General features: G+C 42.6%; 3 protein-coding genes and 2 long non-coding RNA genes across 7 annotated transcripts; 2 read left to right on the top strand and 3 right to left on the bottom strand.

The window, feature by feature from the left end:
- Positions 1-14,344: 14,344 nt before the first annotated feature.
- On the bottom strand, positions 14,345-73,081 carry LOC117467246 (ovarian cancer G-protein coupled receptor 1). Of its 2 annotated transcripts, XM_071207261.1 has the most exons (8): positions 72,903-73,081; positions 49,569-49,838; positions 48,304-48,453; positions 48,033-48,166; positions 47,648-47,870; positions 46,855-47,035; positions 46,541-46,773; positions 14,345-14,423 (listed from the first exon to the last, which is right to left on the bottom strand). In XM_071207261.1, the coding sequence occupies exons 2-8, from the start codon at positions 49,665-49,667 to the stop codon at positions 14,400-14,402; spliced, it is 1,044 nt and encodes a 347-aa protein (XP_071063362.1). In that variant the 5' UTR covers positions 49,668-49,838; positions 72,903-73,081; the 3' UTR covers positions 14,345-14,399. The 2 variants fall into 2 exon arrangements, with proteins under 2 accessions (XP_071063362.1, XP_033966656.1); XM_034110765.2 differs by lacking the exon at positions 14,345-14,423 and having other exon boundaries at positions 45,094-46,773; positions 72,903-73,069.
- LOC117467247 (uncharacterized) lies at positions 59,234-64,018 on the top strand. Its single transcript, XR_004554364.2, has 4 exons — positions 59,234-59,316; positions 60,486-60,639; positions 60,829-60,902; positions 63,806-64,018. It is a non-coding gene; the product is annotated as an uncharacterized lncRNA (long non-coding RNA).
- A 465-nt stretch (positions 73,082-73,546) lies between the features above and the next one.
- Positions 73,547-79,238, top strand: LOC117467359 (uncharacterized). 2 transcript variants are annotated; one of them, XM_034110930.2, is made up of 4 exons: positions 73,547-73,615; positions 77,038-77,423; positions 78,034-78,169; positions 78,380-79,238. In XM_034110930.2, the coding sequence occupies exons 2-4, from the start codon at positions 77,233-77,235 to the stop codon at positions 79,130-79,132; spliced, it is 1,080 nt and encodes a 359-aa protein (XP_033966821.1). In that variant the 5' UTR covers positions 73,547-73,615; positions 77,038-77,232; the 3' UTR covers positions 79,133-79,238. The 2 variants fall into 2 exon arrangements, with proteins under 2 accessions (XP_033966821.1, XP_033966820.1); XM_034110929.2 differs by lacking the exon at positions 73,547-73,615 and having other exon boundaries at positions 77,013-77,423.
- Positions 79,239-79,414: 176 nt separating this feature from the next.
- Positions 79,415-81,089, bottom strand: LOC117467361 (uncharacterized). Its single transcript, XM_034110931.2, has 3 exons — positions 80,790-81,089; positions 80,623-80,698; positions 79,415-80,508 (listed from the first exon to the last, which is right to left on the bottom strand). The coding sequence occupies exons 1-3, from the start codon at positions 80,809-80,811 to the stop codon at positions 79,983-79,985; spliced, it is 624 nt and encodes a 207-aa protein (XP_033966822.1). The 5' UTR covers positions 80,812-81,089; the 3' UTR covers positions 79,415-79,982.
- A 28,070-nt stretch (positions 81,090-109,159) lies between these two features.
- On the bottom strand, positions 109,160-112,054 carry LOC139436047 (uncharacterized). The gene is made up of 2 exons (XR_011645253.1): positions 110,350-112,054; positions 109,160-110,043 (listed from the first exon to the last, which is right to left on the bottom strand). It is a non-coding gene; the product is annotated as an uncharacterized lncRNA (long non-coding RNA).
- Positions 112,055-115,347: the final 3,293 nt, after the last annotated feature.

Below are 115,347 nucleotides of genomic sequence, written 5' to 3'. Positions count from 1 at the left end.
TAGTCTACCTGAGGAGCGGATGCTGAGCTGTTTCTGTCTCTGGAGGTTGTGGGGAACCCGCGGACTGACACCCACAGCAGGGTGAGGGTCAGGAGCCGGAGACAGGACCCTGTCCCCCGCCGCATCTTCTCCACAGCTCAGGGTCGATCTTCTCCAAAGTGGCGGAGCTCCTCAGCCTGTACCCGTGGAGGTGAGGGGGGTGGGGGTCAGGCGTCCTGCTGTCCGTGCGCTCTCTCCGCTCCGACTGGAGACGCTTGATCCCAAATTGTTATAATCCCTGGTGTCCGATTCCTTATTCAGGTATGGTTATTCCATGCACATGTAGAATGCAACTAGTAAACCGACGATACGTTTCCTCAGGTTGTGTTCTCCGTCTTTAGGCAGAACTCTCAGTACGGCCGGGTTTCAGCGCGCAGAGCGGGGAGGTGTGCAGCTCTCCCCGGCTGAGCTCATCCTCTCGGTCCGGTTCCTCTGGTTGCAGTCCAGCTTGTAGTATTGGCTTTGCCCCGGATGACGCAACGGAGGGAGGGGAGGTTGGGGGTCAGCAGGGGATCCTGGGGAGGGTAACACAGGCACGCAGCGTCATAGTCCTTAATGCTGGAAGTAATCTGATTTTTAATACAGGACCCTAAAGAGGTGGAAGAAGTACTTAGATCGTGTACTTCAGTAAAAGCAGTAAATAAGGCTGCATTCAAATTCTTACTAAAAGTACCAAAGTATTGGCAATAACATCAGTGGCGACTGGTCATTATGGGCAGGTGGGGCACAGTCCCACCTAGTGTCAGCAGAAAGTAATTCAAATAATAATTCAAAGAAAATGCAAAAGAAATGCATCTTAAAATATATTTTAAGATCATGTTTAATCATCTGATTCGTCTGTACATTGCTGTTTTAGTCTGTGTTCTTCTAATTAGTGCCTATTGAGCCGTAACACGACACTGCGCATGCTCAGAGTATTTGTCTATTCAATAGAGGTTTCTCAATACTCTAATTTCCCCTCCTCGACTCCTCGGTCCTCTGGTAGTGACCCGGAAATGGATTTCAGCGCGCCATGTTGAAGGACATCTAATTTCTCTAAAAATGCAGATCGAGGACCGAGCATCGAGCATTGAGGAGGCTCTCTGGAGGAGCTCAAACCGAGGAGACACTGATGGGTCCTCCACGGCTCCTCCGCGGACGCATTTCTGGGAACGGTGGAGGCGTTACGCACGGCCGGACTTATCTCAGCCAATGACAGCTCTGCATGCATTCCCTGGATATTATTTTAGAAACTGCTTTCATCGCGAAGCGATGTTTACAGTAGAGGCTTCTCAATTCTTAAATTTCCCCTCCTCGACTCCCCTCCTCCACTCGATCCCCTCCTCGAGACTTAGTCCCGCCCACAGGAGATGCGAGCGGAGGACCGAGGAGGGGAACCGAGGAGAGAGGAGGGGAAGCAGCAGACGTTTAAAGAAATGAGAACTCCTCTCCTCTGAGCGGTCATATGAAAGCGACGTCCGTTCATTATTACGTGGCAAGAGCTGCATCAGCTGTCGAGTGTTTTGTCATATTTTATAATCTCTGTTAGATCAGCTGAACATTGTTCCCCCACATATTTACTTTGAATTCATTGACAGTGCGGTATAATGAGACAATAAAAGGCTACAGATGCGGACACACAAATATATTTATATAAATATATACAATTTAAAGTATGAGAGCACTCTCATAATAACGTAACACAATCAGAGACTGGATATATCCCCCCCTCTCTCTGGTCGCTGAAATGGGGAATTGAAATTACGGGCCAAAAGTTGTATTTGCAAGTATTAAAAGTAAGCAGAGGACACCAAACCAACTGAGACCCGTCTGTCCGCCACATCTACGCATTGTACAACACACACCTACACACTGTACCACACACACAGTGGCGCCAGCAGGGGGGGCCAGGGGGGGCCATGGCCACCCTGATATATTTGTTGGCCCCCCCACCACACACACCGCCTCGCCAGTCACGTATGCATAGTAGTTTATCTGATATTTAACAACAAATACACAGCCAGCGAGTCGCTTGATTTGAGCTTCCAACGCTCATACTGTAGCCCCTCCCTCTCCCTCTGCTACCATGGTAACACTCTGATACTCGGCGCACCACTCTGATACTCGGCGTACCACTCTGATACTCGCGCGCACCACTCTGAGATTCGCACAGACAGCAGAAGGTTGCAGCAAAACGTTTCTTTCTACTGACTGGACTGGAGTTGACAAAAATCCACCAGACTTCTAGAAGGTAAGTCGTATACGTTCGTTGCCTGTTAAGCCCCACAACACTTTAGGCTTTAGTGTGTTAGCTTTAGGTAGCAAAAAACGGAGATATGCTTACCTTTAGCTGTTATGCTAATCAAAAATTGTGTTCAATGGCATTAAAACGAGAAAAACGCTGGAAGACCTGGAAAACGGGCTCGGGGCTCAGTAAAGGCTGGCTTGACTTCAGGTATAATTCGTCTGTAAACACACTTTAATCCTAACCCCTATCCTAGTTAGCCGACATCAGCTAACGTTAGCTTAGAAAGCTAAACTAACGTTAGCTGATGTCGGTATGCTGGGATGGTGTAATGCAGGGGTCGGCAACAGGCGGACCGCGGTCCGGATCCGGACCCAGGCGCCGACCTATACGGACCTGGAGCTATAAGCAATACATTAATAGGGGATTTTTCGGCGCCTCCCGCTTTTTTAACGCTGATTTGGGTGACTTGTGTAATTCGTGGAGAACCGAAGAGTTTTCGTTTTGGCGGTGGGGGGGGGGAGTCAGTCCGACAAACGGACAACTTCTCACTTCAAAAAAGAAGAAGAAATCTAGACCGCAAAAATAATTAAACAAGCAAGTACCTGTTTTTCCTGGCCAAGGACAGGTTCATGAACACAACACGAGCGTAACGTGTCTTCACCTTATGGTCTTCACGTGGTATCTGTCTGTCTGAAAGGAGTGCTGAGCACCGGAACGCCGCTCCAGCCCTTAAAATATTGCAATACCCATACGGAGCCGTACACATGCCGCAGTGTTTGCGTGGCTGTGTCTTTAGTTGTAAGCACAGTGGCGATCTGTTGTTGTTATTAGCATCTGGTTAGCTAGCTATGCTAACGAATTTAAAGAGCTTTTCTACAACCAGGTGGAAGAGAGCTATCTCCTGAGAGGCTCAAATAACCTCAGCTCAGTGAGGTTAAGGCACACCTTGATATGATCATTATAGTTATTAATGAGACTAAATGAAAAACAGGTATAAAATACTATATGACAGCAACAAAAAAGTTGTTAAAAATAACAAGAATAGAGTTTAAAAGGGGAGTGATTTGTAAAATATCCAAAAAGGAAAATATGCTACAGTTCTGTTTCATATGGGTGTTGAGAGATGTATCCATAGATCTCTTAATGTTGCTCTCAAAGTGCACCACATTGATGCATTTAACTTCAATATTTAAACATTACACATATCCACAGTATTTAAGTAATGTTAATTGACAATAAATATTGTTGTTTTTTAATTGTACTTTCTTTATTTTATTGGCAGTCAGTTGTTGATTACATGCAGACGTTGATAAAGCTACAGGTCACTTCAATATATATCACACTAATTCATGAAGCAACTTAGACATTTTTATGTTCCGGACCTTTGCATGGGGAGATTTTCTCTAACTGGACCTCGTTGAATTTTAGTTGAATACCCCTGGTGTAATGCGTAGGCTACTATTAATCACTGCTGTGTGTTATGTCAATTTGTAGAAAATGAAGAGAAAGTCAACAGACATCTCTTCTTATTTTAAGAAGAAGATGAGTAAAGGAGAGACAGAGCTGGCAGGGGAGCAGCAGCATAGGGCTAGTGAGGAGATGGCCATACATGCTAGAAAGTACATGTGGAACTCTGTTTTGTAAAAGTGAAACTAAAACCTAAGTGCAGTTTTATTAATGTGATTGTGACCTTTGTAATCATTTAAGTCTTCTACACACTTTAGGTCTGCAGCTCCTTCAAAATGAAACGAGAATCTATGCAGTTTTTCCTCTTCTGTGTTCTGAGGTTATGAGCCGACCATTAGTCAAGTTTGTTTTCATAATGTTCTGTATGCTAATTTAAAAAAGGGTAACCAGTTTGTTTATAAAGTATATACATTCCAAAACAAATGGAATACAAGCTATATGTATTACTCTCACCACAGTGGCCTAATCTAAAAAAAATAGAAATATGTCTCGTCACCTATTTTCTGTCTAACACTAAAAGGTGGTGTTTTGTGTCATTTATAATGTTTTGAATTTGCTATAAAGGTCAATAATAGATGGTGTTTTTGTGTTCAATCACAGTATGTATTTAACATTTTGTACCCCTTGTGTTTTTGGGTCCTGTTGAAATAAAATAGTCATGTTTTAAAACTTGATTTAATAAAGTCATGTCAATCATCTTTGATCCCAGTGTGACACAAACAGCTTTGTTCTAAAACAAGTTATAACCTAGAGACAGAATATAACTGAAGAACATGTTGTGTTGCTTTGTGTATTGTGTGTTGAGAATGCTGGAAATGTTGTGCCTTACAATAAAGGAACTTATTTGAATTAAGCTGTATTTGTCTATTTAAAAGGAAAGAACAACTAGCATATATAAAAAACAAAACAATAAATCACCAACACATGTATACATAACACAAAACAAGGTTCTTTTAAATGTTGTTTGAAGTAAAATGTTAACTATCCGTATTATATTCACTTCAGATGAATAGTATCAGGAAATGTAAAATAAGAAACCAAAGTATATCAGTAGGTGATTCTCTTTTCCATTGTTTTCATCTAGTCTATACTTTTACAACAATTAAATGCTTGGTTTTGGTGGGCCACCCCAAGATTTTCAGTGGCCCCATTTGGCCACCCCTATGAAACATTTCTGGAGGCGCCACTGCTGAGAGCGCGTTCACGTCGAAGACACGAGTGGATCTGACTTTAATTACATTTGACTCGAGTGTTTCGTCAACATAATGTGCTGCTTAAAATAATCCTTCTGCATCCAGTCTGTGACACTGTGAGTGTTGCACGGCCAGATGAGGCTGGAGAAGCTGACTCAGATAAGGAAATATATGATATATTATGATATTATATGATCGATGATCTGATTGATGATGTAATATGAATGATAAGTGCGACACGTCGGCGTCTTCTCTGCATACGGCAGTTTAAACTGTATTTCCTTTATCCTGTAATATGACTTGAGAGATTTAAACTCCGCACACTGAGTTGATCTCTTTTCTATAGACGCCGGAGGCGGGCAGCGTCAGGTAAAAGAAGTTATTTAGCCTTCTCAAACCTGAGCCTCACGCACCGCCTATGGGGGATGTGCTGGTGACTTATCCGACCGGCCCACTTCGGTACCGGCCCATCGGGATTCGTGGCAGTCCGCCACTGCACCCAGCCCACGTAAACTGTCAACGGAGGGAGCCTCGCTGCGGGGAAACGGTGGACCTAGTGTCCCGATCGGAGTGGGAATAATAATAATAATAATCCGTGCATTTTATCCATTAATTTCCCCAACATTGTGGTAAGAAAACCACACGTTTAATCCATGTTGGTGTACTATAACTACAAAAAGCATCGGTTTGTTTTCTCCATAGACTGTATAGAGAGGCGAAGTCCCTCCCTTTCCGGGAGCCTCCATGGGACCCCGGAAGCGTAAAATTATACATTGAAGTCAATGGAGAGAGAAAGGTTATCTTTTGATCCCGTTTGAATTGTGCCACGAATGACACATATGATGTTTGTCAATTTAAAAGAATATTTTGCAAGTCAAAAAAATTAAAATGTGTCGTAAAACTGTGAAGTTACACATTTTTTTGTGTGAAACCGCTGAGTGAACTACAGGTCTCTTGGTCTCGCACAATACGCGTCACCATCACAAAGATGGCCGTCACGTTAGCAAATTTCACCTGTTTCTTTCAGAATGAGAATAAAAGTATAAAACGAGGTGACTACAAGTCTGGACACGTTGAGAGCTGTACATACACGAAAGGGGAGTTATTCGGTTCTGTAAGAGCAGCGGGACCGGCTTTACAAGATGTTGGTGAGTAATATGAGTGCAATGACGTGTAACGTTAATGTCAGCTAGCTAACATTAGCTAACAAGATACATTAACGTGTTTTGTTTCAGTAACTAGTTTTCTCCTTAAGAACTTCGTGGTCTCTGTGTATGCTGTGTGGATAACATTAGTGTTCACAAGAACAAGGTACACTCCCGTGTTTTGTTTTAGTTACTCTTCAGATTGAAGCGGACAGTTTTATATCGACTATACTGTATGTGTGATCTCCTTTTACATCTCGTTGTGTCATTTGAGTTTATTTGCTGTGTGTAGATTCAAGGGTTTTGGTTATCTTGTCAATTTGTTTGGTTATCCAGGCGCAGCTGTGTGTGACTCCCTCTGGTACACTGGTATGTGTTTTCCTAATGTAGAGAGCATTGATTAATTAATAAACTACACACTGAGTCTAGATCCTGACCAAATCCTTTTTTATTGTTGATCAAATGTTTTTCAAAAATGTATTCATACACATTTAGAAAAATACAATGTACAATCACAATCAATACAGAAAAAACAAACAACAACAACAATCAGACAAGAGGACAAAACTATGGAAAAATAAACCCTCCCACCCCCAGATCCGGACCATCCTTGTATTATTGCTCATTCAATCTATTATAGCATGCTAACAAACATGGTACTTACTTTATTTTTACAGATCTGCATGGGAGAGGATGGCGCGATGCAGAGCGCTGTCTGTGATTGTGCACGGGGGATGTACAAATGCAGTCACGCTGCAGAATTGGCAATATGTGCCATGTGGCAGATCGCTCCACAGATGTCGAGTGCCAGTGGAGGAAGCCTGGCACTTCCAAAGTAATCCAGCCGGTGTCTCAACTCTACCAACAGTGAGAGGAGACATACAACCCACTGGCCAGAGACATCGCCACTCAGGATGTAGACTGGTTCAGGTCTGCACTGAGGGGCGCACAGTGTGGCATGGCATGGCTTTTGTCACCTGAGCCAGAGCCGCGGCCTCAACATCAGGCCATTGTCACCGTGCCGGAGCTGGTGAAGGGGCATGGGGGTCGGGGGCTTGAGGCAATTCTTGCCTCAATGCGACTGAGCAGAGACCAGCAAGCTGCCATCCAGACAGCCACCAGAGGACAGCGGACAAAGTGGCAGTTACACAGGCGGGGCAGGTTGACAGCCAGCAAGTTTGGTGCTGTGCTGCAGTCGGGACTTTCATCCACTCCATGCGCGTCCCTCATGAAGAGGGTGCTCGGGGGGTACAACTTGGACGGAGTCATGGCTGTCAACTGGGGGGTTGTAAACGAGGCCGAAGGGGTGAAGGCTTTTGTGCAGGCCTATCAGGAGACAGTGTTCGAGTCTGGTCTCTTTGTGAGTGAGTCGGTGTTTTGGGAGCATCACCCGATGGACTTGTGCAGCCATCTGCCCTGCTGGAGGTGAAGTGTCCACCATCATTATATAGGATATATATATATATATATATTTGTATACATATCTGTAAATTGTATAATTTTATTTGATTTAAAAGTATTTTTGATCTCTGTCTATAAACACAAACTGAGTAAGATTGACAATAAAGTTGACTTTGAAAAATATATATATATATAAATATATATATTTTTCTCAGAACAGATTTGATTTTCTGAAGTTAATTTAACTTAACCATGTAAGGTCATTATTAAAAAGGTACAATCAATTTGTTTAGGGTTGACTAAAATAATGATAAACATTTCATTTGGATAATTTACTGACAGAATAAGAAACTCAATGATGCTCTACTCACCTGTTCCTTTTTATAAAGTTAAACAGTTGAAACGATAGATTTTAGTAAACTTAAAAACAACCTTCTCCAAAAGCTATCAAGGAATATACCGAATACTTGTTTTAGAACTTTATTACATATTTGTGATCCATACTTGACAGAAGCTTGTGTTTACACTGAACTGTTACTCATATATTAATGTCTTTGTAACTTCTTTAAACCACTACCTCACTCATTTCTTTCATTCATCACGGTTCAGTAAACTAAGTGATACATGAACCGGTTTGATCATTATAATAACGTAGGATTGCAACTCTTTGAAACTGTACACTGTTAAAAAGGATATTGGTTTTTAGTCAGATGGGCAAATGTTATCATGCTGAGTGAACCCACTGCCCATTACAACTCATTAAGACGAGTTACAAAAACGTCAACTTGAAAAATATTTGTAAACTCAGAATAATCCGTTGCATTAAATTGATAACATGAGTCAGGCTCGGCATTGTATGTAACACGCATGCGCCCGCAATATGACGTCACACGCAGTGTCCCAAAACTGAAATGAATTTGAAATCCGAGTTGGCTGCCATCTTTCTTCCTCGCTCAGAGCCCGGACTGGAGTTATCAAGTAAGTACATTCAAATGTAATCTAGTTCATCAGCAGACAATGCAAATTAATCCTCTAACGTTAGTCTCTGTCTCAGACTGACTGTCGCCACACCTTTTAGCTGTGTCTTTAGTTGTAAGCACAGTGGCGATCTGTTGTTGTTAGCATCTGGTTAGCTAGCTATGCTAACGAATTTAAAGAGCTTTTCTACAACCAGGTGGAAGAGAGCTCTCTCCTGAGAGGCTCAAATAACCTCAGCTCAGTGAGGTTAAGGCACACCTTGATATGATCATTATAGTTATTAATGAGACTAAATGAAAAACAATTATAAAATACTATATGACAAAAACGTTGTTAAAAATTACAAGAATAGAGTTTGAAAGGGGAGTGATTTGTAAAATATCCTAAAAGGAAAATATGCTACAGTTCTGTTTCATATAGGTGTTGAGAGATGTATCCATAGATCTCCTCATGTTGCTCTCAAAGTGCACCACATTGATGCATTTAACTCCAATATTTAAACATTACACATATCCACAGTATTTAAGTAATGTTAATTGACAATAAATATTGTTGTTTTTGAATTGTCATTCTTTATTTGATTGGCAGTCAGTTGTTGATTACATGTAGACGTTGATAAAGCTACAGGTCACTTCAATATATATCACACTAATTCATGAAGCAAGTTAGACATTTTGATGATCCGGACCTTTGCATGGGGACATTTTCTCTAACTGGACCTCTTGGATTTTAGTTGAAGACCCCTGACATAGAGGATCAAGACCTGCATGATTTGTTTCAACAGAAAGTTGCATCTTTCTTACTGCGTATGCAAACGATTTTGCATGTGTCTAAGACAAAAACCCAGGAAATTATAAACGAGCTATGTAGTATTAGCTCAGCTGTGGAAGAGTGCACACCACAAATAATTGGAAGTGTACTGATCAACCACAATTGTGCAGTAAATAGTGCAGTCACCACTGCTATAACAGAGATAGTTAAAAAAGCAAACCCCCTAAGTTTCCTGTCAAAGGGCGGACCTTTTGGCTCTGAATACAAAAGAGAAACTTTTTACAAGAATAATTTTAAAGTGATTGAGCCGATTGAATATGTTTTAGATGCATCTTCCAGACGTACATTTGTTTATATTCCAATTCTGAAAGTCTTGACAGAGCTGTTAAATCGTAATAATGTTCTTCTATTTCATGTATTGCATGTTCAACATTTGTATATGGTTTGACATATATATGCTTGTGCAATACCAAATATTGCATCTGGGCAGCTTGTGAAATGTGAAAACGTAGGTCACTTTTAACTTGGACTAAAATGATGTAATGTCACTTCTTCATATAGATCGTCAAGGAATTCACCAGGCTGATGTCGATGGACCTCAATTCGCTCTATGAGGGTCTGGACAGCCACCTGCAGAAATTCCTTCAGTTGTTCAGGTCAAAGCGCTTTGAGGGGATCAAAGAAATTACATCCTTAATGGAGAGCCTCGACAAGGATGTAAGTACAGTTCTTTACTTTAAAGTACTTTGAGGCAATAGAGCTGCCTTTCCACATTCATTCATGTGTTCTCGTGTAAACTCAATGTAATTGTTACGACGGGATACAGGGGAAGGACCCAAAAGCAGGCGCCTGATGCAGTTCAATGATTTAATAAACAACATGGTGGTACAAAGGCTTAAGGGATAGTGAGGCAGGCAAGGGTCAGAGAAGGCAGGCCACACACGGACACCGACACACGGAATATGAAGGAATCTATTAAGTTAGCTGTGAACGTAGTGCAAATAACCAGAATGCCTTGTGGAGTGAGGGGGTCATATAATTATGATAGCAACGAGCAATATTAATTTATCATGTGTTTTGGCAGGCATCGAACCAAAGGAAGAGGGCAGCATGTTGCAGGGCCTACCATGGTACATGAGGGAGAATCCTTCAACTATCATGAAGATGTGTGAGGTAAGCGCTGAAATGTCGTTCAAGATGATACAAAAAACGAGTTCACAGGGTTTCAGGCGTCGTCTGTGTATGCACATATGCCAAAGCATCTCTAAAGCACTTTCGTTGTTGTTTTTTGTTTCTTTTTGCATGAAGCCAACGGATCCTGAAGAGGACGTCATCAAGGGAATGGTGATTGGAGTCCTTTCAGTCGTTGAAGATGTGAAGGAACCTCTTCCAGCTTCCTACAACGATGTCACCCTCGTGATCGAGGAAAGGATAGTCATACGTGACCTTGGTGATTAACCCAATGCTTTTGTGAACCTGATGGGATTGCAGTACATGCTGAACCTTGACTATCCAAAAGACTTGAAATACACCTTTGAGGTGATTCAGCGCCTGTTCATGGGAATTGGGTTGGACTCGTGCACTCCCTGGGTCCACTCTCTGAAGAATATATTGCTCAGTTAGAGAGATGGTCTAGGAAGATGTCTCTGCATCCGTCCCAAATGATGCATTTTCATTTTTTGTCCACTGTTTCATTTGTCCACTGTTCCAAGAGGAAAACAAATGTATAGCCCCTCTGTGGGTCACACCAGTTTATTTGGTTTTCATTTTCTATTGCTCTATTTTGAGGAAGTGTCAGAGAGACACTAGTGTGTATTTTATGTTGTACAGCAACCATGAACAGAGTGGATATTTCAGTACTGTTAGAATGTTTTAATGTTCTGACTGACAGCTAAGTTAAGAGAGATACAATTTTCTATGCATTTTACTGCAGCAACCCTGAACACTTACTCCTCAGAATGAAACACGTCCAGAAGAATGGACCACAGATGGAAATGAGCTATTAGCTATAATCTGGCATATTGCATCTCTTCTCTTTGCTGAGATTAATGTTTTTGTATGCATGGTCCTTCTATAAATAAATAAATGTCATGCAAAACTGCCTGCCTGCCTTCGACTCTCCCTGAACTGCCTGATCTTTTAATGTTCAATGTTAACCATTTGAGCAGATCGCATTAAGTAGAAAAGATCGCAGATGCTAATGTGCCGTTAGCCTACCTCCCGCCCCCTTAGCACCTGGCGGAGGGGGCGATAGGCTACTCTTCAAATGTTTCACAAAATACTTACCATCATGACTACTCTTACGGTTTAACATTTGGGGTTACTTCATGTTAAGGCTAATACAAATGACAAGGCTAAGTAATGTGATGCTAACTAACGTGCTCGCTACTAGCTATGTAGCTAGCTTGACTGTGTTCCATGCACAACATGTGTATTACCTGATATGTTTGGTCCAATGACTCCTGGTCCTTTCATCAGACAGGAAGCGATAGAACGAGCTATGATCTATAAGTATGATCACTTATGTGATTACAACCTGGTACAAAGCACACAGGCATCTTGTAAAAGTGAATTTATTTTTAGTAATCTCTTATTTATTGGAGGGAATAATCAGTTATGAGATCTTCTTCTTCTTCTTCTTCTTCGCTTTAATCACGAGTCGCAACCACTTGGAGCATTATCGCCTGTGACATCACTTACGCGAGCCAGAATGGGATTTGGGATTTGTAGTCGCGTATTTTTCATAGTCTTATATTTCAACAGTTTTACGACAAAATGTGACTTTTTTGACATGGAACTTGTTGTTTAAGATTGACAAACATCATATGTGTAGTTCGTGGCACAATTCAAACGGGATCAAAAGATACGTTTTCTCTCTCCATTGAATTCAATGTTAATTTTTCGCTTCCGGGGTCCCATGGGCCGGAAGTAGATGGGCGTGACTTCGCCTCTCTATAAGGTTTTCTCATCAGGAAATGCAGACCGGCACAAACAAACGATTTGTAATCATCATCCTCACGATCATTTAATCATTTGTATCATATGTTCGCCGAATTGACATGAAAGCACTAATAAATGTAGTTTCATCCACTTGAGTTTACAACTACAAAAATAATCGATTTGTTTTTATATCACATCCGACGGGAGGAAATTTAGCAGCTCTCACTCCCGATTTTTAATCCTAATGTAATCATCATCTTCATCACGATCATTTATGTTTATGTTCGCCGAATTGACATGAAAGCACTGACAAATATGAATATACTGTAGTCAACTTCATTAAAACTTTATTAACGTGCCTAAACTCAGTAATTCACCATTTCTACGTATGACAACACACTTTGTCCGTGTTTGGCTCTCTCGCCGCACAGTGAAGCGTTCCCGCATTGACGTCACTTCCGGCTTCCCCCAAAACTTCAAAATGAGTCGAAGGAATTTCCCCGCGATGTTCGAAATTATTGGTATTTAACGGAACGGTATCGCTTTTTCTTTTTTAAACTGACGGTTCGAGATTACTAGTAGCCCAATATTTCATTGCACAACAGTTGTTGGGATGCTGTGTCGCAGGCTCTTTAAGTGAGAGTGAAAACACAAGGTAAGTTTAATACTACTGTTTTATATAAGTAAGCATACTAAACATGTATTCTATCACTGTATTATATAAGTAATCTTGTTAGTAACCTACTGTATGGCAGGTGGAGGGGCAGTGATGTTACAGGTGGAGGAGCAAAACTGCAAGACTGCAAACTCCCAAGACAGAGAAATCAAATGTTGTTCTCCAGAGAAGAGGTTGATTTCACTTCAATTTTTTCATATTTTCTAAAGATGTGGAAATGGCACCAAAAAAAACTTGAGAGCTGTAACCAAGACAACTGTAACAACATGAGTAGAGAGCCACCAAGGTTTTTCAAGTACCTCTCTTACTCCATTTTGCCAACCCAAACTTCCAGGTACATGACGGGACACCTTGCTTGTTTTTGTTGTTTGCGCTCCTCTGGCTGGGTGCTGGCGGGTGGAGGGCAGTGATCCCATCCCTTCTTCCTTCAATCTTTGAGACCAATGTAAGTAGAAGACATGGCACTGTAAATGTTCGAACATTTAAAATATGATACCACTTAAAAATAAGAAATATTACTTTTGTTACTAAGAGTTCATACTTATTATACCTGTGTCACCTTTCACACTATCGCTGTGATCATGAGCTATGGGCTTTGTAGATACAGGGGCCCTTCTCTTTTTGACCACAGGGCGATGCACGAAGAAGGTGGGTAGAGCCTCTGCTCTCAGCCTAGTCTTGCCCTTTTTTGTCTTGACAAACGAGTGACTTGAGGTTACTTCACACACAGAACAACTCAGTTTTGTCTGCCCACATACATATTTCATAGTGGTTGAATACACAGTATTAGGAAACACTTTATACTTACTGGACATGTTATACTCATTACATACTGTATATAAAATATGACCAAGAATGTGAGACAACTTTATAGAAATTCATATCACATCTGTTACTGATGCCATTTGTCATACTTTGTTAAACTCACAAATAATAAAGTTCCATACCTTCAGTTGGGAACAAAGACCACACCTTATCTCCCCAAGGCAATTTCCCATCCAATAGGTTTGCTATATAGGTGTGTATAACCCTTTCTCCTGTCTGTTACTCCCTCTCTCAGCACAAGAACCAGAGGGGGATTCAATGGAGCCTGAATACCTGCACTGAGACCCTCACCCTGCACCCTGAGTCTCAACTCTGTGTTTTTCAAGCCTTTCCCTGTTTTTCTGTATTAAACAAAACATTAAGCTTTCCCAATGGTGTGGTTTTCGTTTGGTGAAAAAGTGCAAATGCAGTGTTTGTATAAAAATCACATATTTTTTTGCTGTTGGTTTTTTTGCTCCTGCTTCCTCCGCTCTGTGTCAGTGTGGAAGCCGTACATTCGTTCTCCTTTCTCTGAGCGATTGGAGCATCCCCAGGCAGCACAGCAAACCATGGTGGCGACTAGGAGGCAGCACAGCAAACCAGGACAACACGGAGGAAAAGGCACAGACAAACTGCATGATATGCTATTCAATGTTTATTGAATTCCATGTATTTGCAATGGATGTTCCTAAAACACATTTAACATCATCATCATCATCATCATGCTGCTGCTGCTGCTGCTGCTAGTCCTTTGATAGTCACCTGTCGGTCTCCTGTCCTTTCTGAAAGCCATAAAGATGACATTAGTCATTTAGATAACTTGTGTCCTCAATTACCATGGGATTACTGAAACTACCATGAATTTAAGAAAATGGTAGAAATTAATCTAATCTGAATTGTAAAGCATTACTTTAGATCCCCTCCCTCTAAATATATCAATACACATTAGAAAGTGATGCTCCTGACTACCATACAAGTTTAAGAAGATAATATTGGTTTTAAAGAATTCAAAGCTATAAATAAACAACAGGCTCTTTAACCAAGGCACTGTTAGTAACATGTAAACTAGTTGTTCACACTAATCCTAATATTATCACTTAATATTAGCAAATTCTATTTTATTTTTAAAACATATTGATGTAAATACATACACATATCGATTTGTTGTATAAATATTGCAAATCAAAACCTTAATTCACTAATAATTACCAAAAATCGTAGTTCTATCTCCTGTTATCAATGCATTCACATTGCCCGCCATGAACTTCCGGGGAACGATCCCTCGTCTACATGAACCACGTGACGATAACCGTTTTTGGACTTCCGTTGTCGTAACTCTTCTATTATATGGCTCTGGGCCCGCCCAGAGGGCCTCAGCTGCTGTGCGCAGTTCTCCGCTCAGTTCTCCGCGCACCCCCCACGAGAGAGTGAGAGATGACAAGGGGAGCACGTCTGTAACCCGACACCGTTGCAATGAATCGACATCTGACCAATCATGGCTTTGAAACGGCCACTAGTGCAGGTGAAGAGATGTCGGTGAAAAGACAGTTTCAGTCCGGCGCAAAAAACAAAACATGAAGAAATTAGAGCATCACTCGAAGGCAGGGGCGGACTGGGACTACAAATCAGCCCGGGACTCTCGACCGGCCCACTTCGGTACCGCCGGCCCACCGCGGTACCGCAAGTAAATTGTCGACCGGGTGGGGGGTAGACAATTTACTAGCGGTAGACATTAAGGGTAAATAATGTCTACCGGGCCCGGAGCATTCGTCCAAAAAAAAAAAAACGACTAATAATGAAGAAAATTAACACATTTCTTGCAATAGTAATGTATGCACTAACTACATTACTACTTACTACATTTTAATCATCAGTTCTTCCTCATTTTTCTCAATTGTTCATATTTGGTTTATTAAAATAATGATATTGTGGTCATTGTTAAAAGATGTCTGCTATTATTATTATTATTTGTATAATGCACTTTCTGCCTTCCTGTCATTAGGAGTTAGAAATGTAATGGCTATGTAATTGATTTGATTAGAACCTTCATTATCCTAAACTGCTGGGACATTTTGCCAATACCTTTATATTGTCTACTCTTCACTTACTTGTCAGCATAGGTCGGCATTGATGTACAGAGCCGACAGAAGACCTTGTTTATACTGGCATCATATTGAGAGGTGCAGCCAGTGACGCGTCCTAAAACCAGGAAGTAAGCTGCTGGTTCCCTCGACAAGGGTTTTGGAAAATAGCTGGAAATAAGGTCTGTGGAAAACAAACCTGTTTGATAAATGCACGTTTTGTTCAGCTGGATAATCTCCACATGTCTATCCTACTTTTATAATTTTCGAATCATAAATCTAATCGATAGATTATAAAAGGGTTTTAGGACGCGGCACTGCAGCCAACTCCATCGATCAAGCTGAAACTTTCTCTCCCTCTTCTTCTCATACTCCCTGTCACTCTCCATATCCGCGATAGTCTGTAGTGAAGGAGCGTGCTCCCGCTGCGCTCCACAGCAAACAGCTGTTTGCTTTTCACCCAACAACAACGACAACCGACTCACGGAACGCTATGTTGTAGCGTTGATAAACGAAACTATTTAACTAAATTGCTAGTCAAAATACCAATACCACAGGACCATTTTTTTAAAGCAATATTTTTAGTGGCCCGAGCGAGCGGGCAAGTGGAAAGTACGTTATGCTGGCCCGGGGTGTCTAAATAGTGCTTCCGGGCCAGCGGGCCATTTAATGTCGAGCCCTGCCGGTTACCAGCCGGCCCACATCGTCCGACCGGCCCACTTCAGTACCGGCCCATCGGGATTCGTCCCGATGGCCAGTCCGCCCCTGCTCGAAGGTGGGTTATTGTATGAGTCAAATGTACAACTTGCGAATGTTGTATAAGTCAAATTGCCAATTGCCATGTTAAAACATCAGCTGCAATTCACGACATGATGAAGGCAGTCTCTGCAGAGCATATAGGCTAATGGTGATGCAGTTATTTCCAGCATTCTTTATTTAACATTCATTCAAGTATGTGATGCCTTTTATCTGCTAATGTACAGGAGGAGGAATGATACACTGTCTGTTGGCTTATGTAACAGGCCCCGCTATGCAGGGCGCGATGACAGATAGTATTTCCTGGAAAACAGGAGAAATTATGAGCAGAGAATTCCTTTTACTGCTCGTTTGGCGGGTCTTGCCAGAATTTATTAACAATTGGCACAAAACACAATTGTCCTGGCCCTTTACTGCTCTCAATATAAACACATGTTTATATCTTCAAAATATACTTGTAGTATTCAAAATAAACACATTTGTGTATAACCAAGTGTCATTAACATCATGACTCCAAATGAGAATGTACTGCTTCAAAACAGATATTGGTGCTGTATTCAAACACTGTTAATTACCTTTTCAGGCAAAGTATTAGCATTGGTCTAATATATGCTAGCATTAGCATCAAGCAACACGCATTTATAATAATTCAATTATGACTGACCATAGGACCCATAGACCATACAAAACACACCTCAAACACTTCTTAGCTATAAACAATTCACTTGCATCACTAGCGACCGCCATTACACACACAGCCACCACGAGGTGGTCTTCTACACGGCATTAAACATAATAAACAACATCTAAACACCACTTCAAACTCAAGACATTGTGATTTATAACATTTGTGACAATCTGTACACATTACTGACCTGTAAAACAGGAGAAATTATGAGCAGAGAATTCCATTTACTGCTCGTTTGGCGGGTCTTGCCAGAATGGCAAGCTAACGTCAGCTCCGTCATCACGTCAGACATTTTACGGTAGACGCGTAAATAATAACAAACCCCTTTATGGCAGTGTTACTCTGCCATCTACTGCCCCCTGCTGTCCATTGTTAAACAGGTAATATAAAATGATATTAAATATAAACATAAAATTGTGATCACACACTGTGTGGGTCACACTTACATAACAGTTAAAGTTTACAGCTTTAAAAAAAAATTGAAAATTGTTTCCCCTTTTATTAATTTGTATGTCAATTTGCACATTTCATGGTGATGCTCAGCCTCTCCCCTTAACTCCTAACAGTCATCATCATGTCAACCACAACACAGAGAAATACTGATAGAAATGTGTGTGTATAGTTGATACATTGCTGACAGAGGGAACTACGTTTGAATACAGATTTAAGATAAATCAGTTTTTGAGCATGTCATAAGCATGTTTTGTCTTGACTATACAACTATATTATAATAAAATCTCATCTCACAATGTCGCTTGGGGCCCCAAGTTGGTCAGGGGCGGCCCTGTGTAGGTGCGTGTTGTACAGTGTGTAGGTGTGTGTGGTACAGTGTGTAGGTGTGTGTGTTGTGCAGTGCGTAGATGCGGCGGACAGACGGGTCTCAGTTGGTTTGGTGTCCTCTGCTTACTTTTAATACTTGTAAATACAACTTTTGGCTCGTAATTTCAATTCCCCATTTCAGCGACCAGAGAGAGGGGGGGGGGGTATATCTAGTCTCTGATTGTGTTACGTTATTATGAGAGTGCTCTCATACTTATTTGATTCGGAAATTGTATATTTATATGTATATATGTGTGTGTATATGTCCGCATCTGTAGCCTGTTATTGTCTCATTATATGTGAATGAATTCAAAGTAAATATATAAGTGGTCATGAACACATCTGTCCATCAGACAGAGGCTGCTGTGCCTCCTGTCATCATTAATGGACGTCTCTTTAAAATGACCGCTCAGAGGAGAGGAGTTGTCATTTCTCTAACCGCCTGCTGCTTCCCCTCCTCTTTCCTCGGTTCCCCTCCTCGGTCCTCCGCTCGCATCTCCTGTGGGCGGGACTAAGTCACGAGGATAGGAGTCGAGGAGGGGAAATTAGAGTATTGAGAAACCTCTATTGTGTGAGGCAAAAAAAGAATCACTGTGGGGCACTGTGCTGACATACCCACCAAACGTCATCTCATAATTCAGAGAGCTGATTGGCTGTAAAAAAATAGTAGTTGTTTGTGAAGAGGAGATGAGAGAGAGCAGCGTATAGAGTGGCGAAGTCACGCCCATCTACTTCCGCCCCATGGGACATTATTTCTGAAAAAATTATGTATTGAAGTCAATGGAGGAGAGAGAAAGATTATCTTTCGATCCCGTTTGAATTGTGCCACAAATTACACATATGATCATGGGCGGCGCCAGGGGGGAGCTAGGGGGTGCTGAAGCACCTCCCAGGATTTCCAAAGCACCCCCTAAGAACCCCCAAGAAATATGTTTTTTTTTTTTTTTTTTTAATTATTATTTTTATTAAATTAAATCAGACAAATTATTGATTACATCAATGCAAATGTGAAACAAACACATTTTTTACCAAAAACATAATGTCAACACAGGTGATATGATTTGGCCAATGGCCAGCACCCATTCCATTTTTGACCTACCCATAGGCTAAATTACTTTGGACTTCCTGTTAGCTAGAGCGCCAAATTATTTGCTAACAGCAAAGTGAAAAATGTATCGTTTTTTAGTCCTTAAACGTCCACGTGTGGACACTCAATCAAAACCACCTGAAAGCGAGAGGGATTCTGCACATAATAGGCCCCGTGAGTACAAGTAGCTTACTTCTGGGTCTCTGTGTTTCATTCAAGCTCTGCTCTGTGTGTGTGGCACGAGCCATTTTGTGTGTGTGCGCGAGCGAGCGAGCGAGAGAGAGAGCTCGCGCACCAGTGGGTATCTACTGGAGATCGTTGTGGTTAGCATCTGGTGCTAGCTAGCCAAGCTAACGGATATAAGGAGCTTTTTCAACAACAAGGTGGAGGGAGAACTCTCTCCTGTCAGACTGAGAGTCTCAGATAACCTCAGCTCAGGTGAAGTAAAGGACTCTCAGTGTTTAGATAGTTAACTTTAGTCTAGTTATCTCAGTGGGTCTCAAACGGTTTGTTTTAAAAGGGGAGTGATTTGTAAAATATCTATAAAGAAATAGAAAATCTGTTTACAGTTCTGTTTCATATGTATGTTGAGAGATGTATCCATAGATCTCTTAATGTTGCTCTCAAAGTGCACCAGATTGATGCTTTTAACTTCAATATTTAAAAAAAATCTTCCCGGGGAAACATGGACCCCACTAGAGGAGATGAGGTCCCTCCTAGAGGAGGTGAGGTCTCCCCACTAGTACAAATAGCACTTTACCCCTGCTTACACTTATATGCCGTGAGCTGATTATCGAGCCTTCATTGTAACGGCCCGTCCACACAGCGGCGTGCGTTGAAGCTTCCAAAGCTTCTGCCCATTCACTTTGAATGGGGTGACGTCACTTTTAGTCGAACTGCATTTTGGGAAGCGACGTGGAGCGTTGCTGGCGTTGCTCGCTTCAAAAGTTGAGCAATGTTCAACTTTTGACGCCTCGACGGAGGCCTCAGCCAATCGAATCATATGCAACTAGAAAGGCTACAAATCCCAGAGTCGAGTAAGTGAATTTAGCTAGCTGACATTAACGTTACACATTACACTTGTGTTACTCACCGACACCTTGTAAAGCCAGTCCCGCATGCTGGAACCGACTAACTCCCCTTTTGTGTATGTACAGTTCTCAACATGGCCAGACTTGTAGTGATGTTCACCTCTTTTAATACTTTTCGCTTCATTCTGAAAGAAAGAGGTGAAATGTGCGTGACGGCCATCTTGGTGACATATGCAAGACCAGAGTTGTAGTTCATTGAGCGCTTCACACAAAAAAATGTGTTACTTCACAGTTTTACGGTAAATTTGGATTTTTTTTTTTGACTCGCAAAATTATCTTTTAAATTGACAAACATCCTATGTGTAATTCGTTGCACAATTCAAACGGGATCAAAAGATAATTTTTCTCTCTCCATTGACTTCAATACATACTTTTTCAGAAATAAGGTCCCATGGAGGACCCGGAAGGGGAACACACACACACACACACACACACACACACACACACACACACACACCAATGGCGGCTGGTGGAAACTATTTTTGGTGGGGCTATGGAAATAGGGACCAAACCATACTAGGGCGGTCCGGGGGGATCCTCCCCCGGAAGACTTCTTTGAGAAATTACCCCTTAAATTATTACTTCTGCTGACGTTAGAGGGGGGGGGGACGACAATTTGAGGCTTAAAAATATGAGATAATCCATAATCTTCAGTGTGGTTAGCTATGAATCTTCCAAAACTGTGCAACAGTAGGCCCACACAAACTGCAGAACACTGGTGCTTTGGGAACACTCAAATGATGCAATTCCCATTTAAAATCAGGAGACTAAATACGAACTGTGTGTGTGTGTGTGTGTGTGTGTGTGTGTGTGTGTGTGTGTGTGTGTGTGTGTGTGTGTGTGTGTGTGTGTGTGTGTGTGTGTGTGTGTGTGTGTGTGTGTGTGTGTGTGTGTGTGTGTGTGTGTGTGTGTGTGTGTGTGTGTGTGTCATACTTGCCAACCCTCCCGATTTTCACGGGAGACTCCTGATTTCATTGCCCTCTCCCGGTTTCCTCCCAGGGTCATATTTCTCCCGATTTTGCACGATTTCTGACAAAATCAGATTTACCCACTCTGACTTTACACCATTGTTTGGTTTCCATGGTAGCGCGTCTCTTTAGCAGCGCGCGCAACTCAAAGTCTGAGAGGGTGAGGAAGATGAAAACTGAACAAGAATCGACAACTCCACCCTCTGCTCACTCCTTTCCTGTAAAATACAGGTCCAGCCCACATATGCTCCATGGTGCTACAGGCATTGCCCTTACAACTACAACAAGCATGTAAATGTTAATCTACAGCTCCGGCGATCCACTAGCACCGGAGTCTCCACCTGCAGACGCAGCCATCCTCATCAACTACTGACTGTAGCGTCACCTTGGATACGAGTCCAAACAACTCACAGACACACAGGCCAGGGCGCCCTTTGAGCATCAGATCTGACGACGTTGATTGGCTGAAATTATGTTTCGGCGGCATAGTTTACAGATAGCAACAGTCAGCTTGTTGGCTGCTCTGGCTGAGGGCTCCTTTCTACCGCCCGGACGAGAGAGGGTAATGATACACGCTGTGGCCAGGCAGGAAACATGTGACTTATCAGTAACTTTAGACATCGTAAAACAAACGAGATTTTATTGTAGATTATACATTTTACTGATACCAACTATATAATATTTACCTTGTTCATTAAAAATAAAAATGTCTTCTTATTTTTAAAAATATATATATATATTTTTTTTTTATGACAATCAAACATGTGGGAAGAGGGGGGGCGGCCGCCACTGACACACACACACGATTTAAACGCAGACCTTTGTTCCTCCATGTTTCGTTGTTATTGTTTCACTGAGTGGACCCGCAATTTTTTTTCAAACGCTCCCTTTTTTGGTCCATCTGCGGCTGTACCTTTAATATGTAATGTTGTGAGGAAATCTTTCTGCCAATAACTCCAATAAGTAATCCAAAATGTATTCACTTCAGGTTACGAAAGTAACTGTAATCAGATTACTCGTTTTTCAAATGTAACGTGAGCTGAATACAGTTATTTGATTTTTGTATTCTGATTACGTAACGCCGTTACATGTATTCCGTTACAACTAGTGATGCACGATAATTATCGGCCCGATAATTATCGGTCCGATATTAGGAATTATGACGTCATCCCGATAAACCCGATAAAAGTATTAATAGCCCCGATAATATACAATATATTTTTTGGGTAAAAAAAAAGAAAAAAATACTGCGGTGTGGGTGGATTGGGATGAGGGGCGCTTGTTTTTCACTCGGCTCCTCCCGTTTTGCCAGTACTGTAGTATTAGTGGTTTAGCAAGAGGGGAGTTTTTCACAAATCCAGCGCTCCCTAACTCATGCCTCGCTGTGACGTAAATCAATCAATCAATCAATCAATGTTTATTTATATAGCCCAATATCACAAATGTTACAGTTGTCTCAGTGGTCTTCACAGTGTGTACAGAATATCAGCATGACAATACGACACCCTCTGTCCTTAGACCCTCACATCGTACAAGGAAACACTTCCAGAGAAACCCCAGTTTAAAGGGAACATGGGAGAAACCTCAGGGAGAGCAACAGAGGAGGGATCCCTCTCCCAGGACGGACAGACGTGCAATAGATGCCGTGTGTAAATGTAATGTAATGTAATGTGTAAATGGTGTGCGGCCGTGAAGCCGGGACAGTAAACAAACATGTCGTCGGTAGTATGGGACTATTTCAAAGTTTCAGAGTTAGATAGTTCGCTTGCTATTTGTATTAACAAATGCAATGCAGAAGTTCCACGAGGAAGGAAGAAGGCAACGAGCTATAATACTTCCAACCTGATTAGTCACCTGAAACATCGCCATGGCTACGATGGTGTGTTAAAAGCGTACGAAGACGCCTGCGCTGCTAAAATAGCGGCGAATCCAAAGCCAGCTGCAAAGGCACCGGGGCTTTTACCTATCGACGAGGCTCTTGAAAAAGGCAAGAACTTTATTTGGGAAAATAAATATGGTCACTTTGAAGAGTCAGAACTGTTCTTGGCTTTGTTTTGTTCATAGTAGTAATGCTCATGTCATTTGCTCACTACTAGTCTCTTTCTTACCACCAGGTGTGCAAAAACGACAGGTACATTTAATATATATATATATATTATATTATTATCGGTTATCGGTATCGGTCTTGAGAAGCAGGAAGTTATCGGTATCGGTTTCAAAAAACCAATATCGTGCATCCCTAGTTACAACACAACCCTGGTCATATCTTTGTTGATCTTCTGTGTTTTGCCTATAGGCTATTGCTCTGCTGGATCGATTGATGTTGTGAGCTCTGTGATGAGTGTCTGTGTTTTCCTTAAATTCTAGTTGAGTAGGAATATTAGCATTATAAAAAATACTCAGGTAAGGTAAAAGTACCTCAAATTATTACATAAGTATACTACTTTAGCAAACGTCTCAGTGTCCACTGTGGCTGCAGTAAACAACACTTTGTTACATCAAGTGATTTCTTTCTGTTGGTTTCTTCTACTTGGGGGCATCAGAAGAAGCTCTATGAGCATTCAGTCTTAACATCACAACATCCTTTGTTTGTGCAAAGACCCCTCACCACTTCCTGTGTCTGCAGAGGACAACAATTAAAATCAGCTTTTTGGAAAATACATCCTGGTTTGTTTAATGTTGGACCAGAGTTGGACCCAAGAGCTCTGCCAACCTGCAAGATGTTCCCAAATCCTTCAAACAGTACTAGATATGGCCATGTTGTAGTGGCATTTGTATCAGATACTATAAATCAGATTTACTTATTGATAGTGTAGTATACTCCATAAAATTATTTTATGAGACAACATTAACTGGCTGTAATTGTCCTTGTATACTAGGTGATGCCCACATTGAAGTGTTCTTCTGTAAATTAAGTTATAATATCATTTATAATGATGAATAATTTAAATAATGATTTATGATTTTATTAAATATAATAATTAATTATTCTTTTAATTGTATTATTTTGTATGATCATTAGTTCCTCCTGATAGCCAATGTATTTTGTTTTTTATATATACATTTTTATATATTATCGCATTTTTTAAAATTACAATTTAACTCAGGAAATGTTATTACGTTATTGGTTGTATTCAAGCTGTGGAAACCTGCCCCACCCCCCTTACTGTATTGTACTGTACTGTGTGTATTATCCCTCCCGCCCCGTCTCTTTCATTATGCTGTAAAGATTTATAATGTAATGCGATGTGTGTCTCCCTCTAGCGGTGGGACTCAGTACAGCAACACAGTCAACAGCTCTGCAACTGCTCAACCGACCAGCTCAGCCATAAAGACACCCAACAACAGCACCAGCATCTTCCCATCACCAGTCATGTGACCAGTGGTGTTTCTGGAAACTGGATTCTGCAGTCAGAACTGCTTCTATGGCTCTGTCTGGATGTCCGTTGGGGCTAGAGGCATCGACTTCTCTGCGTTATACCAAAGACGACATGGACAATCAGAGCCACATGCTGACTGTTAGCTTCAACTGCAGCAGCTATGACGTGGTCATGATGTGTGCTTTTTTTTTATTAGTCAATTTATTGAACATGTCAGAAACAAAAACATACATCAATAATATATATATATATATATATATATATATATTCTCTTTTTTTCTCACTCAAATTAATAATTATAACAAAGTTACACAGCTTCGTGTGAATGGTAAAATAATTGAAAACGTCAATGAGGTCAAATACTTGGGAGTGATCTTGGATGCCAATTTGACTTTTGAAAGCCATATTAGAAGCATGACTAGAAAGCTGAAATATAACATTTTCAAATTTAAACATATTAGGAACTCATTAACCATAGAAGCATCGAAAACCTTTTTGCATGCCATGATACTATCCAGGGCCGTATTCACCATATACATTGGGGGGGACACATCCCCCCCAATATTCAGATACACTCAAAATGTCCCCCCCCCCCCCCCAATAAATAGCAACAAAAAAAAAAGTTTAAATTTTTTGATTTTTAAAATTAAAATAAAATTGCTATTCTATAACTTCTTTATTTTGGTTATTTGTATACTTGAAAATCTATATTTTCTGTTATTGTGAACTTCACCAAAATGATATTTCTTTTCATATGTAAATTGGTTCCTTATTTTGTACCCGGGGGTGTATTTCCCTGTTGCACGTCTGCGTCCACCTTCAGTTAGCTTGATGCTCCAAGCAGGTCAGTCATGTTTTAATTTGCCCTCCATCAGTTCTGGTATCTTTTCTAGTTAGCCCTAAAGTAATCTATATTATTTTATTTCGTAATGGTAATGTTAATGAACCCTCCGTTTAGCTTCTTTGTGTAAGTAACTTGTAGTTCTGATGTTAAAACCGAACTTTTCAGGAATAGTAGCTAACTAGCTGTGGGCTAGCTGGTTTCAGTTGTTAGCCAGGGTTTGGCGGGCTAGTGTCAGCTATGTGGAAAATGACGGTGTCGTTTTGGATGTAATCCAATAGATATTTATTCATGTGGATTATTTCTATTTTATTTTGTAATTTGTAGGGTGTGGAAAGATTTAAAACTGTGATGTGAGACATCTATGGAATACCAAAGGTGCCAGAATTAATTAAATAATAAATATTCTAGTTTATTATGAAATAGTATTTCATAATCGTCAGAAGCATTTAAAAGATACTCACACGCAGGAGGTTTGCAGTGTGCATCATAGCTTGTGCTGGGTTTAGAACGCTCAGAATTGCTAATAAACATGTTTAATGATCTTATATCCAGCGCTGCTGACCCGTATTCATCACATCAGCAACTGCAGATCGCCGAGGTCAAGCTGTAAGCATGAGCAAGAGGAAGGGTGGCAGTGACATTAGACAGTTTTTTGGGCAGCCTCAGAAAAGAAAAAAAGTAAGTTAAGAGCAGTGAGAAAGTGAGTATTGTTTCCAGTCAGATAGCTTGTTTACTGATAATATTTCTTCCATGTTCACTCTGGTGTGTTCAGAATAAAGAGAGAGAGGGAGAGAGAGAATGTGAGCATGGCGACCAGACAGGGAGAGTGTGCGCTGGTGACATGGAGGTAAGTCAGAAAGGAGCTATATTGATGGTTAAGACAGAATAATGACAACATAGCAGTCTAATGTTAATGTTAATTTAAGATGAGATCATCCTCATATGTATTTCAGATAATACCATAAAGCAGGGAGAGTGAGTTTGACAATGAGAGAGAGAGCAGCCAGGCAGGCGAAAATGAAGGTACAGGAAAGGAAGGGGAGGAGCTTGGACTTTGCCCAAATCATCCAAATGTGAAGGTCATACCCAGTCAAACCCTATCAAATAGAATACTCTACTTTCAGGAGAAGTGGTTTGAAGATCATACATGGCTCCATTACAGCCCCTCTGTAAAAGGGGTCCTCTGTTTCTATTGTGCTAAATACTTTGCAGCACAAAAGTCTAAGCTTGCGTCAAAAGCAGATTCAGCGTTTGTCAAGACTGGTTTTAACAATTGGAAGAAGGCACTGGAGAAATTTAGTGTGTATAAACACAGCCAGTGTCACAAATTAGCTGTGATGACTAGGATTCAGGAGCCAGAGCCTGTTAATGTGCAACTTTCACGTGAGCTTGAAAGACGGCAGCAACAAGCAAGAAGAAATCTGATGAAGATTGTTGAGGGTGTGAGGTACTTGGCGCGGCAAGGTCTAGCTTTTCGAGGTGATCAGAAGGAGAGTGGGAATCTAAGCCAGCTTCTAAAGTACAAGGCAACGGGCGATGCAGAGCTGACCTCCTGGCTAAAAGGTCCCCTCGATTTCACCAGTCCGGAATTGCAGAACGAACTGTTGAAGGTGATGGCCAATACAATCGTCAAAGAAATTGTGTCGGAAATAACATCAATGCCAGTGGTCCAGTTCGCAATTATCATTGATGGCACCCAAGATATATCAGGAGTTGAGCAGGAGTCAATATGTGTGCGCTCTGTAGATGCAGATCTACAACCAAAGGAAGAATTCCTGGGAATCTACCAAGTGTCATCAACAACAGGGCAAAATATAGCCAAGATGGCATGTGATGTGATGACGCGCCTACAGCTTCCTCTGTCTCAACTCCGAGGACAAACTTATGATGGTGCCGCAAACATGGCTGGACGATTGCAGGGAGTACAAGCCATTTTAAGGAAAGAACAACCGCTGGCTGTGTATTGTCACTGTGGTCCCCACTGCGTGAACTTAATTACGCAGGCTGCCTGTGGAGCCTCTCCACTAGTAAGAGATGCAATGGGTCTGGTCCATGAATTGGGGGGCTTCTTTAATCAATCTGGCAAGTTCAAGTTGATTTTCCAGAATATCGCAAAATCAGAGCATGGTTCAACTTTCACCTCATTGAAGCCTCTCTGTCCCACCAGGTGGACTGTACGTACCCCTGCCATCCGCTCAGTTCTCAAGCAGTATGAGTCAGTGCTGATGGCCCTTGAAGAAATGGCATCATGCAGCTCACCTGAAACTTCAGCCAAGGCCAATGGTCTTCATGGAACATTTCTTAAAGGGAACACTGTGCTCGGCCTTTTAATGGCTGAAGACCTGATGGGGGATTTGGAGTGCCTGAACACCTCCCTGCAGCTTAGGAAACAGACCGTTTCAGGCATGTTGGAGGCTGTAGACCATGTCAAAACAAGCATGCAGGTCAAACGAACGGAGGAGCATTTTGATGTATTGTTCTCGAAAGCAACTGCTGTGTCAACAAAGTTGGACCTACAACCAATTCAGATCCCTCATGTCCGCAAACCTACAAAGCGTTACACGGGTCAGGCTGCAGCCCATATCCATCCCGATGCCCAGTCCTTGTACAGAGTCCAATTCTACAATGCCTTGGACACAGTGAATACTCAATTCATAGAGAGGTTTGAACAAGCTGGATTCCACAAGCTGCAGCAGCTTGAAAATGTGCTGCTACACGGAGACATGGACAAGGTGGTAGAAGAGTATCCTGAATTGAATTCAAGACTACTGCAGGTGCAGCTGGCCATGTTTGAGGCTAATTACACCTATGAAACAAGCTCAGATGTTGCTAGCATTATTGGGGAAATGGTGCCAGAGGTGAGAGGTCTCTTCGGTCAGGTGGAAGCTTTAGTAAGGCTTCTGTTGGTCGTCCCTGCCTCTTCTGCAGAGGCTGAGAGGAGTTTTAGTGCCCTGAGGATGCTTAAGACATGGCTTAGATCATCGATGAGTCAAACAAGGCTGAATAATGTGGCCATATGTCATGTGCACCAGAAGAAACTGGACAGACTGGACCTTGAAGGAATATGCCAGTCTTTTATCAGTGCCAACGATAAGCGCAAAAAGGCTTTTGGGTCCTTTACTTGAGGGTTGGGCTTTTTGGGCGGGTGTCTGGGAGGAAGTTGGGGGTCTTTTTGATTTTGAATGAGCGGCAAGCAGCTAGTGCGAGTCGTGGCTGTAAAACAAAAGGGCAATAAAGTGTTCCTGTTTCTATTGAAATTGCGTGGCACAGACCTTTCTATGGATTGAAATGCTTTAATGTGATTATGGTTATAGTTGTACTTTATTCATCCCTAATCTCTGCCATTACAAACAACAAAACAAGAAAAGCTAAACTAGATAAAATAGGGCGATGTAATACAATGCACAATTAGACATTATGGTAAAACATTTTAACCAGTTAAGCCCCAAGCCTGTTTTTCAGGTCTCAGGTTTGAAAATGACATTCCCAGAACAATTGACTATATCTTCACTTCTAAAATGGTTAAACTAATAATCTTTTTTCTCAAAGCAATGATAAACCTGTGAGTTGGATGTAGAAAAAGTCAGAATCAATATAGATGTTTTTAAAGTAAATTCAGATTGAAAATAGTAAAAAAATGTAAATGATAGTGTCCGTGCAAAAAATAAACCATTACTTATTGTGAAAACTACTCTTGAATGATGGGATAGTAGACTAAAAGCTTTAGGAATCCAAAGTACAACATATAATAAGTACCCTGTATCAAGATTGATGCAAAACAAGTATTTACAAGGCACACCTTTATATGATCATTATAGTTATACAAAATAAGAGAATAACAGAATAACGAAATCATTCCAACTCATACTACAGTTTAAAAAGGGAGTGATTTGTAAAATATGCATTAAGAAAAAGTAAATCTGTTCAGTTCTGTTTCAAATGGGTGTTGTTGAGATGTATCCATAGATTTAGTCCCTAATGTTGCTCTCAAAGTGCACCAGATTGATGCTTTTAACTTCAACATTTAAAAAAAAATCTTACCGGGGGAGCATGCCCCCAGACCCCCCTAGAGGAAGTTAGGTCCCCCCCCCGCCCACACTCCCCGTCAAATTGTCCCACCCACAGTGAGGATGCTTCCTACACCCATGCCTGAGACACAGTTTCGTGACTATTGTTGTGTTTTGCCCCCACGGGCAGGGGCATGGGGTTTAACAGGTTTTAAAGTATCCAATGTGTTAGTGATTTTTTATGTATTTTCCTTTAGAATGGCAGGAAATTAGTATTCAAATTTTTATTGAATTTTTGGTCCCCCCCAATGTAGACTCCATGAATACGGCCCTGATACTATCACATTTTCACTACTGTATAACCTGCTGGTCCCAAGCAACTAAGACTGCTATGAGACCACTTGAGGGTCTTTATAAACAAGCCTTACAAGTTATGGATAGAAAGTCATTAAAACACCATCATTGCAATATACTGTCCAAATACAAACTTTTCAGTTTTGATAGTCTTGTTCTACTTTCCCGAGTTCGATTGGTATTCAGAATCATTCACAATTCTACAACACCACCTTTGAGGGGCTTTTTTCAGTTTCGCCGTGAGCAGATTTGCAGAAACTCCAGATCTGCATCAAATGCAGATCTAGCCATCCCTCTGAGCCGCACTGCCTTTGGAATACTCTTCCAGTTGAACTTAAAACCTGTACTGATTTTAACTCGTTTTCCTATGGTGCAAAAAAAATGATATTAAGCAACCAGTCATGCCAACATTAATTACACTGTAATCTGAGTTTTTTTTATTTGAACTGTATTGTCATACTATATCTTAGATATGTTATTTAAGTGTATTTGAAGTGTACTAAGTATTATGTTCGTAACCTGAATTTAAATCAGGCTTTGTAATTATTTCAGTGACCGAGATCATGTAAGTGTATTTCAAGTGTACTCAAGTGACTGATAGAGATCATGCAATGTTATTATTTGTTTATTGATTGTTATGAACCTGTCTGAGGACCACAGATGGAAATTAGCTATTAGCTATAATCTGGCATATTGCATCTCTTCTCTTTGCTGAGATTAATGTTTTTGTATGCATGGTCCTTCTATAAATAAATGCAAAAAAATATTAATAATTCTCAAATACCTGGGGGGTATACTACGAAGCAGGATTTTCGCTTAGCCGGCTAAATTCAGGGAAAACTCTGGCTTTCCGGTCCTACGAAGCTGGTTCTCTTTTTAGCAGGCTAGATCTCCATGGTAACTTATGCTTAGCGGCTAACCTGGTCGGGACCAGGTTAGGTTGCAGGCTAAGAGCTCAACTCAGCGAAAGCACCGCCTGCTGACCAATCAGAGCTCAGTGTGCGGCGTTTAAAGCGATCAAGTCATATTACAGGAGAAAGGAAATACAGAAAAGCTGCCGTTGCAGGAAAGACGGCCGGCAAAAATCACCGACTGTGTGAACGTGAACATTAATAGAATATCACCTCCATCTTCAGAGCAATCTGACTATTATAACATTAGCGTTAAGAAAGCTTACTTAAATATCGGCCACAACATAAGTAACCGGATCAGAGTAACATTAAGTACAGTCTGCGGCATATCACTTCATAATGTATTATATATTTTCTTATCTGAGTCAGCTGAGCCGTATCTGGCCGTGCAACACTCACAGCGTCACATACTGTCTGCAGAAGTATTATTTTTTTTCACATTAAGTTGAGGAAACACTCGAGACAAATGTAATTGAAGTCAGATCGTGTTTTAGACGCGCAGTGATATCATAAACCTGTTAATGTATGCATTCAAACACTTTTTCTTTTACCAGCTGTATTCACCTTGCAGGTGCAGCTCTGTGGCTTTGATCCTGGATCAAGTGTTTAAGTCATGGATGTTTAAAGTTTAACTTCTTCATATGTCTAATATTATAGTTGACTTTTCATTCAGGAAGTATGACGCTGCGCTGTCAGTACGCTTCTCCATGTTTGTGATTGGTCGAATGCTCCAGATACCACCCCTTTCATGTGAACGCGCACCTAACTAGATAGGACACGGCTGGCTTGAGTGATCCACTTGATAACCCGCGTCGTAGTACAGTTTAGCGAGAGCGCGTATGTTTTGGATTAGGCCAACCGGCTAACTCAAACATATCCCTGGGGGGTATACTACGAAGCAGGATTTTCGCTTAGCCGGCTAACTTCAGGGAAAACTCCGGGTTTCCGGTCGTACGAAGCTGGTTCTCTTTTTAGCAGACTATATCTCCATGGTAACTTATGCTGTGTGGCTAACCTGGTCGGGACCAGGTTAGGTTGCAGGCTAAGAGCTCAACTCAGTGAAAGCACCGCCTGCTGACCAATCAGAGCTCAGTGTGCGGAGTTTAAAGCGATCAAGTCATATTACAGGAGAAAGGAAATACAGAAAAGCTGCCGATGCAGGAAAGACGGCCGGCAAAAATCACCGACTGTGTGAACGTGAACATTAATAGAATATCACCTCCATCTTCAGAGCAATCTGACTAGTATAACATTAGCGTTAAGAAAGCTTACTTAAAGTTGTTTGCAATCCGCCAAATAACCGAGAGAAGAAGAAGAAGAAGAAGAAGAAGAAGACGAAGCCGACTCGGGCTGTCCGACTTCAGGCAAGCTTTTTGAGACCTCCCCCGGCTGCGATCGGCTATTCTCGTCTACTTTCGAGGCGAGCCACAACGTGTCACAAACAAGCCTACTATCTTCCTCACCCCCTCAGACTTTCAGTTGCGCGCACTACTAAAGAGACGTGCTACCATGGAAACCAAACAATGGTGTAGCTGTATTAAAGTCCGAGTGGAAACAGTCCTGAGTAAATCTGATTTTGTCAGAAATCGGGAGAAATGCGGGAGAAACATGACCCCGGGAGGAAACCGGAAGAGAGCAATGAAATCGGGAGTCTCCCGTGAAAATCGGGAGGGTTGGTATGAAGATAACTTCTGGGATTTCCGGTACTAAGAAGCTGGTTCACTTTTTAGCGGGCTAGATCTCCATGGTGACTTATCCTGGAACCTAGTCTGTGCTCCGAAGCAGGATAGGTTCCAGGATAAGAGATTAACTCAGCGAAAGCACCACGCCTGCTGACCAATCAGAGCTCAGTGTGCGGAGGAAATACGGTTTAAACTGCCGTTGCAGGAAAGACGGCCGGCCAAAATCACCGACTGTGTGAACGTGTGAACATTACGTAGCCGCAGTCAGCGGCACTGTGAGTGCAGACGTCAATGTGTCCCATTATCATTCATATCACATCATAATGTATCATATATTTCCTTATCTGAGTCAGCTGAGCCGTATCTGGCCGTGCAACACTCACAGTGTCACATACTGTATGCAGAAGTATTATTTTAAGCAACACATTAAGTTGACGAAACACTCGAGTCAAATGTAATTAAAGTCAGATCGTGTCTTAGTGATATCATAAACCTGTTAATGTATACGCATTCAAACACTTTTTCTTTTACCAGCTGTATTCACCTTGGAGGTGCAGCTATGTGGCTTTTATCCTGGATAAAGTGTTTAAGTCATGGATGTTTAAAGTTTAACTTCTTCATATTTGACAGATATTATAGTTGATTAAGTCAACCGGATAACTCAAAACATATCCAGGATAGGTTGAACTACTGGCTAGATTCGTAGCTACGAATCTAGTTCAACCTGGTCGGGACCAGGGGGGTATACTACGAATCTAGTTCAACCTATCCTGGATATGTTTTGAGTTATCCGGTTGACTTAATCCAAAACAAAGCCGCTCTTGCTAAACTGTCCTACAACGCTGTCAACTTGTTCGCTCAAGCCAGCCGTGTCCTATCTAGTTAGGTGCGCGTTCACATAAAAGGGGTGGTATCTGGAGCATTCGACCAATCACAAACATGGAGAAGCGCACTGACAGCGCAGCGTCATACTTCCTGAATGAAAAGTCAACTATAATATTAGTCAAATATGAAGAACTTAAACTTTAAACATCCATGACTTAAACACTTTATCCAGGATAAAAGCCACATAGCTGCACCTGCAAGGTGAATACAGCTGGTAAAAGAACAAGTGTTTGAATGCGTACATTCTTTCACACACAGTGACGTCACGAGCTACCCACAATGCAACACGCGCCATATATATATATATATAAATACGCCATTTTCCTGGAGGTGCAAATATCCTGGAAGTGCAAATATAAACAGCTAGCTAACGTAGCCAGGCAGAGCGCACTAGGTTTTTTTCTGAATTAACGACCGAAGAAATCGCTGCATGTCTTCGGATTACATCTCTGGACTTGAGTGTGCTCTAGGTCAGTGTTTCTCAAACTTTTTTATACCAAGGACCACTTAACCAATAAAAAAACACTCGCGGACCACCTAACTCCACAAATATCCAAAATCACATCGTTTTTCTAGAACAGATTACAAATCGGCTGAAAATGGTACAAACAAGTGGCAACATGTGTGATGAAGGTGTTGCACTGGGCTATATCATACAATCAAAAGAAACTTAAGCTCGCTCCATTGCGGGAGGCAGACCCCATCCAGCTCCACCGTGCAGCACTTTAGCCGTCGGGAGATGGCGCCCACGGAGTGGATGGTCGTCAGTGCGTGTGGCCCAGGCGTACGTGGAGGTGGGCTGTCGGCTGCAGGAACAGAGCGACAGACCCGTGCAAAATGGTTCTGTCTGCCACAGCGTTGACACCTCTGTCCCTTGGCAGGGCAGTTCGGAGCTCGACTCTGGTGCGATGATGAGCCACAATTATCACAGGGCCGGCGTGCTGCCGTACCCTGGCGTGCTGCAAAGTTCACATCAAAGTTGTCCTCAGGGAAAACCTCCCCGTGAGGCTCCATGGGTAGCGCCACCGTTTGAGTTAGTAGCATGGGTATGTGGGGAAAAGAACCGGAGGAGGGAGCTAGCTGGGATGCTAAGGCTGCTGCTGACTCAAGCTGGAAAGCTACCTCCACTGCTCTTGTTAAAGTGAGCTTGTCTGTCATCATTAGCAGCTTTTCTCTGAGAGTCGGGCTGTTAGTGTGCTCAGCCAGCTGATCCCGTATTAGTTCATCCTCCAGCGCCCCGAATTTACAGAGGCTGGCTAGTCCCCTCAGATCAGTCACGTAATGGTGGACGGACTCACCCGCCTGTTGCCGGCGTTGCCGAAAAACAATCCGCCGGAGCATAACATTTTGTGGGGCAGCAAAGTGTCCAGTGAGCAGTGTAACACAGTCCGCATATTTCGGAGCGAGTCCGAGAGTCCGAAAAATCCGCTGTCCCTCGCTGCCCAGTGAGTGTATCAGCAGGGCTTTCTTCCTGTCGTCGTTAGCTTCAGCTAGCCCCGCGGCTACTATGAACGTTTCGAAGGACTCAAGCCAGCGAACCCACGGAATCGGCGGTTCGCCCGATTCCGGCAGTGTGTTTGTACCGGGGACAGGAGACCCGCCCCCTTGATGAGAGACTGTAAGACAGGGGTGGGGAACCTCCGGCCTCTGGGCCGTATACGGCCCGCGAGACAATTTGGTACGGCCCTCGATGTCATTTATAAACACACGCAAAAAATAAAAAAATGAAAGAAATCTATACCGCAAACAAATTAAACAAGTGAGTGCCTGTTTTTCCTGGCCAAGGTCAGGGTCCTTGAACACAACACGAGCCTAACGTGTCATCACGTGGTATATGTCTCGACTGACAGGGGTGCAGTTCTGACGGAGAGCACCAGAACGCCACTCCAGCACTTCAGAAATTGCAGTACCGATAAGTCCATACACATGCCGCAGTTTCTGCGTGTCTGTGTCTTTAGTTGAAAGCCCAGTGGCGATCTGCTCATCTGTCATACTGATCAGACAGTCAATAACTGTGTTGTTATTATTAGCATCTGGTTAGTTAGCTATGCTAACGAATATAAGAAGCTTTGTCTACAACCAGTGAGGTAAAGGCACATCTTTATATGATCATTATAGTTATAAAAAAAATAAGAGAATAAAGTAAACAGGTATAAAATACTATATGACAGTTATTAATAAAGAAGAATACAGTTTCAAAGGGGAGTGATTTGTCAAATATCCATAAATTAAAAGAAAATCTGCTTACAGTTGTGTTTGGGTGTTGAGAGATGTGTCCATAGATCTCCTAATGTTGCTCTCAAAGTGCACCAGATTGATGCTTTTAACTTCAACATTTAAAAAAAATCTTCCCAGGGGAGCACGCCACACCCTGCACGTGCATGCATACGCGAGTCATGGTGAGATATCTGGATTAAGAGGTTGCTTTTTCTTTGCACAGAATGAAATGAATGGGCTGTGATTTTAGTTTTTTTAAGCAGAGGTCAATAACTTGTACGGCCCTCTGAGGATATTGTAAAAATTGAAATGGCCCTTGAGAGGAAAAAGGTTCCCCACCCCTGCTGTAAGAAGTGATCGGGGAATCCCTCCGGAGTGGAGTCATGACGACTGGATCTGAATTATGTTTTTGTATTTGGTGGTTTTTGTTCCAGCTGTCGATCAGCTGTGCGCAGAGTCTCCACTGCAGCCTGTGCATCTCAACCAGTCTATGGTCTCAACCCCCCCCCCCTGCAGCAACCCTATATCCACCAGTTAAAGGAAATACAACTAATGTGTTGTGTTATATTAGCTGTACAATTTACCACATATGGTGTTCTTATTTTCCATACCTCCTGTAAGACTTATCAAGTCTTGGCAAACGGCATAAAACACGATTAAACGTGATAGTATATAAATCCATGCTCGTATCTACAACCTATAGACATGCAAAACGGCGTCAGTTTAGACGTAATTCTGTCCTTCTGCTTACCGCATCATTTATGAGAAAACATTTCATAACATTAACACAACATTTCGAGGTGGTTTTAAATAACATATCCGTATTTATTTATTTCTCCAAGTTATGTTTTTGTGTGCACTGAGGAGTCTCAAACAGGCGTTCGTTAAATCATTTTAAGATTGGCTTTAATCAATGTTTGAAAATGAATTCTTCATATATGATAAATGAGAGGTAACATTTTATTTATGGTATTATTTCCACATATTTCTCTCCATTCTTCCTTCTGCCAACGGTGTCGCAGTTTCTCGTCTCTCCCGTTGTTGTGCTTAGTGCGTACGCATGGGTTAGAGTTTGCGTGGAGGACTGCACATTTTCCCGTCAAGTTAGTATTTTATAAATCGCAAACATTGCGTAGAAACTGGTGTACGCCATTTTTTGAGCGTATATCCCTTTATAAACGAGGCACCTGGTCTGAAGTCCTACGTGACCTACTGGCAATGTAAGGATGTTGAAGTTCACATATTCCGGTGCATTTCCACGCATGGCTCTATATGTAATAACCAGGACCTTAAAATGTATTCTAAAAACGAGTGGGGAGCCAATGTAAGGATTTTAAAATTGGTGTAATGTGTGTCATCCTGCTTGACCTAACAGTCTTGCAGCATCATTCTGGACCATTTGTAGGCGGTTTAGAGATGACTTGCTGAGACATGTTCAAATGGAGTTACAGTAATCCAGCCTGGATGATATAAAAGCATGAATGATCATTTCAAGCTCTACCAGTGACACAACAGACCTGAGCTTTGCAATATTTCTGAGATGGAAAAAGCATGTACGGGTCAGTGATTTAACATGCTGATCAAAATGCATTGCCTGATCAAATGTCACACCAAGATTTCGTAGATTGGACCGAACAGCTGACGAAAGGGACCCATACTCTTTGCAACTGTCGGAGCTATACTGTATGACGCAATGATGAGAACCTCTGTTTTGTCTGCATTAAACTGCAAGAAGTTGTGAGACATCCAGTCCTTAACGGAATTTAGACAGTTGTGTAACACAGATAATCTATCAGGATTATCAGGTTTAAAAGAGACATAGAGTTGAATATCATCCGCGTAACAGTGGTAGGAAATATTACTGAATTTGCTGATACCCTGACCCAAGGGAAGCATATAAGGAAAATAAAATAGGACCCAAAACAGAACCTTGAGGCACACCACAGGTAAGAGCAGCAGTATCAGATGTGTAAAGACCTTTAGACACAGAGAAACTCCTATCTGAAAGGTAGGAGGAGAACCATTTCAGGGCACTCCCTGAGACACCCACCTGCCTGAGCCTTTCCATCATTATTCTGTGATCCACAGTGTCAAAAGCTGCGCTAAGGTCCAGCAGCACTAAAACGGGGCATTCAATGATAAACGTTGGCCCCTGGTAGCTGTCCACTTGAATGAGTGGGTTGGTAGGAGCTTGGATTCTATTAATAATTGATTATTCCGGTGTCAGGACTTAATAAGTACCATCGATCATTCAGTCCTGTGCTTTGCGGTTGGGTCTATGTGGTATGTACGTTTGTATGGAAAGTGAAGAAACACACTCCTCAATGTCAGTTTCGGTACTTTAATGACAAGGATGACGACACCCTGAAACAGAGCAATGCAGCAAGATAAGCTGACAAAGTACTAGATAGACACTAGATAAGATAAGCTGACAAAGTACTAAATACATGCATGTCATGACCAATACACATAATTACATAGAGTGAAGACACACCAAACAATAGTGGAAACAATCTTACATGAATGAGTGGATGAGCAATATTTGAACTAAAATGGCCGCTCGGCACTACCGGGTCAGAGCACGGCATATCCGGACAGCGACAGCAGTGACGCTGCCCTCTAGTGGCCGGCGATAAACTATTCATCCCCTCCAGACCGGAAAACTATGGGCCGGAATAGATTAACGGTCTAAATCCAGCTGCCGGACTCGGGCTCGTAACGTGCAGGCGGCCTCCTCACGCGGCCTGGCTGAGTAGGCTGGGGCAGTGTCGGCGACGACTGCAGCACCGGGAGCGGTGCGCCCAGGAAGGCACCCGTAGGAACGGTGAGGTCAGAGGACACCTCACCAGCAGGTGCCGGTGGGGAAGCGGCCATAGCCGAGTCGCGGGGTCCAACAGCCGGCCGCCGAGCAATCCCCTGGGGCGTCGCCCAGCCCGGGTGGATAGGTGGGGGCTGATGGCCCAGAGCAGCGGGCGGCGGAAACGGCGCAGCCGACTGCTCACGGGCGCAGGGTGTGGCCGGTGTGTAGGCACGGAGGAAACGCCGGTTGCGCAGTGTCAAACGTCCCGAACCGTCAACCCTGACCCGATACTGGTCGTGGCCCGGCGACTCCACCACGATCCCTGACCTGTCCCATTTGTGGGGGCTCGGGCCTTGCTGGTTCTGGAGGAATACCCTTTTGCCGAGTGCCAATGGGATGAGCGGTCTTGAGTGAGTCCCCAGAGACTCGGTGGTACGGGACATACGGGTCCGAAGGGCGTCCTCCTTCGCCGCCCATGCCTCGCGCCATAGCAGGGGGATATGCGGGTTCGAGAACTTCTCGAGGCGGTTCACGAAGGAGAGCGAGCCACGAAGGAGAGCGAGCCACGAAGGAGAGCGAGCCACGAAGGAGAGCGAGCCACGAAGGGGGCGGGCGAAGATGATCTGCGCCAGCGAGAGGTTGCAGTCGGGGTCAGGCGTGTTTCGCAACTGCAGCATAGCACGCAGGAAGCGGTCCTGATCATCCCGGTGTTGGACATCAGGAGGCGCTTAGCAGTCTTAACCGCAACTTCCGCCCTCCCATTCGACTGCGGAAAGCTAACGGAAGACACAAGGTGTTTGACGTGCCATAAGCGGAGGAAGTCCTCAGTGTGGCTCGCCTTGAATTCCGGACCACCGTCGCTCGAGAGCTCCTCCGGTATGCCGAAGGTGGCGAAGAACGAACGGAGGTGTTGGACCAGGCCAGCTGAGCCCGCCAGGGCAGTACCCACCGTAGAGCTCAGGACCTCTACCCAGCCCGAGAGACGGTCCCCGACAACTAGGTAGTGGCATAGTCGAAGAAGTCAGCAAACACCGCCTCGAATGGCGTGGACGGGGGTGAGAACGGCAGGGGGGGTGTAGCCGACTGTGACGGAGCGTTGCAGTTGCAGTCTGCACACCCGTCCCTGGTGGCCTGAATGTCCCCGGACATCCCGGGTCAGTAAACTATGGCTCGGGCAAACTGCCCCATCGCTGAGGTCCCCTGGTGAGCGGCATGGAGATGCCGAAGGACTCTCCCACGGAGGGATGGGGGGACCACGACGCAGTCCCGATAGAGCAGGACGCCGTCCTGTGCGTAGACAGACTCACAGACCGATGACAGACTCGCCAGGGCAGGGTCATTTACGTCAATCCCACCCTCCTGCTCGATGAGTTGGAGGAGGTGGCCGAGGCATCTGTCAGCCGCTGTCTCCCGTGCGAGGAGGGGCCAAGAGACGGCTCCGAGCTCCCGTGCGTCGTCGCGGATGGAGGCCATGAGTGCTGACTCCACGGCGTCAGGCCCGCTCGGCAGCCCCAAGGAGAGGCCGTTCGCTGAGCCCGAGGGGGAAGGATGCCTCGACGTGGCATCAGCGGCATAGTTGCTCTTGCCAGGCAGATGCACAATGTCAAAGCGCCATGGGAGGGTGCGCTGCTTGAGTCTAAACAGACGCAAGTTTGTTATCTCATCCAGCGTACGGTCGCCAAAGATCTTCACCAATGGCTTATGGTCGGTGACCACGACGAGGTTGTCGGACCCCTGCGTGAAGTACTGCGTCTGTTCCAGACCCCATGCCACAGTTAGGGCCTCTCCCTCGACGGCCGCATAGCGCTGCTCCGCAGGGGACAGGAAACGCGAACCCGCGAGGGTGATCCTCCATCCACCTGGACAGCAGTCTGGTATGCCCGAGGCACAGTGACAATATTGCTGGAGCAGGAAGGAGCCAATGCCACGCATGGACCAGTCAGGGCAGAGGCAGGTACGCCTCTGCATGTCGTAGATCTCCACGCCCTCGCGGATGGCCTCCATTATGGCTTGCTTGGACGCCTGGAAGGCCTCCTCTAGAACGGGGGACCATAGGAACACACAGCGTGGGCTGAGGAACGGCTTAAAAGGAGCCATCGTCTCACGCAACTGGGCGTAGTTGGCCACCTGGTTGACAAGGCCGAACCAACTCCTGATGTCCGTCGTGGAGCCTGGGGTGGGGAAGTCCCGGATGGCATCCAAGTACTTCGGGAGCGGTTCGATGGTAGATTCCGACACCCTGAAGCCAGCGAAATCGACGCACCTCTCCGCGAACTGAAACTTGTCTGGGTTCAACACGATGCCCGAGCAGCCGACACGCGTCAGGAAGTCGATGGTTCTCCACCAGTGTTGCTCCAGGTCGGTATCATAGTGGATGGTGTCATCCACACAACGTTCCTTGCGTTCATAGTCCGAGAGGACGGCATCAAACCGACGGTTGTAGCCATCCCCTGATGACAGGAAACCCTGTGGTGCCCTGGTGTAGCGCCAACGGCCGAAGGGTGTGATGAAGGTAGTGAGGTGGCTATCCGACTCACGCAGGGGGACACTGTGGTAGCCGTTCCAGGCTTCCGTGACGGTCTTCCAGGTGCCCTTCGGGACGCGTCGTGCAAGGTGGAACGGGGACTCAGTGGTGAAGGTCTCACGTTGGCAGAACTTGTTGAGGTCCACGGTCCTGCGCGGGGAACCGTTGTGCTTACGAGTGACTACCATACAATGGCACCACGCCACTGGCTCGCCGTATGGCACACGTTCAATGACCCCACGGGCTTCGTCCCGCAGGAGGTCATCGTGGACCCTCCGCTGCCAGTGTAGAGGCACTGTAGCCGCGGTGTGACATGCCCTAGGCGTAGCTACGGGGTCCACGTGCATCTCGATAGGTGGCCCCTCCATGCATGGTAGTGCTCGATGGGGGCAAGTATTGAACGTCGACAAGGCATATCTCCCGAGTAGCCAACCTTTCATCCGGTTGTTGTTCTCTGGCATACAAGGGAACGGCAGTGCTGCGGGGCGCGCCGGGGGGACCGTGCGCTGAGGACATGAGCACTGGGCGTCCCGGGGGTCACCTGGCCCCACGCAGCCGCCGTTGGCTGACCACGTCGCATTGACGGACAAGGGCTGGTCTGGCATGTCAGCCGTGTCAGGGCTACGCCTGTCCTTGGGCCCCCTTGCAACGTCGTCCGATGGGAAGGTCACGGGCAAGAGGCCGAGGTTGAGTAACGACTCGTAGGAGAGGTACATGGCCCGGACCAAGCTGCTCACATATACCATGGAACGGCAGGATGTAACACGCCCCCCGCTGCAGGTCGTCGAGAGCCTAGCGAAGAACGCTCCCTCGATGGTTATGGCCATGGAACTCCTCCAGCGACCAAAGGTCAGACTGTGCGCCAGTGTCCGCGACGGCGGATATCCGAGCTCCGTTGGCCGAGCCCCGGTTGCCGGTGCCATCCCTCAGCCCGACTCGCATGTCCATCGAGATGGTGATTAATGCTCGGGGGTGGTCTCTCAGCCTGGCCCGTCTCCATTCGCCCTTGGAGAAGATGTGGTGCTCGAGTCTGATAGGTGCTTGCCTGTTGACACATCCGTGCGACGTAGGGGCGCGGCGTCGACGATGGCCCCCCTTGACGTCGGCCAGGGCGGGCCCCAGCTTGCACCGATGAGACCTGGGAGACCGGCTCCGACCCCATGGCGGCCTGTTGACTGTCGGATGACAGCTGTTGACGCCTCTGTCGTCGGCGGGCCCTGTAGCAGCCGATGCACACCTGGTGAGGCTTAGGATTCCACCCGCGAGGCCCCTCCGTGAAGACGTTAAAGACGCTCTTACATTCCAGGCATGAAAACACGGTGTTGTCCTAATTCAATGGAAAATGTTCCAAACTGCGCCAGACTTCAGACTATCATTAATGGTCCGGCCCTCATCAGCTCTACGCCAATTATGGGATGTCATCATATGCCGTTTCCATGGCAACGCGTCCCTCGCCATGAAACACGGTGTCGTAATTCAATGGAAAATCGTCCAAACCGCACCAGACTTCATATGATGGCTAATGGTCCGGCCCTCAACAGCTCTATGTCAATTATGGGATATCATCATATGCCGTTGCCATGGCGATAGATCCCTCACCATGAAACGGGGTGTCGCTGTAATTCAATGGGAAATCTTCCAAACGGCACCAGACTTCACATGATGGCTAATGGTCCGGCCCTCAACAGCTCTACACCAATAATGGGATGTCATCATATGCCGTTGCCATGGTAACGCGTCCCTCGCCATGAAACACGGTGTTGTCCTAATTCAATGGAAAATCATCCAAACACCACCAGACTTCAGACTATCATTAATGGTCCGGCCCTCAACAGCTCAATATGACAATAGTAAGTTTTCCTCAAAAGCTGTTGCCATGGCAACGCATTCCTTGCTGTTAAGCACGATATTGCTATAACTCCTGTGTAAATGGTAAAAAAGTGTTCAAATGTCACATGTGTGCTAACCGTCAAGCCCTCGAGACATATATTTGTCAGTTTTGACATTTCTTCAAATGTCGTTGCTATGGTAACAAAATGTAACAAAATGGTCGCCGTAAAACATGGTTCTCATAATTCCAGGTAACATGCTCCAAACGGCACACAACTTCACAGGTTTGATAACGATGCAGCCCTCAACACAACTAAGCATATTATGGGGTGTCTTCAAATGCCGTTGCCATGGCGACAGATCACTCGCCATCAAACACAATGTTTATGATACTGCTGTAACTCCCATGTAACTTGTCCGATCGGCCTGAATCCTCCCACGTTTGCCAACGGCCGAGTCCTCGAGACACCTAGACGCACGTCGACGTGCGGACAACAGCCTGCGGAACGTCGAAGACCCGCTCAACGCTGCTTGCAGCTTTAATTATTATTATTTTTATTAAATTAAATCAGAAAAATTATTGATTACATCAATGCCAATGTGAAACAAACAAATGTTTGACCAAAAACATAAAGCCAAGACAGGTGATATGATTAGGCCAATGGCCAGCATCCATTAGATGTTTGACCTACCCATAGGCTAAATTACTTTGTGACACTTGAGTGACTTCCTGTTAGCTGGAGCCCCAAATTATTTGCTAACAGCAAAGTGACAAATGGATCATTTTTTAGTCCTTAAACGTCCACGTGTAGACACTCAATCAAAACCAACTGAAAGCGAGAGGGATTCTGTACATAATAGCCTCGTGAGTACAAGTAGCTTACTTCTGGGTCTCTGTGTTTCATTCAAGCTCTGCTCTGTGTGTGTGGCACGAGCCATTTTGTGTGCCTGCGCAAGCCAGCGAGATAGAGAGCTTGCGCACCGGTGGGTATCTACCGGAGATCGTTGTGGTTAGCATCTAGTGCTAGCTAGCCAAGCTAACGGATACAAGGAGATTTTTCAACAACAAGGTGGAGGGAGAACTCTCTCCTGTCAGACTGAGAGTCTCAGATAACCTCAGCTCAGGTGAAGTAAAGGACTCTCAGTGTTTAGATAGTTAACTTTAGTCTAGTTATCTCAGTGGGTCTCAAACGGTTTGTTTTAAAAGGGGAGTGATTTGTAAAATATCTATAAAGAAATAGAAATTCTGTTTCATATGTATGTTGAGAGATGTATCCATAGATCTCTTCATTTTGCTCTCAAAGTGCACCAGATTGATGATTTTAACTTAAATATTTAAAAAAAAAATCTACCCCACTAGAGGAGGTGAGGACCCTCCTAGAGAACAGTCGCGGGTGCACTGTGTGTGTGTGTGTGTGTGTGTGTGTGTGTGTGTGTGTGTGTGTGTGTGTGTGTGTGTGTGTGTGTGTGTGTGTGTGTGTGTGTGTGTGTGTGTGTGTGTGTGTGTGTGTGTGTGTGTGTGTGTGTGTGTGTGTGTGTGTGTGTGTGTGTGTGTGTGTGTGTTGCAGTTGAAAATTCAACTGTAGCGCTGGTACATTAATGGGAAACCCTTAATGTTTGAGCACCCTCTATATGAAATGTCAAGCTACCCCACAGCACCCCCTAGAGTAAATCTCTGGCGCCGCCACTGCTTCTCCCACCTCTGCAAAGGCTCACTTTAAAGTTACAAACTGTATAGAAGCTATCATTCCAATATAGTATAATATAATTAGGTCCACCAGATTTTCTCATCTAATTACTTCCAGGTTTTTTCCCATGGATCAGGAAGCTCAGGTTTTAAAGCCAAGAAGAAGGGCCAGTTTGAACAGTCTCTGTTTTCCATGCTTCTGTTTTGTATTCCTGTTCTCCTCATCGCCTTTTCAACCGTCACCTTTACCCCAGCACGACCCAAGTTCTCAGTGACTTCCTGTTGGACGGCAGCAGCAACCAGGATTATACTGCCAAGATTAACACACACACTCACATGTATACGTACAATCACAAACACACTAACACAAACAACAAAAACAATAGCAGGAGTTCTCTCACAGTTTGACACACACACACTTATAATGTGTGTCAATATAACAAAAACACACATGTGGTGCCGTAAAAAAGAAATGCATGCAAACTGGTGAGGGAAATCAGAGTTTGTTCATATAAGCTTAGTTTTGATGATTTCTGAATTGTTGGCATGAAGTCAGACACTTTTTTGACACTTTGCGGAGAAGTGCTGTGATTCCCCTCTGTATAAAGTGCGCCATACATATATACGTATTGTTGCTGAGCTATCATACTGTAAGCACTAACTGTTCCTAGAGTGGTGGCTCTTCCGTCTTCACTACACAAAACGAGTGCAGAACATTTATGATGAAATAGGTGTGCCTTTACAGCAAGGTCGTGGTGTCCATGGTCTCCAGTGAGTTGCTTTCTTTGCCTTTTCACTGCTATGCAGTTCATGGTAAATTACGGGAGGAAGTCGGGTCAAACTTGTTGAGGAGATTAGTTTGTGTTAATTTCTTTAATGGGTTAAGGTTCCCGGATTAGAAGAGAGAAGAAGAAGTTGACCAATGTTTATAGGAGCACTTGTTCAAAACAAATGTATGGTAATAAAAACGTTGAAGTCCAATCCAGTAAAAACACATTACCGTGATAAAGCAAGACTGTGTGACTTCTAAAAAGAGAAAAAAAGTTACACATACAAAACATTTATAAGACTCTTGCACATTTACATACAGTAAGTAGTTCTGCTGCTAAAGCTTTACCTGATGGCTAATGTTAACAACACTGTAATGACAATTATGGGCTACATTAGCTGCAAAAGCCACACAGTATTGCTTTAAAGCTTAAGATTTCTACACCAATGCAAAGTCATGCTCAAGTCTCATGTCAATGAATGTTGGTAAGAGGAAGAAGTAGGAGGTTGGTAGTCTTAGATATATGTCATGTTTGTAGACAACTTTAATATATAGTTCATATAAATACGTATATATTTATATAAAAAGCTCAAGTTTAGCCGCCATTCTCAGAACTGAATCGGAACACTGTGGTATTTCCAAAGTCCCACATGAACCTGCCATCAGACACTTTTCTGTGAATGATAAAGGAATGTATAGGACATGAATCCATGCCTCTGTGACACATTTCCCAAGATTAATAATGTTGTCCAACCCTGGTCAGGGTGTATGACAAACTGTACAATGATATCTTTCTACTCAACTGCCAATGAGACCTTGCCGAAAGATACACTTTAGGTCACTTTTACACACAAAGCACAAGTGAAATGCAAACCCTTACAGAGCCTGCGGACTAGACTGGAATGAAACTTAGAGTTATCTGATCTATTGTAGTTGCACATGGCACTTTTTATTTCAAGTTACGTTATGGTAATTGTATGGTATCGACTCCCAAGTATAGCTATTCCACCTAGTCGGGCGGCATCGCACTCTCCATAGAAACACAAGGTTAACATCAGCGTAAAGCCGTTTGACTGTGTACCAGCTTAAGGGTTTGCTTTGGAAATGCCCAATTCATTCAAGGTAATTAAATACAACTCCAGTAGAGAGGCGAATTGCGCCTCAGATTCATGTTGAGCTCTCACATACTGTTGTATCAAAGCTCAGTAAAGTTGCCCCAGAGAGAGAAGAAGAAAAATGCTTTCAGTCCAAAGCCATTGGGGGGGTGTAAACAGATTTGGGTGGGCAGCAGGCTTTCATTAGGGCCGCTGCTGTTCGGCCTCTAAGGTCTCTGATTGCTCTCGGATTGATTTAGAGTTATTTTCAATCTCTTTGGTCTTTTGGCTCTGCTCATTCACGGCTATCACACAACTAAGCTTATAGTTGTTTTTTCTCCCGTCTGTGTGATTAAAACCGTCTTTTTGCTGGAAGTTTCTTTTTCTAAGTTGTTGGGCGTCTTTGTGTGTGTGAGCAGCATCACCGTTGGATGTCCGTTGTTCTCGTTGGTGGCGACCTCGTTGGAGTCTGTGGGGGGGTTGCTGGGGCTGGCGTTGCCACAGCGGCAGCAGCAACACAGTATCCTACCAATAGGCCTGAAAACGACTCTGTACAGGCCGCGGCGGGCGCTCTCGCTCACGAAGCAGTACAGAGCGGGGTCCGCCACACAGTTCAGACTGGTCAGCAACAATGACATGTGGTAGTAGTTAAATATTCCTGAAAAATAAGAAAACAGACCAAAGTTAGTCTGTTTCGGCAAAAACGTTACTGGATTACTTTGCAAAAAAGAAACTGTACCTATAATGAAGTTGCAGTCTCGCTCCAGCATGGTGCGTACCAACAGGAAGACGTGGTAGGGGGAGAAGCAGACGAGGAAGATGAGGATGGTGCTGCCGACCAGCTGCCTGATCCTGGTCTTCTGATCCGGCTGCGTCCCGGCGCTCCGACCCACGGCGCGCAGAACACACAGGTAGCTGATCTGGACAGCATCAGGGTCAAGATAAAACATTTACATATCATAATCCTGTCTTCGTCCTCTCTAAAACACACGTGTTTTTCAACAACTTTTTACATGGGTTTGCATTTCGGTAGATAGAAATATAGGTTTGTATGGTAAATTAAGTAGAGACAAAGCAACCTTAGATAATTCATTCATTTTTTTTATTACATAAGGCGGTTTTAGCCGTTTTGGAATATGTGTCCAGTACAAATTAGCTTGGACATTAGGACTTCAGTTATATTCCTTTACCCAGGATCACCTTGCTGAAGGCAGATCTTGAGAAGAAAGCAAGCTTAATTTTTCTAATTATATGCCATTTGTTATTTCCCCAAGATTCTCAGGTCAATTGCTTTACAAACATCACCACCTTGCAGCCTGTCTTAGACAGAGTGGAGAGCGGCATCAAAAGATATGGGTTTGTAACATTTTACTTTTTACAATAAACCATGATAATATTTATCCATTACATTCTAAAATGTTGTGTCAAAGAAGCAAGTGTAGATAAGGGTCTACCTCTAACTCAGTAGTGTTATTTAAATAAACCAGTTCACTTTTGTGATAAACATTAGAGTAGTAAAACAGTTATCATACCGATAAAATAGCCAGAGGAAACATGAAGCCAATAGTGAAGCGATAATAGTTGATGGGATACTCCCACGGCTGCATGGGGTAGTGCTCGAAGCACACTGATTGGTTCTTGATGTCTTTGCTCAGTTCTTTATGGCGGAAGAAAACCACACCCACAGCGATCTCCTTCAGCCAGATGAAGGAGCTCACCAGCCACGCTGTACGCATGGAGCGGAGGGAGGTGAACCTGGAGACAAAGGAAGGAGAAGAGCACAGGTTAATAGACGTATTGATTGATTGATTGCAGCACACAGGAACTATGGTTAAAGGTTAAATCTTAAAAGAGAAGATTAATGTTACATTGGCAGAGACCTGCAGCAATATTTGTATCATACCAAACTGTAATTACCTTAAAGGGTAGACCACAGCCAAGTAGCGATCCAGGCTGATACAGCACAGGAAACCGATGCTGATGTAGATGTTCTCATAGAGCAGGAAACCACAGAGCTGACACAACCACTCCCTGTGGCTCCAGTCATCATCCTGTAGACAGCAACACACATTCATATACAGAAACTATAGTCTCGGTATGTAGGTAGGTGAAAAGGGAGTCAAAGCAGATCGAAATGAACTGCTACACAATGTTGTATTTGCATTGTACATGCAGGGTTTCACGTTACCTGGAAGAAGTACTGCAGCCACAGTGGCAAGGATGCCAGGTACAACAGATCAGACACTGTCAGGTTCATCAGGTAAACTCCCAGCTCGTTCTTCTGCTTCAGCTGCACAGCAGCGTGGTACAAAGAGTAGATGTTGGAGGGAATACCAACCTGGGATTAGGAAGACAAATGATTGTGATTATTTTATTCTCGGACACTAGTTATGTTCTTCCTACAATGCAGCATGCTTCGAAAACGTCCCTTCTGCTTACACAACTAAACAAGAACGTTGAGGTTGGATGGTTCTAACATATTACCAACGTTTATGAGCCCAATGCCTACATGTTTCTAATTCAGGCTTTTGTTGTCCAACATCTGCACATGTCAAGGTTATATTTAGCATGTAGTAAGAGTATTACAAGTTCCGTTAAGGTTACAAAACACTTACAGAAAGGTAAGGTATATTGTGGAACGTTTCTATAAATAAAAATGGATTGATTGATTGATCCTTTCCCCGCTCAGAGACCCAGGTCGTTGCACGCATCTCTGCTTGTCTAGCTGACATCTCTCAGTGGATGTCTGATCATCACCTCAAGCTCAACCTTGACAAGACTGAAGTGCTTTTCCTTCCGGGAAAAGATTGTCCCACTCTTGACCTGACTATCAACATCGGCACCTCTGTTGTTTCCCCGACTCAGACTGCAAGGAATCTGGGATGTGATCCTAGATAACAAACTGTCCTTCACTGCAAACATCGCTGCTACAACCCGCTGCTGCAGATACACGCTTTACAACATCTCTTAAAAGCTCTTAAGATCTATTTAAAGCATCAAACCAAAAGAAAACATTGATTTAACAAACGGGTAGAGCTAAAATGTTCAATCATTTCCGGGTTTTAGGACTTATTGGCAAAATGTTCTAAATGAGTTTGTGTCTAAATTTGATGATGAACTTCACTTTCGCAAACAGCCGCCGTATAACATTTCAAATGATGCTTGGATTTCCCCGCCTGTATTTCACTAGGGAGCGGTAAGTGACCGAAACAGAGTAATTGACAGAGTGCTGAGGCTACAGTAAGTGCAACATTCGTCCTAATTCTATTACAGTGCTGACAAATAAAAAACAGCTAATGCTAAAACGTACACACATCATCAAAGCGTGCACATTGGTGAATTGAAGGAGGAAATGTCAGTTTACGACCTCAACGATTACTTTTGCACTTTTATTAAGTATTCACACACCTTAACATTTTTGTGTGGAGGTATTCAAGATGCACACACACTTACCGTGAGCACCAGAATGTACACACTGGAGAAGACGTACTGGTGGACTTTATGGTTGATGGTACAGTTGGTCACTTCCTCCTCAGACATGTTGAGCACCATCACTACCCGCTCACACGCACGCCACCTTCAACATGCATGTCCACAGGAAGGTTTTAAGACATGCATGCTACTAAAATGTAACAAATCAGACACATCTTCATGTCGGTTGGAGCACTCCATGGCCTAACTCGTCATCTGGGTCAGTGTTTCTCTTCTCTTTCATTTGTGGAGCTGTGGAACACAGACACATATATTGTCAGAGATTATAAACATCTGATCAAATATTAGATTGAACTGGATGTAAATACTTACACAAACACAGACACACACTTAACATGGTAACATTAAGGGTATTACACGGTAAAAGTCCTCACTTGGATGAGCAAAAGAATGACCGTAATCTTTCAAACTATTGTTTGAATAAGCTCAGTGTTGTAAACTATTGAATAAACTGAAATATAATCTGGTCTAGTTGGTCATAAATGATCAGTCAGTGTGTGTCCAGAAATTCCTCTGAGTCACTAGAGGACTCAATATTGCTAATTAAAGAAGAGGATGTTTTTAAGTTGTTGGGCGAAATGATTCAAATCCACCTGGAACAATCTGGAGCCTTTGATCAGAGCATAACTAGACAAATACACTATAACTATATTCCATCAGAAAGGTCGGTGAACATGTCGTAGGAAGTTATTATTTTATAGCATAAACCAACCCTGGCTCTGAAGCTATGCTAGCAGCTAGCACACAACAGGGCTTTGAGCTAAATGCTAACATCAGCATGCTAACACGCTCACAATCAGAATGCTATCATGTACATGTTTAGCAGGTGGAAGAAGTGCTCACTATCCAGTTGTAATACCACTTAAGTTAAAGTCAAAATGTAGTAGCATCAAATATACTTAAAGTTAAAAATATAAAAGTACTCATTATGCAGAATGGCTTTTTTTTCTGCAAGGTAAATCTAATCCAGTTTATTAATATTTTGTATTAATAATATATATCTCCAAAGTAACTACTACTCTTCTCATATAAATGTAGTGGAGTAAAAGGACAGTGGTGCTTCCAAATTGTAGAGTAAATGTATGTAGTAGCATAAAAAGTAAATACTCAAGTAAAGTACAAGTAACATAAGATTGTACTGAAATACAGAACTCGAGTAGATGTGCTTACTTTCCACCAGTGGTTGCAAGCAAGAATGTTTGCCTTATTATGAATATTCAATTCTGATTGGTCAATTTGGACATCTCAGAGGTTGCTCATTCTTGCTAACACACCGCTGCTAGGCATAACATGACCGTTGCTAAGGAGGATCATTTGCAGTCATATCAACCCGCAGAAAGAAGATCGGTCTCTGTGCATTTACTTTGTCTGATGCCAACATAAAAAAACATATTTGCAAATAAAATATTTTCTGAAATGTGTTCTTCTTACTTTATATTCCTGGCATTGCCATTTCATTGTGATGCAGTAGTGCAGTGCTGTATGTAAGTGTTTCAGCGTCACTGTTTTTACTTTCAATAACACATTTGAATGAAAATAAAACAGATTTATGCAAGCATCTCAGTGCAGCGCTGCATCCTGTCAATGTACTGTGATACTTCTGAGTATAATCTCCTCTAGATGTATTGGTCTTGGCATGCTGGTCCATTTAGAATAGCTCCATAATGACACACTAGAAGCCATTTAGAGCCATTTTCACACAACACACTCCAGCCACAAGTATCCTATCTGCGTCCATCACTCTCTCTCTGGGCATTCCTGGAGTGTCACGCTGAACCATGATTGTAACCCTTATTCAGGCAGAGGAACGGAAGAAATGATACACAAACATCCAGATGTGATCTGTAAGAAAGATGTCTGCTCTGCACACCTTTTGCTCGGCGACAGAGCAGTGAGCGGGGGGCTGATGTCGTGCAGCTGTGAGTCAGGGGGGTAGACATGCTGTTTCAACAACACCCTGCGACAGCCTGACCAATGTGTCACAGCAACGGAAACACATTCAGTTTGCAGAGACAAAGGTAAACAGATCTGTGAAAGAACGTCACAACATGCATGTGTAGTCCCTTCATGCTATAATACAAATACAATAAAATGCCCTTTTCTTAGCACCCCCCCCCCTCTCTGTCCCTCAGCAGAGAGATCAAAGTTCCTTCAGAAGAACGGAGCGCAGGAGGAAGAAGAACCACATTTGGCTGAAAATGATTTATGCGGTGGATACATATTTGTGTGCAGTATAGCACCCCCCCACTGACAGTACAGCTGAATAACCCTGACCAATCAATGAACAGATGAGGGTCAGACTGCAGAGCGATAGGCCGGTATATGTTCAATGAGGGGATTCAGAGAAGGAACTTCAAGACATCTCTGTCATAATCCCATTTTTTGGTTTATCTGTTTCCTGGTTTTTTTTAGTTATTGACTTTCCTATTATTTTAATTTAACAGAGAAATACCTGATAGGGAACAGGTGCAACTAATAAGGGCAATAACATGACACAAGGAGAGAAGACTTTTCAAAATAAAAGAGGAAACCAAAAACTGGAACCATGACAGATGCACTTCCTGTTCAGCTCTACACGTGTATCTCATGAAAATGGACCCACTCCTAATTCAGTGCTTTCACTGTTGACAATCCCCCCCCCCCCCCTAAACACTAACACAGCAAAGAGAGACTATGAAACAGCCCACTGAGATGATGTAATGCAGTCATAAAGAAGCCGTGAACAATTTCATCCAACTTGGAATTCAAATAAAATAAATCATGGAATTTACATTAAACAATTTACAATATACAAAATAACCCTGAGGGTGTTGACACAGGAACAAAAGATTGTAACCACGTCTTCCGAAAAGCTGCACAGCATGCAACGCTTGGAGAAACAAACAGTAGAATATAAAGAGGCAGAGTATGGGCACTCTGTCAGAGATAAACACAGGGATCTGAACCAATTACAGGCTCAGTGATCCCCAACTGAAGCAGGAACAGGAAGTCACTGAAACACATGGCTGCCCACAGACGATGTAGCTCTCTATAGAGAAGCACTTCCTTCACTACTGTGAGAAATAACAAACCTTTAAAAGAAAGACTGATGGAATCAATCAGACCAACACTAGTAGCCATACAGTGACCAAAGCTTCCACTAACTCCTCCCCCCCCCCCCCCTCCACACTGTGTTACTGAAGGAGTCATTTCTGGAGGGGAGCAGAGTTGCCGTTTCCTAACTGCTGGAGCTCACATGTTCACACCTCCCACATGAAGTCTTGATCAAGGCGTTCAGCAGACACTTTCCTCACTAATGATGAAAGTTCTTGAGCTCTGGACTCATGGCTCTGGAAGGAAGAGGGGCTTGGAGAGGTTTTTAGAACAAATCCTGCTGGTGAAGGCAGATCTGCTCCTCTGGAAGATACATCTATGTGCAGTAGCTGCCTGGAACTGAACTTGTTCAAACTCTATTGTACTGTACAGCAGTCAGAACATGGACATCTGTTTATTTTGTGAGCTCTGTGTATTTATTATGTCCAAGGTGAATATGTTGTTGCTCTCTTTGGCCATCATGAGGAAGGAGAGCCTTCAGAGCATCTGATCATTCTGATCTGATATATTGCAACACCAGTTTCATACCGGAGTGAGACAGATAACAGCTTACAATGAAGTGCACTGCTCATCACAGTTTAGCACGTTGTTTTTATTTCCTTTATAGGTTTGTTTATTTAACAGGGACAAAGTCACCCTAAAAACGAATATAGGTATACGTACAGTGGGGCAAAAAAGTATTTAGTCAGCCACCAATTGTGCAAGTTCTCCCACTTAAAAAGATGAGAGGCCTGTATTGTTCATCCTAGGTACACTTCAACTATGAGAGACAGAATGGGGGGAAAGAATCCAGGAAATCACGTTGTAGGATTTTTAATGAATTAATTGGTAAATTCCTCGGTAAAATAAGTATTTGGTCACCGACAAACAAACAAGATGTCTGGCTCTCACAGACCTGTAACTTCTTCTTTAAAGATCAAATGCAAAGCTTTCAAATATGCTACATTTTTATAGAAATGTTGTTTTTAAGACTGCCTATATTTTTTATTTTATTTTAATCGAGATAATACACCCGAAAAAAAGCTTTTTAGTGATACAAAACTCGACCCAAAGCCGTCTGAATTTCTGACATGACATTCCCAGCAGCCTCCGCGCACGTGACGTCACTGTTGCCAAACAGTCTCTGGACCAAATATGACTCGGCAGTCTCGGTCACATGTTTTTCGAAAAGAAAACGGAATTAACATGGGTTATTGTTGTGCTTTTTGTTGTACGAACGGTGCGGGATCTGGGAGAGTTTTCCATGTATTTCCCAAAGACCAAATCATCCGCCAAAAATTGATTATTTTAGTGAATCGTGTTGGCTGGCAACCGACAAAATGGAGCAAGTTGTGTTCTGACCACTTCGCGTGTGATGCATACGACGTTGAGAAGAACGAAAGAGCCGGGCGATGGAGAAACGCCAAAGAATTGAGGTAAACAACTTTTGATTAGATTTCAAAGCGCACGGAGCACAGCAGATAATGGAATTGCAGTTTTATTAAGTTGTATTGCTTATAGAGGTGGGCACCGTTAGATTCTGTGTCTTTACGATCATAAACAATGTGTTTGATGTGGAGCTAGGATAAGTAATAAGGGAACTAGGAGTGATTTCGGTGCAGTAACAGGTTAGCATTTTTCGCTCGGGGCTAATTCACTGTTAGCATTGAAGTTTATCTGCAGCTCATTCATCGCTCCTCCACTCATAACGGAAAAGTGTGAACAATATGCATTAAATAGGGATTACATCCACTATTATTCCTCCTGGCCCAATTCAAAATGCTCCCCCGCTGGTGGTAGCACATCGTACGTTGTGACTGCTGCTACAACAGAACCGAGAGAGGAGGGAGCTAAGGTCAGTGCTAGTGCTAACTTGACAGCTAACGTTAACTTGGGGGCTGAAGAGCTATGTGCATCGTTGTGTTGTGTGTGTGTGGCGTCGCGTCTCTCCAGGCAGTGAGAGGGTTGTGTTGTGCTATAGCTGTATTATTAATATTGTTCATGGTTGGTGCCGCTGGCTGCTCTTATCGCGTGTGTTCGGCTCTGTGTATGCTACAGCCATAATAGGCTATAGCCTATGTGAAACAATGTAGCCTGTTGGTGGTCCGTGGATTATTTATAATCAAGTTGATCGAAGTTTGGGTAGCCCATACATGCTCGGGAAATCTGTTGACATGAACATGATCCATCGGGACGTTTCATGTAAATGTAGACCTGTGGCACCACCCCGTGTGCAACAGATTTTCTCTTTAAAATAGGCCTATGTCTGTGCTGTTGCTATTAATGCACGGATCAACATTTACCCCCCCCCCCACACAAAAAAATCCCGGCTCCCCCGGAGACCGTGGTATAGTTCGCACACTGCTCCAGATATTGGGTGGCCTCCGACTCAGAATCAGACATGATAGACGAAACTAAGTTGTACTATCGGCGGGAGCCGCTGTGAGTGATAAGCCAGGGTGTGTTTGTTTGGCAACTCTGACGTCACACGACGCCATCTTGCGGAGGAGCGGCTGAGAAAATAAATCGTCGGACTTGGTGTTGGGGGTTGAACAAAATAAATATTTCGCATTGCCAGACGCATATTATCTCCGATTTTAATACTGCAATATCTTAGATAGTGTTGTAGCTATATGATTTCGATTTTACTGGCAATTATAAAAAAAACTTTGCATTTGATCTTTAAGAGCCTCCTCTGTCCTCCACTCGTTAACTGTATTAATGGCACCTGTTTGAACTCGTTATCAGTATAAAGACACCTGTCCACAACCTCAAACAGTCACACTCCAAACTCCACTATGGCCAAGACCAAAGAGCTGTCAAAGGACACCAGAAACTAAATGGTAGACCTGCACCAGGCTGGGAAGACTGCATCTGCAATAGGTAAGCAGCTTGGTGTGAAGACATCAACTGTGGGAGCAATTATTAGAAAATGGAAGACATGCAAGACCACTGATAATCTCCCTCGATCTGGGGCTCCACGCAAGATCTCACCCCGTGGGGTCAAAATGATCACAAGAACGGTGAGCAAAGATCCCAGAACCACACGGGGGGACCGAGTCCATGACCTGCAGAGAGCTGGGACCAAAGTAACAAAGGCTACCATCAGTAACACACTACGCCGCCAGGGACTCAAATCCTGCAGTGCCAGACGTGTCCCCCTGCTTAAGCCAGTACATGTCCAGGCCAGGGTTTCCGTTAGCCGGTAATTACCGGTTTTTAGCTGGTACAATTTATTAAAAACCGGTAAATTCAAAACTTGCCGGTCAAAATGTCTGGTAATAATTAGGGAGGCTTCGATCGATCGGCCGCCGGTCATTATCGGCCGATATTCACTCTTAATAGTTTGATCGGTGCTCTCTATAAAGGCCGATCAGGAGAGCTGGATCTGATCGATATGGACATAAACGCGAGTGAAGTGTAACCGGAGCGAGAGAGAGATCAGATCAGCTGCTGAGTCTGACCGAGACACGCAGCTCTGCATAATCACCTGAAGCCCCGCCCTCTGTTTAGCGCTGCAGGAGCTGCTTGAGAAACTGACGGGCTGTCAGGAGAGAGAGGGAGGGAGAGGGGAAAAGAGAGGATCCGTTTCTCTCCGTGTTATTATTCAAAGTTAATGTAAACGTTTGAATAATGTACGTTATCTACTACAAGTAGTTTGCTTGAATGTAATAATTATGTTGTTTGTTGTTTGTGGAATCATTTATTGAAAAATGAATCTGAATATTTCGATCTGTTACGATTATAAACTGAAGCAATATAAAAATGAGCCCCGTGAACTGAGTTTTAAACTGAAGCATATCTGCTCATAGTCCGGTAATTACCTGCCAACGGAAACTCTGCTACACAACTCTTATTATTATTATTGAAATATGACCGGTAAGTTTAAAATGTGTCCGGTAAAATAAATTCTGCACGGACATTTGACCGGCGAGAAAAAATCCTAGCGGAAACCCTTGTCCAGGCCCGTCTGAAGTTTGTTAGAGAGCATTTAGATGATCCAGAAGAGGATTGGGAGAATGTCATATGGTCAGATGAAACCAAAATAGAACTTTTTGGTAAAAACTCAACTAGGCGTGTTTGGAGGAGAAAGAATGCCGAGTTGCATCCAAAGAACACCATACCTACTGTGAAACATGGGGGTGGAAGCATCATGCTTTGGGGCTGTTTGTCTGCAGAGGGACCAGGACGACTGATCCGTGTAAAGGAAAGAATGAATGGGGCCATGTATCGTGAGATTTTGAGTGACAACCTCCTTCCATCAGCAAGGGCATTGAAGATGAAACGTGGCTGGGTCTTTCAGCATGACAATGATCCCAAACACACCGCCCGGGCAACGAAGGAGTGGCTTCGTAAGAAGCATTTCAAGGTCCTGGAGTGGCCTAGCCAGTCTCCAGATCTCAACCCCATAGAAAATCTTTGGAGGGAGTTAAAAGTCTGTGTTGCTCAGCGACAGCCCCCAAAACATCACTGCTCTAGAGGAGATCTGCATGGAGGAATGGCCAGAATACCAGCAACAGTGTGTGAAAACCTTGTGAAGACTTACAGAAAACGTTTGACCTCTGTCATTGCCAACAAAGGGTATATAACAAAGTATTGAGATGAACTTTTGTTATTGACCAAATACTTATTTTCCACCATAATTTGCAAATACATTCTTTAAAAATCAGACAATGTGATTTTCTGGATTTTTGTTCTCATTTTGTCTCTCATAGTTGAGGTATACCTAGGATGAAAATGACAGGCCTCTCTCATCTTTTTAAGTGGGAGAACTTGCACAATTGGTGGCTGACTAAATACTTTAAATAATTTAAAGTTAATACAATCTTGCAATATAGATGAATGCCAATTAAAATAAACACAGATAGCAACAGGTGACAGCAGCACAGAGAGAGGACTGTATGCATTACAAAGTGATGACAGATCTGAGTCATAATAAACACAATGTCTTTAACTCAGTTCTTAACAACCTGAATGTTGTTCTGTATTGGTTGTTGGGATGGAGTTCCATTCAGCTCTAACTGAGAATGTAGATTGCCAATAAAGTTTTCCTGACTCAAAAAATGAGGCAGTGATGAGAATGTATTGAGTTCTCATTTTGTTATTTTTGTTTATATAAAGGCTGTACGAGTTTAAGAGCAATAGCAATGCTCTAAAACATTTAGCCTAAAGGCCCTGACACACCAAGCCGATTTCGGTCGTCAATAGATGTCGGGCAGTCGATGAGCGTCCTGTCGCCCTACTTGGTGTGTCCCGCACAAGCCCCCAGGATGTGCGCCGGACTCTGATGAAAATATTCGTTGTGTTCAAACGGCGGTACTACAATTTCCGTATCAGTCCTTGACGTCACTGGGCCCAGAAATACTTTTCCCCATTAGGCGCTTTCACACCAAGTACTTTGCCGTACTTAGTTCCCAGTACTTAGTTCATCGGAACTCTTTAGTTCCCGGAACTGCATTAATACTTAATAGGCTAGAAGTTGTCAATACGTTGTTTATTTAATACTATCTCAGTTATCTTCATGAGTCGGATCACTTGTAGTTTTCAGTTCGCTGAACCAAGGACAAAGTGCATGTGTTTAAACCCCATAGTGGCCGGTATCAGTAACATATTAAATCAATGTGTCTGAGCTGCAGTGTATGTTCACAAAAGTTGAGCAAAGTTCGATTCCCTTCGTGGTTGAACGCTCCAGCCTGACTCCAACAAACATGGAAGAACAGTTTCCCATCAACTTGAGCATGATACAAACAATGGCAAATAGAAAGGAGTTTTACTCCAAATAAGTTTGAAGTGGGCATTCATTTCAAACGTTCACATTTGAAGTCAGCAGTCTAATCTTCAAGCTATCACTCTTCCACCAAAATCCAAGCTTGTATCTGATCAAACCTGATCAACCATCCCAAACTGGCCGAACTTTGAAGGCAATTTCAAGTCCTTTTCCTTTTTTTGCTCAAGATAGTCATCAAAAACACTGAAAAACTGGAACGTTGACTTGAATTAAATGTATTATGTCAACACATTTCACATAACTGTATTAGGTTAGTAGAAAGGAATAATATTAAGTTGAACCCAGTATTTTAAACTAAATATTTTTGCTTTCAACTAACCTAATACAGTTATGTGAAATGTGTTGACATAATACATTTAATTCAAGTCAACATTTTTTCAGTGAAGGCCGGCTGATAGTTAGAGCGTGGTGCTAATAAGGCCAATGCCATGGGTTCCACTCCAATACTGGCCGGTGGCAGTAACCTATAGAGTCAATGTGTCTGCAGCATGTGGTTCAGAAGGTGAGCACTAACTTTCATATACACTCTAAGAAATTAAATATGGATGTTGTTTGCATTAATTGCTTTTTTTATATTGAAACTACTAAGTAAATGCACTTTTTACAATTAAATCAAGAGACTTCAATTGCATTTATGTAAAAGTTCAAAGTTTTGGGATTACATTACCATGTTGTGTTGTATTTAAATGGTAAAGTTATTTAAAACGCACTGATTGTCCCAAAGTGCTTGCGTACTTTCTCAGCACATGCGCTGTAAGACCGGGGACATGCGTCATTTGGATCCTGTGACTGAGATGTGGATACTGAACCGCATTTTTTCCCTTTCCTGTGCCATCCTGCGATTTTATGGTAAGTTTCTTAAATATTAACATATATTAAACACAAACGGTCTCTGAAATACAAAAGTTGATGTGTATTTTTGATTTCCCTGCTACAAACTGTATACTTTGATGATAGATTTGAAAAGCGGGTGCAGCCTAGCTAACAGCTAGCTTAACGGTCACTTTTATGATGTTCCCTTGCACTTAAAAGTGTTAGAATATGTCACAAAAGAGGTGACATTTCAAGCTTTGTCTGTAGAAGTCTCAATCGTTTTGTATTTCATGATTTTAGCTTGATGTGGTTATAATTAGTAATGTTAGCTTAACTTTTTTTAAAAGGAGGGAAAAAACGTGTCCACTGTAAGTGGACACTTAAGTATTATTTTGAACTTGGGACTATAACAAGTAATGGAGTATTTATACTTTTACTTAAGTACAGGATCTGAGTACTTTTTCCACCACTGCTTAAGATATTAATTTAATATCGAAACAATCGCACAATTTAATATGTGCGAAAAAGCACAGTCCCACCATCCGGGACATATTATTTACAATATCAGACAAGTAGATCTATCAATTGACTTGTCCAGAGGACAAGTGACGTTTTTCGCTCTCATTTATTTATTGACAAATTATAGATAAATTCAGTTTACAAAAGGACGCGCCCAACTCCAAGCTTTTTTTTAAAGCTGTAGTGTGGACGGGCCGTTAGAGACAGGGGCGGGGCGGGAAGTGGAGCACAGTGGCAGGGTTGGGAAGCAAAACTCGGTTCCGAGTAGGAACAAATAACAATGTTCTGGTAAACGGATTAATAAGAGTTGTGAGGACAGGAGGCGAGGCCGAGCCCCGCGGACTGCAGCTCTCTCTCTCTCTATGCTCCGTATCAGCTGCACGGTGCAGCTGAGCTCAGCGTCCCTCTCTCTCTCTCTTTCTACACACAGCGGCTCCGCTGCCCATTTAACAGCCTCATCTTTGTCAAACTTTCTTATGTTCTTTCTCTAACACGTAATGAAGGTTATTATTATTAAGCGTTGTAGCTTCTATGTTGTTAATATTGACCGCCATTTCGTTTATGAAGTATCTGGTTTACACCAGTAGATGAACTCCTGTCCTTTCTGCTATCACACTTGATGGATATTATTATAGATGCAACAGCTTTAAACAAAACATTTTAACCTGTATCACAATGTGTTGCAGGTAAACGCAGAATTCACCCGCATCACTACCATTCCGCTGCTGCCTACATTCACGTCTCAACTGGATCGCCATTCGTCTCAGCTGATGAAAGTTTTCAAAAAGAAGGGGAACCGCGGGACGCAATTTGGGCCTGATCATGGCAGCCATGGACAAGGTATGTAGTTGTATACAATTGTGTAGTTTGGGCACTGCAACACCATATTCTCTTTATCTCTCTCTTGTTGTCCCTCATATACATATATGTTAACCTCTCTGACCCCCTTTCTTTGACTTTCCAAAAATCAGCACACAAGCATAATCAGTATTCTCGTGTGACGATTTTGAAAATGTGTTTGTCCCTCAGGATCCCACAGTTGAAACACGACGCTCTGCGTCTACATGAATGAAAGTTCCGAGAGCTTCATCAAGGAATATTTGGTAAGTTGAAACATAGCCAAACACAGAGATATACTCTATATGTGTGTATATATATATATATATATATTAGGGCTGTCAGTCGATTTAAATATTTAATCGCATGATTGTCCATAGTTAATCGCAAATTAATCGCACATTTGTGATGTGTTCTAAATGTACCTTAGAGGAATATTTTTCAAGTTTGTAATACTCTTATCAACATATGAGTGGACAAATATGCGTTATGCTAATGTTTATTATCGTTTGAACAATGACAAATATTCTCATGAATATTAAACAACAACCTCTGAAACATTACAAATATTCGCCTCAAATCAACCTGGGAACCTCTCTCATTCAATAAATGGTGTGTGTGTGTGTGTGTGTTGTGTGTGTGGTGTGTGTGTGTGTGTGTGTGTGTGTGTGTGTGTGTGTGTGTGTGTGTGTGTGTGTGTGTGTTGTGTGTGTGATGGATCGTTGGAGCTATGTGCAACTCAAGGCATATGCTCGAACGGAGCTGCCTGGACGCTGCAATCATGTTGTACTGAGTGTGCTGACTTCTCCTCCAATGTCCCGCTGTCTGCTTCCTGCATAAAGTCAAGTGCTCGGCGCAGTTGTGGCGAAATGTCGCTCCTCTGTTTTCATTTAAACAGCTCCTTATATCCGTTAGCGCAGCTAGCTAGCACCAGATGCTAACAACAACAATGCACGTAAGGTCTCTCTCGCTCGCTCGGGCCACACATACACACACCCTCCCGGTCCTCCCAATAGCCAGTCGGTGAGCATGGAAGTGTGGTCTGCCACAAGCGAGCGGCAGGAGCGGGGCTGTCAGCATCAGCTTGTAGATGGTATTTTAAACTCAATGCGTTAATCGCGTTAAAATAATTAGTGGCGTTACTTTTTTCCGCGTTAACTTGACAGCCCTAATATATATATATATATATATTAGGGCTGCTCAAGTTAACGCGTTAATATATAAAAAATTAATAATAAAAATAAATGAACGCCACTAATTATTTTAACGCGATTAACGCATGTGTATTTTGTTTCCTCGGCTGCCCCGTAGTTTCAGAACGCATCGAGTTTAAAATACCATCTACAAGCTGATGCTGCTGACAGCCCCGCTCCTGCCGCCCGCTTGTGGCAGACCACACTTCCACGCTCACGGGCAGGCACCGACTGGCTATTGGGAGGACCGGGAGGGTGTGTGTATGTGTGGTGTGTGTGTGATGTGTGTGTGTGTGTGTGTGTGTGTGTGTGTGTGTGTGTGTGTGTGTGTGTGTGTGTTGTGTGTGTGTGTGTGTGTGTGTGTGTGTGTGTGTGTGTGTGTGTGTGTGTGTGTGTGTGTGTGTGTGTGTGTGTGTGTGTGTGTGTGTGTGTGTGTGTGTGTGTGTGTGTGTGTGTGTGTGTGTGTGTGTGTGTGTGTGCAAGAGAGAGACCTTACGTGCATTGTTGTTGTTAGCATCTGGTGCTAGCTAGCTGCGCTAACGGATATAAGGAGCTGTTTAAATGAAAACAGAGGAGCGACATTTCGCCACAACTGCACTTTATGCAGGAAGCAGACAGTGAGACATTGTACGAAAAGTCAGCACACTCATGATTGCAGCGTCCAGGCAGCTCCCGTTCGAGCATATGCCTTGAGTTGCACAACGATCCAACACACACACACACACACACACACACACACACACACACACACACACACACACACACACACACACACACACCATTTGTATTGTATGAGAGAGGTTCCAGAGGTTGTTGTGTTTAATATTCATGAGAATATTTGTCATTGTTCAAATGATAATAAACATTAGCATAAAGCATATTTGTCCACTCATATGTTGATAACAGTATTAAAAACTTGAAAAATATTCCTCTAAGGTACATTTAGAACAGATAAAAAATGTTTAATTTGCGATTAAATATTTTAATCGACTGACAGCCCTAATATATATATATATATATATACACCTGAACATACACACCTGAACATCAGCAGGAGAGGACTCTTTAAAGTAGAGACACTACATACTGATATACACCTGAACATCAGCAGGAGAGGACTCTTTAAAGTAGAGACACTACATACTGATATACACCTGAACATCAGCAGGATAGGACTCTTTAAAGTAGAGATACTACATACTGATATACACCTGAACATCAGCAGGAGAGGATTCTTTAAAGTAAAGACACTACATACTGATATACACCTGAACATCAGCAGGAGAGGACTCTTTAAAGTAGAGACACTACATACTGATATACACCTGAACATCAGCAGGAGAGGACTCTATAAAGTAGAGACACTACATACTGATATACACCTGAACATCAGCAGGAGAGGACTCTTTAAAGTAGAGACACTACGTACTGATATACACCTGAACATCAGCAGGAGAGGACTCTTTAAAGTAGAGACACTACATACTGATATACACCTGAACATCAGCAGGAGAGGACTCTTTAAAGTAGAGACACTACGTACTGATATACACCTGAACATCAGCAGGAGAGGACTCTTTAAAGTAGAGACACTACATACTGATATACACCTGAACATCAGCAGGAGAGGACTCTTTAAAGTAGAGACACTACATACTGATATACACCTGAACATCAGCAGGAGAGGACTCTTTAAAGTAGAGACGCTACATACTGATATACACCTGAACATCAGCAGGAGAGGACTCTTTAAAGTAGAGACATTACATACTAATTTGAACCTGAACATTTGCATAATATGTCCTCTTTAAATTAAAAGCAAAATATTGTTCATGTACATTTACAACTACATGTATTTTATTTACAATGGATCCAATAAAAGGATTTGCTCATTTGTTTCATATTATAAAATGATGTGTGTCAGGGCTAGTTCTCATACTGATAATCATGTATACTATGTTCTAATCCCACTTTAGGATGTTGAACTTGCAACAACACAAATGGAGCCAATGGTATTGGGATGGGAATCTATCTTGTGAAACACGAAGGCGCAGAGCCCGGGGGAACCACTTGCGGATGTTGGCGTCATCATCGAAGGTGTTGGAGTGCTGCGAGAGCTGAAATACTTGGCAAATGGATGGGCAGTACTGCTTGGACTGATTTAAAGCCTCAATCTGAGCTACCCCAAGGAGCTGAAACATACACTTGAATTCATTCAAACAGTATTGATGGGGTTGGATGGCAACAGACTGTCAACCAAGGTGCAGGTTCCGAAAAACAGATTACAAGAGTAATCCCAAGGACAAAATACTGTGACAGTTCATTTCCATCTCGGTACATTCTCTCACACACACACACACACACACACACACACACACACACACACACACACACACACACACACACACACACACACACACACACACACACACACACACACACACACAGAGAGAGAGACATACACAATTGTGTTTCTGCTTTTGAAAGTTCAAGGCATATGTTCATGTGTATAAAAGAGGCAAAGATGTACTGTAACACATTATGTGCTTGAGCAATATTATGTAAGTGTTTGGAAAGACGTAAAAAAACACCATACTTCATAGTAAAGTTGCATTTAAAAAGTCATTGTTGTAGCTTTTGAGCCCACATGTTAACTTCTTGAGATCACTCTGTTTCTCATCACTGTCAAATTCAGCAGCTGTGGGTTTTTTACGCAAAGCGCTTTAAAATTCTAATATTTGCCCCTACCACTGTTGGCTGTTGGAGTTAAGTGTTTTTTTGTTGTGGCAATTCAGATGGTTGTTTGCTAAATGCAATGTTATAAGTGTACACTACTGCCCTTTGTCTAAAATGAACATTTTAAATAAAATGAGGGGAATACAAATTACTGAGTTGTAGTCATTTGAATTACTTATATTGATAGAGCAATTTGGATTAAATTATGTTAAGTGCAAATAGCACAATCCTACAACATAAATGGAACTAATTTGTGTTAAGTAATTACAACCTAACTGTGTTAGATAATCAGTGCGAACTTTTAAGTAAATACAACATCATTGTGTTAAGTAAAAACAACAATTTAAGTAAATTCAACATAACTGTGTTAAGCAAATACAACATTGATGTATGATGTAGCATTTAATTAAGATGCTTTGGTAAGATTTACTTAAATGCAAGAAGTAAATATTAGTTTACTAGTCTGTTTCCTATTTACTTAACCTTGTTACGTGCAACCGGTTGACATAACTAGATTAAGTAAATCTAACATATCATTTCTTAGAGTGTAGGTCAGCATTAGGGATCGACTGATATGTCTTTTTCAAGGCCGACACCGATAACGATTATTAGTAATCAAGGAGACCGATAACCGATATTTGGAACCGATATAGATTTGCAGTAAAATCAAAAAATCTTGGTGTCAAAATGTAGAATAAAACAAACTCCAACACAACTTCTTTGAAATGCATTTAAGCATATATTATGTTTAATGAACCTTTAAACATCTTACAACTGGTTTCCTCTCTGAGCCCTTTTATTTAGTGCAGCCATCTGCAATGAGTTAGAGAGAGACAAGAAGTGGGGCAGCAGGCTGACATGCTTAACTAACAATAATGCTTAATTTATTATATCAAAACAATGTCTGTCTATTGTTAGAAATTAAAATCAATGTTGATATGGCGTAATTTGAATTAAATACACTATTTAATTTAAATCAGTTTTATTCTGAAAAACCTGAAGTTCACTAACTTAACTTAATACTTTTATTTTCAAACCATGAATCAACGGTGAAATTACATGTCATGTTGTACACTGAGCACACTGGGTTTAGCACTCATGTATTGCCGCTGAATAACGTTTATTAGGGAAAGTTTAAATAACCACAGACACCAGAATGATGTAATTTAACAATAGAACAAGGCAGGAATTGCATTGGACCCGCCCGCCGACGACGCCGGCCAATAGGAGAAGACCTCAGATGACAACAGGAAGAGCAAGCCAAGGATTGACCTCTTCTACCTGCTGACCTGGACTGACCGGTCGGATGAGGAGAGCGCCTCCACTCGCACATTTCATTTTGTACACCACCGCATCTTTTGTGTAATTAAATGCTGTTAACTTTTATAAGCTTCCCTTGACTCTTTTCAGTCTCTCCTGCCCTCAGGGTTCTAGAATTCACTAACATGGCGTCCCTGGGTGGGCTCTGAAGCGGGATTGAGCTGGAAGAAAGGGGAAGGCTGCAAGCTTTGTATATAGTGTTTCTATTCGTCTCTGTTGTATCTTCGGCGCCGCCCGATTAAATTGTGAATTTTACAGCCATGTTGACATTATACACACTCCCCCCTTTTTACACATGAACTCATGTGTAACAAAACCCTTTGATGGGGAGGGAGAAAAAAAACTGTCAGGTAAATATTGGTTAGGGACATAACGAACATTATTTACAATTTTACATCCATTATCATTATTTCCACAGTAAACACTTCAGTGAAAAGAAGTGTTTCTCTCCGTCCTTCAGATTTTAGTTTGAGTTTTACATTTGCAAACCGCCAACTCCTGTGGGAGTAAAATATCAAGTAGATTAGAAACGGGTCACATGTGCGGTTTCCCCTTTTGTGGAATTTTTAGGAAACCTCTCATTTCCCTTGGAGCTCCAAAATAATATGTTAGTCCAAAAACATGCTTGGTTAGTTATTGTTTTAGAATCATGCAGTTACACTGATCACATGCCGGCATTCATTCACACTCACACCGTCTGGTTGTCACGTCAGGTTTGGTCATGTACACCCCAGAGTCAGTCACGGACAGTGCTTTTGTCACACTGTCAGTCAGGGTCAAAGGTCATTTGGTCTCGGTCTTTTGGCCATGTCGTGCTCTGCAGAGTCTTTTCAGAGGTAATTCAGCATAGGCGGGTACCCTTTATCTACAAAAATATATCATATGCGGAGCGCCATTCCTTATTCATTCACGATTTCAACTATGATTTTCAAGATGGTTCTAACTTTTCATTGGGACTTCTGCCTCACACCTTTCCTGAAACTTGGTACAAAACTCACTTCCTTAGAGTACTACTGCTACTAAACTACATAACTATTAACCTGTGTCAAAACATTACTAGGATCTGTGTAGCTCTGCTATGCATTTCATAGCTCATCTTCAATTCTGGTCCACCTAAAAATCAATGTTAAACTCTTTAGCAGTGTGTGGAACCTTGGGTGTCCGAACATGCAACAATTACTCCCTCCTTTAGCAAGGATTTAAAAACAGAAGTAATTTCATATTTCCTTCTTAAAGCCCTCCTATGGTAATAACTATCACAGAGAAGTCCTCGGCTTATTGGTCAACTCTCCACCTATCAGGGGAATGAGCCACGGCCACGTGCATTGCCAAACCTCTCATTCGCATATAGGCTATCGGCAGGCTAAATCAACCCACATCTGTGTTTTTGCCTGCTCTTGCCAGGATGTCTAAGATAGTTAAACGTTGTGCTGTTGTTGGCTGCAAGACTCGGGACAGGGGACTGCATGCAATGCCATCAGTTGAAAAAGAAATGAATCTGTGGCTCGACCTTCATTTACAAGGGACATGTGCCAGAAGACCACGGCAGATTTCTGTTTGTGTGTTCCAAACATTTTACGACGGGCATGTTTATGAACTTGTCTCAAGTCCAACACGGATATGCCTCCAAAGTAATGCTAAACCCGGGATCAATACCAACCATCCGGGACCAGGCCAGTGAGGACACATCCAATTTTGAAGCTGTAAGTTTTTATTTAGTGGTGTTTTTCCTGATAAAGCTATCTCTAGCTTGTAGCATGTAGCATGTAGCTTCGCCATATCAATGTCGCCTCAAACCCAAATAGTAATCGGTTAGGTGTTTATATATTTTTGTAGCATTTTATTTTGTACGCTCCGCAGTCTTTATCAGGCATTTGCTAACATGTTCAGACATACTGCCGTAATGGCGATCTGTGTGAAGGCTGTAAAGCCACGCCCTAGGCGATAACACAAGTATTTATTCTCCTATTTATTAGTATTTTGTATCCTCTAAAATCATATTGAGTAAGTTATAATAACAAACGTAATCTTCTGTAGGCAAGTGCCGTTTTTTCCAGCGTTATATGTAAAAGCTTTTGTGATTGTAGTCTGTAAGAACGATCAGATATCATCGATCTGTAAGCTAAGCTACGCTACGCTAATGAGACATGCCGTTTTTTCCAGCGTTATATGTAAAAGCTTTTGTGATTGTTGTCTGAACCCAACATCGACATTTCACGGATCAGGAAACTCCCTGCGTATCCTGAGGACAACGCAGGCCGGAATCACCACTCTGATCCTGCGTCCAAGGAAGCCCCAGCACCAGCTCACAAAGCTTCTGTAAAAATATTTAGTGTCATTTATACAAAATACAAGTAGGCTACATTTAGTTTTTTTTTATGGGTTTTTTTAACCGTTGATTTTGACAATAAAGTTCCGAGTTGATATCAAAATGTGTCGTGATTATTCATAAGAATATTCTGATTTCAAAATCATAAGGTTGTGTGTGTGGACCTTTTTGTCGTACACATGGGTGTGTTATGCCATTGCTGTGTAGTATATAATAGTACATGTACAATGACAGAATGAAAGATTGCATAAAGCCATATACACCAGTATTTATTTCCATGAACAATATTAGCATTCGTTTTACAATTTCAGTCAAAACAAACAAACCACTCACTGCTCTATTTGCCTCAACTGTAGTCCACCATGTTCAGCTCTGTAAATATTCAACGCATTCTGCAGGGAGAACACATTTAGGCACACAGGCTCCAATCCAGGATGGTCCACCATACAGGTTACAGAGTCCTCAAGTTACTGCATCCGTCTTGTGATAAACGTATATTGAATGACATGTGAAAAATGTATTCTCTAAACAGACAACTTAGTGAAGCTATCAAAAATGTTAGCTGTGGTATCTCCATGCAGCACACATTCTCCGTTCAGAAGGCATCGTGGCGCAATTTGCACAAAGAAGTCAATAACTGAGCTTTTAAAAACACATGAAACTACACACATTGCTGACAACTGAGGCTGCGGCCCCACGAGGACGAAAACGGCTAAACGCATAGGATTAACGCAAACGCAATCGCAAACGGCTTCCGTCCACATGCAATAATTATCCGGATAGTGTCTGCCCACACGAGACCGCTCCGTTTAGCTCCAACCGCTGGAGAAGCTGCAGTACATATGCAGGAGCCTGTAGGTGGCGCTGTAACTTCCTCCACAAAAGCAGCGAAGAAGAAGGTTGTCATGGTTGCCCTTCTGTTTATTCTCCGCGGTGGGGGCCGAGGGAACCGGGCAGAGTTTTTCGCCAGTCAACGTGTATTAAAGTTGAAATCTTCCGGACAAAATTATAAAAGTGCCGGTCAAAGGTCTTCTTTGTTATTTATTGAGCTTTAAAACAAATGAATAACGACTCTATATAATATAATGATAAAATACACGGAGCCTCTCTTTTTCCTCCCTCTCTTCGGACAGCGCCAGTGTCTGTCTCATGCAGCAGCTCATCCAGTAATCAGTGACCCGGCCGACTGTAAAAATAAACATATTTATAACTAGTTTATGGAGTTTGAGAGGTAATTAAAATAGCTAAGGGTGATGATCTGACTTGAAGTGTGTGTTTTGCTGCAGAGGGAGGAGCTGTAGGTGAGCAGAGCTGCGTGTCTCCGTCCTGTCAGATTAGACTTCACTCGCGAGAGAAAGATAAATAATCTGAATTCAGGGTGCAGTTTACTTTGACGTGGGGGTGAGCAGCAGAGGTGGGGAGAGGCGGGGCTATTGCCTCATCATTATTGCTGTAGATGTTGCACAAACAACTGTAGCATGGTCAATAGCGTCCGGAGCACGATAGCAACTCTGCGATCCGCCATTGTTGTTGTTGTTGGTGGCGAAACACTTCAGCACTGGCGCGGGGTAAGCGGAGGTGAGCAGAAGAGGTGGGGAGAGGCGGGGCTATTGCGCAATCACTATCAGTGATCTGAAAATGTCCGTATAGGGCGCACACACGGAGCTGTTTGACCCCCCAGAGAGTGGCGTATGCCATTCTATCCACCTTGGGACCCGTTATCGTTTCCTCAGTCGTTTAGTGCCATATTCGGTCGTCCTCGTGTGGCCGAACGGTCTATATGACACTAAACAGTAACGCAAACGACCGAATTTGTCCTCGTGGGGCCGCAGCCTGAGGTGTTGTTGGAGTTATACTTTTTATCATCCTAAGTTATTCAACTTTCCAACGGTTGTTGCACGATGTTGGAAGAAAAGGACTGTAAACTATTAATAAACGCAATGAGGCCATTGTATATATGCTGAAAATATGAATGTCTCCCTTTATAAATATATATATATATATATCGCTGTTTTTGCGTTACAAACTGTACACATTGCATTCTTGCTAATTAGCCAAAATATGAACGGAATAAGGAGCAAGCATCGTAACAGAGTAAAATAAATAGGGACAACAGCTTGTCAACTAACCATTCGGAAACGTCCTGCTCCAACCGAGATTTTTTCACCTCCACCAAAACCTCCGCTGCTTCAGGGTCAGTTTCTGGATCAAATTGATAATATGCTTGAACACATACATTGCTCTGAGATGACATGTTTATTATACACTCGTAATCACAGCAAGCATGGTAACGTGACTCTCGCCAGCTCATGCCTGCTCTTCTGCAGGGGGGCGTGGTCAGCTGCTGCTCAGAATTTTCAAAGACGGGCTTGGAATAGAGCGAAAATGAGCGAAACGAGGCATGTCTAAAAAATGATCTGTTTGGTATTTTGAAAAATAAAATGTATAAATATACCTTATATAGGTATGGTCATACACTATATCATTTAAATATAGCATGATAGGTCTCCTTTAAGCTAAAACATAGTAATGTAATGAGACCGAATTTAATTTAGACAACATCTTGTAACTAGCCTGTTAAAGAATTAGAAGTAAAAGCCATAGACTTTATTGTTTAGTTCATATGGGGATATACATTTAATTTAAATTCATAATAGAAAGACATTTGATGACAGTATGTTGGAATTCTGTACACTCAGGAAATCATTCACTCTGACACAGGGGCGGACTGGGACTACAAATCAGCCCGGGACTCTCGACCGGCCCACTTCGGTAGCGCCGGCCCACCGCAGACTTGTATTATCACTGGTCCCATTGTAACCACTGGCCCGGAGCATTCGTCCAAAAAAAAAAATCGACTAATAATGAAGAAAATGAACACATTTGTTGCAATAGTAATGTATGCACTAACTACATTACTAGCCTACTTCTGTACTACAACATTTGAATCATCAGTTCTCATTTTCCTCAATTGTTCATATTTGGTTTATTAAAATAATGATATTGTGGTCATTGTTAAAAAATGTCTGCTATTATGAGTATTATTATTTGTATAATGCACTTTCTGCCTTCCTGTCATTAGGAGTTAGACATGTAATGGCTATATGTAATTGATTTGATTAGAGCCTTCATTATTCTAAACTGCTGGGACATTTCGCCAATACCTTTATATGGTCTCTTCACTTACTTGTCAGCATAGGTCGGCATTGATGTACAGAGCCGACAGAAGAGCTTGTTTATATTGGCATCATATTGAGAGGTGCAGCCAGTGACGCGTCCTGAAACCAGGAAGTAAGCTGCTGGTTCCCTCGACAAAAAGCAACGGGATTTCTCCACAGGGTTTTGGAAAATAGCTGGAAATAAGGTCTGTGGAAAACAAACCTGTTTGATAAATGCACGTTTTGTTCAGCCGGATAATCTCCACATGTCTACCCTACTTTTATAATTTTCGAATAATAAATCTAATCGATAGATTATAAAAGGGTTTTAGGACGAGTCACTTCACCACCAGAAGCCAACTCCATCGATCAAGCTGGATGAAACTTTCTCTCCCTCTTTTTCTCATACTCCCTGTCACTCTCCTTTAACTCCTCCGGTGACTTTCTTTTATTTGAAGATTGTTTTTTGCACGGCGCTTGACCGGTTACCGCTGGTATTAAAAACATTTGGCGAATGGTTAGGTGGCGCGATAGTCTGTAGTGAAGCAGCGCGCTCACGGGAGCCTGCTCGCGCTGCGCTCCGCAGCAAACAGCTGTTTGCTTTTCCCCCAACAACGACAACCGACTCACAGAACGCTATGTTGTAGCGTTAATAAACGAAACAATTTAACTAAATTGCTAGTCAAGATACCAATACCACAGGAAACATTTTTTTAAAGCAATATTTGTAGTGGCCCAAGCGGGCAAGTGGAAATTATGTTATGCTGGCCCGGGGTGTCTAGTGCTTCCGGGCCAGCGGGCCATTTAATGTCGAGCCCTGCCGGTTACCGCCCGGCCCACATCGTCCGACCGGCCCACTTCAGTACCGGCCCACCGGGATTCGTCCCGAACGTCCCGATGGCCAGTCCGCCCCTGCTCTGACAGCATCATGACTTTAGTTGTTTTTGAATCCATAATGAAATTGTATTACATAACGTTAGTGTGTGTCTTTACCACAAACAGGAATAGTTCATTGTTATATTTAGATTTGAGAAATATTACAAGGATTTTATTTAGTTCACCATGAAGATGTTTTTTGTTTATAACATATGCCCAGTAGTAAGATTCAAATATCAGCAGGTTCTGAATTATTATTCCTCCGTCCCATAACCAACAAGAATGTGGATGGGGAGAACTATATCTACTAGAACCAGCAGATTCAGAAATTGCACACAGTAAAAGTAAATAGTAATATTTAGCTATTTTCAGATAGTTTAATCCTTCTTATACTTTGTAAAAGAACAAGTGCCTTTACACCAGATGCAGTAAGAGGATGATTTATGATGTGAAAGGAGGGAGTTAGACGTTTTCCATACCAAGCTAATTGCTGCTATTTTACGAAGTAACATTAAAGGTTTAAGCTAGAAGTTATGCACAAATGGAAAACTTCATATTTAAGATGAATATGTATTTTTTTTTTTTACTTGTATGAGTTATGTAACATGCAATGTTCGGATGAAGAACTCATTGATTTCAATATTATTTACATACCTTAAAGCAGGCATCCTCAAAGTACGGACTCTGGTCCGGATCCGGACCGAACCACAACTGTCTCTGGACTCTGAGCAAATTATACTTTTCATATGTATTATCTGTGTTATCTGTGTTATCTTTGAGACAACGCAACGAGTCAAAATGCTCCGCTATGTCCATAGACTGCAAACAGCGCTCTGCATGTCCTGTTCCACTGTCTGTGTGTGTCTATCAACGCATTGGTCCAATCACATTCAGCATCCCGTCAGCGTTCCCCCCCCAAACAATCTGCGAATCAGAGGCACAGGTATTCGCGGAATGCAAGTGGGAAAAATGTGTCTCCTCTCTTTCAACCTGTCTGAGTCAGAGCGAGAGTTTAAAAAAAAAAAATTCAGAGCGAGAGTTAACAGCTCATCTAGTTCCATCTGTACTGTAGCTAGTAGCCTAGTTTCCCCTACCGGGGTGGCAAATGACACCCTAAAAATAGGCCTTGCCACCCCAGCTGCCACCCCAGTTGGCAGCTTTGTTTTGAAAGAAAAGTTGTGGCTCATCGGACATTTATGAGAGAAAGTCTCTAATGTCCGAGTGCAAGTGAATGCAGCACAAGATGCACGTCATGTAACCCCTTCCCCGGTCCTGGCGCGAGCGTGGACATATGATTGACGGCGATTTCATTTGAACTGGACGGCGCAAAACGAGAAGCATTTGGACCCATGCACTGAAGGAATGAGGTATTTGTGGTCTACACTGACAGAGAAGAGACTGTCAGTTTGGCTGTACTCAGCATTGAATCAAAACGCACTAAAGCTGTTGATCTTAATATGTTTGTGAGGCGTTTTGCTGAACAAAATGGTGATCGCCGCATTCAGCTGTAACATGTCAACTTGATGCTCTGCTCACGGATGAGCATACAAAACTATTAAGATGATGACCTTACGTGTGTAAATATATTTTTTTCTTTGAGGGGGTCTGTCCAGGGCCGGATTAACCATATGGGCAACCTGGGCAAGTGCCCAGGGGCCCTTGAGCAAAGAGGGCCCTCAGTGACAAGATTACAAAAAATATATATATATATTTATTATTATTTTATTTTTTTCGTGCACAACCTCACTCATCATACATTGTTTTTAAATGACACTCACTCTTCGCTATAAATAACACAGCTTTTCTATAGGGTCAAATTAATATATTTTCTAAACCGTCTCTGTACTGTAGGTCTCACTATGTATGCGCTCAAATGTATTACTACGCGGCGGCAGTGTATAGCCGAATCACAGCCCCACCCTCACTCATGTCACATTTTGTCACGTGAGCAGAAGAAATTGATGGTGCCAGTAGCCAAACGCCCAGCGGGGCTGCGAAAAGAAAGAAAAAGAAGAGAGAGTGGCGGCTGCATTAAAAAATGTGCCAACAATAAATAGCTTTTTCAAAAAAGCAAAAAGTGACGAAATAGGCCAGCAACAACCATAAGGAACAGTGGCGGCGGTCACGGAGGATGTTGTTGAGCTAGCGAGCAATGTTAGCCTTGAACCTAGCATGCTAACGCAGCAGCGAGTGGAAGAGGAAGATAAAGATGAAGACGAGCCTGACGAGGACGTCACAGAGCAGGGTGAAGGTTCGAGTTCATCGGAAGTTCCCTGTGTCTCTCAGGACCCTGCACAATGGGGATTAATTGCTGGAAATGTCCAGGAGGAGACTTTGATGAAAGAGGTTTCATACTTTCATAATCGGGCAACGAAGTATCCAGCATCTCGGAGGGAGACCGATGCTAGCGGCCGCACACGCTCACTGACCGATGATATGCTGACCAGACAGCTTCACAATGGAGAAATCGTTCAACGCGATTGGATTATTTATTCTCCATCTACCGGAGCAATTTATTGTTTTGCCTGCAAACTTGTATCCACTCACAGCCACAGTAATGCATTTGTTCTTGGCTTTAGTGATTGGAAGCATCCCGAGAGGATAACGGAACATGAGACGAGTGGTGAGCACAGAAAATGCATACTTTCACTTATGCATCGCACAAAACTCATGGGCACTGTGGATGCTTCTCTAGGGATGCAGGTCGACACGGAAAGTCAGTACTGGAAGGATGTATTGAGACGTGTAGTTGCGGTGATTACATTCTTGAGTGAGAGGGGGCTTCCTTTCCGGGGAAATGACGAACTTTTAGGATCCACACATAACGGGAACTACCTGGGAATCCTCAACCCAGTCTCACAAAAAAACGTGTAATAACTACGTTGGTCCACAACGTAGGACGTACTATTTCTACAAAAACGCCTCTGAAATTGTAAGATCCCTACGGTTTTTTTCACCATTCATTCCAATGGCTGGCGTCTATGTCACGTGATCTTCACATTTATCCCTGCAGAAAAAAAAAACATGGCCGAACTTCGTTTTATTCTCGGTGTAAAATGCCTATTTTAAAGTTAGTTTGACCATTAAAATGCATTTTGATGTCATTTGATGCGAGAAATATGAGTTGTTATTTCAGATTATGTGTGCAGTGGATGTACATGATCTTTAGTTTGCTAGTTATTACGAAGATTACTTCAGGAAATGGTGTCTATACAACGTTTTCATTGTTACCAAGGTGGTTGCTAGGGACGCTGCTATCAATATTATTTCTGTTATGTTGTGTAACTGTTAGTGCTGGAGCGACGCGTCGACTTCAAAATATCGTCGACGACATTTCCGCGTCGACGCGTCGCTACACACACGTGGGTGTGTAAACAAAGCAACAAGCAGTTCGCAATCGCACTTCAAACACAATGGAGACTGAAACGGCTACCACCTCCTCACAGGATTGCGCACGAAGCCCTCAAACGAAAACATCTCGCCCTAGGTCTTCAAAAGCATGGGAATATTTTAAAGTTAGTCCAAAACGCAAAGATATTGTCATTTGCAGTCTTTGCCAAATGGAGTTGGCATATCACACAAGCACAACGGCTATGTTGGAACATTTAAAGCGGCAGCTAGCTGTGGTGGCTACCATTAGCAGCTAGCATTTGCTCTCCGATTTTTACATAAAAATGGAATTATGGATTATAAATTCAATCATTTTTTTATACATAGAAAACCTATGGATTAACCGATTCAGCTGCGTTTTTTCTCATATTAATGCCATTGAACACGTCTTTTGATCAAATTGACAGCTACGGTGGTGAGACGATCTCCCTAGAAGCTCTGTAAAGGTACGTGTTGTGATGACTGTATTTGCTTCCCCTGTCGCGAGTCCGGATCACTCAGTGATGATACTATATACCTACATAATCTGTGGAGTCTCAGCTTTAATCGGATATCTTGTATGTGCAGCTACGATGAGTAATACGGGTACTTTTATCTTGAGTTCTGTGCCAATGTCCGTTAGCATTTTTCGCTCATGGGTCATTTAGATGCTTCTTATGAGACTTGTGTTTTGTTTTGGTAAACATGGTTTGTATCGGCAGTTAGCTGAGATTATTACCGTTAATCTGGTATAACACATTAATAGTTTGTTAAATATTAAGATCCCCTGAGACACAGTATTGTGAAAAAAAAAAAAATTCCATTACGTTTTTTTTCCATTACGTTTTTTATGAATTGAACAACAGACAAATAATCGTTAGATTAGTCGACTAATCGATCAAATAATCGCCCGATTAATCGTTTTCGAAATAATCGTTTCCCCCCAGCACTAGTAACTGTTTAATGGTGTAATCTTTATTGCTACCCCCTTCCCCGTCAAAGTATAGTGTTGGTCCACAGCGCAAACATATTAGTTTAACAAAATCCGCATCTAAAGATACGTTATTTTCCCCTGTGCAATAGGTTACATGCACTAGGGTCTGAGACGTACTTCCGCCTTCGCCGTAATACTGCTTGGGAGCTTCCGGTTTGCTTCCGGTCTGCGTAGCTCAGCGTCCACACATGTTTTACTGTTTAAATCTATGGTTTAAATATGAGTCGACGGAAGATTTTCAAAACGGAGCATTTGCGAAGACAAATAAAGAACTACTCCGAGCACTGCTGTGTCCCACTTTGTACGGCGTCAGCTACATTTAACGGGGTCCTAAGTTTCCATGGCTTTCCCACCGAACTCGAGCTGCGAAGACAGTGGCTGGTTAAAATACAACGCGATAACTTCACAATCTCCTCTCACTCCAAGGTCTGCAGTCGTCACTTCGCTACGGATCAACTAATAGAGCCAAAAACCCTTGATGGCCGTAGGAGGCTTGTGAAAGGTGCTGTACCAACTCTGTTTGAGTGGAATCACTTCACTGCTCAAACACCGTGGGCTAGTGTTTGGGAGAGAAGGGAGCGGCCCACTGAACCAGTCTCTCGGGAGGAGCAGGAAGAGCACATGGATGTCCGTGACCATGATTACTGCTCAGCCCCTGAACCAGCTTCACTGGATATGTCCTCTCAAGCTACAGAAGACAACTCCAAAACAGTGGAGGATCTGCAGAAGCAACTGCAGGAGTTAAGAGTCCAGCGAGAGTTTTGCTTACAGCGGTTTGCTGGCTCCGACGACAACATCCGATTCGATACCAGGTAATGTTTTGGCTAAATTCTATCCAAGTTTTTGAGATGGGTTAGCTTATAAAGAATCCTGTTTACCTGCCGTTTGACTGCTGACTATATGCATGCAGTGTTGGAATAAGTAGGCTACTCAACTTAACTGAAGTATAAGTACAAATACTATGGTTTGAAAATACTCCTGAACTGAACATGTAGAATCATAAATCATGTGTTTTTATAAGTAACTAGAAACTATGAAGGTTAACTAAATGTGGTGGAGTAAAACATACTAATACTAACAACATACTGATAATACTTTACTACAAGTGGAAATCTTCAAAACCTTACCAAAGTAAAAGTACATGTCAATATCCACTGCGTTTCTCCCAGTTGCACACTTAAGAATGAAGAGTAAAAGTAGTCATTCTGTGTAAAATGTTCCCTGTATGTTTTAGATTATTATTACTGCTGCTTTAATGTAGTTGTTACATGTTACTGCTGTATATTACTATACCTGCACCAAGTGCCTTCTTAATCAGTCTATTTGAATTGTAATGTATTATAGCAAACAAGAGGAAAGCATTAGCCCATGTGTTACAGTTAACGAGTCAATTAATGACTGACATGTGTCTTTTGTGTACAGGTTCCCGAGCTATAACCACCTGATGGCCTTCTGGTTTTTGGTTGAGCCTTCCATTTATAAAATGGTTCATGTCACAAGAGCGATATCAGCTGCCAAGAGGAATGAAGAAGTGGTTACACACGCACGTCCATCAACGGTAGGCTACGTTTCTTTTAACACACACTCTAAACACAAACTGAAGGGAAAATGTTTCTCTGACATTTCATTGCTTTCGTGTAGGCTAAAAGTCTATAGTACTCAATCATTTTTGAATACATCAGAGAACTAAAACAACTTAATGTTTTTCCCATGGTGTGCTACACTCATGACATTAATATAGTACCCTTTTTTTGTTTTTATCTTCCAGAGACAGCTGCTTCAGCCAATTGACGAGTTCTTCCTTTTTCTCTGCTTCCTGTCGGTGGGTTTGAAAGAAAGGGACCTTGCAAACCGCTTCAACATACACCAGTCCACTGTAAGCCGCATCATTGCAACATGGACAAGTTTTCTTACAACTTTATTGGGGTCACAGTGCATCTGGCTTACACCTGCAGAAGTTCAAGCCCACCTCCCAGAGGCATTCAAAGATTTCCCAGACACACAGGTGATCCTGGATTGCACAGAGCTGAGGTGTCAAACACCATCCTCACTCCTCCTCCAAAGTGAAATGTATTCTACATACACATCTCACTGCACCATGAAAGCCCTGGTTGGCATAGCCCCACATGGCGCAGTGACATTTGTTTCCAGTCTGTATGGTGGTTCTGTCAGCGACAAGGAGATTTTCAAACAGTCTGGAATAGCTGCGTTGTTGACTGAAAACATGGCAGTGATGGTAGATAAGGGCTTCCTGATCAGCGATTGCTGCAAATGCAAAGTGTACTGCCCACCTTTTCTGTCGAAGCAGAAGCAAATGCCAGCCTATCAGGTGAGGGAGACACAGGCCATTGCCAGACTGAGGGTTCATGTGGAGCGTGTCATCAGGAGGATAAAAGAGAACAAACTTTTTGATGGCGTCATCCTCCTGTCCCATGCCTACAACATCAACCAACTGTTTGCAGTAGCATGTATGCTGTCAAACTATCAGAACAAAGCACTGGTCAAGAAATGGGTGAAATAAGACAAGATGATGACACCTGTGCAGGTAGCTGTGATTAAGCTGGGTGAGCACACCGTGTTGCCTGACACACGCTAGTGTTTTGTTTGAATAAATGGTAAATAGCAAATTACAATGCGTTGATGATTTCTTACAAATGCAATGATTTACTATTCATTACAAAAAAATCACTTCACTTTATTGTCTTTTTAAATACAATTGTATATTTATTTACATATATGAAATGTGAACAAACAAACAATATAAACAATATATATCAATATATATCAAAAACAAAATATTGAAATCACATTTTGTTTTCATTCAGAACACATGATTGAGGGATTGCCTCCTAAAAACAATGGCGGCTGAGCCAGGGTCTAGCAGCTAACTGCCCACAGAGTTATCAACGGCTGCAGTGCCCACTACTTTTTTAATGACAGGTACTTCGGCATGTATGTGTAACGAAAAAAAAAGTCTACTTTTTCTCTGATTGCTCTTTGCACTTCTGGATCTGTGTATATTCTTTGCACCAGGTAGTCCTCCTGTGCCCACACTACAAAGTCACACCACTGCATCCCAGACACAAGAAGTTGACCCTGTACTTGCCAGTAATAGGCATGGCTTTTCTTGAGCTTAGGGGAGCCACATTCCATCTGCACATATTTGCAGTCGACATAATTTGGGACATTGGGACATTTGAATTCAACAAGGCCAAATTGGGGATATTCTGTTGGGTCAAATACAACTCCATCAGGGGAGGCACCAAGCCAGGGCGTAGAGGGGTGCATGACAAGGCCACAAGGGGAGTAGTTCACGTTTGCCAGTCTACTGTATTCAGCTGCTACTGTGGGCTCCATCTCTGCACCTCTCCTCATGTCTGCAGTCTGCTTGTACCTTTGAGTATTCGTTCTGCAAGAGAGTTAGCAGAGCTCTCACCTCTGACGTGACAAATCTCTCTGAACCTAGAGGCAGTAACCCTGGGTTTGCGGAGCAGATGCCACTCTGAGCAAGAGCTTTGCTCACGGGTAGCATCCTCAATTTTGTGAGACATTTCCAAATCAACAGATAAGCTGTTAATATGCAGTTGCTCCTCTTCTGAGCACACCAGCGGTAAATCACATGGCAAGATCACATACCCCTCTATGGGCAAGTGGGGTGTTGGTGGTGTGTCAGTGTGAAGTGTGGTGTACCGAGACGTCAAAGCAGGCATCTCATAGGACAGAACACTGCCCTCCTGCACAATCCCGAAGGCACTTTCCACAAGGGGCTTGTCAGGTCTCATGTTCATTGTGGTCACAAGCGGTCTGTCTTCAATGCTGAACGCTGAGTATGCCTCCTTGACTCTGAACAGGCAGGGATCTGGTAATGGCCCCACCATGCCTCTGTAGAATCCACTCCTACAAAGAATGGCAAAGACAATATAGCACATTAATGTGACAAAGGTTAGGAATACAGCACCAGAATTATGAATTTAAAAAACACAGGAAACACAATTTTCCAGCTAAAATGACCTTCCTCCAGTCTGCACCATCCTATTTGGTACAGGCTTGGTGAACACCATGGAGTTGATGGGCCCTGGCTTCACACCTTTAAGGAAAAGACAAGTACTGTTCGTTGAGTCACTTTAAAACAAAAACTCTGTGAAAGATTACAAGTATTTGAACCTCATTGAAATTACCATTGTTCGCGGCTCGTGCCATTGCTGTTCCGATTCAGTACAGCTATGCACAGGTGGCACAACTGGCATGTTCAGTTCAGTGTAATGTGCTGTTTGGAACAGCAATGCTACTGTGTGATTGCACAACACAGTTCCTGCAACACAGGAGCACTGGTTGTGCGTGAGCACCACTGGTGATGAATCACGAAGCGTTATCTAAAAAAGAGAGAAGAAATACTAGTGATTAGTAACCTCACTTGTGGTAAATGAGCCAGGAGGTTATGAGTAGAATTATTGGTTATTTTTACTGACCCATTATCCTAGAAGAAGCATATATTCCTGAATGCTTAGTGTTACCCTCTTACCCTACAATACCACAATGAACTTTCTTTGGAAACTAAGATGCCTTGAAAATTGTATTAAAGCAGTTTTGACTATATATTTGAACCCCCACACTTACACATCCATAATCAATGTAATAATATCTGACCAATCAGCTGTGATAAAGCAGTAGGACACTGTAGGACAAGTAGGACACTGTTGAGATTCCCTTAAGGTAAACTAATGTTTAACTGAACTGAAACTCAATAAACAGGGGGGAACACAGTGGCAATGTTGCCTGCCTACACTCAAACTGTGTGCTGTCTCGCTCTTCCTCATTGACCTGTAGCACAAGGCTCTCACGCTGACCTGCCCCGTCAGCCTGTCTTTATTGGACACTGAATGAAAAAAAACAGAGCAACAGCGTTAGATCTATACTCACGTCAAAACATCTATACCAGGGATCACCAACTACATTTGTCCATGGGCCGAAATGCAACCAATAGACACTATCGCGGGCCAGCGATTTTTATATAGCCCAGAATTTTATAAATAGTATTCAGATTACTTTTGGAATACTTTCTTTTTCCATAACAGATGGGTATGTTTTGGGGAACAGGAGACACATATTTTACTGTTTTCATGGCTTATCAAGAACTCAAACACAACATCTTGGTGTCATTCTGGACAGCTCCCTCTCATCTGCACCCCACAGAAAAAACATCACCCGGACTGCATTCTTTGTACTGTCTTAAAACCTTTCCTTGGAATATGTTATGAATTGTAAGGTGTCCTTGGGTGCTTTGAAAGGCGCCCCTAAATAGAATGAATTATCATTATTATTTATTATCTGAAACGATGTAATAACTTTTAAAACTTTTTCCAGTCACTTGCCCCATGCATTCAGCAGCAGCAGGCCATTCACTTTGATTGCATCCCGTTATGAAATGTCATCATTTCGACAATAAAGAAATGATACATAAATGTTATCTTGCACATTTTATCTAACCAGCTCCGTTTCTAACTTTCAATATATTTTAAAAGAGATCTCTCTCTCATCTGCGTACGGGGGCGGGGCCTCACAGACACGCTGCATCTCTCTCTCTCGCTCACAGACACGCTGCATCTCTCTCTCGCTCACAGACAAGCTGCAGCGCTGTGCAGTGTGCACACAGTTCTGCCGGTAATGAATATTACATTTTGTGAGGAAACCTTTCCACCAATAATTCCAATAAGTATTCCAAAATGTATTCACTTCAGGTTTACGAAAGTAACTGTAATCAGATTACTCGTTTTTCAAATGTAACGCCAGCTGAATATAGCCTACTTGATATTTGTATTCTGATTACGTAACGCTGTTATGTATTCCGTTACAACCCAACCCTGCTTCTAGGCTACTGTCCCGCAGCTCCAGCCTCTCTGTTGGACTCTGTCGCAGCGGGACTACTGCTGTGGTGCGGAGCGCATTAACCAGACTTTTCACAACGAAGGATCACTTCTTCTTCAGGGGAGGGAAGGTTTCACAGTACGCAGTCTACTGTCCCGCAGCTGCTGCCTCTCTGTTGGACTCCGGTACTGCACCTTACTCACGAGACGTTGTAAACAAAGAAATGGGTGGGGGGCGAACGCAGTAACCACTCCGCCAACGCCACAGTCACCCCCGTCGTGCGGGCCGGATGAGAATGTCTGGCGGGCCGGATGTGGCCCGCGGGCCGCCAGTTGGTGGTCACTGATCTATGGCAACATTGCTTTACAAAAGCCGATACCATTATGCAGTGTGGCTAACAACAAGACAACCTTGACTAGGCTATAAGGCTATTAAATGATAGTATTTGTTAGCAAAATGGCTAATGTTTTAAAGAATTAACACCAGAAACAGTACATAGCGTTACCCAGAGCCCTATAGTAGTCTACTATAGTAATAGTATAATAATAATAATAATAATAATAATAATAATAGTAGTTATACTATAGGGCTCTGGCGTTACCTAGCTTTTGACAGCTAACGTTAGCATAACCCGGAGCATAAGCTAGCTGGTTAGTACCTGTTACCTTCTTACCTTCATAGTTGTGTATATATGACGCAGCATATAATTTGAAGCCTTTATCGAGTTTGCTGGCTGGGGCTTTAGTCGTCCGACAAATCCGATGTACATCTGACATTTTTAATTTCGGAAGCTCTTGTAGGCAGCGGGTGTAGAAGGTCGTCATTTTTCATCAACAGGAAATGAATCGGCCGCTCTGAGTAGAATGCGGAAGTGACTGTGCATGTAGCCTATTCCAGTCTCACATCTCACAGCACATCGTCATTAACAAATACCGGAAACAGACTGAAAACACTTTATTCCGAGTGTGCTTGCTTTTCTCTTTGAAAGTCAACACATAACGGCATTGTAATACACGGTCGCGGTGGACCCGTTCAAATCCAGTTTTGGACCGTCTGCCGTGGTTCCATCCCATTTCAAGTGCTGTTCGACGCTCTGCACACTCTCCAATCACAGAGCTCGAGGACTATCACGGGGTTTGTCAAGCGAAGCGGAGAGAATACTTACTTCCGGGTGTAATATTCTGTAAAGCAAATGAGCTGCTCCGACCCTCGGTCCTGACGGACTCCAACTTGTGTTTATTAATCAAACAAATAAATAAACACAAGGATAATTATGTGTTATTGTTGAGTACATGGAGAATTGCACAGGGGAAAATAACGTATCTATTGTGGTGATTGACATTATTCACTATTCATCTATGGGGTATTGTTCTGCACGGACATTTTAGTGAGCCGGACTTCCTGTCTCCGCCGGTCTTCGCTTCCCGGGCATGAAGCTGTTTACATGTGTTTTGAGATGCTAAATAAAAGTCTAGCTTGTACCTTTGATACCCCGCCTCCGACTCCCATCTCTCGGCACCACACTATGCCACAATTTTAGATGCAGATTTTGTTAAACTAATACGTTTGCACTGTGGACCAACACTATACATTGACGGGGAAGGGGGTAGCAATAAAGATAACACCATTTTACACAACATAACAGAAATAATATCGATAGCAGCATCCCTAGCAACCACCTTGGTAACAATGAAAATGTTGTATAGACACAATTTCTTGAAGTAATCTTCGTAATAACTAGCAAACTAAAGATCATGTACATCCACTGCACACATAATCTGAAATAACAACTCATATTTCTCGCATCAAATGACATCAAAACGCATTTTAATGGCCAAACTAACCTTAAAATAGGCATTTTCCACCGAGAATAAAACGAATGTCGGCCATGTTTTTTTTTTCTGCAGGGAGAAATGTGAAGATCACGTGACATAGACGCCAGCCATTGGAATGAATGGTGAAAAAAAACGTAGGCATCTTACAATTTCAGAGGCGTTTTTGTAGAAATACTACGTCCTACGTTGTGGACCAATGTAGTTATTACACGTTTTTTTACGAGACTGGGTTGGAATCCTGGAGCTGCTCGCGCAGTTTGATCCATTTTTAAAGGATCATTTGCAGAAGTTTGGCCAGAAGGGACGTGGTAGGACTTCATACTTGTCATCAACTATCTGTGAGGAGTTTATTGGTTTGATGGGTGACAGAACAAAGGAAGCAATAGCAACAGAACTACAGCGAGCAAGGTATTTCTCTGTCATCGTAGATTCTACACCTGACATGTCGACCAATTAACTTTCGTTTTCCGATTTGTGAGTGAGAATGGAAAAGTCATTGAGAGATTTATTGGATTTGAACCCATTCACAGTCACACTGGGTCAAGTCTGGCTGACTGCGTCTCAAACTGCCGTGGCCAGGCTTATGACAACGCATCCAACATGTCAGGAAAATATAATGGGCTGCAAGCTCATCTCAAGAAATGCAACCCACTCATACATTATATTCCGTGCGCAGCACACTCCTTGAATTTGGTTGGTGTCAACTGTGTTGAAAGTAGTTGTCGTGAAGCAAGCCAGTTTTTTGATATACTTCAAGCACTTTATGCTTTTTGCTCTGCTTCTACCCACCGATGGAATAAAGTGTTCACTGAAAACATCACACTGACGCTAAAATCTCTCTCCTGTACAAGATGGAGCTGCAGAGGAGACTCCACAAGAGCTCTTTGTGAGAATTACACTGCAATAAGAGGGGCTTTACAAATGTTGGCGGCTGATGACGAAGAGCGCCAGGACGCACGGCGAGAGGCCTCTGCGCTGTGTGGCAAACTTGGGAAACTATAGACTGCTCTGCTGACAATATTTTGGGACACTGTACTGCACCAATTCAAGCTTACGAGCAATGGCTTGCAAAAGAAAGACATTGACCTAATGACAGCTGTGCGACTTTTGGAATCGCTGCGCACTTATGTTGCATCACTACGAGGGACATTTTCAGACTTTGAGACATCTGCCCGGGCCGTCACCGGCGTGACACAGACATACCAGCACGAGACTCACCGTGTTGGTAAAAGACGAGTATTTGATGACGAGACAGTGGAGCACGAGGTGGTACTGACTGGCAGTACAAAATTCCAGGTTGAGACATTCAATGTCATTATTGACAGGTTGCTCTCAGGACTTAGCAAACGCCTGGATGCATACAAAGTCATAAATGATCACTTTGGAGTCCTATTTGACATGTGCTGTGATGACACTGATCTCCGCAGACGGGCCAATATTCTCTCCTCATCATATCCTACTGACTTGGATAAGTCATTAAGAGATGAGCTGATCCAGTTTAGGGCTTTTGTCAGCACAGAGCCAGATAAATCTCCTGCAAACAGACTGCAGGTGGTGCTAAAACATGGACTACAGACAACATTCCCCAATGTTTTTATTTAGTCAAGTTTTAGTCGACTAAAAGTCTGAGCATTTTAGTCTTATTTTAGTCGACTAAAACAGTAAACATTTTAGTCAAGATTTAGTCGACTAAAAGTCTGAGCATTTTAGTCTTATTTTAGTCAAAGAAAACTAATTATTTTAGTCTACTTTTTGTCAATGAAAACTGTTGAGTCTTTTTTAGTCATCAGATTATATAGTACATTTCAGTCAAACTAGTCTAGCCAAAACCAATAATTTGTAATTTTAGTAATATAAATAAATAAGATTATCTTGTCCTTATTTGATGAAAAACACAGGTTGAATGATTTAAGAAAGCAGCTTTGCAGAGAGTATCTGCTCAGGTTTGTGGTGGTTGTACCAGCTGTGTTATGGCCACATTGCTTCCCTTCTGATGAAACAATGCATTCGCTTTTTTTCTCCGCCTCATTGTAGCGAAAATGGGCCCAAATATCACATTGTTTCTTTCTCCCAAGCAGTGGTGGCTTTAGACTTTTTCGTTGTCAGTCATTTTGACGGACAGGATCGTAACATTTCCGTCATAATCCATTATTACCCGTCGAGTGCACAATGTATCACTCACTCGCGCTGACGGGGGGGTATTCGGTTAACGCGAGTGCGACCACTGCTCCGAAGCCCTGTTGTTGCCATTTTATTTTCTGTTAAATAAGGTTAGTTAGACCATGAGTTAGACCCGAGTCTTCCTGACAGTTCATATTGTGCCGCTGCCCGGTGTAATTCAAATGTACCGCCGCGCGCAGCACAGAAACAGCTGCTGCTCTGCCGCAGCACCGGAAATGGAACTGCTGGGAGAAAAACTGACTATCAGAGATTTAACGTTATCTTTGATAATATTTCGTCTCCTCATTTTTTATCAACGAAAGTAAAGAGAGATTTTGTCATAGTTTTTATTTAGTAAACTACATTTTCGTCTCGTCACTTTTCGTCAACGATATTGCATGATGATTTTGTTACAGTTATTGTTTACTGCCGTCGGTGCCGTCTCGTCATCATCTCGTTTTCGTCATGGAAAAAAAGGTCGTTGACGAACATATTTCGTCATAGTTTTAGTCAATGAAATTAACACTACTCTGAGGTTTTTAGTGATATTACCTAGGTATTCCTGAGCCATACACTGTCTTGGAATCTTATCCATTGTATTTTGTCTTGTGATGTTTGACTAAAAGGGCAAAAGGCTAGACCTACTTTGGTTGAACTATGTGGCTGCGTCCCTGCTTTTGACAAATAGGTGTGCGATTTGACATGCCAGATTGACTGAAAATTCTAAATATTGGTCATGTTGGTAGGATTGGCGTGGTGTTACTTGTTGGGTTGGGGGGGGGCCATGAGCGCTCAGTGCCCAGGGGCCCCTGCAGGTACTAATCCGGCCCTGGGTCTGCCCCCAAAAAACAGTTTTAAGTCCTGAGAAAGTCAAATAAGACGGTGTGTAAAACTACACTGCCCAGCCAAAAAAAAGTAACCACTTTGATTGAACTAGGCCAGTAGGTAAGGACTTTCCACTGGATAATAACTGAAGTATAAAATAATGCATGACTGAAGTGATGGAGACCAGGTTGAAGGCAAACAAAAAGAGGAAATAACAGGTCAAATCAAGCAAATCCCCCTCTCAGATTCCACAGCAACCAGAAGAACATAAATACTGGCTGGTGATTTGATTAATCAGCTTTGTGATGGAATACAAAATGCACAGTGCATTTCCTTAGCTGTGGATGAGTCTACTGACAATGCTCAGTTGCTGGTGTTTGTGAGTTGTTATGACGAGGCAAAGGGGGAGTTTGTTGAAGATGTGTTGGGCCTGACGAACCTCAGTGGACACACAAGGGGGCAAGACATGTATAAAGCAATAATGGGAATGCTGAATGAAAAAGAGTGCAGCTGCCTTTATTCATAACTGTGCAGCTCTTACACTGCGACTCTGAGGGGTCGAGCACAGACACAATAACAATGAAAACTGCTGCATACAGATTATTTTTGTTTTTGCAACCTTGTGTTAAGAATCTTGTTGCAATTCTTTAAAAGTTTGAATGACCGTAATAAACGGACCTTTGTCTTATTGAAACATTTATTTTGGACCTTTAAGATTTGTATTTGAGTACCCCTGCCTTAAAGGGTATGTAAGGAGGGATTGTTAGAAATTAAAATCAATGTTGATATGGCGTAATTTGAAATAAATACACTATTTAATTGAAATCAGTTTTATTCTGAAAAACCTGAAGTTCACTAACTTAACTTAATACTTTTATTCTGAAAATGCTTCACTTCCGGTTAGCATTAGCATGTGGCGAAATGCTGCATTTTCAAACCATGAATCAACGGTGAAATGACATGTGATGTTTTACACTGAGCACACTGGGTTTAGCACTCATTTATTGCCGCTGAATAACGTTTATTAGGGAATGTTTAAATAACCACAAACACCAGAATGATGTAATTTAACAATAGAACAAGGCAGGAATTGCATTGGACCCGCCCCCCGACGACGCCGGCCAATAGGAGAAGACCTCAGATGACAACAGGAAGAGCAAGCCAAGGATTGACCTCTTCTACCAGCTGACCTGGACTGACCGGTCTGATGAGGAGAGCGCCTCCACTCGCACATTTCATTTTGTACACCACCGCATCTTTTGTGTATTTAAATGCTGTTAACTTTTATAAACTTCCCTTGACTCTTTTCAGTCTCTCCTGCCCTCAGGGTTCTAGAATTCACTAACACTATCTAACATAACATCCCAATAAGCTGCTAGCAACTGCAAAACACTAGTGCTAGTTAATGTTTTGCAAACTATTAAAAGTGAGGCTATTACAGTAGACATAACGTTAATCTAATAGCCTCACTTCTAATATTTTGCTAAACATTTGCGAGATACATGTTGGCTAGCTAATGAGCTTCTATATCAACCTGAAAAACTGAAGTTTTTGCAACTTCAGCATAGGGGATTGGGATGTTTATTGAACTTCGGCTTAACACATGTTAATGTATGGCTCTGCCGCTCAGCGCTGCTGCTTGCTTCAGTCTGTGGCTGCTTCTCAGGTCGACTATTTTCATTTCCTCGCTCCTCTGTCTCACCGGAAGTTGATTTGCATGCGCCATCTTGAGTACCGTCCCATGGCTCTTATTTCTGCCGGAGGAGTGAGGAGTGATCATGGAGGAGCGATAACAGAGGAACCACCAGACCATCCTCCGATGAAATCCTCAGATACTCAGCCCGCCCCATTAATGTGTATCGCTCACTGATTGGACGAGGCAGTGCATGCATTGATCTGATGCTTCTTGACATGAGAGCAATACCCCATCGGAGTGAAGAAAATACATGAACCTCACGGGACGGGAATTGTATACCTATTGTGCACTCTAATCAATATTAATCAAACTATTGTTCGTTTAAATACATTTTAAGAATGGCGTTTATCTTTTTTGAGAATGACTTCTTATTTTATTTCATGTATTTGGGTCTACAACAGATGATACTAATGTTTGTGTCAGTAAATGTGCACTAACAGAGGCGGGGGTGTTTGTGGAAATAACGGGGACAGAGCTGCTGCCAGACGAACAGCTGTGCAGCGTCATCACAAACGGACGTCGCTTCACGTGACGCTCCGGAGGAAAGGATGTCCCATTGCTCTTAAAACTCATTTCCCTGCTTCTCGTGGTTTCCTTGCGTCCCTCCATGCTTCCCTGGTGGGAGGGACTAAACGCAGGGAAACGACGCAAGTGAGGGAAGCAAGGATTTCATTTAATCGACCTGAGAAGCAGCCTGTGTCTGCGTTCTTTCGCACCTGCCTCCTGTAATTAGTGATGAGTCGTTCGCGAACGATTAGTTCTTTTTGAACGAATCTTTGAAGTGAACGAGATGAACTAATTCCTCCCACAAAACGATTTGTTTGTTTGAGTCGCCGCCTTCCGCCAAAAGCTAAAGAGAAGCTGTTCGCGAACAACGAACTTAAAGAACTGGCGGAAACAGTTCAGAACTGTTTCCTACAGTTCTTTTATCTTATATCCCTTTCTTTCAAGAGGAGGGTCCCGTTAGGGCCCCTCCGAAATACTGGATGTTCCATCTACACAGAGTTGGACTCAGACAACTACCACAAATACAATGAAGTACTTTACTGTTGGAATCAGTACTAGTTGGACTTCTACCACAAGTAGGCTACTATTAAGTTATTTTACTGTGTACTTTTTCAGTTATTCTCTGTCAAACTTCTGTGGCAGAAAATCATTTTATCTCTCATCAAATGTAGCAGAAAACATGCAGTTTGACAGAGGATTACAACTGTAATCAGAGCCCTCTCATCTGAGCTCCGTCACACACACACACACACACACACATTGACGGACGGCCAGGGCCCCTCCCCGTCGCTATATTACGTACAGGGTACCCCTTGCCCGTCAGGCTTCTACGGGCAGGGCGTCCCATAGACCTTCATAATGCCTATTTTAAGGTTCATTTGGCCATTAAAATGCGTTTTGATGTCATTGTATGCGAGTAATGAGTTTTTATTTCTTATTATTTGTGCAGTACATGTTTAGTTTGCTAGTTATGACGAAGATTACTTCATGAATGTGTACACATTCATGGTTGCTAAGGTGGTTGCTATGGACTCTGCAACAGCTCCCAGACCATGTGATCAACAACAATGGCCGACCTTCGTGTTATTCTTGTTAGGATTTACCCAATTGTGTTCACCTGGTACCTATGTGTTTTCTCCTCCCTCCTCACCTGTCTCGTGTTTATGTGATTAGTCCTGGGTGTATTTAAGTTCTGTGTTTTCTGTCTCTCTTGTCGGGTTGTCTTGTGTCATGACTAGTTCGTCGGTGAGTGTTCTGTTTTGTCTTTGATTATATCTTAGCCTTGAAATAAAGGAATTATTTTTACTTTAATCTGCATTTGGGTCCTACCTGCTTCCTTCGCTCCACCGTAACATTACAACCCGCATCACTAAGCCACCAGGGTGGGAGGAGGGGGTCAGGAGGACGGGACTGAACTGACCGCCCAGGGGCAAGGCAGAGGACCAGGAAGGGGTCTCGGGCGGCCGGCCCAGGGGCAAGGCAGAGGACCAGGAAGGGGTCTCGGGCGGACGGCCCGGGGGTAAGGCAGAGTCCAAAAAGGGGGATTCGGGCGGACGGCCCGGGGGCAAGGCAGAGGACCAGGAAGGGGTCTCGGGCGGACGGCCCGGGGGTAAGGCGGAGTCCAAAAAGGGGGACTCGGGCGGACGGCCCGGGGGCAAGACAGAGTCCAAGGTGGGGACCATGGAGGGGCGAAGGCAGCGGCAGGAAGAGTCAGGGGGCCGGGCCCGAGGGTGAGGACCGCTGCACTCAGGGGGCCGGGCTCGAGGGCGAAGACCAGACAGCTCCGCAGGCCGGGCAGGAAGGCGCTGACGGGACAGTGCCGGAGGCCGGGCAGGACCCAGTGTCGGAGCTGGTGGGACAGGCCTCGGCAGGATCCCCCACGGAAGAGGACCAGGACACGGGATTGGCAGGACCCCCGGCAGGAGAGCAGTCGGCGGGGCTTCCAACAGCACAGGACAAAGGGTTGGCAGGACCCCCGGCAGGAGAGCAGACGGCGGGACCCCCAACGGGACAGGACAAAGGGTTGGCAGGACCCCCGGCAGGAGAGTAGTCGGCGGGGCCTCCAACGGCACAGGACTAAGAGTTGGCAGGACCTCCGGCAGGAGAGCAGTCGGTGGGGCCTCCAACGGCACAGGACAAAGGGGTGGCAGGACCCCCGGCAAGAGAGTAGTCGGCGGGACCTCCAACAAGACAGGACAAGGAGCTGGCAGGACCCCCGGCAGGAGAGTAGACGGCGGGACCCCCAACGGGACAGGACAAAGGGTTGGCAGGACCCCCGGCAGGAGAGTAGTCGGCGGAGCCTCCAACGGCACAGGACATGGAGTTGGCAGGACCCCCGGCAGAAGAGTAGTCTGCGGGACCTCCAACAGCACTTCAGTAGGGACTTGAGATGGGACTAGAGAAGGGACTAGGAAAGTGACCTGAGGAGGGACTAGGGAAGGGACTACAGAGGGGACTAGAGGAGGGACCAGAGGAGGAACTAGAGAACGAAACTCGAGAGGAGACTCGAGAGGGGACTCGAGGAGGGAACTCGAGAGGGGACTAGAGGAGAGACTAGAGGAGGGACTAGAGGAGGGACTAGAGGAGGGAACTTGAGAGGGGACCTAGAGAGGGGACTAAAGGAGGGACTAGAGGAGGGAACTCGAGAGTAGACTGGAGAGGGGACTCGAGAAGTGACTAGAGGTGGGACTAGAGATGGGACTAGGGAATTGACTAGAGGCGGGACTAGAGATGGAACTTGAGAGGTGACTCGAGAGGGGACTCGAGAGGGAACTGGAGATGGGACTAGAGAAGAGACTAGAGAGGGGACTAAAGGGGGGACTAAAGGGGGGACTGGAGAAGGGACTAGAGGAGGGACTTGAGAAAGGAATTGAGTAGGGACTATGGCAGCTGGGACCAGGACTGGGGCCGGAACCATGGCTGCTGGGGCCAGAACTGGTTCTGGAACCCTGGCCCTTTGGGCTCGTGCTGCCAACCTGGCCTTGCGACCCCTTCCTTTAGGAGCCGTTTGGAGGCTCCGTGGACCTCCAAAGGCCAGACGAGTACCAGCGAATGGCTCCTGGACAGTAGCAAACACTGGGTGAGAAGCAGGGGCTGACGCCAGACGAACCACACCAATGCGTGTGGTGTCAAAACAGGAGTTGGGAGACCTGGGTCTGTCAGGACTGGGAAAACAAATTGTGAGGTAATCCAAAAGCCTGGCAGGTAAGAATTTCACCAAACTTTGATTCCTCAGTGTAAGGTGGACTGCTTCTGCCAGAGCAGCATCTCGCTGCTGAACCCTGACCGCTCCTATCCATTGATGAGAGCAGGTAGCCAAAGAAAAAGTAAAATCCAATAATTCCTGCTCAAAAGGATCTGCTGGGCCCATATTTGAGGTCGGGTTGTAATGTTACGGTGGAGCGAAGGAAGCAGGTAGGACCCAAATGCAGATTAAAGTAAAAATAATTCCTTTATTTCAAGGCTAAGATATAATCAAAGACAAAACAGAACACTCACCGACGAACTAGTCATGACACAAGACAACCCGACAAAGAGAGACAGAAAACACAGAACTTAAATACACCCAGGACTAATCACATAAACACGAGACAGGTGAGGAGGGAGGAGAAAACACATAGGTACCAGGTGAACACAATTGGGTAATCAGAGAGGGAAACCGACAGAAAGCAAACAGGCAGGAAATGGGGGTGAACACTTTACAAAATAAAATAGGAAACCCAAAGATAGAAAAGGACACGAAAAATACTAACACAGACAAATCCTAACAATTCTCGGTGGAAAATGCCTATTTTAAGGTTCATTTGGCCATTAAAATGCGTTTTGATGTCATTTTATGCGAGTAATGAGTTTTTATTTCTGATTATTTGTGCAGTACATGTACATGATGTTTAGTTTGCTAGTTATGATGAAGATTACTTCATGAATGCTAACGTTTTTTTGGTGGAAATGTGTTTTTTCACAGCAAAGTCACCCTCTGTACTTGGACTTATTGGGAGAATCTAAAGGCAAAAACATCCCATATATTCATTTAGGTCTTTATTTTAGACCTTTAGTGTTGCCGTCTGTGAGGAAAATACATGGGGCTCAGAGCCTCGTATTTTTTAAATCTTTTTTTCCTTCTAATTTGTTATTCTTTTCAAAATAACACACTGCTATTTACTCACCAATAACCAGGGTTGGGAGGGTTACTTTGTAAATGTAATCAGTTACTGATTACTGATTACATGGCTCTGAAAGTAATCCGAATACAGTTACAGTTACGTAATCAGATTACTTTTAGATTACTTTTGGATTACTTTCTTTTTCCATCACAAATGGGTATGTTTTGGTGAACAGGAGACACAAAAAGCAAAAGGAAACTGAACGTGTTTTTACTGTTTTAATGGCTTATCAAGAGCACACCTGAAACATCACATCTGAAACGATGGACCAACATAATACACTTTTTGGGGATGCAGCTTGGGATGTGAGGAGAGTGAGGGACACGGCTTAGAACGGGCGTGTCGCCTTCTGTCCTGCCAGTGTTAGCAGGACATTAATTAAAATGTCGAACTCGGACTTCATTTTAAGGACATTTCGGCCAGGGGTGTAGAGCTATATTTGTTTAAGCACCGGATTGGCAAAACAGGAGAGGAGAGTGTGTGCACCAGTCTGCCTTGATCTATGTATTCATATCCGTGACTCTCACGGTATTTGCTGCCCACAGCTGTTTTATAGAAGGAAAACCTCCTTCACTTCATGAAATCTCTGCAGCACCAGGAGGCAGCGGGAGGGTTAACTCAGACTCTGAGAAGACGAGCTCGCAGTGCCTTTCACGCACTGCCTTCCACGCACCGCCTTCACTGTGTTTACCTTCAGAAATAATCATTAGTAAGGCTAAAGAGCGACCGCAGGCTGATGTGTTTTAACCACACATACACACGCGATTTAAACGCAGACTTGTGTTCCTCCATGTTTCGTTGTTATTGTTTTACTGAGCGAGCGGACCCGCGATTTTTTTTCAAACGCTTTTTTGGCCCATCTGCGGCGGTAATAGGTTTTGTGCGCTGTGATGATTCGGCTGTACCTTTAGTAATGAATATTACATGTTGTGAGGAAATCTTTACACCAATAATTCCAATAAGTAATCCAAAATGTATTCACTTCAGGTTTACGAAAGTAACTGTAATCAGATTACTCGTTTTTCAAATGTAACGCGAGCTGAATACAGTTACTTGATTTTTGTATTCTGATTACGTAACGCCGTTACATGTATTCCATTACAACCCAACCCTGCCAATAACACACAATTATCCTTGCTTTTATTTATTGGTTTAATTCCATAATCTCGGTCTTTTTTGGCGTTCGTCAGGAACTGAATTTCAAAATAAAAATAACCGGAAACAGACGTAGGCCTATAAGGGACATTTCGAGCATCATTGCGATTGTCAACATTTTTGAGTTTAGGATGGCCGAAGACACTACACTACCCATAATCCCCAGCTATCGTTTAGGACTACAGCCCCCGTAATTACTCTTCAAGGTCTGGGATTGGATGTTGGAGTGGCAGTGCGCCAAGGTTACGCCGAGCGTCAAACAGCTGTTTGAAATGGAACGAAACCACGCCAGACTATCCAAAACTGGAATTGAACGCCCCCCCAGAACTACACACTACACTATTGTGTTTCGCAAAATGTTCTATGGGACGTCTCTACTGAACGTTTTCGTTTTTCCCACAATTAGAAGTTGCCAGTATTAAACACATTGGTGTTATCAAATGTAAAACATATAATTAATAAATGGGTGAAAATCGCTTGTGTCCATAATGCGCAGCATTAATATATACCCACATGACAGCTCATTGATACTTTGTAATTCTACTCCACTACAATTCAGAGGTTAACCTGGTATTTTTACTCCACTACACTTATTTGAGTTACTTTGCAGATTCTGATTAATGATGTGAAATATAAACAACCCTTAAATCAGACTTTAGTTACACCTGACTAAAATTCAGGGAAGGTGATTGTCAAGTGCCAACAATCAGGAGAGATATTTGATAGTTGGTGCTTGAGAAGACTAAACATGTATCTGCAATTGACATTAATGGAAACGAGTAATAAAGTATATTAATTACTCGTTATTCTCTACTAATAGTTAATTAAAGACTGTATATTATGGCTATCTTGCACATCCCTTTCAAGATTTTAAAGGTTTATTGACATATCATATACACAACTACGGTGTAGTTATACAATGAATGAAAAACTTGGGTCACAGTTCCCTCAACAGTGCCTTACAAGACATCTATCAATATGTGTGTACCTCCACCATTAAACTGTCATATTCTGCACATTTCTTATTCTATCTACATACATAAGAGTATAATCTATATGTATAATATCAGTTAAAATAAGTGCTTCAACATAGTTAACATTGCAGGAAAGCAATATATTAGACGTTAAGTACTTTGTCAGGCTTAATATTTATCCAAAGTTTATATTTCTATCACAGACATTCTACTTTCCCCCTATGAAAGTATATGTACTCTTAATATTTTTGTAATCAAATATAACACATAAAAACAATAATTCAATAACGTGCTTTAACCACTAGGCGGTGCACACAAGGTACACACTGCCATAATAACTTTGTATTATTAGTGTAAGACACTTGTATGTACAACATCTGAAGATGTGTAGTTTTATTCATGCTTTCACATAATTTTACAGCATATTGCTATACTATTTCAGACTCAGTATTTACATTCTTACATTCAAAATTCAATCCAATTCAAATCAGTAATATCTTTCAAAAACTACAAGTCCTTTTATATCAGCTGTGCACCGTTATGGTGTAAATATAACCTATCTATGAATTATATCAAATGTAAAAGTCAGCCCAATTAGTGTTGATACTGCAAGGAGACGTATTGTGTGAAGAGAAATTGAAGATGTTTTTTAATTGTTGATATATTTATGATCCACATCAAGTATTCAGTTTCGGCGGCATTTCTTCAGTTTTTCCAAAGGTCTTCTCATCAGGGCTCTATACATAAAGAACTACGGCAGATCTGTAATATTTAATGCAGCCGAACCGTGTATTACAATGCCGTTATGTGATGACTTTCAAAGAGAAAAGCAAGAGCACTTGGAATTAAGTATTATTTTATTCTTTTAAAATGTTTTCCGGATTTCATATAATATAAACACCAAATCCCAGCATGCATTGCGGCTAAAACATCTTTCATTCTTGGGTAATCGCTCGAAATGCCTACGTCTGTTTCCGGTTATTTATATTTTGAAATTCAGTTCCTGACGAACGCCAAAAAAGACCGAGATTATGGAATTAAACCAATAAATAAAAGCAAGGATAATTGTGTGTTATTGGTGAGTAAATAGCAGTGTGTTATTTTGAAAAGAATAACAAATTAGAAGGAAAAAAAGATTTAAAAAATACGAGGCTCTGAGCCCCATGTATTTTCCTCACAGACGGCAACACTAAAGGTCTAAAATAAAGACCTAAATGAATATTTGGGATGTTCTTGCCTTTAGCTTCTCCCAATAAGTCCAAGTACAGAGGGTGACTTTGCTGTGAAAAAACACATTTCCACCAAAAAAACGTCATAACTAGCAAACTAAACATCATGTACATGTACTGCACAAATAATCAGAAATAAAAACTCATTACTCGCATAAAATGACATCAAAACGCATTTTAATGGCCAAATGAACCTTAAAATAGGCATTTTCCACCGAGAATAACACGAAGGTCGGCCATTGTTGTTGATCACGTGGTCTGGGAGTTGTTGCAGCGTCCATAGCAACCACCTTAGCAACCATGAATGTGTACACATTCATGAAGTAATCTTCGTCATAACTAGCAAACTAAACATCATGTACATGTACTGCACAAATAATCAGAAATAAAAACTCATTACTCGCATAAAATGACATCAAAACGCATTTTAATGGCCAAATGAACCTTAAAATAGGCATTATGAAGGTCTATGGGACGCCCTGCCCGTAGAAGCCTGACGGTCAAGGGGTCCACTGTCCGCAATGAAGGTCTATGGGACGCCCTGCCCGTAGAAGCCTGACGGGCAAGGAGTACCCTGTACGTAATATAGCGACGGGGAGGGGCCCTGACCGTCCGTCAATATGTGACGGGATGGGAGTGAGAACGTGTTGCACACACACACACACACACACACACACACACACACACACACACACACACACACACACACACACACACACACACACACACAGGAGCGGGACATCCTCCTCAACCTGTCCGCCATAAATGCCTCAGAGGACGGATACCTGAACCGTAGCGTCCAGCTAGCTTAGCCGCTAGCTTAGCGATAAATACACACAGCGTTGTATTCTCCTCCCCCTGTCGGCCCTAAAAGCTTCAGATACCTGAGCTCCATAGCGTCCCGCTAATGTGAAACACACACACACACAGCGTTAGCGGGACATTCTCCTCCCCCTGTCGGCCCTAAAAGCTTCAGAGGGCGGATAGCTGGGCTCCGTAGCGTCCCACTAGCTTAGCCGCTAGCTAAAGGTAAACATAGATGGGTACATAGAATATGAATAAATCATCACCGATGTAGAGGATATATTTTTGTATTCACTTTGAACTCGGCCAAATGGAGTTTAATGCTTTGGGATTTAAGTTAGGCCACATAGTACGTGCATGGGTTTGAAAGTATAACGTGCTAACCTGCTGTAATACATCGTATAGTCAGGCACACATTTATGAGATTTGACAATGGCCAATTATATTTCTTAAATAATATGTAGCCTATTCCCAGAGCATAATTCATGGGGCAACAAGGTGAGGTGTAAAATGTGTTTTAATATCATACATTTTACGCCAGCTAACTTCTTGTACGGACTTCGGCAGTAGTGAAGACTCACTGAACGAATTAAGTACAAAGACGAATCGTTCGCGAATGTGCAAATCACCAGAAGTCGTTCGCGAACCGGTGAACAAATCAGTGAACGAATCTTTAAAGTGAACTGAATCAAAAGATTCGTGTCCCCGAAGGGAATCGAAATTCCCATCACTACCTGTAATCTGAGAAGGTCCTGCCTCTCTGGCTGGCTCCCGCCCGGAAAATCTTCAGTGTTGATTGACACTTCAGTAATAGCCTATCAGATAGCGCTGTGGGCGGGACATTGCTCGTGTACACAGAGTGGTGACTGCAGCCAGAGAAACGGCCGCATCAGAGCCAAAGTTTTATCGGCAATTTGATTAAAAAAAAAGCCAATACCGGTAATCGGTCAAATGCGGAATATCGGTCGACCCCTAGTCAGCATTCTATCCTTCATCCTATCTCTTCCTCTTTTGCGGCTTTCACACCAGCGCTTTTCAGTTTCTAGCTCCGAGCGGGAGCTTTTCTGGTTCAGCTCCGGTTTCCCTTTTCAGCTCCCGCTCTGTACACACCGCCCACTGGCGCCCCAGAGCTGCCCTTGCTGCGTCATGACGTCACCGTTTACATCGCTGATTTGCCCCCCAACGGCAGCCATTACGGCAGCTCACAACAACAACAACAACAACAACTGCGTCGGGTCGATGATCGTGTTGCCTTTAATCACACGAAGCCAGAATAAATTGAATAACGACTTCTCCAACCTTGTACTTTGCTCCAGAGTGCCGTGGTTCATTGTTTATTAATGTGTTTCTGCAGCATTTACCGACCGCTGCAGTGCTGGCTGCTCTTCCACTGGAGTTTATTCTCCCGTTAGCTCCCGGTTAGCTCACACTGCAGCGGCCGCTCTAAAGTATTCACTGTCCGACTCACACAAGCAGCTGATGCATATCCCCAGTTCCCCTTAGCCTAAGTGAATGTGTGTCAGTCTGAATTGACACTGTTTGGTATCACAACGCTGTTGTGAAAGTTTCTCTGGTATAAAACGGGTGATGTTAGCATAGCAACCGAAGCTAAACTGACTACTTGCATCCGATAGCTGCAATAATACAAAACAACACGTCTGCCTCTCTCCACAATGATCGATAACAGTGAACGGATGGTCAAAGTAAGGTACAAATAAACAGAATCACACGAAGCCTGGTTAGTGTTGCCTGACTTTATAAAGTGTGTTTATAGGCACTACTGCTTGAAGGCAGGCATAACAGTCGACCCATGTTCAGGGGAGGTGGGTTTAGTTTCCTGCACGCCTCGACGTAAGAGAGACGTAAGCGACGTCACCTCTTAGCTCCAAAGCTCTTGCCTCTGGACCGACAATTTTTTGGAGCTGGAAATGAAGCGGATTCCGGAGCTAAGAGCCGGCGCAGCTCCGGTGTGAACTGGAAAACCCGGCGCTTTTCAGGCTCTAGCTCCGAGCCGGAGCTGAAAAGGCGCTGGTGTGAAAGGGGCATTTGTGACCATGTGGCCTAATGGACAAGGCATCTGACTTTGGATCTGAAGATAGAGTGTTCGTTCCCTCTCCTGGTTGAAAGTTCCTGGGCCTTTATAAATCAGTTCCAGTGTTCAAAATACGCCTTTATCATATTCTGAGATATCAAATAATGATTTCACAATAATAATATTACGGGGGCCGAGAGGTGCAGACGCACCTTTATAATCCTTGAACATCAACAAGCGCTCCGGTCCCAGCTGTGTGTGTTACTTTTTAGTGTCAATGTCTCATCAGGATGGTGAAGATGTTTCTTCTTTTGCATGAGTTTTGCCATATTTGTGTTTTTATATTTGCATTGTTTCCGAAGCCGAGGTGTCTTTCTTCTAATGCACATTGTTGGGCCAATGTAGCACGTTTGCACTTGTTGGCCACCATATGATATATATATAAATAAATACACACTTGAAGAATATAAACACATTAGGCGCTTTCACACCGCAGTACTTTTCCCCTTACTTTTCCCTTTTAGTTCCGATAGTTCCTGGGATTTTGCGTTCACACCAAAAAGAGAACTTAGTTCATCAGAACTTTTCCCCCCTTTCTAGTGCCTGCTACAGAGGTGGTACTTTCCTGGGGAGAAAAAAGTTCCAATTTCTGATTGACTGGGCGAATTGCAAACCACGCCCCATAAAACTCTGAAAAGTTTTGTGAAGCCGCCATTGTATTTGCTTGCATTAGCATTATTATCATTAGCATTAGCCCAGCGCACCAACGGAGAGAGACTAACTTATGGCAACACAAAAAAAAACATGGGAGCGGTGGAGTGATGAGGAAGTCCCCAACTCCGGGGACTTCCGGCCGGGGACTTCGGGTGGCAGTATACGCCGTGAAGTTGTTTGCGGCCTGCCAGTAAAGCCAAAGCAGAAGAAGTGACGTCAGCGGCTTCATTTGCTTAATCTTCCCTCAGGGACATTTTCCGTTGTGAACGCGATCTGCTCTTTAGTTCCATGGGGGAACTAAGTGCTGGGAACTAAGTACGGCAAAGTTGGTGTGAAAGGGGCTAATGTGCCAGTAGAAATGGTTCTTGTGCCTACTCAGTATTTTAGAAAATGCATGTTGTTAATTATGTGCAGAGGTTTGTTAAATGGATATCAGGCTGCTGCTCTAGCTGTGATCATTCATTGCCTTGATTATAATGAGACCAATGTGTACTTGTCCCGATGCAGACTCTATCAGAAGTCTCCTCGCCTGCAGAGGAGAGCAAGTCTTGTTTCTCTAAAAACAGATCAATAAATAACAAATGACCATGTGGTCACTGCCTCCATATTAGCTTCCAGCTGCAATGCCATTGTTGCTCAATCATCAGCGACCCTGACAGTAGTAACCAGGGCAACAGCATGTAAGTAGTGCATCAGGCAACAATGCGGGTCCTGTCATCACTCACTGCCGCTCCTCTACCTCACAGCAGAATGTTACCCTCATATTTAGCCTCATTATAAATGGTAGCCCTGTTATATGATCACCTATTGGAATATTGATGAAACAGTATCACATATTCAGATCTCATCGTGATAGACATATTAACACTTTTCATCCAAGTGACCACTTTTCCTAACTTTCTTACTCCTTACTTGTAAACTTGGGAGTAAAACATAATTAGTTTGTTTTTACGTTATCCCAACACAACTGATCATAATTCCATTGTTGAGGTATACTAAAATAGCAATTTTCCAAACTCACATTGGTTTCTCATACAGCATCTCTGTATAGTATGTGTATTCCCCGGTATTCACTAGGCTTGTTTGAGACGCGTTGCGGCTCGCCTCGAAAGTAAACGAGAATACCATCAAGCATTTCGCTTCCGCAGCCCGTGGAGAGGAACTGCGCCGCCTCGCCGCGCCTATAGCTCTCAAGGCTGCGGGCGTCTTTGTCCCGCGATATTTCAACGTCTCATGTAGGCGAGCCTCCAGAGCAAGTCGGACAAAATGACTAACCATCATGCAACGCACTAGCAAGACGTTGATCGCAACTGCGCAGGTCTCGCTTGTCTCAAACAAGCCTACTCTCTGTCCTAAACGGCTCGTTGGAGCTCTTGCCCCTCCCTCCCTGTGAGCCCAGTGTGCTCTGATTGGTCAGCTCGGCCACTCTGTTCTGATTAGTCAACCACCAGAGAGGCTCCGCCCATGTCTAACAGAGCTTTTTTCGGGTCACTCTGAGCAGAACATCAGTCTTACAATGGCGTCGGTACAGCCGTATAATATACGCTAACTAACCGAACTGTACCTACAACTGTTATTGAAGAGTAACTTATTTTTACCTGTAATAAACTACTACTGTTTGATGAAAAATCAAATCATGGTTTGCTATATATGAATGATATGTTATAGGCAGTACTCAAGTTGTAAAATAAATCAGGGGCGATGGTGGATTTTATCATATGGGGACATAATGTGTGCTGATAACCCGCCGAGGGTGGGAGACCAACCAGCATAAAGATAATTATTATACTCCTAAAACAACATGCATGTTATGGATGTTCAGAGCTCCTTTCATTGCTCTTGACCAAGGCACCTCAGAATTAGAGTCGGTCCCCGGGCTGCCCTGGCACCACTAACATTTAGGGTTTACAAATTGTTATTTGTTCTTACTCGGAACCGAGTTTTGCTTCCCAACCCTGCCACTGTGCTGCACCGTCTGCACCTGCACCGTCGTTCTTATTACATCCATGGTCCCGCCCCGCCCCCGTCTAACTGTACAGAAAGCGGCGAGATGCATTTCCTTAGGAATCGACAAGCAGAACCGAAACTAACATTTCTAAACGAACAATGGCGGACACGGAAAATGTGCGAATTACTTCTGCCTTTTGTAAACTGAATTTATCAATAATTTGTCAATAAATCAGGCCGAAAAACGTCGCTTGTCCGCTGTTCTTCATGAAAAATTTGAGGGGAAAAATATTGATCCGTCATCATTTTATTGCAGTTCAAATACAAATATTTGATGTTAACATTCCCAATGTTACTTTTTTTAACAGGGCATTAAGTGAAAATTGAAATTGTTTACAAAATATGAAAATATATTAAAAGATTATAGCCTACAGATAATACAAAATAGGACCAATGTTGTCAATGGCTGCCTACTCCACTCTCCCCCATCTCATAGAAGTTTCCAAAGATTTTCATAATCATGCTTTTTGGTCTTAATTTTTCTGGCTCTTGCTTTCGGATTGTTAGCTAAGCAATGGCTTTGAAGCCAAGTCTTGATACCTCTGGTCTAAACTTGTTCAGTGGAGGGCCAACACACTTGATGAAAAGCAAGGCTGACATGCTTTTTACCTCTCGGGAGCTTCTAGTTGTGGTTAAAATGTTCATCTGACTAAACCCACGTTCACACTCAGCTGTGGAGTTGACCCAAGCGGCAAACTCTGGGGAAGAGCCGGGAAGCCAATACGGAAGTGCCACACACTGCAGTTCATATATTGGCCGATAGGCGATGGCTGCAGAAAGGAGCAATTTCCATAGACCCCCATGTTAAAATGCCCAACTTTACAGCAGAAAAAAACATGTTTTTCTCCCTGGCTCCATACATTTGTATTATCGATATAGTTAGATTCCACCTTCATGATTATGGATCTGTGAGTGAATTGTTTTCTAACACGACCCTTTTATTTATATTAGGTCTTAAAGTGTTTGCATTAATTAGGGCGTGGTCACGTTGATGGACATGTACATGCCTCACTGTCAGCTAACAGCAACTTGTCCACTCTGCTAGGCTACAACCATAGAGGCTACAGCGTTAGTTAGTCGTAGTTACTGTACTTGACCATTTAGCTTTAGCCGTGTTCGTGGTGATATACCAGACAATTAAGATGTCGTGCTGTGCGCTTGAATGTACTAACAGAACTTTCAAGAAGTCTACTCTCAGCAGTGGCGAACCGTCAGGGCCCTCTAGGCCCTCTGTGAGGGCCTAAGATATTCTAAAAAATAATATTTGAAAACATTAAAAAAAACGTTTTTTTTTTAAATATTATTTTTTATATTTTTTTGTTGTTACATTTTTCATTAGTTTTACCAAAATAACTTGATTTAATTGTATTTAAAATAATATTTCCAAAGAAATAAATCCTTCGAAACTGCCTGTTCAGTTTCTGTTGGAATGTGAAGGGTTAAATGCCGTCTGCGAGTTATGTGAAGACCGGAGGGCTTGTTGGTCCCTCTGTAGATTCACAGAGGGCCCGCCATAGTAACTCAATGAGAGAGTAATGTCAAATGACAGTACAATTGACCAATCATATCTTCCCTCTAAATGGGCGGGCTTTATTTTCGCGGACTTTATGACAGGTTCCGCCCGCTGTGAGGTGTATGCAAGTGGTCCAGTGACGCGTCCTAAAACCCGCAAGTAAGCTTCGCTCGGATTCCCTCGACAGAAAGCAGTGGGATTTCTCCATAAGGTTTTGGAAAATAGCTCGAAATAAGGTCTGTGGAAAACGAACTTGTTAGATAAATGCACGTTTTGTTCAGCCGGATAATATCCACATGTCTACCCTACTTTTATTATTTTCGAATCATAAATCTAATCGATAGATTTATGATCGATAGATTTCTAATTAGCATAAGTTCGTTCTCGATGGCTCACTTCAGTGATAGTGAGGACATCTTTGCGAAATTATTAACCGAGTCATTTTAAAGATTGAGTTACAATGATAAATTGGAGTGGCAAAGGATCAGCTGAATGACCCCGCCATGAAGTGCTTCATCCAAAAGAACAGGAGGATGGACTTTGTGTTTCAGTGATTTGATCATCAAAGGTAGGCCTAAGTCATTTTCAATGCGGGCCGCCGTGCCGACTTAATTCATTTGTAATTGCTACTTGGCTGTGTGTGCCCTGTCATGATAGGTGTAGGTATAAATGATGTTATTTTGTGTGGTAGAGGGTCGCTGTCATTGATGCGTTTCACCCCAGACCGCTGTTTTGATATTCCGCTGAAGTATAGTTGAGACGTAATATCTCCTTTTTTTTAGAGGGAAGGGGGGGTCAGAGGGCCTAGGTATAAAAGTCACGGCTCGCCACTGACTCTCAGCTTTTTTCGCTGAGTAAAATGATAATATTATACATGTTAACCCCGTTAGCAGGTGTTTGTGTGCTTGTTAGCTTAGCTTGTTAAGTAGCTTATTAGCCAGCTAAGGACGTAACCCTTTATACATGTGTATATATATATATACAGTTTAGTTTATGATTCAGCCTTGAAATGTTAAATGTTAAAAGGGGACCCAATTATCCCAGTGGTGGCCGCTGGAGTCCGCCACCGAAGCTAACCGGAGCCGTCGCTAGCCCTTTGCGGCTCCGTTAGCTTCGGCCAGCGGCGGAGCCCGGCGTTATAACTGGAGATCAAGGAATGCAGCGAAACGCGGACTTGGTTCGCCTGCAGCCCGCTATAGTATTAGCTAAAGAAATTATGTTGAACAAGGCTTATTAAGCTGAACATCGCCACAATTGTTCTGCTATGTATCGGTACTTATTTTATTTTCTTAACGTGTGAATGACAAGCATTAAGAATAACAACAAATAGCTATTTATCTTGTATATTGTCTCGTTTGATTATGAATGTAACGTTTATATAGTGGAACTACACTGTTTTATCAAAACAAGTGCCACGCAGTAACTTGGTAGGCCCATGCATGTATTTCAGCAGGAAATGTGCAACCCAGATTACATTTACCAACACAGACTATATAGAAATATTTGTAAAAGTTGTTCATGCGTTATTAAAGGTGACATGTCATGCTTTTCCGGTTATTACCCGTCCCCTCGTGTGTTATGAAGGTTTTTCTGCATGTAAACGGTGTGCAGAGTCAAAACCCTCAAAGTACACCCTGTAGGGAGTAAAACTCTAACACAGAAAATACCTCCCCAAAACGCCTCGTTGGAGATACGTCACTGTCCATTTGATTCTTCCGGGTACATCATGATGTCATGTCGTCCCCGGAACGAAATGGACCAATCCGCGGAGCCGTTACGTTAAGCCCTCGCTAATTGGTCCAAATTGACCAATCCACGGACTTCCTCACACACTCAGTGCATGCAGCTCTGCTGATCTCTCCTCCCTGGCTGCAGGCTGATAACAGACAGTTGGGATCGCGGCGACATTCTCTCTGCAGACCCATTCTCACAGCGTTCATCAACCTTTTTCTTACTCAATATCAAGCCACACTTATTGTTTTTACTTCGGCTGTGACTTTGTGTGTGCTCAGGGTGAGTTTGGCTGTGTTTCGCTGTGTATCGCTAAACAAGGAAACAACACCTCCACAGAGCTCAGCGCGATTCACAACGTCCCGACTGGTCCCGACCAATCGGAGCACACTGGGCTCACAGAGAGGGGGGGGGGGGGGGCAAGAGCTGCAACGAGCCGTTTAGTGGAGAGAGTGAATACACATACTTTACAGAGACGCTGTATGCGAAACCAATGTGAGTTTGGAAAATTGCACAGTATAAATCTATTCTAGTAGAACTCAACAATGGAATTATGATCAGTGGAAATGGCCATGACATGGGACCTTTAAGTGAATATGGCATTAACCCTCCTGTTGTCTTTGGGTCGGTTTTCATGTATTTTTGAATAAAGGTTTCCTTTGGGATCCAGACAGGCTGGACCAGTGGGTGCTGAACATCCGGAGGAATAAATGGACCCCCAACGTTTCTTCTCGCCTGTGCAGTGCACACTTTGAGTCATCACTTCAGCACGGACTCATGGGTACAGATCCTTTTTTTAAAAAAAAATAACTTGGTTCCATTTGTGAGTGTAAATTGTTGTTACTAATTAAATACATGTTATACATCATACAATGCTAAATAATTGTTATGGCACAGCTTGCACATCAGTGATGAGTAATGCTCTTTTGATTAAAGGCCAAATTAAGATTTTGCCAGTTAAGTATAGAAACATAGAAATCGATTTTTTTTGCAAACCATCACATTTCTCTTCAATTTATGCAAAGACTCTTTATCATAGATAGAGAATTGCCATTTCCCCCACATACTCTATGTTAAAAACAGATGAATTATATTTCCTTTTTTATATTATTTTAATAGCAACATTCATTCATCTGTTGTCATCTTATAACTTATTTATCTTAACAGCTATCACTGTAAAAAAAAGGATTTAATTTCATTTTACTATACAATATTTATCTTTACATTCTGTTCTTGCATATGTCTTATTATATTTACGTGTATATAGATTTCTGCCTGCACTAATTTATTATTCTTAATTTAATTTTGAATTTCTTTTATTGTTTTATGTCTTATATAACTGTTGCATTGTTGGAGGAGCTCGGGACAGATGATTTTCATTGCCATTCCTACACTGTAGCCTATGTGCTATGACATAAATCCTTTGAATCTGAATCTTGGAAACACGTAATTGTTGAATGGATTAACTGCATAGTTAACATGTTGGCCCTCTATTGTCTTTTATAATGCACTCTTACATTTAAAACAACATTATTCAAAAGAAAGTTGAATATCTACAAACCTCAAAAAGTTATTTTATGTGTTTTTGTTTATTATTTTTATTAGGGAAGGAGATGCCTGAAAAACACTGCAGTGCCCACCATTTTGTATTTCACCAATGGCAAAGAACAACAGCCTGGAAGGAGAAGCAGGTGAGCAGCAATGACGAGGTCAGTGACACTCCTAGTTCGACTGTTGACAGCAATGAGGAGGTTGCAGATGTCGACCATGGTAGTGGTGAAAACAGTCTTGCTGCTGATCAGAGCAATATCATTATGATACAAGGCACACCTGAAGAAGCCTTTGTTGTTCCACATGTGGAGCGTAATGACATTCCAACAGCCAACAGTGAGGATGTTGGTTTGGGGAGCAGCAGCCAACACACAGACTCCGCCTCTGTTCACTCTCACACTTGGGCTTTAAACCAAGACGGGTCATACTGAATAGTTTGTGCACACATTTGTAACATGTGATCTTTCTTTCATGTAGGACGCTTGAGGGAAGTTGCAACGCCTCGGCCAATGGGATGTCTTCTCCACGTGAAAGACATTGAAGGCATCATTTATAACTTGAGACAATTTTCCAAAAGTTATGACTTGTATTGGCTTAGGTAGTAATGGATTACATCTAACACGAATCAAGATCGTATTGAGAAAAATGAAAGTGTAATCCTTAGTTACATAGGAAAAGATGTAATCGGATTAGTTTAACTTTTTTTAATAATAGGGAAACTCAGGATTACAATCTTATTCAAAACCTAAAAACAGCATATATATGTAAAAGGATCAAATGGTATCTCTTCTCTGAAGCGGTACTGTTCTGTAGGCTAATACTTTCATTGTGAATCTACACCTACTGCCTGAATCTGCTTTATGGTATTATATTATACATTTAAGTAAAAAAATCATATTCATATTTCTTCTCTCCTGTGTTTATTTGCATTGCATTTGATATTGAGGTAATCCAAAACAAAAAGAAAGTTATCAGGTTACATTACTTTTATATCTTGATACTCACATGAAGTTACTGGTTGTGTTTTTGGCAAGTAGCCCTCCCAACCCTGTGCATAAGTTATATCATTGTAATTACTGATACAGGTGTTGCACATCTTTAATTTATTTTCTAGTGTACTTAAGTCATAAAATGATTCGAAACCTTTACTTTTCATAAAAAGCAAGATGTAACTTTCAATGTGGCTTTATCACATTTTCAATGTAAATAGATCTGATTAAATAAAGAGTAAAAGCACAATCTTAAATGTTGACAGTTATCATTTTCCTATGCTTATTGTTAATGTAGTGGTGTTATAAACAAAATGTTGTCGTAAAGGAAATTAAGATGTTTTTTATTTGTTGACAAAAGATTTAAAGTTGATGCTCACAACATGTGGGAACATTTATGGAGAACATTTTTTCTATTGTAAAACAAATATTTATCTGCATACTGAACTAAACTCTCTAAAAGGTATTATCTTCTGTGACGGTACGACCCTGAAGGGATTGTGGGTGTTGCACTTCATAATTACATTCGATGGTATGCTTATGACGTTGATGCCAACATACATGGGACTAGGGGAGACCTTCCTGTTGTTTGCATTGTCACTGATAAATGACAGCGTAGTATTCATTGTCAAGATTTTGTGTTTTTAAACGTGGGACTCTTTTCAGACTGCTCCGGCTTGGGAAAAGATTTGAGCCTTAATGTGTAATGTTTTCTGTATTGTATGGTAAGCTTATCCTTTCATTTGATAGTCCCATTTGGATGTGATAGCTAACATGTTCAGTAAGCAGTAGACAAAAGAAGTGAAAATATGAATGTAATTTATTTTCAATATTTACATAAATACAGAATTATTTTAACAAATAAAATAACAAAAAACATCATAACAAATACAAAATAAAAGGTTTGACAGACAGCCATGCCCAGCATGGGCCTGGAGAGCTACAGAGTCCATTGGGGGAAGAGGGGGGGTGGGATGTGGGGAAGAGGAAGAGCAGCCATGTCAACAGTGTTATGGCTACAGATGTAATATCTAACTCAACATTAGCCATGACAGTCTGGGCTTAGCAAGGGCCTTAGAATACATACTCTAAAGGCCAAATCCAAAGACAGTGATACTGACTAAGCAGTTCACAGTCTTTGGAGGTGGTCTTTCAGGCAATTGGCTGGTGACTTAAAAAAATATAATTTCCCCTAGGGGTGAAATGAACTCCATCTCGCAAAAACAGCCCAGGACTGTCATGTCTCATGTTGGAGTGGTCAACAATGGCACCATTTAGGCTATGAACCAAAGTAGCCATAACACTGTTAACAAACTTCCGGGCCTTGTCAATTTTGACAGGATTTGCACCAGCCCTCCACCGGCGCCTCTGGTTCATCTGGGAGAGCATGATCTTCATGCCAGGGTGCCGATGGTGAAGCTGGTACAGGTCCTCCTTCATCTGGTTCAGCAACTGAACACTGGGCACATCCCCCAAGTCATTGCCGCCACAGTGGATGAGGAGGACCTCCGGGACTGCTCTTCCTCGCAGGGAGTAGGAAAAGAAAGGGAGGACACCTCTCCAGCGCAGTCCACCCCAACCGAACCAGCACACCCTCAGGTCGAGGCCAAGGTTGCTGCCGATGGTCTCTGTAGCTCTCTGGGCTCCACGCCGGACAGAGCTCCCGATTATCCATACAGTCACTATGGGAGGAAAATAAATGAGAGCAACAAATGCTTCAGATCATGAGGAATATCAAATAAAGGGTTGCTCATTTTGTTCCTTTGACAATAACATACAAAATAACTGAAATCACACCTGTATGGTTAAAAGTAACAAGAGAGCAAAACCTCAAAAAACAGATTAACAGCACACAGTTTATATATATATATATTTATATACTGTGTGCTGTTTATCTACAATTGTGCACACATGTATATGTATAGTATGTTTGTGTGTAATGTCAACCATCTGAAGTCATGTAAAGTGAGCCAGGACCATCAACTTACAGGTTGTGCAGTTTGGCGTGGAGGCGGTTGCCATCTTCTTTTTTCTTAATGCTGAAATAAATAAAAATGGTTTAATCAATATAAAAGCACCTTTCTTTTTCTACAGTCATATTTCATTAATCAAATTTAATTCACGCAACACTGGCCATATCTCTGCTAGTTTACAAAGTTTAGTTACAAATGACATTTATATTTGAAAAACGGTGAAGCACTTAAAAAACAATTGTATAGTGTAGGTTCAAGAACATTTAAATCAAAAGGACAAGTTTTGTAAAGTTACAGGGTATCTTACCTTCAGAATATGCCGGGAACGAGCAGTGACCGCAAGCTGGGTTGTTAGCATAGGTTGTTAGCTTAATACTGAGAGCATGTTAGCTTAGCTTTTTAGCCTGAGCTAGGTCTGGAACCAGTGTTGCCAACTCCTTAGTAAGAAAAGTAGCTATTGGCTGTCCAAAAAGTCGCCAGAAGTCGCTGAATGACGTCATCGCCTAATTTGCATATCATGTAATGGCGGCTGTAGAAGAGAGCATGGTAGAGGGGAGTACAAAAAACGTTCCCAACCCTTCAAGGATCAAAACTTGAAACCACCGGAGTTAAATCCAGACGACAGTTGATCAGAAATATCTCTATTCTGCAATGTAAAATTACTTTTTTGCTTTCCCGTGTCACATTATAGTGTGAAAGTGAGTGAAGAAACATTTACATTTTACATTTAAATCCCGCTCAAAACCAGGACGGCTTGGCAGTTGGCGCATGCGCAATTCATTTGCAGTCTCGACGCGGGGGAGTGTGGTTGTCTCCTCGCTGCTCTCACTGACTGTAGCAGCAGCAGCTCTGCTGCCGCCAGGCAACTGTCAGTGTGAGCGCCTGTGAGTACTATGGGAGGGAGGCGGGGCTCACGGCAGCTCGTTAACTGCAGAACAATACGTGGGTCGCCAAACACCAGAAAAGTCGCTAATAACACCATTATAAATCGTTAGAATAGCCAAGTTGGCAACACTGTCTGGAACGTCGCGCTCGGTGGCAGCAGGTCCCGCCCTGTCCCACCTCGGCCCCGCCTCAGCACCGCCTCTTTGCCCTTATTTGGAGCAGGCGGGAGAAGGCGGGAGTTAGACTCTGACGTCACTGTCGAGCCGTTAGTGGCCGACTCCGCCTACTAAGGGCTTCATGGCAACTCTGCAGAATCCTATGGGTGACGTCACGGACCCTACGTCCATTTATATATACAGTCTATAGTCAACATCAACCTTTTTGTATCCGAAATAGTTCCAGATGGCAGATGGCTTTTCTTTTAGGAAGTAAATCTTCATTCTCGCCGGTATTGTCCTCCTGTGCCTCCCTAATTTTTTACCGGTGTTTTGATAGTCTGCAAACTAGCGGGGCGGGGCTGCGCCTGCTGTGATCTGATCAAGAATGATTGTGATTGGTGGTTTGCTGTGCATGCAGAGCCTGCATGTCACTCACTCAAGTACCCCTGACATGGCAAGTTTTCCTTTTGTAGCAAGCAGCAAAATAATTGTAACATGACGTGTTTGAGTTAATGTACCTACTTATTATCGCACACCCTAATTTTTTTTTAATAAAATCGCACGTCCCTGCGATGTGAATATCGTGCATGCGCATATCGCGGTTATCGCCATGACACGATATATCGTTCAGCCCTAGTTGCCAGGCAACAGCTTCGGTTCATGTTAATTTACAAACTCTTCAACTAGAACCGTAGTTATATTTAAAAACATTTTAGAAGGCCTCACGAAATACCTTAATGTAAATTTAAATTTAAATGTGAAGGAATGTGTGTATAACAAAATACATCCATCATAAACAATACCGGAAACACACGTAGGCAAGATCCTCAGCTCGGTGATTTGATGGTTTAGCCGCAATGCATGTTGGGAAATGGTGTTTATGCGATGTGAAATCCGAAAACATTTTTTTAAAATAAAAGAATACTTTATTCCGAGTGTGCTTGCTTTTCTCTCTCTTATCACCTTCCCTGAATTTTACTCAGGTGTAACTAAAGCCTGATTTAAGGGTTGTTTATATTTCACATCATTAATCAGGATCTGCAAAGTAACTAAAATAAATGTAATGGAGTAAAAATACCAGATTAACCTCTGAATTGTAGTGGAGTAGAATTGCTGTTTTGTTTAGTAATGGATATTGAATATGGAATAAAGGTTTTTACAAGACCTGGTGTAACAATAATCAAAAAGGACATTAAAAGAGCTCCAGATGTTAAGTATCTAAACAAAACAGCATACCTGAAATGTATATTTAAATACTTTATTAAGGGCAGTGAGTTAATTTTTCAAAGCAGTGTTATAAGTGTCATAGACAGTGTTACATTGCTATTATTATCCTTAAAATATATGTAAAAAAAAAAACCTTATGATCTTTTTCTTTGAGTGGTTTACTAATGACAATTAATTCTGTTTTTGCTATTGATGGTTTCATTTTTGTGAAAAATAATCAAATAATCAAATTCAATAACGTACTTTAACCACTAGGTGTCCCTTTCTATCAACTGTGCACCATTATGGTGTAAATACAGCCTATCTACCAATTGCATCAAATATAAAATTCAGCCGAATTAGTGTTGATACGGCAAGGAGACGTATTGTGTGAAAATACGTCACGTTTTCAGTTTTGGCGGCAGCTCTTCCTGTTTGTCTAGAAGTCTTCTCATCAGGGCTCTATAAATAGAGAACTATGGCAGATATGTAATATTTAATGCAGCCGAACCGTGTATTACAATGCCGTTATGTGATGACTTTCAAAGAGAAAAGCAAGCACACTCGGAATAAAGTATTATTATATATTTTTTTAATGTTTTCGGATTTCACATCGCATAAACACCATTTCCCAACGTGCATTGCACCTAAACCATCGAATCACCGAGCTGAGGACCTTGCCTACTTCTGTTTCCGATATTTTTTATGACGGATGTATTTTGTTATACACACATTCCTTCACATTTACATTTTAATTTACATTAAAGTATTTCGTGAGGCCTTCTAAAATGTTTTTAAATATAACTACGGTTCTAGTTGAAGAGTTTGTAAATTAACATGAACCGAAGCTGTTGCCTGGCAACGCAATCGCACAACGTCACGTCCGTTAATTCCACATCCACACACATGGATTAACATTGATTTAATACATTAATGTAGCCTTTGTTTCTGCTAAAAGAGGTGTCGACCAGCTGGGGCAACAAGAACATCGGTAATACACTTGATTGGCAATGAAAGAGCCACATTATTGTAGGTCCTTTTTATCTGAACAATCGTCCATACAGGTGCCCAGAGACAAATGTGTATTATGTGATATTGGGCTATAAATTGACACTTCACTGATTGACTACGGAGATTTGTTTTACTTAATGCTTTATAATCATCGTGTTCATCATGATCACAGACAGTCTGATCACACTTCCTGTTAACATCTTACAACATAGGCCTATCGAGTTTTAGGGGATCGGAGAGACAACTTGATTACTGCGCCTTCTCTTGGCTCTGTTTTTAGGCTTCACATAATCCAGACTTCGGCAAGTCAGAGGTCATTTCAAAGAGTTCCTATGGGCGGTTTGACATTTTCAGATTTGTGTCCCTGTCCCTTCTGATGGTGAACGTCTGACTTGACAGCAGAATATCCTGCAGGAACAGTTGAGATTATTTGCCAGTTGCCCTGCATGCTTTTTGTGGTTGTAATTAGAACAGTTGGCCCTATTCTATTCCCCCCAAAGCACTGGACAAACTAAACGTCTGACTTGATCACGCCACAGAGGAAAACATAACTGACAGTCCTACAGTGCTCTAAACCAGACGTAATTGAATCCACCCAATTGTTGGTGAGGCGTTTCACTGCCGACCAATGGCCTCACCGACGCCAAATGAATTACGGATCATCTGGGGAGTATGAACATTTGAACATGTTTTGTCAATCCACCCAATTTGTGTCTGCATATAGTACAAATGAGCGAACATTTATAGACCTCAACTTCCATTGTTCATTGGTTACGACAAATGTGGGTTTCCCTTTCCTGTGGTGCGGTCTATAGGTTTTGATGCATGTAAATGTTCTGTAAAGGCTAAAATAACATTTGAATTGTATCTCTTCTGATAGATGTCGTAGTGCAAGTGCAGTTTTCAAGCTTGTGTATTAGTGTTGTTTCTTTCTAAAATTGACATTTGTCGTACAGATGAAGCAATACAATTCCAAGAAAAATACTTTGTGAAAAATAAATAACAGTGGTCACTGCTGCAATTCACTAACAAAGTCATGACTAAATAGAAGCTATATAAAAATATGTAATGCAATTGTTGTTGCTGATATTATTGTCTTGTCATGTGCATGATGCTGCGATTTAATATTTATATATTATATCTGCTATTTCCATATGTAAAACACGTGTACAGCACCTGAGCATTCTCTTATAGCGTTATACTACCTGTGGATATTCATATTTCAGAAGCTGACTCCACACATGATGACTGTATGAATATTTCATAAAGCTCTGCATGAGCTGCTGAAAACAGTCAGTGAAAAGTCGTCTGAAGCCAGGTTGATTTCTGTGTGCTGCAGAGTAAATAAAGTCCTCCAGCTCAGTGCTGAGTGACAGATTTACAGATAAGATTAATTATTAATAACTGAAGAGGCTGCAGGCATTCTGACCACAGTTCAGTCCTCATATTAAACCATTGATCCCTCCAGAACAATCCACATGCAACGGGAATCCACCAAAATGCCACTTCAGATATAATTGCCAGAAATCAAACACTGTAACTATTACAAATCATTATGTTTAAGGGGGAAAAAGACGCTTCAAACATAATCTATATTCAACAGGAATCCGCAGACATGTGAGTTGTAAATTACTTTCTTAGTTAATAACGCTTCGATTTACATTTGTCCACAAAGGTTACACATATAATCTATACTGTGAGAATCTCAAATTCAGAAAGTCTAGTTGAACATATTATTTACACACACTTATTT

Source organism: Pseudochaenichthys georgianus, chromosome 22 (assembly GCF_902827115.2).
Source record: "Pseudochaenichthys georgianus chromosome 22, fPseGeo1.2, whole genome shotgun sequence".
Classification (NCBI taxonomy): domain Eukaryota; kingdom Metazoa; phylum Chordata; class Actinopteri; order Perciformes; family Channichthyidae; genus Pseudochaenichthys; species Pseudochaenichthys georgianus.
This window is presented reverse-complemented; position numbering and strand designations above follow the sequence as displayed.

Bases quoted from the DNA above. Each gene is read 5' to 3' on its own strand.
- LOC117467359 (XM_034110930.2), top strand. From the start codon at position 77,233: ATGGATGTCCGTGACCATGATTACTGCTCAGCCCCTGAACCAGCTTCA. The intron at 77,424-78,033 runs GTAATGTTTTGG...TTTTGTGTACAG, and splicing joins AACATCCGATTCGATACCAG to GTTCCCGAGCTATAACCACC. The intron at 78,170-78,379 runs GTAGGCTACGTT...TTTATCTTCCAG, and splicing joins CACACGCACGTCCATCAACG to AGACAGCTGCTTCAGCCAAT.
- LOC117467361 (XM_034110931.2), bottom strand. From the start codon at position 80,811: ATGGCACGAGCCGCGAACAATG. The intron at 80,699-80,789 runs GTAATTTCAATG...TTTTCCTTAAAG, and splicing joins GGCACGAGCCGCGAACAATG to GTGTGAAGCCAGGGCCCATC. The intron at 80,509-80,622 runs GTCATTTTAGCT...CATTCTTTGTAG, and splicing joins ATGGTGCAGACTGGAGGAAG to GAGTGGATTCTACAGAGGCA.
- LOC117467246 (XM_034110765.2), bottom strand. From the start codon at position 49,667: ATGGTGCTCAACATGTCTGAGGAGGAAGTGACCAACTGTACCATCAAC. The intron at 48,454-49,568 runs GTAAGTGTGTGT...TCCTAATCCCAG, and splicing joins TGTACATTCTGGTGCTCACG to GTTGGTATTCCCTCCAACAT. The intron at 47,871-48,032 runs GTAATTACAGTT...CTTTGTCTCCAG, and splicing joins GCTGTGGTCTACCCTTTAAG to GTTCACCTCCCTCCGCTCCA.